The sequence below is a fragment of the Drosophila navojoa genome, chromosome 3, assembly GCF_054131105.1.
Source record: "Drosophila navojoa isolate 15081-1374.11 chromosome 3, UAZ_NAV_1.0, whole genome shotgun sequence".
In the NCBI taxonomy this organism is placed as follows: domain Eukaryota; kingdom Metazoa; phylum Arthropoda; class Insecta; order Diptera; family Drosophilidae; genus Drosophila; species Drosophila navojoa.
In genome coordinates, this window is record NC_142891.1 from 26,619,829 (window position 1) to 26,761,294 (window position 141,466).

Below are 141,466 nucleotides of genomic sequence, written 5' to 3' on the forward strand. Positions count from 1 at the left end.
CGTCCGTCCGTCCGTCCGTCCGTCCGTCCGTCCGTATGTTTGAACGCGTCGATTTCAGAAGATACAAGAGCTAGAGACTTCAACTTTTTTTTAAAATGTCCGTATATATCACGCGGATATCGAGTTTATCACTAAAAAACGATAACTCATTCCGATACTTTTTTATCGATAAAAAACCTTATCGAATATCACTTAAATAATTATATCTCCTACATCTTTCAAGCTAGAGTCTCCAAATTTAAAATGTATATTAAGACGCATGTCATACAATTTCGGTTTTTGTTAAAATTTACCCCCAGCCCCTATATCCACCCCCTCACCATCATCTTTGTAGAAGTCGTATATCAAATACTAGAGACTTGTGCTTCGGTATACACATACATTTAAACAATATGAATACGTTCTAAAAGTTTCATTACGATCGTACGTCTAGAAATTAAATTATTCAACAAATAAGTTCTCCTAATATTGCCAACACTGCAGCGCAACCCAAGCGCAATCGCCTGTATATGTGAGTGTGTGTGTGTGCGTGTATTTGTTTGCATGAGTGCGTGTGTGGGTGCTAATTATTATTGAAATATCAGTTGCTTGTAGGGTTCAGGGGATCTCGTAGTCGAGCAGTCTCGACTAGAGCTTTCTTACTTGTTTATTTTTTATTTCCATTCCAATTGAATTATGTATATAGTAAAAGCATTACCTGAGATAATTAATTCATTTATAACAGCGAATTGTATAATCTTTCTGATGAAGATTAACAGCAGACTGTAACGATTATCATATTTCATCCATCATTAGTGATTCATTTTGACATTCTTATATATGATATACTACAAGCTGGCCCCATTCACAAGGAATAGTATTCAACAAACTTGAATTCGTGTCACGCTCACATCGTTTGCCGTAAGTCAAGTCCTGTGTCAGCATTTCCAGCTGCCATAATTCATTTGGCACTCGATACAAAAGTCTTAAGCAATTAATTCACGCGCTCGCTATTGATAAATCAATGTGAGATTCACTTTCATGGGATAATTAATGCGTTGCACAGCAACGCTGCCTGACTATGACAGCGTGAGTGTGTGTGAGTGTATGTGTGTGTATTTGCGAATGTGCGTGTGTCTAGATGTCTGTGTGTGTGTTGCCTAGTTTGGCAGGACATAGCCAACCAATTAGCACGAAACACAATTTTTCGTGGAAAAGACATATTTAGCGGGAAAAATGATTTTTAAATTCAGTGTCCAGTTCCATGTCAGGCACATGCACATATATAATGTATTATATTTAGCATGTGTGTATGTGCATTCTCTCTACTGCACGGGCAAAGCCTTGAACGAATTTCCTTTGAGCGCATTAAGTCTGTGCCCAAGCAAAGCCATCCACACGTGGCTGGGGGCGGTGCTGGGCGGTGCTGTCAGCCAAGTAGTGGCTGCTCGGCGGACATGTGGAGACAAGCTTTTGTAATTAAATTAGCATTAATGTTGTCTCTGGGATTGTGGAGTGGCAGCACTGGCTCGCTGCCATTGTCGTCATCAGCGTCTGTTTGCCTCGTGCAACTTCATTAAAGATCGCTCATACGCCATGTGAGCCAAGTGTGCCTGTCCAAGGAAGGACAGTCTCCCGTGCCACTCTTGGCATTTGTTACGTCCTTAATTTTATTTGGATTCCAATCGAGAGGGGGAGACAGAGCGAGATAGAGAGAGAGAGAGAGAGAGAGAGAGAGCACTACTGCCCACCGCAGAGCCAATTCCAAAATTTGAATATAAACAAATACCAACTACAGTAAAAGCAGAAGCTGATTCAGTCAAAGTTGCCATGAAACTTTTGCAAAGATTTTATGCATTGTTCATAAATCGCAAGGAGGTATATTGGCTTTTCTGTACGAAATCGATGGCAGCACTAATCTATTTGGAATAAACTGTTAAGCAATATTTTCTTTTACTGCAGTTTGTTTGAAAACTAAATTTGCAGACTCGCCAAGTAGAGCACTACAGAACAAAATGTAGTGAGCAGTCGGTGTTTTAGCTCTAGTTTTGTCAATAGAAAATGATAAAAAGCATTGAGGCAAAAACTTGAAGCAAAAGTTAAGCAAAGTTTACTAACACAAAAAATGCAAAAGTAACAACAAATCTAATCCAAAATCAAGCCAAGAATGAAACAGCTTAAAACAAAAGTTTTAGATATTTCCCGATTGAATACACATTTTGAATACATTTCAAGGAAGGATATCATATATATCCAGTACATAAACTATTTGTGATGATATAATATAAATATGGAATAAGATATATTTAGCATTAGATATATCAAGCATTCCCGATTGTTTGTGACTTCGATTAACTGGTGTGGTTTGAGTGGACGGATGAAGATCGAATAATTCAATATCTTTTAGTGAACATCTCCAATACTGAGACTTGGGTAAAATCTAAACTTACTTTACAATTCTTTTATTAAATAATTTATAAATCTATTGCAAAGTCTATACAAATATAAAATACTCTTCGCATGTTTGTAAATAAATATCATAATTTAAACAAAATGTTTTTGGAATAATATCAAACTCTCCAACTCAAACGGAACTCAACCTGAAAAATGCCTGTAAATATGCTTAAATGGAAATCGATTTAGAGACTGCAATGGAAATGCCAACGAAATGCCAATACTAGTATTTTGGTTAACAACGAAATTCGTATTATTTCGTTAAAGGAAATAAGGTTTTCTACACTTCGCAATTTGAAGGCTTGCATTGCAAAATGTATTTTATGTGCCAGCTGTTGCCGCAATACACCGCACAAATGAAAGTTGTGCTAGAGCTAAGCAAAGACTCGAGACAGTTCCGCCGGATGTATATAACAAGTAGCACTTGTGTGTAAGTGTGTGGGTGGGTGGTAAAGGCTTGGCAGTCTTTATGTTGCTTGAAAAGTTTGTGAGTGTTCTTTAAGCAAATTGCCAGTGTAAATATTGCAGCAACCACCAGCAGCAGCAGAAACAGCAGCAGCAGCAACATCAGCAGTAGCAGCAACAGCAGCAGAGATGGCCAGCAATAACAACAAATGCGACCCTTGTCGCAGCTGTGTAAACAGCGCCAACAACAAAATAATATTGCTGACGTCAAAAGACGCACACACACACACGCATATACATGCACTAATACAGAGACAAGACTAGTTAAACAAAATGCATTTAGCGTGGCTCGGCTACTGCCTAACTGAGGCCGAGCCTCAGCCGCTTTAGCAGCTCCGTCGGCCACTTCTGCTGTTTTATGCAGACAACTGAACCGAGCGCAACGGCAGTCAGCGACTAACCAAAATGGCCGCACCGGAAGTAGCTGGTCGCCATTTGCTTTGCTGCTCTGGTGCTGCCTGCCGCACGCGCGATTCAATTTGATCTGATTTTATTGCTGTTGCTGTGGCCATTATTGCTGTGGTTGCTGCTGCTGCTGCTACTGCTGTTGTTGTTGTTGTTGTTGTTGTTGTTGTTGTTGCTGGCATTGTTGGCTGTGTTTCATGTAGTTTATATTTAAGCATTTCGTGTCTGTATTTCGTTCTGTTTGTCTCTGGCAAACTGTGCACACAAATCATTAGCTGCTCCATTTGAGAAACCAATGAGCAAAATGGCCAACAAGGATTTGCATTAGCCGCTTTCCGCTTAATCTAGTTTCCTTATACAATTATATTGTTCTCTGTGGCTCTGCCGACCGAAAAAGTAAATAACAAAATAAGCAGGAGCATTGCAATCGGGCCCTACCGACTGCATAATACTCATTTAGGATAAATAAAATGAATGATTATTAAAAATCAATTATTTTATTAATTAAAGAAGGCATTTGCAATAGCTCGAGTATTCCAATTAAATTACATAGCTTTCTCCCCTTGAGAGGGGAGAATTTTAAGTTTGTTACTGTACCAAGTTGGCGTAGCTAACTATATCCCTTATATATATTTGACCTTTGCCTGTTGACCAAAGTATTCATTCCCAATTGGAACTCTTTTGTGAGATACAGGAAATGTCAGTTTCCGTTTAGCGAAGCAACAGGAAAATCATTAAACTCCGTTATTCCAGTTCAGACGGATATTGCACAAAGCCAATATACTCGATTTCCTTTAGTAAATGATATATGTATATATTTATATATATGTATATCCCATCCCAATGACAAATGTCTATGCTACATACGTAAATATTAAGCACATAAACACGAGGATGCCTGAGCAAAGATGCTTCTTTAATGTATACAAATGAAATAATAATAAGCTCCATCGATTTCTTATGCTCATGCTGAAAGCCTAATGAATGCTGCTTAATAACCAATCGATAGATGACAATTTGCAACTGACTTTCGAAATATTAAGTAATTAACGTTGACAAAGTAGAAACTGGCATACTTATATCAGGCTGAGGAACTTATGATACTGTTTTATAAATTATTGTTCATGTGAATGTTCCTGATTCGCTTGTGTCGCATAGCTTTACCGTCTGTCTTTCGCTATAAACACTTTCAGACTGTCGCCGCATTCATATCAATAAAATCTCAACAGTATTTCGCCTATAAAGTATAATTATATTAACGGGAATAAATATTGAATGTGCAGGTGCTTAAGCACAGCCATCAAGAAATTGATATCACTTCAGCATACCTGAAGCTGTGACACTCCCTCAAATATCAACATACAGAATATTAGCTTTATACCAACACGATTTCCATATCTCAATAATGTTCAGAGTTGCATTAGGCTCGAAGGATGATTTCCTCTTAAGATTGATATCCTTCCATCTGGCTGTCTAACGGCTCAGAGCAGGCATAACGGATTGATTGTACCCTGTAATTATATGCTTATATCACTATTACTTGCGCTCTGTCTGCGACCATTCATTGTACGTCTTCCATTCAAATTAATTGGGACTGGAGCAAGTCAAGTCTTAGCAGCTGTGATTCCTTTGAAGACACCTGCTTAAGTTTGCATTCAGAAAATGTTGAATTGAAGCCAGACGCTTCTATCTGTACGCATCAGGTAACTAATTCGAGGAATATTTGTTTACCCAACAAGCGCCTCAAGTGGCAATTGAAAGCCACACGGCGTATACTTGATGCCCGTCTAATTAGTGCTTTAATAGGCTGGCGCAGTGCTGCACTCGCAGTAGTCGTCAACGTGTGAGCAGCAGTTGACTAAGAGCTCGTTTTGTCACTTGTTCTACTTGCAGCAATAACTGGATTTGTGAGAGCAACCGTAACCGCAACCGCAGCAACTGAGAGATCTGAAGCAAGCCACAAGAGCAGCAACAGCAGCAGCAGCAGCAGCAGCAGCAGGAGCAGCAGCACTTGTTAAGTGTGGTAGGTGCGAGGCAAAGTAAAGAGCAACGCCTTCACATTGGATTACGCGCAGTTTTACTTTAGACCGGAGCCAATTAGTGGCCAACAGCAACAACAGCAACTACAGCAGCAACTAGCGCTACAGCAGACGCAGCAGACGCAACAACAGCTGCAGCTGCAGCGACAGCAACAGCAGCAAGTGCAGCAGCAATTGCTCGCCCAACAGCAGCAGCAACTGCAGATCCAACAACTTCAACAGCAACTGCTGCTGCAACGGCTAGAGCGTGAGTTGCAGCAGCAACAACACCAACAGCAGCTAGCCCAACAGCAGCAGCAGATTCTCTACCATCAGCGACAGCACTACGGCCGACATCGCTGGCTCTCGGGCAGCAACCACTACAATTACACGCCCCTGCACCAACACCAGCAGCAGCACCACCACCATCAGCAGCAGCAGCAGCAGCAACAGTACAGCTATTACTTCAGTCGCGGCAGCAGCAGCAGCAGCGGGCTGGGTCTGGGCCTGGGCTTGGGCTTAGGTTTCGGTCTGGGCGGCAGCAATCTAGCCAGCTGGTACCATCTGCCGTCGACGTCGGCGCACATTTACATCGGCAGCAGCAGCACTGGCGGCGCTCCCTATCCATATCGGCTGGGATACAGCGGCGGGGGCTATCCAGCAGCGGCGCTGATCAACTTTGAGACGTCGCCCACACCGCTGCTCTCGTCCACGGGCAGCTCGCCTGGGTACTTGCCGCCACTGCCGGCCCCGGCACTGCCACCGCCACCACCGGCGCCCAGCGTAGCCACCGATTACTACTTCAGCAGCAGCAGCAGCAACCGGGCGCCCGCCATAGTCAGAGCCGAGCCGTTCCAAGAGTACACAGCGGCGGCGGTTGCAGCAGCGGAGGAGGAGCTACAAGCTGGCGGCTATCGTTACAAGGCAACGCCACGCCGGCGATACGACGCCTACGACAACTACGGCTATCTGCCGGGCCTTGCCAGCACTACCGAGGACGAGGACGACCTGCTTGAGGAGTGCCTGCCGGCGGCCCTGCTATCCACGGACTGCGAGAGTCTCGAGGACGTGCGCTTTCTTGAATACAACAGCAACCACCACCCAGAGTACTACGACGAGGACGACGAAGAGGCCCAGCTGGCGCACATACTCGATCTTGACCTGCCCGATTTTCTGCGCCCTTACAGCAGCAGCAGCGGCGGCGGCGGCGGTAGCAGAAACAGCCACAAGACGCCGCCACAACACGAATACCAAACGGAGCACGGCGGCGCAGCCGGAGCAGGGGCCAGCGGCGGGGGTGACGGAAGCGGCGGCGGGGGAGGAAGAGGCAGCGCAACAGCAGCAGCTAGTGTTAATCAGACGCATCGCGAAACGGAACAGCAACGCTACCATCACTACCAGCAGCAGCAGCAGCAGCACCAACACCAGCAGCAGCAGCAATATCCTTACCAGCAACATCAGCACCAGCAACAGCAGCAGCTGCAGTCGCAGCAGCAACAGGCCTATCAGTCCTACCAATACCCCTCGCACGACAGCTGTGAGGGCTTCAATCAGTTCGCCAACGACGCCAGCAGCTGCCTGGGCAATCAGAGAATGATGGTTAGCAAGTTGTGGAACAGCTGCTTTCCGGAGTTTACGCCGGATCACGTACATCGGCATAACTTCTACCTGTGCCAGGTGAGCGAAATGACAGCAACAACCAATCTTGACTTGTATACGATTACCACATACCCTGTATATTAGAATAGCTAACGGTACATACGTTGCATGCATGTTATTTAAAGCTCACAATTAGTAGTTATTGTATATTACTATATCTACTGAAGAGGTTTCACATTTTTGAAAACTTAAATAGTTATAATTCATTCAAGAGTTCAAGAGCTGCTGATTGGAATTAGATTTTATTAAACAAAAAACTAATAATTTATCATGAATAATAACCCAATTCTTCATTTAATACTATAAATGATTTGAATTAGATCTACAGAAGAGGTTTCATATATTTAATAACTAACTGGCTATATCTTTTGAACGAAACTCCCGATTTGAATATATATAAAATAAATATTTGTATACGACTCATTACACGAGTCTTTGGATATCTTCCAGTCGGTCACAGCTGAGATTACAGCAGTCTAGCAAATTTAATCAAATATCATATGAGTGCAGGTGCTCTGCTTATGAAGCAGGTAAAGTTGTGTTCAGTGCTCATTTCTAGAGTTATTGAGCAAAGCTTATTAGCATTCCACCCGGTAGAGGGACCGACTAACGATGGAAGACGAATGAGTGAGTGTATTAAATCGATGGTACTCGAAAGTAAGGTACATAATACAATCAACATTTTTACGCTTACCCACATTGGTTTTGTGGCTAGAATAAATTGCCAAAAGAGTAGCTCGAATCAACTTTAATTGAACACAATTAAAAGTCTCATTATAATGTTTTCTTTTTTTAACCACGCAGTGGCAGCGCAATACTCAGGTGCGCATTGTGTACCTGTTCTATCGCTGGATAACGGCGATAACGTGCTTGGCAGCCCTGGTCTGCTCACTACTGGACATTGGACGCACCGACGAGCACTTCGAGCACCACTATGCCAAGTGGTGGATCTACCTTACCCACTGGGGGCTGCTCTTCTGCACTGTGCAGGCATGGCTGGCCGCCTGGATCGTCACCCAGGGCATGATGGTCGAGCGCGAGGACTTTGAGATTGTGCGGCAGGCGAAGAAGAGCCGCCTGCACCACCTATACTGGGTGCTCTACACCTGCGCCACGGTCTACGCCTTTATTGTAACAATGTGCTACTGGCTGCTCGTCCACAATCCCGGTAAGTAAACAGTGCTCCAAATCAGTATACACACATATATACAAAAAATGAAAAAGAAAATGTGGACGACAAAGATCAGTAAGTGGCAGCTGTTTGTTGTTGTGATTCGATTCAATTCCCTGGCCCATACGTCAGGCTAATGGATCGCTTCCCACAAAACACCACTGCCTTGCAGCTCTCAATCTCAATGGCGTCGTTGGCGATGCGGCTGACGACGACCAGGCCGCCCACAGTGCAGCCGAAGGCGATGTACATTTGGGCCGCCTGCTTTAGAAAGCTGTACCTCCGGTAGCTCTCCCGGGGAATGGCGTGCAGCTGGAAGGCATTGTACATGGTCCAGGGCCCGAACATCATCTGGCAAATGGTCAGCGGCACGAAGACGTGCATGGCCAGCCGAGTGACCAGGGCCACGGTGCTGGTGATCAGGACACTGATGCTCAGGAAGATCAGTATCCACAGATTGACGGTGAGGAAGGCGGGCAGCCAGAGGCCCAGCGGCGTATAGATCAGCACGACGGCGATCCCGGTCACAATGTAGGGCCAGGTCAGCTCCATGTCATGCGTGCAGAGGCACATCACGAGCAGGGTGAGGCTCTCGAATATGCTGACGAACACGATCCAGTTGATGGGCGCCGTCAGCTGCAGGCGGCGGAAGCCGAAGAAGGCCAGCGTCAGGTTCAGCCAGATCAGGAAGAGCACCAACGCTGTGAAATTGCGCTCCGGCGAGGTCAACTGCAGCCGTATGCGGTAGGTGGCCACCAGCCACTGGAGTGTGGACACGCACACTTGGACGATCAGCAGCACATAGACGTTGGAGAGGAAGCCGATGCGTGACACTTCTCTCTTGTGAATGTACGACTCGGACTCCAGCGGTGCTATATAGTCATGGTAGTAGGGATTCGTGCTCGTCTCGTGCGATACGGAAGTATCCTCCAGTCTGACGCTGGTGGTCTGCGTGTCCCGCGTGTCTCGTGTGTCTTGCGTGTCAGGCGCGTCATGCGTGTCACGCGTTCTTCTCGTGCCCGTTTGCTTTTGCGTTTGCGTTTCCGCCGAACGCATGTAAAGCTCTGGCGCTGAGCGAGATTTGCTAGACATGTGGCTTGTCAAATAGCACAGATCCATTTTCCAGACGAGACTGACAGCTGGGGACAGGCTACGCTCTCAAATGAAACTGAAAAGTGAGAGGGGAAAATAGAAAAATGGGAAAAAAAGAGAAAACATCAATGAGAGCAACAACAATAGCAGCAGCAATCAACTGAGCACAACAAACATACAACTTGATGAGCGATCCGCCGCGCGGATTGCCGCAGAGCTTGCGCAACTATTATCTGCAACTGTTTGGAGCGGCCCTCGCATATATTCTGTTCGCCGTGATAATGCTCCATGCGATTGAGGCGACGCGCGAGCATCCCGCCGAACGCAATTCCCTAGCAGCTCTAATCCTGTACGTCCTTGGCCTGGGCATCTTCCTCATCTATGTGAACATACTCTGGCTGCGCCGCAAGTATCCGGTCAATTGGGCCGTCTGCACCACCATCGCCGTCGCGCTGAGCCTGGGCAATGCCTTCCTGCTGATCGCCCAGGATCCGACGACCCTCGTCCATGTGCTGGAGGTTATTGCTCTGATGTGTATCTTTGGGTCCCTGGGATCCTGGCAGCCGAGGCATCTGTCTCCTGTCCGGTATGCCACTATCGTGTCATTCGGTGTACTGCTGCTGACGGGCATTGCCCTCGTACTGGTTTACTTCATCTCGAAAGGAAAGGTTGACATCATGCTGTACCTTGTTCATGGCCTACTGACTGTGGCGATGTGTCCACTGATGATTTTCCAAGTGCTAGTGTTCAACGGCCTCATCTGGGGGGTGAGGCCCATTCTGGACATACCGCTCTGCTCGGTCATCCTGCTGATGGACTTTCTGGCTGCCTACACCTTCGTGGATGCCGACGACGAGATAGCGCATGCCTTTGAAATACTCTCCGAGTCCAATCTCCACAGGATGGGCAGAATGCTAGACACGTGAGGCCATTGTGCGCTTATTCCTGTTACCCAAACTCGGAGTCCGAGCCTGCAATTGTAAATCTGAAATGAACTGTCTTAGATACGTTGTGCCGCATGAATGAGTTTTTTGAATAAACATAAGTCTGAAAATCCATAGTGCATATGCAGGCATACATTTTACTGGAATAGTCTAACAACTCTATAGTATTTCTAATGTACATTTATAGAGCCAATGACTTTTCGAGATATATTCTTGTGCATATATGTATACCTGAGACCTGAAGAGACGCACTTACAATCGTAATTCAACTAAAAAAACGAAATTACTTAGTGTATCATTAAAATAATAAACGTATCTCCATATTACATTATTTCCCCCATTTCGCTCCACATTCTCTCTCTATCTTTGTCACTCTTTATACTTGCCCACTTATATCGATATGTGATTCTCATTCCCATCTATCCGCCATAGATATCCACAAGATTGACGCATTGAACATCATGGTGCACGTATTGAACTCCATCATAATGCTCATCGATCTGGCCATTGTGGGACATCCGATTAAGATGAGCCACGCCTACTTTACAACTGGCATTGGACTGGCCTACGCCATTTTCACGGGCATTTACTTCTTGGCCGGCGGCACAGACAGGTAAGCAAGCAAATGGAAATCTCCAATTGGTATCATAATGATGAATACTCGTATCTCTCTCTGCGTTAAGGAAAAACCAAACTGCCATCTATCCGATGATGGACTGGACCAAGCCGGGCAAGGCCATCATTGTGACAGCCTGTGCCATCATTTTCACGTTCTTCGTGCACTTCTGCTGCTATCTGCTCTACCGCGGACGCGTCTGGCTGTTCACCAAGCTGTGCATTCGAGGTCGCCACAATCGCGACGGCGAGATGGGCGAAGGGCTCAACGACGATTCTGGCTCGCGCATGGGTGGGGGCGGCGGTGGCATTGGCGGTGCGGCTACTGTAGTGGGCGGCGGCGGCAGCAGCCAGGACTATGCCCATCAGCAGCAATATCCCATTGCGCACACGGAGCAGCCGCGGGCCATTTCACAGCAGCCGCCAGCCAGCTACCAGCTGCCTCCACAGTACTCGGGCTATCTGCAGCAGCCCGTGGTCGCCGGGGTCAATGTGGGCGTGGTCAGTGCGGATGGGGTCTATCAGCCGATTGGCACGGACTCGGGCCGTACGAGCGGTGGCGGAGGTGGAGGTGGAGGCGGAGGCGGAGGCGGTGCTGTCGATGTCACCAGCAAGCACAAGAGCTCTGGCACCGGCACCGGCTCCGGCTCTGGCTCCGGTTCCGGCGCTGGCTCGGCCTTGACACGTACTGTCGCCCATTTGGATGCGGCACAGCGGGAGCAGTTCCTCAATCCCAACAAGATCGTCGAGTATAAGATGTAAAGGCGTTGTACCCGGCACCGGTATACGTTCCGCTTGTCCATGAAGTTTCTGGAGAAGCACTGTGCGCAATGCGAGGCGGCACGTCAGGCCGTCAGCGAGGAGCAGCGCCATCTGGCGTCGGCCGACACGCATGCGCACAGTGGTTAGTTTAAGATTTGCTTTTGCCGTTTGATTTCCACGCCCAGTCCCGGCCGGGCACTGATGGCAATGTGTAGCCTGTATTTGGTATTCGTAGACTGTAAATGTAGTTTCGTAATTTTGTAAAAGCTTTGCCAGCTGCAGCCTACAGTAGTAATTCGTTTTGTGCGCAAGCGCGCACAACTGCGTTAGCTCGCTGCTAAAGAAACTTAGAGAGATATTTTAACTATTGATGTATGTAGTTGTCGTATCCTGTATAGAGTATAGACAGACTCATCGATTTTGAGCGATTTCAAATCTTTTCAATGGACTAAGTTGAACATTCTTATGTTACAACTACACACGCACACACACCCACACTCACACGTACACTAGCACCTAAAGAGCCAAAGAACAAAACACTTTCCCTACATTAATTAAAAGCAAATTGTGTTCAGCAAATACATAGGCAACTGCATATATGTATGTACATATGTATGTATGTGTATGTAAACACACGGCGTCCATTAATTAATAATTTTGTTGGCTAAGCTCTTCGAACACAACAAAAGAAAAATAAAACATATACTGCCTAAAGCCTGGCGCACACTCACACTCACACACGCACACGCACGCGCACACACACACAGCTTTCTTTAGTTTTAGTTTCATTTGAAGAACATCTTATACACATATGTATCGGTGCAGGAGTACAACAATAGCAAGCGCAAGCTGAGTGTTCCGAGGAGTCGAGTTTTTCGTTTGGCATTCGCTCGCATTGAGGACACTGTGCGCATGCCCAATAAGTTCTTATCAACAGTATGCATGACAGAAACCAAATTAATATTTTTTATTATATAAACAAATGTCAAATTTAAAAGATGATTGACACTGCTTAGGAGTTTAACAAAATACAAAATGAATACCTAAAAGAACAGCAAAAAGAGAGAAAAATTAAAAAATAAATATTTACAAATAGTTTAAAAACTAAAACGAAATCAAATGAGTATTTCAAAGCAATCTCACATGTTGCATAAATAAAACAAATAGGTAAAATCAAAGAATAATAAGTGCACGGTATTAAAGATTATAAACAGTTTATAAATCAAATATTAAAAACATTCCAATATTGAGAAACTAGTTTGTATGATGTTAAAAATCAAACAAAATAAAAGACAAATTCAAACAGTATTAAATTGAGTTATAAACAATTGCTCAAAAAGAAAAAAATATAAATAAATAAAAAATAGAAAACATAGCTGTACGATAGTATTAAATTATTTAAAAAATTAATGGGCCTACCTTGTACCACAATTCACAATGACCTGAACACCTGGACAACAATATGAAACACCTGCAAGATTAAAATAATAAATGATTCAAATAATTCTTACTATACTTACATCTATGTAAATATTTGTGTTTCAATGCGTTCTATATATTTATGCTGTATATATACATACATATATATATATATACAAATATTAAATCGATGTTGAGAATTAAAATCAAAAAACAAAATAAAATTGAGAAAAACGAAATAAAAAATCTGGATAACCTAAATCAAATGCAATGAATAAAACTCGTCAAGAGGAATGTGTTAACAAACAAATAGATACAAAGGATATTTAATTACACTTACACAAACACACATATATATAGTATAAATATATAACAATATATGGAAAATATGAAAACATGAAGAAAAAACAATAAACAATGGCATAGTAGTGTATCATACATGATGTCTCTTAGATATACAAAATATGTGTAATTTACAATTAATTTTCGATAGATTTACATAAAACCAACATTGTTAATAAACGGCACATACATAAGCACACATACAGCCCAAAAAACGAAAATTATTATTAACAAATAAAAACATGAAAAGAGAATACAGTTGAAGCACATTTTAAATACATAGTATGTGTATTTGTTGAGAGTTTTGACTCAGTTTTCCGTTGGAGTTTGTCATTCTGACTACCCAGTGGATTTTTCATTTGTACAACGAGAAAAGCGTATTCTAGTGGTTTTTTAAACAATGATGCAAATGTTTAATGATTTTATTCAGTATTTGCCCTTAGCTCATTTCCGATTCGAATCCGATTGGTCTAACAAAATTCATATGGAATCTGCCTGGGTCATTTATAATCTCGGTGTTCCGAGAATTCAATTCTGGAAATAATATTTTTTTTTAAGAATTGATTGATTTTTTGTTTTTTTGTGACGGGGTTTTAGCAGAACTGAAAATATGCTTCATATTTTTGCTTTGCGATCTTTAGCATATATGTATAAATGTATGTTTATATAGACTGAATATTATTAAAAGGAGAATATTTATAAAAAAAAAAAAAAAAAAAAAAAAAAAAAAACATAAACAAACAAAAAAAATTGAAACAAGTTATTCGGATATTAATACAAAAAGTTTTCGATTGAGTAAAATATATAAAGAAAATTATAATTACCATAGCAGCAACACAGAAAAAAACAATAAGCACATATCAAAACTAAAAAAAAAAAAAAAAAAATTGAATTAAGAACAAAATTAAAAAAAAAAATTATATTCTTCAAAAGATAACTCAAAGTTACGTATTCTATAAACCAAAAACCAAATCAAAGTTGACCTCATCAAAACCCAAATACCACACATAACAGTGAATATAATAAAAATAAATAAACAATCATTATAATATGTATACACATGTATGTATAATTAGGTCTAAGAGAGGAAATTTAATTATATTTTGTAGATTTTTAGCAAAGTAGCCAAACTGTCACGATATACACATTGTATATATATGTATCTGCTATATATATATGTATATATACAAACCTACTGTAACCACGCATACATACGTTCATTGACGATCATCTCATTTGTAGGCGAGATGCTGAATCCGTAGTTGTATTCAAATTGAAATGTTCAAGCAACAAACAAGAAATGGCAAAGCTTTAAGATACTAGAACTGTTGGACGGAAATCCTTTAGAAATGGATAAGTGTAAGAATTGTTTCAGTATTTAGCGAAAAGTTGTTGGCTCATCTGCTACATGTATTCGATAGTGTAGTACGCACATCCCATAAATTGCTCAGCAGGCCACATATTAGCAGTTAGTGACTAAATCTATAGTAAAATCCAAAACCCTCAAGCTTATTAAAGGAATAAATTAAAAAAATAAAAAGAAAACCAAATAAATTACAATTTTAAATACCTAAAATTTGAATGAAATGCAAAGGCGTATACACAGCTGCTATACATTCAAAATATATTTAATTGTGAAGTTTAACAAGAAGTAACTTAGTTGTAAAGCCAAGTGTTTACCTTTAAAGTATTTCTCCGCATTTAAGGATGAAGAAAAACTAACAAAACTTAACAAAATTAATGAATAACAGCAACAAAAACAACCAAATCTTCTAAATTATAGCACCAAATGCAAAGACCTCTCAATTGTGTTAAAACAAAAAGCCCAACAAAAAATTTACAAAACATACTTCAAAAAAAGGTTTTTAAAAATAGAAATTCTCCACAAGAAGTAGAACAGAAAATTTGGATTGTGAACAGCATCGGGGAAGGAGAAACATACTAAGGATAGGCTTAACAAATGGAGAGCTACATGAATTATTACAACAAACAGAAACAACAAATTACATATATGTACATATATTTCTATATATGTATGTATAAAAAAATAAAAACAAGAAAAAAACAAAAACAAAAGAGCAATTACCCATAAAAATACCCATATATATACTATATATATGAATATATACATACTTTAATAATATAAAGTATGAATACCTATTATAATGTATTTGAAAGCAAACCATTGTGAATTAGTATTAAAGCAACCAAACAACAGACAAGAAAGGCGGTAAATAAAGATTGTAAACGAAATCAATAAAAATGTATAGAAATCATGTTTTTGCTATACTGGTTGATATCCGGACAGCACGAGTTCCATTTTTTTACAGCTACAAGTATCTTCAATCTACTATTTTATATTATGTCGCGTCGCATGCAAGATTTACAAATTTCTTTTTCTGATTATACAGTAAAAATAGTCTATTTATCCATGCCCGTTACAACTAACACAAAAAGAGAAAAATCGATGTCTAAACAATTTAGTTACTGTTAACTATATAAAGAATGCGCTTCTTCTCTTGCTACAGTTGGCTAGAATAGCAAAATTTTGTTACTGCAGAGTTCGTCTTTATACTTACCACAGAAACTACAATGTTGCTCCTTGCTGACCAATGGCAAATGTGGAATGACAAATCGAAAACAAGTTTCCCTTTATATTAAATGTACGCAATTTAAAAATACACTGGGTATTTATTTGGCTTAATCTTCATTTGACTTATGGCTTATGATACCTGAAACCATAAACCAACAATTTGGTCTCTTTTGTATCTTACTATAAAATAAGTATTGGCATTGTGAATTCTATTGTTTTTCGTCATGCCATTGGTTACCTAATAATAGTAGTTTCCACACTCCCATTCTACTTTCTTTAATACATAGACATGGTATATATGGATACTATTAAACTTATAGCATTTCTGAAAATCTGCATTTCAAATGCTAATTGCTGAATTCAAAAGAATTTTTAACTGACTTTTGCTATATCTCGTCATGGTCAAGAAAGCTTCAATACGAATAGATGAGGTTCTCATTCAAATATTAAAATTGATATTTTTATATATAGCAACCTTTTTTGCAATGTTTAATCAACAGAGAATTTAGTTTTCACCAAATTAATTAAAATATGCTCCGTTATAATAACACAAAATAGAAAATCTAATTGTCGGTTTATTTATTTTCATACATTTATAATTGATTTCAGTTTTAGTTATAGATACATTTTGTTTTACATTTACTTTTACTTTATTATTAAATAATTAGTAACATAATTTGGTTTACTGCGACTTAAACATTAATCATCATTTAAATGTATACATAATCACTTTATTTTCCATTCACTTTGCTTCACGTTTGTGTAATTTAACAAATCGTACAAACAAATACATAGAGGGAGACTGCGAAAGTTAAGTTATTACACTTTATATATCACGCATGGGGGATGGGGTTTTGTGTTGTTGGTAGAACTTGAAAAGAAATAACAAAATCTTTTGGGAAAACAATATCAAAACCTTTTTAGTAAATAGTCATACAAAATAAGTGCAAATAATTTAAGAAAATTAATTTTGTAACTGAAAAATTCGTCGCTTTCTAGGAGAGTTTCAAATACGATGGCGGCGAACACTTTTTGCGCAGGAATTTGATTATGTACAGGGGCAAGCAGGAGACGACTGTAATAAGCGATACCTTCCAGAGAAAGTCGTATGACCAAATGAACTCCCAATCTGAAAGTATATAGGAAACTCAAATAACAAACAACAGATAGAAGTCATTGTAATGCTCACCGAAATAATCGTGTAACACCGCCAGCGAGATGAGATATAGCGCCAAGCTGAATAGTTCCGCCAAAACCATAAGCCTGCGTCGTAAACAAATCACAAAATAAATAAATCTATTGAAACTGATAACAGTTGGAGTCTGTCTAACCTGTGCCAGGTGCGCACTGTTAGCGCCACCATGATAAGCTCTGTCATAATAAGCGCTGAGAAACTGATAGCTACAATGTGTATAAACTCATCCACAAAGAGTATCAGCGCGCCGTACATGATAACACCACCCTGGTAGATGCTGATCAACACCCAGATGAAGAATGTCTTATAGCTCAGACTACGCCCCTTCGACAGATCCTTGTAGAGCTCCGGGTATGTGACAGCCGTCTCCGATGTAATGTCCTGATCCAGTACCAGGGAAAACACAGGAAACATGGTGTACACCGTGGAGTAGCCCACCATCAAAAAGCCCTGATACAGAGCCACAGAGCTCAAGTAGAATACCGCTGAAAAGACTGCTTGCAGGGTCGTAATTATCAATCCTCGGTGGATGACGAACTGAGAGAGGGCAGCAGAGCGCTTATAGCTTCGTCGCCCATGGATCAGCAACAGCTTGGCAATGTGCGAGAATTGCGGAATGCTAAAGTCTCCAGCCAACGATGCCTGACGGCCTTCGCGCCCCTCGATTCCCACACCTGCGTCCGCTTGCTGAATCATGCTCACATCGTTGCCACCGTCGCCCACGGCACACGTGCGCTTGCGCGTGTGCTTCTGGATGAGAGACACCACCTGTGCCTTCTGGGTGGGCGAGCAGCGGCAACAGACGACTGCTGGCGAAGCGGTGGCCAGCTCCAAGAACTCCAGCCGATAATACTGTAGACACACCTCCAGCGACTCGCCGGATATGACCAGGGCGTGTCCTTGCTTGCGCCGGAACTGATTTAGCTCCTGGTGCGCCTCCGTTCGCGTCTTGACAGAGCGCAAGACGTGCAAGCCTTGATTGCGGCCAATCAGCTGCGATGATTTGGCGATACAGCAAGCGGTCTCCAGCTTGTCGCCCGTTAACATCCAGACACGGACTCCCGCATTGCGCAGCAGCTCTAGCGTGGGACGCACATTCTCCTGCAAGCGATCCTCAACGCCCGTGAGACACAGCAGCTCCATTTCCCGTTCCAGAGACTCGGTAACGGCGGCCACCTTGGCCACACGATCCGTAATGCTAAGCCGAGCGGCATTGTAGCGCGTCTCAAAGTCGTTGTACTGCTCGTCGGTCAACACTTTCTTGGCGACAACGAGCGTGCGCAGGCCCTCTCGCGCCATGTTGCCGGACTCCTCGCCGAGCCAGTCGTTGTACTGCACAATCGTCGACATGACCACATCGGCGCCCTTCAAATAGAAAGTTATCTGACCCGACTTGCTCTCCCGAACAATGATGCCCATGCGTTTGCTCTCGCTCGTAAATGGAAACAGCTGCAATATCTGGTAGTGCAACAGGATGTCACCTAGGAAACAATTACGATTAGTTAAACTAGATTTCATTGGGAATATTATGACAACTGCGCTTACTTTCATCTGAGGCAGTCTTCACCTGCAGCGTCATGGAATTCAGGTCGCGTGCAATCAGTGTCAGGCCCACCTGTTCGGTCCATTTGACCAAGGCTATCTCATCAGGCGAGGCGGCCTGATATTGGTGCTCCGTGTCCGTGCTGCCCGGTGCCTCAATGTTTATCACAGACTTGGTGGGTGAATTGTTGCCACCGGTCACTGTAGAAGCAGTGGATACCGAGTGACTGTCGTCATCATCACTCACCGGCGTCACATTGTGGCACAGGGCTAAGGCGCGCACCGCCTCCCACTCGCGCCAGCCCTCGGGACGACGCATGCGATTGCCAGCAAACATGATCGGTTTGATGGATTCGCCGGCGCTGCTAGAGCTGGAGAGGCTGCCCTGTTGCTGCTGTTGTTGCAGTATATTGCCAGACAGCTTCTGTATCATCTGGCCAATATGATGGAAAGTGTCCGCATCGTGTGATACGATTCCCAGATGAATCTTCTTGAAGACCATTTCGTTTTGGGTCAACGTGCCCGTCTTGTCCGTCAGCACATACGAGATGCGTCCAAGCTCCTCGGGTATTGTGGTGGATCGTACAACGGTGCCCTTGATATTGTCATCGTTTTGCATTTGCCACGAATAAAAGGCCTTGCCCATATCGAGATTCACGCGCAGACTGATTGGTATAATGTACGAGAAGAGCAGCACAAACCGGAACATATAACGGTACCATGGACCGCCGAATCCCTTCAGCATCATCATAACCAGCGAGAGTCCCAGAACGGCACAAAATAGCACCTGTTATAAAGACAATATTTGTCATAAAAACATTGAGGAGTCATCAATTTATTTATTCACCTTGGTCAGGCCGTTGATCTCAGTGTCCAGCAGTCCCACCTTGGAACGCGGCTGAGAGTTATTCATCACGCTGCGCGTCTCGCAGCCCGTGTAGATAACAATTCCTGTGGCGGTGCCGGCGGCGACGACTGTGTTGGCCCAGAGGGTGTTCTCCACGCTGAGTCCGGTGTCCTCGCTGCCATCCGTTACACAGAAGGTGGCAATAAAACTGTGTATGTCATTCTGCGGCTTCTCCACATAGAAACTCGCGTCGATATTGTATAGGTCCGCGTCCCGGCACAGTTTTTGGGTGTAGGGCACTGCCAAGCGTGGCTTCCAGTCCGTCTCACCGTCCAGTTGATCGGTGCGCACAAAGACCGAGCCGCTGCGATCGCTGGTGCGCAACAGGATTAGATCCGCGGGCACTCGCTCGTTCTTCTCCACAACGATTACGTCCCCCACTTTGAGCTTGGAGCTGGGCACCATCTCGTAGCCGTTGCTATGCGCAGCCGACAAACGCTTGTATTTCTGCGAGTTGACCTCCCGATCGCGCTGATGCCGACGCAGATCATCCACGCCTTCCCTGCAAATGGTGACCATCAGCACGAAGCCAAGCGGGCCCCAGTAGGTGTACGGATAGCCGATGCGTATGTCCGGATACAACTGCGACAGCGCCATCAGCAGAAAGTACAAGTTGAGGAAGAAGCGGAACTGCTCGAATAGCACCAGCGGCAAAAACGTGATGAAGTTGTACTTCTGGTTGCGTATCTCATTTGGCGGAAACTTCTCTGTAGTCGGCCTGCCCAAATTCACCGTCCGGGCTCGGAGTTCACGTGGCCTGAACCATTTTTTCCAGCAGCTGTAAGACGAACACAAATGCATCAATAAATATACATATATTCATAAAGTTAACTGCCACACTACGTTGGCTCCTTGATTTTAATTCTAATCTGATGCATACGTTTTCTGAGTCTCGTTCGAGCTTAGATCCTGCAAGCAAGGTGGCCCTTGCATTCGGAGCTAACCTAACTGTGGCATTTATATGGGCTTTCAAGGAAAATTTTGATTAACGCGAATCCAAAAATAATTTAAGTGTGTCGAAAAATATTTTGTGGTAAATAAACATAATTTTTAAAATAATTAAAAAGTCTTATTATTTACTATTTTTGTTATATACATTATAACAAATTCTAAAGAACAAAATTCTCATTAATTAAATAACAACATAAAGTCGCTTTTCATAGGGTTTATTTGCATATATGGGAAACAAATCCACTTCCCATTTATAATTTATTTTGAACATTATGCCATTGCCAACTACATTTCAGTTCGACCAGGTTTTTGATAATTATTATTTATATACTATAAACATAATTTCAACATTTTAACAAAACAGTATTTTTTTTTTTTTTTTTTTTTTTTTTTTTTATAAAACATGTTTGTCGAATCAAAATAAAGAACGATTTGTATTATTTATGCAACAGTTCCAGTAAAGCAGTGAACGGATCTAGACTAATCCCGTCTAAGGCTTGGTTTCAAGCAAAACAATTTCAACTTGGCCTTCCGAAGAACTTCATAAAGTATTTATTGCTTTATAAACCATAAACTGCAGCTTTAAATTTCATAAAGTGACCTTGGCAACAAAATCAATAATAATAAAATCAAATGTGTATATGGAATCACCAAGAATAAAGTACACGTAACACACACATACACATAACTGAATGTATATGCATATGAAATAAATACAGACACAAGTGAGTGGGAAGTCAGTAAAGAGGTTATCATGAGAGAGTGACAAGCGGGAGAACATTGCAACTTGCTGCAACGGCGCTCTGTGACAAGATTGTCGCTGATGCGAATCGGAAGCGGGAGGGGGCTGAGGCTCCACTCGATGTGAAAATGCTGATAAACCAGATCGCCGTTAGGCAAAACTGGGGGGTCATGGATGTTATGATGATTCACCTGAATGAGTACCAGCGATTGCGATGTCGATTCAGCAGTGGAATATTCTCTCTGGTCATAGAAGCTGCTGCTGAATTTTGTGAAGTGCCGTCATCCATTTCACCCGTTTCTTTTAATTAACAATTCACAGCCGAATTTTTATAGTCTTATTTGCGGGGCTGAGCTACCCTTTGGCTTTGTTCTGGCAGCAGCAGCAGTAGCAGCTGGATAGTTTGTTTTTGTTTTTGAATCGGTTCACACAGTAATGCACATAGTGCATGGTACTCTCTTCACTAAATGCATCTACATTCCAATCTAATTTAATCGGATCACACTTGCAATCATTAAATGCAGTTACACGAAATTCTTATGCACAAATTAAAGCAAACGAAAAATTCCGTGTCAAAACTACGTTGTCTGGCATTTGTTTAACAGCCCTGTGTCTTGGCGAAAAGAGAAATCAATAGAACGACCGTACACATGCGTGTGAGTGAGTGAATACACACTACATCCATGCGCGTGATTTTTGTTGGTAGAGCGCAGCTAGCACAATTAAGCGTTTTCCTGAACAGTCTGGCAGCACTATTTCGAAAATAGCGCGCGCATTTAAAAATTTTTAACGTTATAAAAATATATAATGTAAACAATTCAGCTGATTGCGCACATCGTTGTGTTCGCATATCCATGTTAATTAAATAAGCTTCGTCAAGTTTTCGTTCCAGCAATATAAACAGCTTTGCGCATAGCACCGCTAACTGCTTATTTGCTTTTGCTCTTTCAGTAAACTTGTTTCTACTTTTATGGGGCAAATGAATGTGGCGCGAGTTGCGGGCGTTGAGCGCTGGGCGTGTCAATGGGTTTGCCGTATATACATATATTACTCATCTTAAAAAAACTAAACTTTTGTCAATAGTGGCTTATGATCTCATACTAAAAGTTGTCTGCTGCGAAAATCCCATACAAACAAAGAATAAGAAATACCAACAGGAATAACAACAACATCAGCAACAAAAACAATTACCGTTAAGCATTGGCAATAAACCATACAAAAGTGAAAAAGGTTCAATGACATCAGCATGCTTAATACTGTACAGAGTTCCAAAAATTGAGAAATGGCTAAAGACAAAGATCTCGACCAGGCCAACACCAAGACAAAGGGTCAGGCCTCCGCTGCAAAAGTCAACTGCAGAGCGTTCACACGAATCTGTCTCTCTGTCTCTCTCAACCCGTATATCATTGAGATCTGAGTCAGAGTCAGCAAGTATCACATCAAAAGGCTGAGCCGCTATCGTCAGCGTTTCATTTCCTTAGCTCGTGCCCAGATAGTTTGTATATATATAATATCTTATTTTCATTTTTTTCTGTGTCTACTCACAATTGCTTAGCCAAGCCAAAAACGAAAACAACAATTATAAAACCTGTTTTATTCGTCTTTTCCTTACCCTCGACTAATTGCAACATGCGAAATGCATTCGCTGCATTTCGCTTTCAGAGATATTACAGCACATCGCAAAATTACGAATACATATATATGTATACGAAGATCTGTATGGTTATACGAAACGTTTTGAGAACTGTCAACAATAAATATCATTGTGTTGAAGCACAAACATGAATTTTGCAGTTGTTAAATTGTTATACAATATTATTTGCTGTTCCCATTAATGTGATCCACTGATAAATATATTTACTGAGTCACTTCCACTTTTATAGAGGAACAGAAAATGTGATAAGTCCACTAAACACTATATAAAAAATAATAAAATATTTATAAAATTATTTCTCACTAAATATTTTATTTTTGTATTGCTTATTTTATCAAATATAAAACGGCGAAACAGGTATTTTTTTAAATTTCTTTTTAGAAAAAGTTTATCTATTTTTTAATTAGAATAGCTCTTCTGACTTTTAGGTCAAATCCAAAATGTATTATATATATTCCGATCTTCCTATCTATCTACTAATTAATTTATCTGCCATCCATTTATTTTTCTAACTGTCATCAATACATATAAACATATACATATATACAAATACGGTTTTTAGAAATCTAGCTTACTTTTAGTTTTATAAACCGGACTGTTCTTTTGTTTTTTTTTTTTCCAAAATCTTAAAAAACCAATGAATTTTAATTTGATCTACAACTGAGTTATATTCAAGCACTTATGCAAATTTATTGAATTGTTTTAGATGATAACCTGTTTAAAATCTAATCTCAAATATTTTCAGCAAATCTGTGCTCATTTAAGGGCCAAGCGCATACATAGTCACCTAGAGGCCCACAAAGGGCTATTGAAATTCAAAAAGCGTGGATTGGAATATGGATTTCTAGCAACCACACAAAAGTCTTATGTATTATGTATGTACACGAGTACAATGAAAGAAGACTTCAAATTGTATGGCAATTGCCAGCTGGCAACATAGTTTTCCCAAGCTTTTTCTGTTTTTGTTTTACTTTTGCTGTCGTCGCACCGCATGCAAAACAGCCCCCATGCCCGGTGGTTCCCGTGCCAGTTCCAGGGCCCGTCATTGGCAACCGTTAATGTTATTATTTGTTGCCCACAGCTTGGAAAAAGAGTTGGCAGCGAAACAACAAGAACAGCACCATTGTTTCACCCACTGGCTGCAATGTGGGTTAATAAACAAGTCAACTGGCAGCGTAGCTATTTATAGCGTCTAGTTCGTAGAACTGAACATCGCACCACTTATCATGGTCGTTCGCCTATTTGCTCAGAAATCAGCCGACCGACTCGATTCCGGGCGTGTCGAGGCGGTCCAGAGCAGTGCAGGCTATCAGGCGGCAAGGCGGCCAGGCAGCGCACTTGTTGACACACAAATTGAAATTAGCCCGAGTGAGGAGTCGGAACAGAACGCCGCCTCCCTCAATACTCCGCCGCCTCCGGCTGGTTAGCGGTTACCGACAGGTGGATAAGTGGCGCATAAATTATGCGCCACAGTCGAGCGGTCCATCAGTCGGCCAATAGCTCATTGTCTGCTCTGAAATTAATTCCTTTGACGCGACTCGCTTCTTGAAAAACGAATGAAAAACTATTGAGAATGCAGCAGACGGGTAGTATCGCCTGCATGATACTTGGGCTAGGACGAAAATGAATAACTTTAGAGTAATAAATATTTATATGGAGAGATTCACCTAATTTTAACTCTAAGGATTGGATATTATAGATCTAACTCCAGCTGATCTACTTGAGCTACTTGATACGGTGTTCTTACACACATCTGTACGTATTCCTATGTAGATCTCTTGCGAAGTTCAGTCAAGTTAAAAAGCCAAGCTACTCTTTTCATTTCGTGAGCGCGTATAATAAGCAGCTAGAGAACATTCTCCAGTGTCTCGACACTTTTGCGGTATTTACGAGTTTGTTATGTTCGCATTTCCAGCCAACAATAATTCCTACTTTCCATTCAGCCATTGTTGTCTTTCACATATTATTTTCAGCTCAAGGCGTCGGAAGAAATTCTGCTTACGCGGGTATAGGCTAGGTGAGTCAGATATACAGAAACTAATAGAGAAAATTGGAATAGTATGTATTATAGTATAACATATCTCAAGACAGCTCAACTCTATCAACTGAACTATATATAAATACAATTAAAATATAGCTACAGAATACAAAATTATTTTACTGATTTATATATTAATTCCTATTTATAACTACATTTATTGATTATAGTTTATCTTGGTTTAGTTACTTTTATTCTTAGTTAATTATTTGTTGATTCTAGCTCATATGGGATATGAATTAACTCATGCTACTATTTAAGTCTATTTCGAATTTTTTTATTCATTCTAGCTACAATGAACTTATATAATAAAGTTATATATTGAATGGATACCGAGCCAGAAGTGGTTCGCATAAGGGATTTCATACTCTGAGTACTTCTCTGAAGTAAATGGATTATTAAACATCTCGTAACCTGTACCTTTCGTGATGTTTCCTATAGAAATATCAGTAGAGCTCAAGTTTATATGTAGCGTCACTTTCTAACCTTCACACCAGCTTTAGCCTAATCTTCAATGGAGCGGAAACTAATTTCACAATTATAGCTCGGTCAGGCCAAATATCGGAGCCTTATCGCTAAAAGCATTGCTAAGTTAGCTTTCGAACTAATGGGAACATTTAGACTAATGCTAGCAATTAGACCACTACCCCGTTTAACAACAACCACAATAAATAGCCAAGAGGGAAGGCAGTTAAGCGACGCGTTGGTTACACAAGGTTTGCTTTACCTGAAACCAAATTGCAATTCTAATAGGCCAAAATCTTTGGGGCTCATATAACAGGCAGCGCTTCGAGTTAGGCCGTAGGCGAACAAAGAAAACAAACAAACGCCAAAGTACTGTAGTTGGTCTCCGGCCAAACAGTGAGCAACAGCAACAAGACCTTCAAAGCCAGCTCAAAGTGCGTTAGACTGGCTAAAAAGAGAGCTGGTCATATTTCAAGCAAGAGAGCTACAGACAAATACTACAGCCATAATAATGGGCAAATTAAGTAAGCAAGGTCGGCATTTGAAGTGTTTTACTCAGTTCAAGTGCGACTTTGACGAGGGGGAGTAAACAAGTTATTGTTGAATCATTTATAGCGATCATATTATATAATTTACTCAACTACAGTTTTGAACAGCGCAATTTTAATTGTCAATAAGATCATTTGATAATATTTTTCTAGCTACAAAAGTATTGTAAGACCATATATATGGGAAAGTCTTTGAAGAAGATCAATGTTATCTTTTTTTTTTCTTTCTGGCTATCAATTAAAATCCGGGTATAATGGTATTGCTAATATGTATGTATCAGGCAGAAGGAGGCGTGGCAGACCCCATAAAGTATATCTGTTCTAGCGTCGACCTCAGAAGATATAAAAGCTAGAGACTTAATTATTTATTGTGCTCATATAGTATAGTCCGAGTTTTCTTACTTGTTATATATATTAAAGTGTTTTACTAATATGCATTTTAAACAGCCATCTTTCATCTTCAGTTATTCTTGAAGTTAAGTTTTTATAATGTCACATAAGATTCGGATATACAGACCAAAATATCTCATACGATTTTTCAATATATTCGACTATTTATTTCTATTGCTCTAAATATTATAAATACTGCTATCAACTAAGCTGATTCAGTTCTTTAATTTCACACTTCATAATGACAAGAAGTTATACTTTGATCCAAAGATGCATATATACCTGTCATATACCTGAATCTATGCATATCACTAGCTTCGAGGTTTTCCACTTTCTAAATAGCTAGATAATATAAACAAGCCACTGCAAAAGTATTGCTAAAAAAGACCTTAAAAATTTGCATTAGTCTCTCTTTTTTTACTTAAAGGCAAAACTTTAATTACAACTTTTAAGGCTGACTCGCTTGTACAGCATTAGAGTTTACAATAGTTAAACGAGAAAGTACGCCATTAATTAACTAGCTATTTAGGAACTAAGTGAATTTTCTACAGCTCATTTGCTGATAAGTATTCAATTAGCAGAATGCTAGGCAAGCCCTTTTCGCTTGATTTCTGATTAGAATTCAATTAGCTAATAATTACTGAGTCTTTGATAAGAGTCACTAAATTATGCAATTTGCATCTAAAACCTGGGCTTATATAATGCAATTGTTGCTAATGCACATTACGAAGTAAGCCGCATAACTTTTGTTCCACTTGCGTGAACAATGGAGCTTGTTTCTCAGGCCCAGGCCCAGGCACAAACCCCTTGGAAATTCATCTATCATGCGCTGTTTCATTTTGTGGGCATTACTCAATTCAAAATCTCTAGTCCAACAATGCGACGAGTTGCGGCTCTTTTTGTTTTTCTTTTTTCGCATTCATTTTTGCCCTCTCAGACAGCGCAGCAGGCACCGAGCCGAGCGCTTGACCTCCTTCTGATAAGCCACGAGGGCACATAACTTTCAATTTTTGGACGTGAAAAGAGCGAGGCACGGAATCTAAGCCAGTAAGAGTTCACTGTTCGGCTGCCAGCAACTAAATGATACTCTGTAATCAACGAATGTCCTCAAGACCTGAAACATACCTACAGTAGTATATACCTGTGCAGAAAACAGTATTACCTATGTACCTCTACATGTTATGAAAGCTAATTGAATAAGCGGCAGCTTGTCAAGAACAGGCAACTAGATGATACTTTATAATACATCCTTTACCTCGAAATTGATAGCTGCAATAGTATACATATAATAGTAACACATATAAAACGAATCTTTCATGCCTGCAATAAGGCCACGAAATGTGTAATGTATTTACCTAGCAAATATTTCACATTCATTCTTTGTAATGAAAATGGATATTTCTAGGGTTTTATGTAAATTGAATAAAGTACCTATACAATCCCCTGAAACAGATAGAAGTATATGCACCCCCACATGATTAAGACTGTAAATAATCCTTGATCCAAACTTAACATTTTTCAGTTTCACGAAAATCAAATTTTATAGCAAAAATATGGGTACCATAGAGTATAATTTTACCTAGAAAATAGATATATATTTTTTAAATTGAATCACATATTGAAGATATCTATATTATGAACTTTCTAGAAAATAAATATTTGTCAGTATTATGTAAATCATACTTCAACGAATGAAGTATGAAATAATTATTTAACATTATATTGACGCAAAAGATTCTCAAATGAGAGTTGTAGTTAATTTGATTAATAATCCATGATTTAAAACCGTTATTTTTCATTCAATTCACTGATATTTCCAACTCTTTGAACTTCCTCCGCATTTTGCATTCTAAACTCTAAAACGGTCCAACACTCTATACACAAAATAATATAGAATAGGGTATAAAAAGCTCGCCAAAATGAAGTACAACTAACTGGATGCGACTTTTGTGCAGAACTCGTTTGGGTTTTAGAAACCTTGAATAAAAAACCTATCTAAGCAAACTGGTTTCGAGTTTCTGTAGTTCAGTGTTCGCTTCTTCTAAGTTGAGCTGCTGACGACACCGAAAAGCAAAAACCCAACAAAACATAGGCGTTTCGCCTTTATTTCTCTGTTCGGAGGAGTTACATGCCAAAAATCGATTACAAATGCAAATTCCGAGCTAGGGTCTGAGCTCTATTACAACTGAAGTCTTGCGACATCTAAAGGTCTAAGCATTTTTGTCATTGGTCGAAATTTCGCACCACTTAGCTATACGTGGGTGGTTTACTTCGTTGGATGTTTCCATTTGAATTTCGATTTTCGCTTTTAGCTGGAATGAGTGTCAGGGCGGACGTAAATACAAACAGACATATGTACGTATGTATGCATGTATATTGTGATGTACACTTGGGCATAAACAGAACGAACCACTGACGCTTCTCGCGTATTGTGGATCACGTTTATCGATTTCAATTTCGTCGCAAATGGCAGAAAAAAAATAAACACAAACATGTTTTGGTTCTTTATTTATTTTCGCCGCCGGCATTCGCTGTGTGCTCTTTCCTCATTTATTTTCGTCTTATTTTTCTTCTAATTAAGAAAATTAAAAATATATTTTTACGTCCACTTGCATATGGGTGTGTATCGGTGCATATGTCGAAACAATGTGTATTCCAAATAATAGACAAATATACATAGGTACATATATATATATATATATATATATATATATATATATATATATATATATATATATATATATATATATATATATATATATATATATATATATATATATATACATATATATATATATGTATATCGTCTATTTGTCTACAAAACGCGAACTTTTCTGCGAATTGTGTCGACCACCATTTTGTCTGCCTTTGCAATTTACTTTTCTGTGTCTACGCCTCATAAAGTTTACTATGTATTCATATAATGATGACTGACCTGACTACAGTTTATCTAGCTCGAAGATCTACTCGAATTCACTTTCAACTCGCACTGTTCAGAAATCAATACCTATTTAATTTAATGATCTCTCTTAAAGATTTTCTGATATGTTTTTAATATCGATTTCTTTAAAAAATTATGCACCGTCTTAAGAGCACAGATTTTACACCTCGTTTTCAAGGCAAAATTATGATGTAAACGCATTTGCATAGTGTTATAGCCTGATAAAGTACAGCAGGTTATACACTTCTAGCAGATCAAGACTTAAATTAACAGAGTATTCGATAAGCCTCTATATATTTTTGTAGAACTGTAGGGCGCACGCTAGTCAACCACTCCTAGCTAGACCACTAACTTGTTTCTTTTTTGCTTCCGTGCGCTTTTTGCTAAGTTTGTTGTATTTCTGTTGAACATTTTGAAATGTTTCCATTTGGCAGCTTGAATTTCAGCGACTTGTTGTTGCTGCCCAGCGCAAGCCTCGTAAAAATAATAAAACAAAGCAAAAAACGATAATAAATAAAGTCAGTGGAGCAAAACTTTTTACCAAGAAAGGTTTTAAGATTCAAACACCAAGTTTGAGATAAAAAAACAAATTCCCTGCCATGTGCCAAACGGGAAGTTCAATCAAAAGAGAGGAAACTACTTCTGAGATTAAAAAGAACCCGAATTGAAATTAGTGAGATTTTATATATATGCATGAATATATAATATCAAATATACACATATATATATTTGTATATACAAATATATTTATTAAACTTTAGCTCTTAGTTCCTGAGTTTCTTTTTGATAATTATATATGTATATAAATATTTAAGAATATAATTGCTAGCAAACTGTTATGGGCATGGGTCCAACTGACAGAGTCTTTACTGTACCATGCTGTCAGATCAGATTAAAAGAAATATAGAAATGTGAAATATATAATCTTTATATATAATGTCATCAACAATTAATTATTTATGCCTTGACCCACATTGCTAGCAAAAATTAGCATCTAGGCAGCATGTATTGAGTACGCACTGTACATACGTAAGCAGTTCTGTTTGTAAATAATTGAAAAACTGTTTCGAAGCACGTTAATTTTTGAAAAAAAAAAACTCTTGTGAGCGAAAGAGAGTGTGTGAAAGATAGAGAGAGAGAGAGAGAGAGAGAGGGCGAGGGTGTAGCTGTTGTTCAACTTTCTTCTTCTTCTTTCGTTTTCAGTTGTTTTCTTGAACGGGCAACAGTTGGTCTGTGATTGTTGACAGCAAAATTTTGAGATGTGGAACATCACGTATACGCACCGCTGCACAGATCAAAGAACAAATGTCTCGCCAACTGATAAATATGTCTATATACACATGCGTGACTAGTGCTTTGGGTATGTATGTATGTATGTCTCTGCATAGTATATTTGCGTACGCACCTACAGAAGCACATTTTACAAATATTGCCGATGCTGCGGCTTTTGCTGCGCCGGCGATTGTTTTGATAGAAAACCGTGGATGAGCCGTTGTCCGGATCGATCACTGTGTGGGCGCCAATACCGTTAGCCGCATTAGTGTCTGTGGCCACATGTGTGGCATGTGGCGCGGAGCTATCGACGCCAGCGGCGCCCGTCTGTGTTAGTTGCGCCAGTTTCGCTGCACTAGCGCCAATCGTATGGTCGGACGTAAGGTCGCGCGAGGCGCTGCCGCTGCTGTTAATATTCGAGTGTCGGGCGCGCTCGCGGCTCCGCTCATTTCTATAACGTATCTGGCCGGCGGCTGAGCCAAGACTGAATAGATTGCCCAAAAAGCTGCCGCCAGCGCTGCTGCCGCCGCTGCCGACGCGGCTATTGGGGCTGCCGATGCCGCCGATGCCGCCGATGCCGCCGTAACCAGTTGAGCTTTTGCGTCGTCTTTGCCCACTGTTGACGTTGCCCTTGCTTCTGCTTCTGCTTTTGCTGTTGCTGTTGCTATTGGTAATGGCAGCGTCAGTGTGGCGTATGAGCAATTCTGTTTCCGAATCAGTCTCTTCGCTCTCTTCGTCAAAGTCACGTAGCGGCAGCTCGTTATCAGTCATGGCGTAAGAGAGCGTTGTATATTGTATATGTATATAAATACGATTTATATGTATTTGCTGAAAATGTTTGTGTGAAAGAGAGGGAGAGAGAGAGGCGCAGAGCTAGTGAGTTCGTGAGTGCGCTTTACAGGTGTGCCGTATTGTGTATTTGGCCTAAACTGGCACAAATTCTCCCAGTGCAGTTTTGCAGCTGTTGACTTCTATGTATTTCCGATTTCCTTCATATGGAACTTTATCCAGCCTTCGCTTGCCACGTTTCCAGTGAACTCCAATGCATCCAGTCGAACTTGACAACAATTTATTTGTTGAGCAAACACAACGTGTGACTGCTACCTTATCAATAGTCTTTATTTGGGCGCGTAAACATTTATGGAGGAGCTGAGCAAACACGACTCTTTATTATATTGAGCACACGCATACAAGCACACGGGCGTTCCCCGTCGACGTCATCTAGCGAATCCGCCAATCGTACACCTCATGCTCCCTTTTATAAATGCTAATTGATAATAATTGTTTATCAATTATTATTATTGCGAGTAGCACCTCGATCGATATCACAATATAAAACTATAAAAAAATCAACAATAACAACGCGGCACTTGCAAGTTTTATTACCAATGGCCCGGGCCACGGAGTTGCACACACACACACTCGCACACGCACACACACTAGAAACTAAACACATGCAATAAGAAATTTTCAACTCTTCATTTCTGTTCACATTTTGATTAAAAGCTCGAAAGTTGATTACCGCACTTGTGTGTGAAAGTATTCAAATAAAACTAAATAATATTTATAAACAATTTAGCACATGTTTGAGCACGTTTCCGTCTATTTACGTCAAATGTGTTGCCAGTGGCCACTGGCCAATTGTACAAATTTAGCCCAACTGGCGAACAGCTGTTTTACAGTGTTGGAAAAAGCTTCGCAGTTTGCGTGTTAAAAATCGTTGAGCGCCAAACTGGATTTTGAAAGAAACCTAAAAAAAAAAAAAATAGTTTGCAAAAATGAAATCATAAAATCTATGTTCTTTCGAAATTATCTAAACAGTATAAATTAGAGAATTAGTTTTAGATAAATAATGTTCCTGAGCGTCTTCTATGCTAACTAGACCCTTGGCATAATCGTCTCTGACTGTAACGATTCCAATTGAAAAACGAGCTTATCAATATTCTAATTTGATTTCCTTTCGACATAAACACACCCGGTTAGTTGACTATTGGATTTTATTTCATTTTATAAAATGTTATTTTTTAATCATTGTTCTTTTATGTACCTTAATAGTTTACCATATAAACAAAGAACGGGAATTTACAACGAGATCTTATCAAAGAAACAAGAATATATGCACACATCACACCAATTCTGCCTTTGTCGCTCATCAAAAAGTGTCTATTATTTAAAAATACATACACAAGAGTTTCAAGCACATAATACGTTTAAAGCGGTCTAATAAAAATATAATTTTGCTAAAACGCAACGCAGCGCTACGTAACGCTTCAATAGGTTGTTTGATTTTCTTGAGGGTTTTACGCTAGTTTACATAAATATGGATAGTTGTATTATTATCATGTATACGTATTACATATATATGTATATATATTAGGGTTATATTGCTCCGCAGCGTGATAACGCATGTTCTATCTGCGCTCCGTTTGAAGTGTAATGTTTGAGTCTGAATTTGAATAGTTCTGTTCCAGCCTGGGCCGAAAATCTTCCTCCCCATCGGAATAGGAGCCCACAGAGCGGCAGATGCTGCGAAAGGTAAACAGATAAGACTTTAACGAGGATATATAAAAAGTAAATATAGAGTACAAGTAGCTTAAGTATATTATCTACACAAAAGGAACAGAACCTTCTCCTTGTACAATGCCCTAAACTATGTACAAAAATGTAGTTTAAAAAAACGCGTATTTAATTATTAATGTGTCATACCGCTGCGTTGACGCATAGCCCTCGATAGCCAGAGCTTGACTGACGCCCGAAGGCAGCAAATGCTGTAGCAATGCATCTTTGGCCGCATTTGCCGATGTTGGCAGCGGCACATGATTCATGTCCACTGATGAATGCGATTGCGATAGTTGTGAGTTGGCCACCGCCGCGGTCAAGCCGTTCACATGTCTCGCCGTACTCGTGGACAATTTCTCGCCGTTATCGATCTCATCGCGTTGGGTGCGCTCGATGTAGCGCAGCGTATCGAAAAGGTCCATTAGATTGCCAAATGTGTTGCGCATATCACAGCGTCCCGTAATGTCGTAGCACAGCTGAGAAACGTTTTGCCGCAGCAAATAGATGGCGTACTTGGTTTGTTGAGATGGCAGAATGGAGCGCGTATACAAAGGAAATCTGCGATTGAAATACAAGGAATAAGTATTAGAATCAGGGAGTCAGGGAATTCTATAATCTAGTTGAACATCTAGCTCACTCTCGTGTCGCATAGGTGAGCTCCTTGATCTCGTCGACAATGCGAGCACGCGACGGCTCATAGAAAATAGGATTGCGCAGCGGTCGATCCATAATGAAGGCCAGCATCTGCACCAGATGCGCCACATAGCCGAGCGCTGCGCTCACCGCCAGCGGCGAGACATTGCCCAACAGCTGTGCATTAGCTGCCTGCCGCGATTCACTCGTATACTGCTCCATATGGGGGAAGGCGATGCCGCAAATGCTGAACTGTTGCACGCCCAAGCTCTTGATATTGTAGATCTCCTGAAGCTCCAGCACCAACGTGGACATGCGACGCTCCAGCTGCTTAATAGAATTTGACAAAATTAATAGCTCTGGAGAGTCTCTAGATATTCAAAATATACTCGCCTGCAGTATGACTTGACGCTTCTGGTCGCGCTGTGCCAGCTGCTGGGGCAGCTGTGTGCGGAACTCCAGACGCTCTTGCTCTAGTTGCAGCCGCTGATTGTGCAGTTTTATCTGCAGCTCCTCTCGCTGCTCTCGCAGCACCTGTAGGCACTCCTTTCGTCCCGCATTGCGCTCCTGGCAGGTGGAGCGCTCAGTCTGTAACAAACGCTGCTTGCAGCGCAATGTCTCGATCTGCTGCATCAGCTGCTGGGCACTGTAGAGCGTGAGGGGTGCTATCTCATGTTGCTCGGCCAAAAGCACGCTCAGCTTCCGTCCCATGGAATGATTATTACGTTGCGAGAGCTGACTGCCATACGACGAGCCAGAGATAGAGGTGGTGCGCGGCTTCAGTCTCAGCTCGTTGCGTGTGATGCAACGAACGCTGAGACGCGCGATTTCGGTGTTCAGCTCCACCAAGTCGCCAAGCTTCTTGAGCTTGTCTCGCTGTCGCCGCTGCAGCATCAACAGATTCTCCAAGTTGTAGCTGCGGCGCATGTTGTCTCGCTGGCAGCTCAGGTGCGCGTAGCGCATCGTGGTCATCTGAAGCACGGGGCTGCTACTGCGACTCACGGGCGGTGAATTAATACCGCCATCACTCGGCGCAGTCCGTTCATTATTGTCGTAGTCGGCGTAGCGCTCGTATTGCAGACGCAGCTGGGCGTGCAGACCCTGCTCGCTGATCAGCTCTGGGGAGGTAAAATGCTCGCCGTTTAGATAAAAGATCAAACAGTTCGCTCGACAGTTAGCGAATGAAAGTGGGGCCAGAGGTATGAGGCCAGAAAAATAAACACCCCAGCTGAACAACAGCTCCGGTGGGCGTGGCAGCGTGTGGGGCGTCAACTGCACGTTGGGCAAGCGCTGCGTCAGCTGCGCACTGCAAAAATAAACGCGAGGGAAAGACATAAACAATAAACGAAATTCCTCTCAGTTCGTATTACATGATGCAATTCGAAGCATTCGTACCTTGGCGCCGACTCCGCGGCCTGCGCATTCTCGTTTGGCCCACTGGGCCACTGGGCGGTCGGCTGGTACTGCGCCCAGACCTTCACACAGACGCATTGCGCATTGGATTTGCGCCAGACGGCGTCGCCCGCACAGATTTCCGCCCACTTTTGCTGCTGATGGCGCTGCGGCAATGCCTCGCTGGTATAGAACGCATCACTAGCCTTATCAGCGTGCAGTGTGTAGTAGATAAGCAATTCGTAGTCCTCCGCGGCAATGTCCTCGCCGGCGTCTGGGCTGCACTTAATGTTTACTCCTTGGATGCGCGCCAGGTTGCGGAGTCGCAGTTGTTGCGTTGCCAGTGGCAGCCATTCGCGACAACGCGGTCGCAAATGCATTGCGGCTTCCGTTGAGCGTTACGCTATGTAATAGCCGTTGCACATGATAAATATATACTAAATTATTATTTAAATTTACTGCAAAAAATTTACTTTGAACAACACTTTGGGAAAACAGCTGATTCTGCCTGAACAACTGCAACTAGTGTGACCGTATTCCAACACTTTACAACTAGGTGGCAGCACCAGTACTCGGCCACTAGACCATCAGTGCTGCATTATGGCGGATTTTTAAGAATCTCTATATTTAAATCTATTTTAATTTTAGCTTAATTATTAAATTAATCATATTAAAAAGCAATTCCTTGGATATTTTTACATCATACTTATAATTCTAGTTATTTAAATGTAAGAAAATGCGTAATTTAGCGGTAAATGAAGCTTACGAAGTCCTTGTGTACAAATAGCGCAGCACTGTTGCTGCTGGTTAAACTTCAAAACACTGGCAACGCTGCCGAAGAAGTTTATATTCGTGCGCGTAAAAGGCAGCTTGTTGCAAGGTTTTCCCAAACAAAGTATTATTTCATTCGAATATACGAAATCAAATCAAGTCAATTTAAAAAGTTAGTAATTTTTAGATGCTGAACTACATTAAGGAAGCAATCATGGCGCCGTCCACACGCAGCAGTTGTAGCAAAGTGAACCAAACTCTGGACAAGGATCCAGATAAACATAAAAATCTAAAAGCTCCAGCCAAAATGCTGGGCTATAAAATAACAGACAATGAGCGCACACGGAAATTCGGTATTGGCGCCAATTCATTAGAAATGCTGCTACAGAAGGCACAGCTCAAATTTCCGGTAAGTGTTAAAAAATATTTGGCAAATTGCATTGCTTCACAGGAAGAAAAACGCCTCGGCCCACACTCGCCCATATTTGACCCTGCCCCGCCCCTCGTCCCTGGCCCTGAAGTTTCAAGGCCAATGTTTCCTTTGGTTGGCTTCCGCCTTACTTGACGCTCTACACGCGTCAATGTCACGAAACACTCGTGCCCGAAATGCGCATGTCCGACGAAAGCAAACAAAACACAAGGGGAACACCTGTTGCTAGCACAAATCCGCCTTAGGTCAGGGTCTAGGGTATTACGAGTCAAGGGCAGTGTACTCATGGCCTTTACGCTTGCTTGCATTTTAGCTGCAGGAGCTGCACATTTATCTGGCCATTGATGGCTTTGAAGTCTCCGACGAGGAGTATTTCAACAGTTTGCCTGCTCAAACGCTCTTCATTGTGGCTGGACCCGATGCAGTCATCACAACGGGTGAGCTAAGTTTGTATACTTTGTATGATGATGATTAATTTAAATAAATTCCTTTATATTCTATAACAGATGCCGACTTTGAGTTTGAGAAAATGCGCCAACAGTCGCCGCTGCTGAAGGTTGCAGACATTTTCTACGACTTCATCGAACAGCATCCGGACAAGTTTCGACGTATGATTACGGAGTATGAGCAGCAGAAGCAGCGACGAGCCTTGGACAACACGAAAGCGCATCTCAGCTTAAAGGCCGAGCACGTTGAGTGGTTCGAGGGCAGCGAAGAACGATTTCAGTCCAAGGAGGAGGCCATGGCCGTCAGGGCGCAGACACGTGTGCGTGGGTACTACTACAAGACCAAAGAAGAGCTGACGCGTAATCCGCTATACAGACAGAATGCCAAGGCCAGGCAAATCATAAACTCTGTGCTGGAGCAATTTCGCTATCTTCTTATTGGCTGCGATTACTTTTCGATGATGTTCAATCGAAAGTGTGAGCTGAAGCATGAGATTTTGCGACAGCATGGGGAAGCGGAGGAACCCGACGCGGCGAGCGTGCCCAATAAGCGGCTGCGACAAGTCATTAAAGATTATACGACGCGAAATGCCATCCTCGACGAATGGTCCGTTTCGCTGTGCACGGACTTAGGCGACTTCTATTGCCAGGGCTCTTACTCGGACAATGGCAATTACTGCTCGCTGAAGCACACCATCAATCCATATGCTTCACGGGAAAATCTCATATTGTTTCAAGTGTGGAATCTTGACCATCAAATCGAACTGTGTCGCACCATTTTGCCGACGTTGGTGGCCAATGTTCAAGAACTGGTAACACAGCCGCAGCGTAAATGCGCGTTGCACAACAAACGCGTTGTGGACGTCTCTGTGCTGGAGTACTTCTTGGAGATATTCTCGCTCAAGAATCTCAAACTGGTCCACATCGTGTGCCATGAGAAGGTGCAACGCACTAATCAGTCCAATGGGCGCCTCCTCTGCGCCGATTGCCACGAATATCGCATTGTGCAGGAGCTCATGCAGGTGCAAGCATCGGAGATAACTTCCTAGAGTGGTTTACGGCGTAATCTACTAAAGCAATATAATATGCAATAACTGTAAACATTCTTTTATGCAATATTACGAACTGCTTTAACAAGCTTTGGGCTTAAAATGTGTGCCAAACTTCGGTGTGTATATATCATAATATGATTTACACAATTCTCAAATGAGTTAGCTCAATGTCAAATTGTACAAATCTCAAGTATCTCAAAGTTAACTATCAAAGTTTAGTGTTAAAATAATTGACATATTTATGCATTTATTACAAGGAAAACGTTGATCTGCATGCCCTATATACAATATACATACATGTTATATACATATATATATATATATACGAGTTAGCTTTAAATGTTGTTAATTGTAGTAGGTGAGTTTTGAGCAGGCATATTGCCCGTTGCTTTGTTCAACATGTCCATTTTAAGATACTGTAAACTCGACATATGTATGTATGTCAAACAGCAATTATATTTGCATAATGAATATAATTGATCCTATCTTAACAACGTATAGATTATTGAATTTACTGAGTGTGTGCTTTTATTTAAGTGCAATATGAATACTACTTCAATATACATATAAATATACAATAAAACACACACAAATATATATACTACGAGAATCTATCCTAGAACGAATTCATGCTCATGTACCTAAATACATTTGTAACTACATACAAGTACAACAGTTTTGCTACACTCGGCTTCTCTGTACCTATGAAGATAAATTAAATTAAAAACTGTATTGAAATATATATATATTAAAAATGTAATACAGAATATTTAATATGGTCCGCAATCTATCTATCTATGAAATAAGAACCCCACACTATACTACCTTATAATTAGTATTTTCTTTGATTTAAAAAATTCCTATCCTAACAATACACATACATATTCTGCTAATCATTTTGAGCAAAAAAGCTGCGTAGTCAAAAAGCATTTAGTCAAAATTTTCCTAACGCTAAAATTGACAGAGTGAATAACAGCATAGTTATATTACATTTATCCAAATCAAGCCTAAGATATAGCAAATACATTGCATTCTTAAATATTGTTAAGGAATACAAGCATTCCTTGCAATTTTGATTGGCGAAAAAAGATTTTTGTCAGCCCTGCGCCATGGGTAGAGTGTTTTAACATAGACCCAAATCTAGTGCGTCAATTAACAGTGCATTTAATTATTATTTCGTATGTGGGCTAAAATAAAATGTCAATAATTAACAGTTTTTTGTTGGGCAGCAATCCTATGTTAGATAGCAGCTCTATGTTAAATGTGAAATACATACATTTATTATTAAAGGCATTTGCAATCCATTCTCATTCTTATTTTGAAGGCAGCTTTCACATTTTCAAATCAGCGGATGAACAATGAGCAAGGTTACTGACCATATAAACCTTTATATTTAAATCAAATATCAAAATAACCAACAATCTTTTGTTTATTTTTTTTTTAAGATATCTTTTTATTTACTTAAAATGTCACTGCATATAAAATTATACAACACAAAAATATAAATGAGTATATAAAATAATAATAGTCTCAAATAGATTTGATAACACACTCGTATGCATACGAATACCATATGTTTGTATATAAGTATCTTTCTCCTGTATAAATAGCTATGACAAAATCAAAGAGTCTGTTGTTAAAGAAAGATATGAGAAACTAATCAAATCAAACAGCTGCTGGCTGAAGACGACAAACAGAAAGAAACTCTATAAATTGAAAATTTTATTTATTTGCTTTTGCTTTCATTTTATTATCATGAATATTATGAATCGTTTACAGGATGCGCTTTCGTATTATCCGGATACATTTTGAATTGTCGATTGCGTTGTTTTTCGTTTCGTTTTGTTATCTCTGGATTAATTCATTCTCTCGGCTTAAGAGTTAAGGTTAGTAATGATTCGCTTCGCTAATAGAGTTCGTAAGTTGTGTTAGAGTTTTTTGTTGTTTTGCTCCTTTTGTTTTTAGTGCTGCTACCAAATCGCGTTTAACAATTGAAAAAAATATTTTAAAAATACATTTTCATCTCAACTACAATGCTAAAAGTTAGTTTTATGAAATTTCACTAAAAAGAAACTGTTCCCAAGTTAAACATCATTCTGTTTACTTCGCGGATCCTAAGTATTTGCTGGTACTTAAGCTAGGGACAAGTGCATTAAATTGCATCGTTTGTTGTAGTCTGTTGTCAGCTATAATTGATTTCTATGGCTGTGAGAAATAATTATAGATCCGATTGTCCCGGTCCTGGAATACAAAGTAAAACAGTTCATTATTAAGGTATTCAATTTTCATTACACCAAAAACATATACGAATAAAGCTAACAATAATTTGTGGAAAGTTCTTGGTCTGCGCCATTTCGCTTAGATTGGTAAACGTTCAAGATATATAAATATCTATATATCTGTAGGCCAGACATGGGAGAAAATAAAGCGTAACAATTACATACAAACGAAGCGGCAAATAAAAATAAGTAAAGCAAAAGCAGCCAACAGAACTTTGAGAGGAAACTTCACCTTAATTGTTTTAACAATTTTTACTTTTATAAATTTTTGATTATTATTATGTTTTTTAATGTTTTTGGGATAAAAAGCCATTCATATTCATTGTCATCATTGTAAACGATTAATTATGTTAAGAATATTTTAATTGTGTATAAAAGAAAAGAAAAAAAGTTAATCAAATATAAGAAAGGAAAACATTCAATTATGAATTGTAAACTCATGAATGGTTAATATTTTGAACGACTTTTTATATTTTACAATTTGGCAATCGTTGGTGTTTATTGTTTTTATTTTTAATAGTATTTTATTGTTACACTAAAAAAAATCTTCATTCGTTGTTCAGCATTTTGTGCAAGGTGGAGTTTGCTCTCCAAAATTCGTTAAATCAAAAAATCAAAATACTTTTTGGAAAGGAAAAGATAATACAAATATTTGCGATAGGACATTGAGTCAATGTTTTTAATTTTGTTAAGATTTGATTTGGAAATATTTTGAAGTGCTACATAACATCTAGATGAGGTTAATATTTTGGGCAGTTCTACAGAATTTTTAGATGTGTGTTAATTGGGTAACAGTATTTAGATACAAACCTGGTTAATTGGGTTTAAGTTTAAATTTAAAATTTTTCATTTTAATTTTTTAGATGTAGTTTCAAATTTACTTAGTGTACAAAATGTGACTATCGCAAATATTTATTGCAAAAAATTAGGAAATACGGCACACATAATTTAAAAAAAATCAAATAGCGGCAAAATTAAAAGAAATACATATAGAATAGATAGTTGGCAAATTTGAAATATATAGATTATATAATGAGAAAAAAAAAAAAAAAACAATAACGAAAACATTAGTTGAAATTTTAGGATAGGATATACATTTTAATTGAATTTGTTTTAGGTACCTTAGGATTTTGAACGAGTTTTACAAAATCATTGAGTTGATGAAATTGTTTTTTGGTTTTTGATTATTCTTGTGGCGATTTGATAGATTTTTGATTTGATTAAATTATATTTTTTGTTTTGTTGCTGTTGTTGTTGTTGTAGTTGTTATTTGCTTTGATTCGAATTTAGAAATGACTTTGGCGAAGAGATTGCGCTTTTAATTGAGATAACAAACGAACGAGCGAACGAACGAATGAACGATTTTCTTTTTCTTTGGTTTTATTTGATTTATATACATTTCAGATTATATATATTATATTTTTGATTAGATATTTAGTTATTAGTCAGAGTATTTTTGTTTGTCATATTGTACAATGCGATGTGATAGGAAGTGATGTGATATGATATGATGTGATGAGAAATGCAACAATTGGCTAACCAATGAAGGCAGTGACTAGTGACAGTCGCTTGACCTAGGCAAGTATCAGGACTCAAATGCAAATACTAAAATCTATATACATATATATAACATATTTCAATATATGTATGTGTTTGTGACCCCTTCCCAGATAGCCCAATAGAGAAAACCGACTAGACCTTTCGCCAGCTGCTAACGGACCGTTCCCTAGATTGTTGCCTAAAGCACTCGGGACTTTTGCTGCCGCGACTGCTCAGGATTTCGGGTGATTCGGTGACGCGTGCTAGGTCTCGATTGATTGTCTTGGAGCTGAGCACCCGGGGACAGCGCACCGTCCAGGGACTGCGACGCGGATCCTGTAGCGCCCGAAATGCCTTCGACGGCACGATTTCGTCGCCGCCACTCGCCTCCGTCCAGCTGTTGTAGTAATCGGAATACTCCTTGTCCTGCTTGGGCGTTATGGCGGGCGTGCTGTCCAGCGAGCTGTTCTCCACGGAGTCCATCTCCTCAACCAGGGCGCGCTTGGCAGCTGCCTGCAAGCGCTCCATGGGCAGCTGGCGCAGGTGTGTGCTGTCGCTCTTGAGCAGCAGACTCTGGACCAGCTCGTTCACCAGTTTGTCGCTAACCACGCGCTGCTTGCTGGGCGATGGCCCCACAATGGGTGAGGCGGGACTGTTCGGCGTGGAGGGATTGTCCGCATCGATGCTGGTGTTCTTGCGAAGGGGCAATGAGAGGCGTTCGCGTCGCTGGGTCATTGTCTCGGCCTCGCTGAGCGCATTCGGGTTCTGGCGCCGTGTGATGGATACATTGTGAATAATCTTGCGTCTGCTCGGCTTGAAGTGAAACTCGTCCGCCTGGCCAGCCTCCAAGGCCTCGGGCAGATCGTTCTCGTCCTGCAGCAGCTTAAAGAGTCTGGAATGTGTCGCGGCTCGCTGATAGCTCGTCATTTTCCGCAGCTCGGGGAAACTTTCGGACTCGGTGTCCGTCTCGGAGAGTTGTCTATTCATGTCCGTTACGCCCGAGTCATCCTCTTCGATCTCGGACTCGGACCGCTGCGTACTGCTATTCCGCGACAGCTGTCCTTTGCCACGCCCACTGTCCACGGACAGCGATTGAATAGTCATGGGCTTGTTGGACGTGGGAGTTGAAGGTGTTGCCTCAAATACACTAATGCGATCTCGCACTGATATTTTGGGCTCATCCACCTTTATCACACCAAGATCCGGTAGGCCATTAGGTAGCAATTTTCTTTCCCGCTCCGTTTTGAGTTGTGTTTGAGATTCAAGTTGCAGTTCTGGTTCTGGCTCAGGCTGAACGTAAACCTGTGGCAGTTGGTTAGTTGGTGTGGTTGCCCCTCGTTCCTCATCTTCGGCGTGAGCTATTTGTATCTTATGTTGCTCCAAGACGACACCGTCCTCGCCCACAATTTCGTATTCGCCGGGAGCACCAAGGTTAACTTCGGTAGGTTCTTCCAACTCCAGAATGACGCTAGTTCGATTTGGTTGCGGCTTCTGTTGCACTTTGTGCTCATCGATGGAAGTATTGAAGAAGGCCATAGCTTGGCGATAGTTCTGGCGCTTCTGCTCCGCTTCTTCCAGCTGATCGATCTTTTCACGTTCCTGTTCGATGTCCGCCCAAAAGTCAGGCTCCTCGTCATTCTCTGGCTCATCGTTACCGTGCGAATAGGGCGCCCAGGTATGGACAGTAGCTGGCTCATGCATTGAGGCCAGCGACATAGTGTCAACCATATTAAGATTGGTTTCGGGTGCTTCTTGTGTTGCTTGCTCGATCTGCTTGGGCGAGTCTTCCTTAGCTGTGCTCTCATGCTCAAGCTCGTCGTATTGAGTGGCCAGCATTTTTTCCTCTTCGACAGCTGGATCGATTATCACTGGCTCCTCCCCTCGAGCTCCTTCCAGAGTTGCCCACACATCGATTTCCACGGCTGGTTCGTCGGGCAGCTTGGCCCGAAAAGCCTTGGTTTCCACCGGTTTGTATGGCGTTTCTTCTACCGAGTTTTGGCGCTCCTTACGAGCCCAAAACGTGGCTGATTTGTGGAAAGTAACATCATCGTCATCTGACTTACGATTCGCTTCGATTTCCGTCCAAAAATCAATTTCCTCATCGGTATCGACCTCGCGTGGTTCCTCAGGGTATTTTGTGGGATCGAATTTATAATCCTTTACTTGTTGATCATTAACATCTTCGGCTGATTTTATATTCGCCCAGAAATCAATTTCCTCTTCTCCTTCTCCTTCTTCTTCTTCTTCTTCTTCTTGGGTTATTTGCTCCACTGTATTTTCGATTGACTCTTCTATCTGAGTCTCTGCTGTTTGATCCGCCCAAAAGTCAACTTTTTCTGTGTATTGATGCGATTGTGTGTTGAACTGTTTCATGCTATTCTCGGATTTCGCCTTGTCTACTGATGCCCAAAAATCCTCCTCTGGCTCAGACGACTGTTTGACCTCTGATGATTCTTTACCCTCTGGCGATTCTTCGACCACGAAATGAACCGCGGCACATTGCGATTGGGGCATGTATCCTACTTTGGCTTTTAGGGTAGTCGTCCAATGTTCCACTTTAGTCACCGTCTCTCTTTGTAGTGGGGTATACGTAACGGTTTTTTTCTTTTTCACCCATTGACTCTCGTCCTTACTCTTCTCAATGCTTGCCCAGAAGTCGATTTCTTCATCTTCATCTGGCTGCTCGGGCTCACGAACCGGTTCAGGCTCCTTGGCTGCAGTGGCGAATGTTGACCAAAAGCTGTTCTTGGCCGCCTCTAAAGAGGCCTGAGTTTTGCTTAGGTCACAAGACTTGGGTCTAGCTGGTTGGGCCTGCTCGTTGCTCTGCTTCACCCGTAGTTGCACAGTCGCTTCTTCCGTAGCTTGCTTCGCCTGTGCGGCACCTGGCTTTGCCTCTGTCGTCTTCCAGTAGTTCTTGGATTGCTCCATCATTTTCTGTGCTTGCATTTTGGTAGCCCGAAGCGTGGCAAAGAAGTCGAACTCCTCTTTGGGTGCCTCCGCGCTATCTTCGGCTTCCTTTGCCGGCTCCAATTTGGCAATGTTATTTGTTAGTTCCCCGCTTTGGGTCTCAGCTAAGAACTTATTGCGCATGCCCAGCGAGATAGAGGTAGACACATCTTCAGTGCTCAGCTTCCGAGTACTTGAGAGCATTTTGTCTGGATTGCCGCTCAGTTGGTTCTCCATCGACTTGTCGACGGAATTGGAGCGAGACGAGTTGGACAAGCTGATGGTGACGCTAACTTCGCAGTCATTGTCGTCCTCGTTTTCGCTCTCTAACTTGGCAATGCTAAAGGAATTGCGTTTTCCCTCCAAGCTCTGACGCCGCTCCTCAATCTGTGTGGTGCTGCCCACCTCTAGGGTGGCTATCTTCTCGTCATTCGAGCTGCGGCTGAAGGAGAAGCGTAGTGGCAAGCGCACAGTCACCGAAGTAGATTCCTCATCGTCGTCATCGACATTAGCTTCGTTCTTTTCATTGTCCTCGACTTGCTGATCCAAGTCGTCATCTTCCTCGACTTGGGGATCTCCTATTGTGGCATTACTAGCACTGGATCCATTACGATTGATAACTGTCCTGGCATAGTTGCTGCTGCGTTCCATGTCGCTCTCCTCCTCGTATATGGTGCTCAGATCCTCTTCGACGGCGTAGTCTTCGTCCAGTTCCTCGACTAGTTCTTGTTCTTCTTCTACTTGCTCCTCCTCGTCAACCATTTCATCGGCTGTCGTCACATCCTCATCCTCACTCTCTGAGTCCAACTGCTCGACGAGCACCTTACCCAGTCCCTTGTAGACCTGTATGTTGGTCACCGACTTGATGGCCTGCAGTGGCGCGTGCTTGGGTGTGTCCGTATCATCCTCGTCCTCATCGCTGCTATCCTCCGACTCTGTCTCACTGTCGTCATCGTCCACTCCGACTGTGATCTGCACCGGCGAGGCATTCTCGCTCGGCGAGCATGCGCCCAACTCCTTGAGCTGTTCGCCCGCATAGTCCTTCTGGATCTGCTTCGACAGATTGGCTTGAGTATTGCCTCCTGCAATATTATTGATATTGGCCAGTCGCTGGGTGAGCATGTCGATGACCTGTTCGTTGTTGCTGCAGATATTGCGCGCCTTCGGGCGGCTTACCAGCTCCTCAATTTCGACAGAGTGCGCGCGCTTGGGTGGTTCACGGGGCTCCACCTTGATGTGGTGCTGCATTATGACCTTCGAGGGCGTATCGTCAGTGCTGGGGGTTATAATAATATCGGGCAATACACTGCTGGCACGACTTTCAGTTGAGCTTTGGCTAAAGCTAGGCGCTACCGGATAGGGATAGGGGCTATAGGGCGGTACGAACTGGGGAAACTGCGCATCACTGGGCATGCCTGGCTGGCCATAGACTGGCGGCGGGGGTAGATAGTAAGGGTAGTAATAGGGATAGGCCTGATTCATGTCTGGCTGCTTGCCATCAGCAGATGGGGGCAAAGGTGGCGGTGCATATGGATAGGGATAGGGCCAGTTTAGGACTTGAGGCTGATCCCCATTTACTGGCCCTGTGGCTGGATGGGGATGGGGAGGGGGTGGCATGTACCAGGGGAAGGGATAACCGTAAGCATAGGGATATTGCGGAGGCACCGACTGGGAGCGCTCCGGCTGCTTAGATGCCGGATAAGAGCTGTCAGAGCTAAGCGATGAGTTTGATGAATATGAGCCATGAGAAGTGCTTGTATTTGTGTCTGTGGTGGGCGGTGGAGTGGGTGTGGCAGATGTGTAACTATGATGTTTATTGATTTTATTGTTAATTTCTCGGTTATGGTTACTTTTACTGGCATTATCATTATTGTCATTATTGTGATTAATAATATTATGATTATTATTATTATCATTATTATTATTATTATTATTATTGGCTTCGTTCAATTCAATATTTTCCAAATCCGAGTCCAGCTCGGTGTGAATTTTATGTTCTGAGGTCGGTTTGGTGCACGGTTATCAAAAATAAATAAATAAAAAAAGAAAGAAGAAAAGATATAGACACGGTGAGAGTGCATATTATGATCAATACACCAACAATTTGGACTGTGAATGTTATACAGATTAAACGATCGAGCAAAGCCACTAACTATATACAGACTTCAATAGTCGCGTATGCATGTGTGTGTGTCTGTGTGTGTGGATGATATGGATGCATGATGTAGGTGTACATAGAGATGAGTCGTATAACCGATTTATTCAGATTGCAACTCAACATGCTTCCTTCCCAAGTGAAGGATCCAACAACTCGTATGGTTAAGAGTCAATGCAAAACAAAATGATTTTCAAGAAAGGTGAAATCTCTCAATAGGTAGAATACAATCAAGAATCAAGAACACTGTGAAAAATAACGTGATGCAAGGTATATGTATAATTGTGAATATACATACATACGTGTACGTCAATGTGCGCGTGTGTGTGTGTATTTGTTAGTGAATGTCTATAATGGCATATATACAAGTTGTCGTAGCCGAGAGGCTAAACGTCGCGTGTTGATCATGTGAGCGTGTGCGTGTGTGTGTGTGTGTGATATATAATAATAATAAAATAATAGAGATCATCCCGGATTCTTACAGTTACTTCTTTTTGTAGATGACTTACCGGCATTCTCTGGTGTTGTCATTGCCTGTAGAATCTTAAATGATCGACTTGGTATTGCGCTTCCGGTATATTTTTTGGGTTCCGGTACTTGTTGCTCACTGGGTGGCACGTATTGCTGTTGGGGTGTATCTAAAGAGAAATACAGCTTCAAATAGAGCTTCACTTTCAAAGAATTCTCTCCCACTCACCGTATGGAGAACGCTGTGGTGTAAAGCGGTTCTGCGTGGATGCGCCGTTACCTGTAATTGAATGGAGAGCGTTTCACATCAGTTTAGTCTTACGCTAATTTGAATTATATGGCCAATCTATTGCGTTTAGTAGTGCTGGCAATTTGGACTCGAGCTCTAAGGCATTGCCATATACTCATGGCGGACTACACAGGAAGCGTATTAGTTTCTCTTGTTCCAAACGGGTTTGTTGTGGCTCAAAGCATTGAATTAGTAAAAATAACCATTTCAGGATTAGACTGAGAGACCCAGACCCTGACCCAGATGAAGATCAATGGACACCGAATCGACGAAACCTTACAACTCTCTCGCTCTCCTTCTCCCTTACCCGTCCGGCGCGCTGTGGAAATGGGGCGTTGGGGCTCACCTTGCGGGGACCAGGCTTGTGGTGTGCCCGACTGCTGATCCTGTGCAATTTGCAGTCGCCTCATTTGCTCAATGGTCGGACTATTGCGCGCCTGCTGGGCGCTCATCTGGCGAGCGAACTGCGGCCGCTGCAGCTGCGGCGCCTCCACGTCCGCTTGGGGCTGTTGCACGGGCCGGGACTCGATGGTGCCACCGTCGTCCACCGTATCGGTTATCTTTTGCAATATTCTAAACGATTTCGATTGTATGGGCGGTGAGCGTGGATCGCTGCAAGTAGATATAGGCGAATGTTACGTTATGTTCTCGGTTAGCATGCACTCGATATTAGATGTCGGAAGACCAAATTACATCATTTCAATGGGCTGTGAAAGCGTGGTTAGCTGGTTAACTGAAACCGAATGCAGAGTCGATTGAGTGAGAATTTGTGGGAGATCGCTCGGATCACATGTTGATGACAAGGGGAGCTCCCCAGCAAGGGAATTCCCCATTACAATGATTATGCTGGAATGTTATGCAAATAAGCGACGCACGCACACAACATTTACGAACGAATTCAAGGGGAGCTGGAGCAGAGCTGAGCTGCTCCAAGTCCCATTGTTAGAGTCTTAGACGACGGCGACGACGACTGTGCTGTGACTGTACTACCTGAGTCGGTTCTTTCTGTAGTTTATCTCAGCCTCGAGCGGACACTGATGCACATACAAATTGTAATTGGCACTGAAAGTCGCGGTAAGTCGTTAGGTTTTGTAAAGAAGCACAAAATTTAAACGCATTAGTGCTGGGTAGTGGTGCATAACTAGTTATTTCAGTGTTGGTCAAGCACAACAAACAATTTAGTATAGTTAACAACACCTCAGCTTGCACTTACTTTTGCAGCACGACGGGTGACTGGGACACGGGACCTCCGCGACCTCCCTCAATGGCAATGGGTATGATCCGTGTTGAATTGTTGCTGTTGTTGGTGTTGTTGCTGTGATTCGAGGCAACAAAGTGATGTTGCTGCTGCTGTTGACTGGGCGACACTCCTGAGGCTGGATAGTTGTTGTAACCTTGATCGACAAATTGATTAGCTGAGCGTATTATGTGGCCAGCAGGCGCTTTCGTAGGAAAGAAAGAGTATACATAGACACATATTGATATCGAGATGGAAAGTTGCACAGTGGGACAGTAGACTGGGAGCAATCGAGGTATATGTTGGAGAGTGCAAGGGTTCGCATTCGGGGTATGGGTGGGCTAGACCACTGGGTACGGGGCTGGTTTAGTAACGAACATTTAGAGTGTTTAGGAAAGCGCCATACAGGGTATTAAAGAACCAATATACACACAAACAAACTAAACACCGATTACAACGTATTCAAACTTACCACCAAAGTTGGGCTGAGCTGCGGCATATGTTGGGGTTTGTTCCAGTGTAATGGGTATGATGCGCTCCTGCAAATAATCCAGTAAGCATTTATAGCTGTTTTATATACCCTGTAATATGATAAGTTACCCTGGGGCCACTCTGGCTCGCATTGCTGTTGTTGATCTGCAATCGCAATCCACTCTGCTGTGCTGTTGACCCAAAGTTCTGCTGAGCAGCCGGAGCGGGAGACGCGGCTCTGTCATAGCCGTTGCCCTGCATCTGCATCTGGATCTGCATCGGCATCTGGCTCGACATCTGGCCCTGATAGAACGTGCTTGTGGGCTGCGCTTGCGTTGGCGCCGACGGTGAGGCTGTCTGTCGCAGCGACGAGGGCATCACATTGCCATTCTCCTCGGGACGTGCCCAGGGCGCCTGCTCCTTGGCCGCGGGCTGTGAGCTAAGCCAGCGCAGTGGCTGGCCGCCCACCTGTTGCTGCTGCTGTTGTTGTTGTTGCTGCGGCAATTGTCGCATGGGCGAGTCACGAGCTCCCGACAACTGTTGCTGCTGTAGCAAGAGACGCTGGGCCTGCGGCTCTGTGGGCTGTGCCAGCGGAGCAATGTAAAGTGAGCCAACGTTAGTCTGTCAAAATAAAAAGGAAATGAAAAGTATTGTTTAAGAAGAGCTATAAAAACTGTGCATAGTTGCATATATTATAAACAATCTGCCTAGATTCTGTTGCCTAAGACTTCAACCCGATTTCTCTTCAGGCTTCACATAGATAACTCATAAAAAGAGCAGATATGTCTTGTCATAACTAAACTAACATGCTCTTTATAATCTTTACATATGTATATACCCTTATTCAGTCAAGGTTACGCTAGGTATTATGGTATACTAGTTCTGTACCAGTTTTGATTGACTTTTGTTTTTCAATTACTGATTTGAACGAAAAAACTTTATAGAGTAATGGTCTATAATCATTAAACCCACTTTTACTTTAATAAAGAAAAAGCAATAAAAATAAATTTTATTGTTGGGTAGTTCCAATTAGACTATTTCGAACTAGTCCCAGACTAAACCGCCAGTGCATTATATTATCTAAAGCTCTAAATATGAAAAACTCTATACACAAAAAAATGTATATTATACAAAAGATAATACAAAATCTTGCACTTAAATTATCTTCTTTTTCTGAATGTATTTGGCACATGCCTAGAAATTAATTTCATTATACGTATTTATATATATTTTCGCAATTTATATTTATATGTTTGCTAATTTTCGTATTTACCCTAATGTATATATAGTTTTTGATACATTAATATATATATATTTATATACGTACATATGTATAAATATATAAATTCATATTTTCTTAATTTTCTTGAACGATGTATTAAGACATAAATGTGTACTATTCATAAATTAAGTAATCGTAATATAATATAAAATAATATAAATAACTGGTGAAAATTAAGAGAAATAAAATCACAATAATTTTAAATAGCAGTGTTTTTATTGAATATAATATAAAATTTAAAATAAAACAAGAAACAAAATATTTTCATGCAGTTTCTCTTTATTTTCATTTCTACCGAGCAATGATTTTTCCTCTACCTACCAAAATATAAAAGACTGATTCTAATGAATTTTAATATGTAAAAAATTACGCAACTGGAGATGTTTTAATTATTTTAATGCTGGCTATTCTATTCTAAGAAGATTATTATATGCAGCATTAATATTTCTAAGATAGGTCGCTTTTAAATTCATATAAAAAAAAAACTATTTAATTCCGATCAAAATTGTCTTCCTTACATTCTATTCCAAAACCGGACTTTACTTTAATTAATTTTAAAATTTGTTTTAGTTTGTATAAGTACAACTATTTTCGTAAAGACAACTATGTACATTTATAAATACATATGTCAACAATATGTATTTGAAAAGTTGTATTTGCTTGCTTTCCTCCTTTGCAACCCATAATCCAATAATAAAAGGTAATTCCATTATTCAATATAAAAGTATATACATATGTATATAAAAATACAACTTTGTAATTTCTAAGAATTTAACTTTCTTTCAAGTACAAAATGTAGCTAGTGATTAGAATATTGCAATGGCAATGCATTTGTCGCGATCGTCGCGTTGATTGCCTCAAGTTCAAAATTCGTGTTTGGCCTTTGGCAATATTTAATTTTAGATGCTGCAGCAACGAATTGCGTTCAATGTTCAATACGCAGAGCGAAATCTGTTGCTGTTGATGATTGGCTAAAAATAGATGTGAATGCTTCCGTGAATGCGCTAGAACAAATCACAGACATTCGACGGCAGTAAGTTGTTGCTCTTGCAATCTTGCGCATCATACATATGAATCTGTTGTAAATTATATTACTCATACGCTCCGAAAATGAATTGGTCAATGCTTAAGCGAATGAGTAAACGTCTGGAAAGGTCTAGCTATTGTGGGTATTACACAGTTGTTAAATACTCACCGGCTTAACACCTTGATAGGGTGTTTGTTGTTGCTGTTGTTGTTGCTGTTGCTGCTGTGCATTGAAGGTTGTTGCTGTGGCTGGCTCGACTCTGGCCGGACTGAAGACATCGCGAGATCTTTGCACATTATTGTAAATGGGCTGTGAATGCGTTGGCTGCTGTTGCTGTTGCGGTTGTTGTTGCTGCTGCTGTTGTTGTTGTGGTGCAGCGGACTGGGCGCGTTGCGTACGCCAAGGCACAGTTTGGGCAGATTGCTGCTGCTGCTGCTGCTGCTGTTGCTGTTGTTGTTGTGGCTGAGCCAGAGGCGAGATGGCTGGCGATGGACGTGACTGCTGCTGCTGTGCCAGTGGAGAAATGGCCGTGGGTGAACGCGGCTGCTGCTGCTGTTGCTGCTGTGCAAAGCGGAAGGGACTCTCCGTGGCACGCTGCTGTTGCTGTTGCAGCTGCTGCTCAAAGGGCGAGCGCGGACTATCTGTTTGCCGCGTATAGACATTTACAGCTGGCGACTGCGGCATGGGCACACTGCGGAACTCCTGAAGTTGCTGCTGTGGCGGTGTTGCCGGTGGTGTCGGTTGCTGCAACTGTTGCTGCAGTGGCGGTGTTTTGGGCGATGGTTGCTGCTGCTGTTGCTGTTGTTGCTGCTGCTGCTGCTGCTGCTGTTGATGCTGCTGCTGCTGTATTGATGGTGTATAGGGACTGTAACTGTTGCTGTTGCTGTTGCTGTTGCCATTGCTGTTGTTGTAGTTGCCATTGCTGTAGCTGCTGCCAGCTGGCTTGAATGCTGCAGGAATAGAGGAAGCTGGGATTAGAATTGCTGCATGGTGGCATGGATGGAGAAGGTGATTTTGTGTTTAGTGCCGTTAGTGGGGAATTGCCAATAAGAGAGATGCCGCTTGATGTCTGGGATTAGTCAAATGTGGTTTTTAAAGCACCAGATACCGCTTAGTAATTAGCCGGCGAGCGACATGAGGCGAGCCGCGGGCCAAGAACTGTACCAAGAGAACTTTGGCCCACTCGAGAGTGGGGTTAGAGTGTGACCCAGAACCAAAACCAAAACCAAAACCAAAAGCCAGCGAAATGATGCGATATCCGAAGAGTTTCTCGCTCTCCCTCTCTCTCACTCTGCTCACCATCTACGGCATCTTGGCTGTTGTTGTTGTTGCTGTTGTTGCTGCTGCTGTTGTTGTAGTCGCCATTGCCGTTCTGAGCTGGCTCCGGCAGCGGGCTCTTGGAGCGCTCCTTGCAATACTCATCCTTCCAGAAGAAGTTCTTCTCCACAGGTGGCGGCACCTTGCGCAGCGCCGCCATCGGATTGGGCGGTATCTTGATCTCGGGCCGGAAACCCAGCGGCGGCGGCTCGAAACGTTGCGGCGTTGGCGATTTGCGTGCGGCTGCCGGCGAACCGGGCGCACTGCCGCGCCCCGCTGGTGGTGCTAATGTGCTTTGTTGTGGGGGTGGCGGTGGGGGTGCAGCATGGTTACCGTTCTTACCCGTCTGTGATTGCGCCTGCGGCTGCGGCGGTGGCGGCGGTGGCAGCACCTGAAACGGCATGCCCATTGCAGCGGCGCCCATCGTGCTGGCCGCGCTGCCAGGAGTGACGCCCGGCGACGACTGCGGCGATGGTCTGTTCTGTTGGGAGGCGCCCGTGGCGCCCTCGGCTTGAGCGTTGCGCGCCAGGCGCTTGGCCATGCGCTCCGATCGGATCTGGGAGAGATCGATGCCGCCGGGTGTGTAGGTGAAGGGCTTCTTGTCTTTTGTCATCATGGCGTTTTGTACGCAGGCGGGTGCCTCATAGCCGCCGCCTCCTCCAGCGCCTCCGCCGCGTTGTCCATACCTGTGTACCGAGGGGGAAAGGGAGGGAGAGAGAGAGAGAGAGGGAGAGACATTCATTAGCATATTGCGATTGATTGTGGTCATCGAACGGTTTCATTTTCATGTAAATTTCGTGATTCTTGTGAAGCATCTTGAGTGGCTTTGTACGCCTCTTCGATTTCTGGCTATTTATCATAAGTTTGACTTAATCTTTTGTTATTAACTGTTTCATATTGACGCTCCATGCGAAAGAGCCCCCATTTGTCTGACCACACTTCAAGATCTTTATTTTTTTTATTCCAAACTGCTTGACTAATGACTCGCCTCATCGACAGTTCATTGAGCCAATTTTTTCTTGGCAAATTTTATTTTTTTATATGCATATATATGTATATATATACCTATGTATATGTATGTATATTTATATATGTTTTTTTTGTTTCTGTTGAGCGGGGGAAAGTGAGCTGAAGATGCTGCCATTGGCATCCATTGCCACTTATTAGTCAAAGAGCTGTGCCTAGGGCCAATACGGCCAGCTGTTGAAAGTGAGAGCTTGGGCAAGATGGACGAATCTCGAGCAGAAAAGCAATTAAGAAAATGATTAAAAAAACATTAAAAAGTAAAACTGCACCAAAGAACACAACTTTTTGCTCATTTGTATTTTCATTTCCACCAAGTACCCAGCTTTGTATGGAGGCGCGCAGCTGTTAGATCAACAATAAAAACCAAAACGAAAACAATAATAATAAATCATGGGAACGGTTTTATATATGTATGTACATACATACATATATACACATACATATGTAAAGAGAGAATGGCAAAACAAATAAGCTAAGTCAAACACTAATTTGCTATTTTTTTTATTATAAAAAGTATTAATTGCTTTAGCAATCTGTCCTTTATCGCCCTCTCATTCCCTTTGTCTGGGTTGATATGTGGCCAATGAGTAGGACGAATGTGCTAATTTCAACCTCACATTCTACTTCACTCGCGCTTCCCTAAAATTATGTGCTTCAACTATTAATCAATGTTATTACAACACTCCATTGCACTTTTAATATTTAATTATTTAATCAATGTGAAAGTCAACTCGAACTTGAAACTTGTCTCAGAGCTAATGACGCAATTCTACTATTTATAGGCTTTTCAAATAAATAATACATACATACATATTGTATATGTATGCAAATTAAACAATAGAGATAAGTAAGAGCTGCTATGCATTTAGTCACACAAACATCCAGAATATTTCCGAATATGCGTGTGCGCTTCAAGTTCTAGTGTTTACTAAAATGAAGGTTCTTACTAAATTGTCTGCGCATGACATCATAGTTTTCGCGTTCACTGTATTAGATATGCCATATGAAACTTATTAAAGACATGACGTCACAATGTCACGTGCTCACTCTGCGAATCTATATGCATCTGCACGAAAGAGTGAGAGCACTGGTGGGAGTCTGTCCTTTTACAGTGATGCAGCTACAGCTTTTGTCTCTTTTCTTAGCATGCCATAAGGCTGAAGCCAATCAAAGGAAAGGACGAAATAGCAAATTTCCCACAATTCACTCTCTTCTTTTCTCTTTTGGAAGGCAATTCTCTCAAATATTTTACTAAAGGCTGTCGATCTGCCTGGCTGTTCATGCATATGTACATATGTATGTATGTATGTGTTGTGCTACTCACACACATGTATGTCTGTATGTACATATCTTCATATGTATGCAAATACATATATGTAATATATACAAAGATTTGAATGTAGATTGCAAAATTAAAATATGAAATGATTTATAAATCGTGGTATTTAATTTAGGTGTTTCTATTTTTGTTATGTTTTTTACGATTGGTTGTAGACATTGGCAACGCATAATTTATTGGACTTGTTGATGTTGCTAAACAGCCCTGCCTTAACGGTAAACTTTCGGCTATGTGGATGGATGTGCATACATATGTATGTATGTTTTCATGTATGTATGGGTGTATGAATTAATCAAGTGTGTCTATCTTTCTTTTGCTCCTCGCATATTAACACTATTAATATGATAAATAAGCCGCACGCTCAGACGATTCATTTAGCATTTGCAAAATAGCAGAATCATGTTATTGGTCAACCTAATGTACATATTTTAATTGCAGACTGTGCTGAACTTATCTGAACTTATTTAACATTAGTTTTAATTTTTACAACAAATTTCTTTTAGTTATAATCACTTAAAACCTATGTAATTTTTAATTGTAATATATTTGATTGTTATATATTTAATAAAAAAAATTTTTTTTTGAATTGTATATTGTATATTGTCTTATAAAATGTAATTCAATAAATTTTTCAAAATAAATCGATAAAACTGTTCATGTGTAACATGTATATATTAAATGTTTGTGAAAACCGCCCGATGATGAATAACGTATTTATTCGAACTAGCTTACATATATAAATATATATACATATGTATATTCATATGCAGTTATCCCATATATTGCACCAAGTTCAGTTAGGAGGAAATGCGCATTGCATTGCACAACAATTCAAAACTGGCAGCTTTCTAGGCTTGTCAGGCTTTAATAATAATACTCATAAATGCGCAGCTCCCCCTTAAATGGCCAGGTCTACAAACATATTGGCAAGCGCAAACAGCTAACGGGTTAGTTAAGCCAAATGAGTTTCCTAGCTGGCCATAATCGTTGGGTGCAACGGACGCGAGTAGGGGCAAAGCAACAGAGGCGAGCAATCAACGACCCGAACGACCTTACGATTTTGGCCTAGCCTGGAAAATGATGGAGCGTTAAACTTTGGCTAACAACTCAACTGAGCCGAAAGAGCAATCAATGGCAAGTTCAAGTTTTCGCTGCTGCCACTTGCTTCGCATAGCGCACCATAATTCCAGGCGGATTTATATGGTCATTCCGCATATCGCAGATGACATTTCTGCAATACCTAAATACAAATACAGTAATCGGCAACAGGTGTGACTGTGTGCATCTGTGTGTGTGTGTGTGTGTATCGCCTCGTATATGGACTCAATTAGAGTCAACTTTTTTTGTCATCGACCGCAGGCAGTTACGTCACAGTACGACTGAGGCTTGGATTTGCATTTGACATTGATGCACTCGCTCCAATTTGTATGTAAAGCGGATTGCGGATTGCGGACTGTGGATTGTGGGATTGCCGCACTCGTGAATCGTTGTTGTGGGTGCTGGGTGCTTTGAAATTCGCTATGTCTATGTGTGTGTGTGCGTGTGTGGTTTGCCTTCGCATTTGCGGTTTGAGTGCTCGGAACGGGCACATGGAAAAGTGCTGGCAACAGTTTAGCGACGGCTGTGCCACGACCAAACACTTGGCACTTGGCGCAACACCTGTTCCTGTTCGCCTGACCCACTTAGCCAAGTTGTTAAAAGCGAATCATGCGTATTCTATGCCATGGCTGTGACTGCGTGTCTCTTGCTGTATGGTCACATAAAAACTAATGAAGCTGACAGGCGACAGGCTAACAGCCCGGCTGGCCAGTGGACCAACAGTCCAACGGACCAACAGGCCCGACAACTTTTCAGAACCCCAATCTCAACCAGTGGGAGAGAAAGAGAAAGAGAGAGAGAGAGAGAGCGAGAGACATGCATGCGCCTGGCCAACAAAGCAACTGCCCATCACTTTCTTTTGGCCACAACTGGCTGGCCATCTGATGTTTTCTGGGCCTATGCTAACTACACACGGCCGACGACAGCGTCTTTAGCATTCGCTTTTAATTAGCAAGACGTCAACGTAAAGCGCGACTAAATTAAGCAAATTATGCGGAGAAAAGTCTCAAACAAATAACTAGGCGAGATCTTTTTATTTATGCTGTAAATCGAAATTTTTTGAAAAATCTTATTTCAATCTTTTCTTTACGGAATTCAAATAAAAATCATCTCTTAAGACAAAATGAAAGTTTTTAATTGAATAGACTCATATTTAATATAAAGAAAATATTGCGAAAGCTGAAAAGATTTTTTCCCTTTAAATTTCCAAAATAGGAAAAGTTATATATGTAACTTGGAACAAAAAGGAATGTGCTGCTCTCATTAAATGAGAGATCTGAGATGAGCATTAAACATATACAGACAAAGGTATTTCTAGATTTATTCTACTTCTTGATTTTTTTGCTATAAAATGATAATTAAAATTCAGGTTTTAAGTAAAACGAACTGGAAATTTTATAATAATTTAATACACATCTCGCGACAAAGATAACTTAAATGATCTACTTATAAATGGACATATTCAATCATTTAGCAAATAGATTTGCGAGCTACACTACCCTTGCCCTCTTTTATATTTACGAAATCTTAAATACGAACCTTTAGGTTGCGATATCATTTAACATTTAGTATGATTACCTGTAAAACTAAAGTGAAGTGGAATATTGAACAAAGAAATAAGATTATACAGTATATGATATAGGAGAGTGTATACTCCAGAACTTAACGCAGTAGATTTTGAAATTGCAGAGATCGATGCGATTATACAGACGGCAATCGAGTAGATTCTTTTCAAGAATGGGTTTAGAAGCAGTAACTTTTCAAGAGTAAGAGATCGACCTGGTTTTAAATACGGGCAGTCTAATGGATAAGTAGACAGATATATCCTGGATAACCTGAATAAATATTTATACACATAATGAGGGCTACCATTTTTTCTAGTGTCTATTACATACATTTAGCCTTGAGCTATTATGCCATAAATTCCGATTTTCATAGATTGCTGACTATGAAGAATAGCTAGAAATTCGAATCCAAAAACAATCTAAAAAGTATCGCACAGCTTCCGAGTTAATAGGTTTTGTTGTCCTTCCCTTAGGGTTGACGTCATAGTCTGCAATTTGCTTTTATTTTTCCACTCACACGTGTGCTAAACAAATCGAGACAAGTCAATTCTTAAAAGAAAATAATAAACAAGTAAGAAAGCTCTAGTCGAGACTGCTCGACTACGAGATACCCTGAACCCTACAAGCAACTGATATTTCAATAATAATTAGCACCCACACACGCACTCATGCAAACAAACACACGCATACACACACACTCACATATACAGGCGATTGCGCTTGGGTTGCGCTGCAGTGTTGGCAATATTAGGAGAACTTATTTGTTGAATAATTTAATTTGTAGACGTACGAACGTAATGAAACTTTCAGAACGTATTCATATTGTTTAAATGTATGTGTATACCGAAGCACAAGTTTCTAGTATTTGATATACGACTTTTACAAAGATGAGGGTGAGGGGGTGGATTTGGGGGTGGGGGGTAAATTTTAACAAAAACCGAAATTGTATAAAATTCATCTTAATATACATTTTAAATTTGGAGACTCTAGCTTGAAAGATGTAGGAGATATAATTATTTAAGTGATCTTCGATAAGGTTTTTTATCGATAAAAAAATATCGGAATGAGTTATCGTTTTTTAGTGATAAACTCGATCTGCGCGTGATATATACGGACATTTTAAAAAAAAGTTGAAGTCTCTAGCTCTTGTATCTTCTGAAATCGACGCGTTCAAACATACGGACAGACGGACGGACGGACGGACGGACGGACGGACGGACGGACGGACGGACGGACGGACGGACGGACGGACAGACAGACGGACAGGCCTAAATCGACTCAGCTCGTCGCCCTGATCAAGAATATATATACTTTGTGGGGTCTGCCACGCCTCCTTCTGCCTGTTACATACATTTTAACAAAACCATTATACCCTGATTTCCCATTTTCAATGGGTTCAGGGTATAAAAAGCAAAGAAAACTTTGTGAAATTATTGAGAACAAAGATCGAACGACAGCGCCGTCTGATGACGTCAATGTGTCAGGAAAATGGACCAAAGAGCTACAGCTAGAGCTAGAGCTAGACAAGTTCAGGAAGGCAACTAGATCAGCAGCTGATTTTGACAGCAGCGGCAATTAAGATGTCAGGAAGAACTAAACCAAAAATAAGAAGAAAGTCAACAAAGTGCAAAGTCAGTGTGGATTGGAACTAAACAAATAATAAGCTGCACGTTTCACATGATCCACTTAAAGCACTTGCATATGAATCACTGAGCCAATTCTGTCACATTTGCAATTTGCATTCGTTCAAAATAGAAACTGCTATACAGATATGTACATATACACACATTCAGATATTCTTATACATGGGAGGTGAGAAATATAGACCAAAAATAATATCGTAGAGGCAGTCAGAGGCCATTAACAGCTGGCGTGAGTGGCGTTATGTGAAAATAGCTGAAAATCGAATGCAGAAAAAAACAAGCAGGAAAATTATAGAAAAACATCTGTACAATTTACATTTTCACTTTTTGCGCGCATGCAAATGAGCGTGAAAAAATGTTCAAACCAAAAGGAAAAACAAGTAAGAACGTTGCAGTCGGGCGCTACCGACTGCGGGATACTCATTCACATCCCGCGGAAAACTCTTTTTTGTAAATTGCAAATTTTGTTATTTTAGCTTATTTTATATTTTTTAAATATTTAAATTTTATTTTTATATTTTATAAAAATCTTTCCTTCCGTGTTATCAATGCCTATTAAGCCTATTTGTATATACATATACATACATACATATGTATGTAGGTAGCTCAAGCATATAAATGTCGCAATTTGATAATACAAATGCCGATTGCCACGCCCCTAGTGGCCGTAGACACCTCATTTTTGGCCAGTTCTTAGAAAGAGCTAACGGTAACGTAAATGCGAAATTTGAATGCTTGCGCTCAAAAAATGTGAAAATTACAGGGTATTTTTCGATATGCCACGCCCCCAAAGAGGCGTGACAATTATTTTTGGGGCATCGATAGAGGACGTTACCAGTAACTCAACTATCCAAATTTGAAGCTTCTAGCTCTTAAACTGTCGGAGATATAAAGTTTTGCGGTTTGCCACGCCCCCTTCGGACGGACATATATCCACTATAGCTTGTTGGACTTGGGAGGTCAACTCGCGTATATATACCAAATTTCAAGTCTGTAGCATCAATAGTGCCTAGAATATAGCCAAATTTGAAAAATCACTATATCTTCAGGTTCGATTTGCCACGCCCCTAGTAGGCGTAGACATAAAAATTTTTCATCAGTCATTATAGAATTATAGCATTAGCTTACGTGCGAAATTTCAACGTTCTAGCTATAGAACTTTAGGAGATACAGTTTTATCTGATTTGCCACGCCCCCAATAGGCGTAGATATATCCACCATAGCTTTTTGGACTTGGGGGGTCAACGCGGACCTACATACCAAATTTCAACTTTCTAGCTCTTCAACTAACATGATTTCTGGTATATCGGAAAATGCATTTTCCGATTTGCCACGCCCCTAGTGGGCGTATCGGGAAAATTTTAACACTTTATAAATCGGAGTTATACACGAATATGTGTTCCAAATTTCAAGTCTCTAGCTTCAATAGCGGCGAAATGAACTGCGTTCATACGGACAGACGGACAGACGGACAGACGGACAGACGGACGGACGGACGGACAGCAAGACGGACATTGCACAAAACCAATATACTAATTCACTTCGTGAATGAGTATAAAAATTGAAATTGAAACAAAAACTGGATCTGTGAGATCAGCTCCAGGCAGTGGCAGTGGCCAGTTCTGTGCATATTTCAAGATCAAGGGCAACACACAGAGAGAAGGATAGAGAGAGGCAGATAGAGCGAGAGAGAGACATAGACAGACACAACTTGAAAGCTGCCACATGCAACATGACATAATGATAGTCATTGTCCGCCTGCCAGCCAGCGACTGGGTCTATAAATAGAGTTAGAGCACTACAGGGTGCCTCGGGTGAGTTGCACATTCCAGGGGCAGCTAATCTCGCCTCGGCAACTCACAAAATATTTACATAGAAATTGTTGTCAGCTTCGTTTTGTTTTATTATTATTATTTTTTTTTTTTTTTGCGCACCAGAGAAGAGAAATTCTTATCGCGCTTTGCTGTCATAAATCGCTGTGGATTCAGTGCAGTCCCCAGTGTAGCCTACTTACGTATCCACCAGGCAGCCTTTGTCTTGGTCATTCTGCTGCAGCGGGGCCAGCGGCAGCTCCAGCTGAAATCCACGATCCTCGCGCACCATATAGGCGGGCAGCGTCTCGATTATGGCATTGGCCTTATCGTTATACGAGCCCAACAGCTCCCGATACTTGGAGTAGACGACGCGTTTCAGTTGCGGATTCTTGATCGCAGCCGGACTCGACGCATTCGATGTCGCACTCAGCGTGGAGGTGGCCATTGTCTTGTTGAATTTGTAATTTATATGTCTATTATTATGTTATCTTATTATTATTATTATTGCGATTATTGATATATCGTAATCAGGCACTTTGCATAGCTCTCGAATGAATCAAATTGCGATGTCAAACAAACGATTTTGTTTACAACTTTATAAACGTATTTTATGTCAAAAGGAATATGAGTAAAGAAGATCTGAGATCGAAGATCGGAGATTGGCATATGTATGTTCTGAATAAATGAAACTGAGATATGAATCAAATAAACGATTTTGATTATAACTTTTTCAACTTTTTTTAATATCAAAAGGAATTTTAGTAGAGAAGATCGGAGATTGGAGATCGAAAATCGGAGATCGGAATTTGGTAAACACTGAATGAATCAAACTTCGATGGTAAACTCGATATCAAAAAGAATTTGATAGAAGATCGAAGCTCGGTGATCGAAGTTTGGTATAGATATATTTACGACTTCTGTTCATGCTGCTGGCTCATTTTCTGACAGATAAGCTGTCGGATATAGTGAAATATATGTAACACAGTGTTATTAATTTTATTTTGTGCAACTTTTGACTTAGGCAAACAAAGGCGCCGAGGCGAGGCAATAAGTCAGAGAGAGACCCAAGCAAAGGGCAGGAACTGACTCAGACACACGGTCGATCGACCGATTGAGTGGCTGGGACCTAGGCTTCTGATGACTCACAATCAGAACAACAATAACAACAGCAACTACAACAACAACAACAACAGCAGCAGCAGCAGCTTCATTATGAGCATCTTTATCAACATAAAGTATGCCGGGCAGCTGTTTCGTATCTGAGAGATATGTGCGCTCCACTCGAGCAATATTATATTTGGGAGTTCGTTCGGTTGTTTGATTGAGCAGCCGTGAGATACATAGAACAACAGTTAGAGAGAGCTTACAGCAGTTGTTGTCAATTAGCACTAAATACTTGAGACACACACGCGTAAGCACACACGCACACCATTCAATGCTCTTCAGCGACGATCAGCGCGGCGCAAAAGTATCTACGAGTTGCGATCGGAAGTATCTGTAACTAGAGGCGCACCGCGCGACTGCACAGAGCAAAGTCTCGAAGCACTTTGAAGCCGAGTTCGTTCGACTCGCAACTTCGATGCCGACCGCAGCAGCGCTGTCGTTGTCGCTGCCGCTGCCGACGTCGCCTTCGCCGTCGCTGTCGATGTTGGCGTTAGCAACTTGTTGCAGATACATTTGTGTGTGGTGGAGGCCGCGTTGTTGTAACTCTGCAAAAGGAAAACCGAGTGCATGACAAACGTTCGGCTGGCACGCGGCGTCGGCGACGGCTGCTGTATCTGCAAGATACCAGATACACGGCTAGCTGCCCGCCTGGCTGTGGAGCAATTTATATGTCTGTCAATTCGCTGGCAAGTTGTTGGACAGCCGATCGCCGCGACTGGCATTTCAAACGCGGCGACAAATTTAAAGCTAAACGCCAAGCGGCCAACAGTAAACGGCAAACGCTTTCGACTTTTTGTCGAATATCTTGTCTCTTGTATCTCGGATCTTGTATCTGCGGCTGTTATCGTGCAGTTAATTGTTTACGTTTTGGTAGTCATGTCGTCTGCTTATTACTTTTGTAGCTCTTCATAATTAAAACGACATTTATCTCGGCTTCTGTCTTTCCCCCATTTCGTTATCTTCCCACATTTGGGGCGTGTTTTGGCGAAAACAATTAAAAAACAACAACGAATGTCTTTAGCCTGCAACCCTAAGTGAACGCACAAGCTGCTGAAATACGCCATGACTAGCCTTGAGATACAAATGTATCTGGTGACTGATAGCGTCACAATTATTATCACTCTTCACAAAAAGATTACAGAGACCAAAAACAGATCATACGGCCAAATTGGATTTGAGTGAAATTCCCATAAGCGACAAGACGGCACTAGAGTTTATTAGTGTTATTACACGATTTTCACATTACATAAGTGCCTATTTGTATATATGAATATATGGGTAAATATGTGAATAACAAAAGCAGGATTGTGATACAAACTTAACGGTCGTTCAAGCTTACCCTACACGATTTTAATCCTTAATCATCAACTTAGGTAATTTTTTAAGATTTGTTATAAAAATATCTAATTAGACACTGATCTAATATTTTGATACATATTGATACTATATACTTAATTTACAAAATTTAAGCTGAGAAGGTCGGAGCTCGGAGTTTGGTATAGGTGTATTTTCATTTACATATATATATATATACATTTACATATATATATATGAGTTCCGTTTATGAGAAGATAAAGATATATTTTGTAGAAGAATTATTGATTATATATTTGATTTTTATTTACTTTTTTATTTTTGAATGCTCATCAGATATAATTACCACTTCGATTACCACTTGATATAAGCATACATATACTTACGTATATACATACATACTTATATGTACATATATATGTATGTATTTAGTTTTGTTTCAAAATATTTAGTTATTCAAAATTGAATAGCAAAACTAATAAGCTAATAATGTAACGGATCTTTAATAAATTTGAGTTGGATTCGCTCTGATGTACTGTCGTAGAATAAGTCTATCCGTAATGAAATATAAAAGCAACCTTAACAAAAAGCAACTGCTACTCAATCAGCTGTTCCCACATAAAGTGTTGCCAGTTAAAAAGTTGAAACAACACTAAAGAGACACCCTGTATTATAGGGTAGACTGAGGAAATGAGTGCGACAAAAGGGAAATTGCAGTGAAGTGAAAAGATATTGTGATATTTACATATACTTGCCAGAATAGATATGTACCTATATATGTATATCTGTCTACAGCTATTGCTGAGATTTGTTCTAAGATGATGCCGGACTTTACACAGATTCACAATTTGAATAAATTTGATCAAATTATTTTAAATATCAATAGCTTTAATCACTACTTTAATGTAGTTACTAAAAATCACAATATATTTGGTTAGAAACTTCCAATAATCGATAGTAAAAGTTTTAGGGTTGCATCAACTGTCGTCATGAATCCTTCGTGGTAACTGTCAAGTTTTTTAATTTGATGCTAGTCACGTTGAAAGAAGTTTCCCAATTATGGTAAGTCACTTGACCCAGCTGCTGCATCATCAACATTTCATATCCATATCGATTCGTCGTAGAATGCGTTCGCCCACTTGGATCTCTTTGATGGCATACCAGCCAAATGCCCCGTGAAGGGCTGCTACCTGAAGATGACGCCCCAGGAGATGCTGGCACATGTGCTGATGCATCATCGGCCCGAGGACTCGATGATGGAGATTGGCGCTGACTGGCACACGGTGTACGACCTGGACCTGACCCAGCTGGCGCCTGGCTGCAATCACGTGGTGGGCGTCATTGCATATACCGGCTCCAACAGAGTGAGCTGCAGCCGTCCCATCGGACCGGAGCTGCAGCTCGTGAATCATCTGCCCATGTTGCTAATGATGTACATCAGCCCGCCGGCACCCGATCTGGAGCAGATGTACGTGCTCTACATGATAAGTCCGGTGTCCTCGCGCCGGGTGAGTGCCCATGTCAGCCTGCTGAATGGGCCGGCGGGCCGCGAGGTGAGGGGCGTGCGCTGCCTGCGCAACTTCTTGGATCCCCCGCTGCTGGACAGCGAGGAGCTGCTCCACAGCAACATGGACTACCTGATCTACACGGCAACGGACGTCTGGGAGCACTGCACCACCGGCAATCGCTGCAACCTCCAGTTCAAGGTGGTGATGCAGGGTGAGCTGAATCTGTTTGAGGCGCAGGGGAATCGCCAAAGCGTCCAATGACTCATCGTCGTCGGATGCCAAACAGCTGGTCCACAGCTCCCCCCTTTCCCGCAAAAAAAACAAAAACAAACCAAAAACTATCGAGTCCATTGACGCACTCTTGTGGTCCTGAGTGCCTGTCAATAATGCTTTGCTCTTGTTGTTGTTATTGAATGAAACGTTGCTCAGCTGTCAGAAATTGGTTTCAACTTATTCATTCAATAATTTCTTGGCTCGCCGAAAAGTGGGTCACACCCGAATGCGCCCAGCCAGACACCAGATAGATACCAAACACTTACAACAACAACAGATCTCTGGACAGCCGGCTCAGCAATCAATCAACAAGGGCTACCTAATTGAATAGCCATCGATACTGACTGAAATGCTTTTCATTTTGTTGTTTTTTGTTTTTTTTTTTTTTTTTAATTTTTTAATTAGCAGCTAAATGATTTTTCTCTCTTGCCAAGCAATTTGTTTTCTAAACAAATTTTCCCACTTATATTGTTGGCCTAATTTGTTTTTGGCTGATTTAAATCATTTTTTTTAAATCTGTAATTAGATTGAACGAGTTCTTGGCCAACTTTGCAAAACTAAAAAAAATAAATAATAAATTTTATGTTGATGCTTAAAGTTCCATTGTACAAAATTCTTTACTTCTCCACAATATAAATTATGGCTGAATTGTATTGAGTCAGTCCAGAAGCAGTTTCTACATTTTATCTTTAAGCTGGACCCGTTTCCTGTATTACTCGAGTCGTTTCCTATTTGAATTGTAAACCATACCTTTGAATTATCTTCCTACATCGATTGATAACTGCAGTTACATTCATTCCTCATGTAATATTCATTCCTCACTTCTCTTAAAGCAACTCAATTTCTTACTCCTTCCAGAACAAGCGAACGAATTTATACAAATTTGAAAAAAATTAATGTTAATGGACTTGCACAGGTCATTTAATGTTTCAGCGTTTGGTTCAATTAAATTTAATATGATTTCATAAGTACTCTCTATTAAGTTAGATTTCAGATCATCTTTCGGTGCCCAGCTGTGATCAGCGGCATAGATTGCCTGACTGGCCAAATTTTTGTTTATTTACTATTTCGCATTTTGCTATATTCTTTTTTGCCAGCTCTACATTTTGAATCGAAATTCATCCGTTAGAATTACATTCTAAGGAACAAAGAGAACAAAGCCAATCACCCTCATATATGCATGTATGCATATCAGTTTAGTCAACTTCCATTCTAATTGTATGATCTTTATTGTATATTTTTGATGCTTTTAGAATGTCAATTGCTATTCGCTTGTCTTCGTCCACAGACTAACATATGAAACCTGTCCAGATGACCTAAATAGTCTTTTATCATTCAGTAATTTCTCATTCAGTTATTTCTAAGATTACGTTTAGCATCTGCTATATTTCTTCCTCACTCTCTCCTCCCTCTCTCTTTATCTTTCCCTTTCTCTCTCTGATGGTATTAATTTTTATATTAATATATTCGACAATCTTATGTCCAATCTTTAGTTATTATTTTTTCTCAAAGAAAAATCTTTCATTCAAAATTGTTTATACCAATCCATAAATTTAACAAATGGTCTATAATTTTTATCAATATTTTTTTTTAATGTTCAATAGTTAAATATCCCATAATATATAAAACGTAAATACATAAATATATCTCTAATTATATGACAAATAATTAATTAGCAAAAACAAAACTGAAAAAAAACAACAATTTTTGCGACATTAGCCAAATACAAAAAAAAAAAAAAAATAAATAAATAAACGTAGTAAAATAAAAAAAGCGCAAGAAACTTAAAAAAAATCAAAACAAAAAAACTGCGAAGGCAGCAATAAAAAACTGTTTAAATAGACACCCCCGCAGGCATTAAAAGAAAAAAGGCGAGAGGAGGAAAACTAATAAAAGCAACACGAGCAAATCTCAAGAGAGATGAGCATAGGGCCGCTGCCCAATGATCTTGTTATGTGAATCATGTGCGACCTTGAAATGGAATATCCAAAATTAAATATTGACTACAAAGGCAAAACACTAAAAGGCAATTTCGACAATCGGCAGTCGGGAATCGGGAATCGGCAATTGAATGGCGACGCACGGGGGCCATTCATCATGCGGCACTTTGGTCGCTTTCTTCGGCTGCGTCTGTGGCATGCAACCCGTTTTCCATTTGTCATTGCAGCCTGGCCTGGACGCTGCGCTGATTGCATGACATGAGCACATCAGACAGCTCGGCTGCCCGGCTGGAATCATAATTATTTATATTAATCTGTCGGGTCACCAGCGGCGCGACTTAAGTGAAAGTAAACTTGGCGCCCAGCTCCAACTCCAACTCCGACTCCAAGTGCAAGTCCAAGTGGAAGCCAAAGTTGCAGTTGCAAGTCTGTCGCAGGCCTGTTGCACAATCAACTGCGCTTATACTTCTTCTTCGATACGAATAATTTTTTATTTTAATATTTTTTGTGTTTTCAAATAAATTTCCCAGCATTGGCCACATGTGGCCGGGGCACGCAGGAGGCAGACGGTCAGCCAGCACGGCAGCCGGCTATGCTGGCCCGCCTCGCCTGCACTTTTTCATTTTTGACTCGTAAACAAATTGTTCAGCTCTGTGGGCCTACTGTGAAATATTGCAGCCATATTTGAGAAAATGACGCAAGCTTTTTAGAAAAACAAATGCAAATGCTTTCGCTGCCTACAATTGAGGAAAGGTCAAGAGGCAATAAGAGGTTAGATTCATTACAAGTGGAAACAAGTCAAGATAGGTCTAGTCTATTCAACATAAATAATATATTATAATAGTATATCAACTATCAACTTCATTGAAAACGAGGATTGAAAATCAGGATAAAACTATTTTGCAAAAGATCCTATAACGTTTATATAGCCAGTTTCTGATCAGTTTCTGGAGATCCAACCAAAAGACTTTTTAGTTAGATCAGCAACAAATTGTTCATTTACTTATTTTTATGACCATGCAGCCCTGTTTCGGCTCTTTCCATCACACTTGCCTTCTGTTTGTTTTGACTCTGTGTGGATACATAATTCACGGTCATTTCACACACACTTGAACTCGGGTGCAAATTCCCAACAACAAAAGCAAAAAAAAGAGAACAAAATCCCACTTAAAATTTTGTATGCAAAAATGCGTAAAGTAAATAAATTCACACCCGATTTACGTAACTCACATTAACTGCAGGCAGAGCAGGCGAGAAGTGTCAAAATAATTGTCGCTGACAGAAATCGACGCAATGCATCAAAAACATCGTCGTAAAACCACCTTCGAAAGCATTAAAAACATACGCGAATCAAGTGTTTATCGACTTAGTTCAAGTTCGCACGAAAATTAATGAATTTTTACGCGTTTCTCATTTTGCTTTTGTTTTTTGTTTTTCTCTTTTTTGGTTTTTACCGCGTTTACAAGTTCACATATGAAAGTCATGGTTAAGACGAGGGAGAGATTAAAGTTTATGCAAATCTTTTGCTAACCATTATAATTGTTAAGAAGATGATTTTGATTAATGAAAGTTCGACTAAAATTCAACTGTGTGTGTGTGAGTGTGCGTATAAATTATAATTATGGCAACAAATTGGAATAAATTGGAAGTAAATATTCATAATAATGCCAAGAGAAATTCTACATATTAAAGTAATAATTTATGCTCGCTCACGAATTAAATGAAGCTTATTGGGTTTGAGCAATAATTGTTTATCTATATTTTTATTAAACACTTGAAATTTAGAATGTAACGCAGTTTATTTAATATTTATTTGATAGATATATAGATATAATCTTTCATACTAGACGGGTGTAAGTGTCTGTGTGCATCTGTATAGGGTAATTCAAATATCATCTCTACGTAGGGTTGATGGGATCTCGTAGTTAAGCACTTTCGACTCGAGTTTTCTTACTTGTTTATGTTCATTGCATTTTTGTTTCGAATTTTTTCCGACATTTTCCTTGTTCATTTTTTCGCAAAAAGTGTTTTTCTAGTACATGAGTTTGACCCAATTTTCATAATATATTTTTGAATATACATTATACCTATACATTATTGTAGTTGTTGTGCTTTTTCGCATAGCCATTTCTTGACGACCGTCAAGTTGAGAATTTATGTGCGCCACATCAACATCAACAGAGAAATGCAAAAAATAAATCAATTCTTTCACAGAAATCTCTAAAAAATTTAATGAAAATAAATGCATCTTGATGCCAAATTCTTGGCTATCGCGAAAGTTTTCCTTTCGCTTTATTTGCTTGCTTAGCGTTTGAGCATTTTTCGTGTGCGTGGCACGAAACTTCCGCTCCTGCTGACAGCTAAATTTTCAACACGTGTGCTAAATTTAAGAGTGCGCAGAGCATTCGAGATCGACCAACAAAATAAGAAAATTAATTAATTAATTCGCGTGAGCGAGAAAATCTTGAAGTGAAAATGTCGCCTGCCAGCAAGCGCGTGCGGTCCCGAGGGCTGCCAAAACAAGAGCTGAGAGAGAGCAAGACACAGACGACAATATCGCCGCCCCCTCAGCCATGGGCGTGGGTGTGGGCGTTAGCGTGGGCGTGGACCATTGATGGCCTTCAGAATTCACATGAACCTTAATTGTGTAGCCCATTCGTGTATATTTCAGATAAATCCACACAGATACTATGGATTTATTTATGAGCGTGCATATGTTTTTCTTTATATATATTTCAGCAAAATACAAGAAAAAAACACAAGTTTACTACTTATTTTTTAATTTGCCGGCAAAGGCAGCCGCAGCAGCTGCTCTCATCTGTATAACTTGAGCGCCTTGGACAAGGCGGCTATACTAACAAGAAGTTTCGAAACATTTAGAGATTTTCAAACTAGCTAAATATAAATAAAATATGAAATGTGTTTTAAATGTTTCCTTCTATTAACACAAAAAGGGAAAAAATAAAACAAGTTTGAACTTATTTAATAAACAGAAAATGTAAAATTGATTTCAATTGAAAAGTTCGATATTAATGAAGGGATTATATTATATTTAAAGACCTTCGGTTTTTGTATAACATTTATAAATGAAAAAAAAAGAACAATAAAAAATACATAAAATTCACTTTGTTTTCTACACCCTATATATGTACGTTTCTTCACAAAAATGATTCTTTTGTATAATTTTCTAATTGTATAGCTAATCAAGTAAAAAGGGAAAAATTTTAACTTTTTCTTGTCTTTTCTTGTTTATAACGTTTATTCGCATTACTGTTAAAAGTAATTCACGAACAAAATAATATCAATATTATTTCTCTCAGTTTTGGACTATAGATTTGATTCTGTATATACAAAAGGATTGAAGTTTCCTAAAAAAAAGTCTTTCGCTTATAATTTCTCAATATAAATCACCAAATAAAACCGTTATCCCTTGAAGATTCATATATAAATATGTAATATTATCACATTGTTATTTCATAAAATAAAATGGATTTTAGTAATTATATTTATGATCAACCAAAAGCCTGTAAGGTTTAATATTCAAAACCAAACCGTATTAAATTTAAAAAATATATAAATATTTAATTTTTGTAATTGTTTATAGCTTACCCAGAGCTCATACTGCTGTTTTTAATTCCTGTTTCTTGTTTTTGTATTGCTAAATTAAAATTTTAGTGTTCACTTCAAACAGAGACAGCAGTAAATCGTTATCGCGGACGTTGTTGTTGCCTAATTGCACGATTTTCCAAACGAAATGCAATCTATGCACATAAAAACACTGAAAATTTATGAAAAATGTTTTAATTTTTTTTTTTTTTTGATTATATTTCTATTGAATTTCAATAATTTTTGGGTTTATTTTTTTGCACAAAGATCACGATTTCTTATGTAACATTAAATTGAAAAGCACTAGCTCACATTCACACACATTCACACGCACACACACACGCAACCACATATACACACGCACATTCATGCCCAGCATATAGTTTTTATAGCATATTAGGTTTGAATATACACAGAGAGAAAAAAAAGTTTCAATGCTCTGGTCTTTAGAGCTTTTTCTTTAGCAGAATCTAGTCATGAAAAACCCTTTTTTCACAATTTTCGCGCAAGAATTTTGTAATTTTCTATTAATAAAACGCGGCACGAACGACGCATTGCTCACTTTTGCCCGTGCTGCAGACTCAGCAAATAGATCTATATATACCGCACTTGGCTATATAGACAGCTAGCTAGATAGATGGATGAGGATATAGGTATATATATAATATATATATACATATATATATGTATGTTAGTTTTTAGTTAAAGACTTCTATTTCGAATGTTTTTCTCGTTTGCAACGCGTTCAAGTTAGCAGCCCAAGTCGCACTGAATTCGCACACGAAATTTTCTTGGCCGAAAAGCCGAAAAAATCACATTTCGAAATGCTTTTCCTCCACATTCATACACATGTATAAACGTATAGATGTATCTGTGTGTGTGTGTATGTTTCGGCCATTCGCGGACAGCTGCGAGTATATGTGTGCATGTGTGCGTATGTATATGTGTGTGTAAAGTGCGTCTGCTTGGAAAATTCTATGAAATTTTGAGTTTATTTAAAAGAAAAATTGAGCAAGCGGCAACCAGTGGGCGATCATTGCGCGATTGCTTGTACTTTTCATTTTATTTATTTATTTATTTATTTATGTGCAGCATAAAGAGAACCACAAATGTCTGCCAGAAGCCCCAGCACTGTGCTGTAGCATCTAGATAGATCAAACTGAAGCAAAGTTCGCTCCCATTTGATATGAAATCAGTATGAAATCGGATTGTATTTATAAAGATGACCGCGACTGTGTCCACTGGGCGGGTATTCACTCACTCATGCTGTACATAGACAATATGTTTTAGTTTTTTGTCAAATTGATCGGGTGCCAAAAAAGCGAGAAGCCAAAAAGAAAACATGTAAACAAATAGGCGCATGCAGCTCGTGCCTGTTTGAGCATCCAAGTATATAGACTTATATATACATATTCTCAAGTATATATGTTTAAGGGAAAAACCTTAGACCAACAGCCGCCAAATATCATGCACACATTGCTGACAATCGGGTAGCAAATGCGATGCGAATGATACCAAACGGTTGGGTCAGTCAGGGCTTTCGCCTAGGCGGCGGCCACATGCTGGGATATATCATAATAAATCACACATAAATTAACAGAAAACTAAAAGACGTTTAAGCATCAGCCATATACATACATATACTATATACTGTATAGTCGAGGCAAACATAAGCCCAGCCAGACAAACAGCCAACATCGTGCATATGCAACGTTTGCGGCATTAGCGATTCATTCATCTTCGTACAGAGTGTCTACAAATCTGCTAATAGATATATCTAATATTTATATAGTATTTCTATATAAAGATATAGTTTGGATGATCTGCAGTTAGCCGATAGACCACCTGCCGCACAGGCTAATTGCCTTTTCATATTGCGCACTTTTTCTTAAGGCCGGCGATTAATTATGGCTATGCCTCGATTATAGATCGAATCGGCATATGAATTTATATATATATATATATATATATATATATATATCTGTATATAGCAGATGCTTATTCAAATCGGCTTGTATTTTATTTTTGTACAAAATGCGCCATTAAATCGTATAAATAGATTGCTGAGCAGCGCACAGCGATCGGGTCTGAGTCAACGAGCTTCGAACATTAACCTCATTAGATGAGCGTAAAACAATTTGTGTATTTGAAACACTTGAGGCTTTCAAGTGACCCGACAGATTGTCTATAAAATGGGCGCGGTTGTCCAAATATTGAGAGACAACAACAACAACAACAAGACAAACGACATGACAAATAGTTGAGTTTAATAATTATAAAATGCCCATTGCCATTAGTCATATATAAATACTATTTTTAATGGAATATAGAGTAAACCGGTTTTATAGACATTTGTGTAGCATAAGGAGGCGTGCCAGAGACCTAGAGCACTGATTAGGACCGCTGTCTTTCATTCCAGCGCAAATAAATATACTTGGATTCAATAAAATTATATGCTTATATACAAATGGATAATTTAGCAACAATTATTAAAGTGTCTACTGTCAGAGAATATCTATTTGTCAGAATATGTGTATACTCAACTAGTTATAATCTGCCCTTGAGTGAATGAGTGGGAGCGTCAGCCTCAGAGTGGCCCTCTATGTTTATGTCCATCTGCCTATCCCATTGGCTGTTTTTGTAAATTTCAGAGATTTTCCAAAAGGATTATAAATATAAAACGAATAATTTCTCTATTTTACAAATCTCAAGAAGCGTGAATCGTAATAAATGTATGTTTATTTATTTATATTTTGTATTCTAGCCAATTTGTAAGCAAGAAGTTTAAATAAACCCAATAAAAATATGAATTATTTATGTACTATTTTTCTTTTAATTGCAAATTATAGATTATTTATAAAATATTTATATTTCACACATATGTATTTATTAAATTTTATACTTACTGATCAATAATTTTATTTATTTATTAAAACTTTTTAAAGGTAAACAAAATTGGTTTGCAATTTGCTTCACATAAATGTAAGAATTAATAAAAAGTGTTCGCCCAATATTTTTTTTGTAGAACATAGCTGAATTATTTCATAATACTTCCTAGAAAGAAATAAATGCAAAATAAGCTAATATACTAGCTAATCAAAGATTAATCAGGTAATTCTATAGCTAAAATCAATCAAGAAAATAGTCAAATCTGAGATATTTCTTTATAAAATATATGACTTAATTCTTTAATTATATATTATTGTAAAAGCTTATCTATTGATAAATTGTACACAATAATGCTGTTTGCTTTTTGAGCCTAATGAAAAGCTGCACTCGAATTAGATAAAATAAACAGAAATTTTGTTTACCCAGAATTTATCAAATAAAAACACATTTAGGAAAAATCAATTAGCCCCAGGAAAAATCACATAAGTTCAATGCACTCGTCGATAACAAATTCAACAACAACAACAACAGCATCAGCGAAATGTTTAGACAAATCGCTCAAACGAGAGAAAACTAAAGTTGCGCGTGTTTTGGACATGCAAATTGTGGGCTGTGCGTCGAATATATATTTAAAAAAATAAAAATAAAATAAAATAAAATAAAAAGCACAAGTACAATAAGTTTTGCAAGCCAAAAAAAAATAAAAAAACAACAAAAGCAAAATGTGGCCAATAAAAAAAAAGCGTAACATGGGCCTTGGCCATTGAAACGGACGCGTCGCAAGTGTTCCAATGATTTCTTATTTTATTTCTGTATTTGCATTAAATTTGTTTGGCATAAAAACCGCATAAGTATATATGTTATATATGTATATATACACTTTTTTTATACATCTTAAATTTGTAGTTTAGTTCTTGTGCGTCAGCGGAAACTTAATTATAGCGCAATTGAATATTTTACTTAATTAGCTGAAACGTCGGGAGATATGAAATGAAATGCCGAAAAGAAAATATAAATACAAGAAGCAGAAAAAAATAGACAGATACAAAAAGGGGGAATAAGACGCCCTAGTTGTACTCGTCGTCGCTTTCCTCGTCGCTGGGCAGGTGCACCGACTGCTTACTGGCGACCAGCAGGGAGTGGCCGAGGACGTCTATGGCCAGCGGCTTCCGCATGTCGTAGGCATTCTCACCGGGATCGCCCGGGTAGTACTCTAGCAGGACGCGGCGAAGACAGTAGCCGAGGGCGCAGTAGAGCTGGTAGGCGGCCAGGTTGCTGCAGCGCAGATAGAGATCCACATACCAGGCATTCTTCAGGTCCAGCATGTGCGCAAAGTGGTTCATGAGCAGCGAGGCGACGCCCAGGCGGCGAGAGCGCGACTCGACGGTCAGCGCGCAAACGTGGCCATGCAGGTTAGTGGCATCCGTGGCGGGTTGGCACTTGCCAAAAATGAAGCCGGCAAGTTGGCCCTGGGGGGTGAGGGCGGCCAGCGCCAGTTCGGGCCACTGGGCTAGGTGGCGAATGAAGAAGCTGAGGCGATACACCTCGGTGAATGGATCGAAGACTAACGTGTTGAATTTAAACAGATCATCGAGGTGCATCTCCCGCAGGCAACTCATGATGATATCCGAATACGGTTAACAATATGTTTAACAAATAGATTTTGATAATGGCAAGAGCGTCTTGTTTACTGACTATTTATGATTTGACATGGTTTAACAACATTCTCAAAGCATATTCAATATGGCATCCCGAAGCCTGACGAACAGCGTTCTCAGCACCTTCACCAGTTCGCGTCCGGCACTGTGAAATCCATCTATAACTTTCTTGCGCCCTTTGAGGCAAATGCCGTCCACGTCCTGGGAGAGCGGTAGGCGCATCTCGTACCCATCGTCATCGTCGTAGTATTTGCGAAGTAAGGAGTACTTTGTATAGCCCAGCAGTTCGTAGAGCTTGATGGCCTTCTGGTTCTTGCAGCGCACAAATAGATCAATGTACCACTCCCGTTTGACCTCCAGCTTGACCCTGAAACTTTCCATCAGCAGCGTGCCCACTCCCAGACGTCGGTAGTCGTTGTCAATGGACAGGGCATTGACGTGGCCATGGCTGCCCATCTTGTCTGAGTCCTTGCCGTTTCTGCCCCATTGCTTATTACGAACGCGGCTGCCCATGATAAATCCCGTTACCTGCCCATTGGGAGCAACGGCGACTTCAGTCAGCATCGGAAACTCAAATACTCGCGAAGCATAGAACGCGATCGTATAGACTTCGGTCAGGGGATCAAACAGAATCCTGTTGAACTTGAACAGATCATCGAATGCGAATTCCCGTAATGCCGTCATATTACCAGCAGCTGATTTTCTCAAAGTTCAATTAGTAATTATTTCTGTAGTAAAAGTGTGTTGAAATATTAAGACTATTGACAGACTTTGACTTTTCACTCGTAGCCAGCCATGTCTGTAAATATCAAGATGACAAGTTAATCGTACATAAGTACACATATGAGAGTTAAGCTAAAGGACAAATATTTATAACTAATAACAGAAATATTTGATGTCTATTAACATTCTTGTCCAATAAGAATTTGCAGTACAAAAGACTCCGATATCGCGGGAGAATTTAATATAAATGGATTTGTATAAATTGCGGGTTGTAAGTTGTAGGCTCAAGGAGGTATTGTTAATTATCTTGTTTTATAAACAATAAAGTATATTGGTTTTGGTAATGTTCGTTCGTAAGAACGCATGCACTTTCGCAACTGTATATGTATATGTACATATGTACATACATATGTCAAATTGCACTTAACACACTTAAGAGATTCCTGTTTAGAATGATGAAAAAATCTATAGTCGTCAGTACAACCAACATTTCAAAAGAAATTACCCTTGAGTCTTTGTCGTCTTCAAAAAATTCATAATTTATAACAAGAAATCTGAAATACAAAATTCAGCAAACCCACTCAAAGCCATCCTGCTGAATTTCAACAGATCATTGAATCCAAGTTCAAATCTTATTGTCAAATGCATACAGACAAAAGCTTGCTGCTATTTCAGCATATTTAAATTCTCATTTCGGCACAAAAATGTGATGTCTTATACATATATATTTTCAAAAATATATGTGTATATACATAAGCGCGTACCTGATAATTAAAATCAAATCGACGTTTGAAACTAAACAGCTGGCCGAAAAAAACCAATTCCTCTACACTTTCTCTAACTACGTAAGATAATGTAAGCAATTGCCGCTTTTAGAATACTTAGTCTTTGCACAGTGGTGAACACTTGGTGTTTATTAAATCATATCGATTGTTGTCTAATAAGTTCTGTTAATATTTCTGATATCGATATATTCCGATTCGACAGCAGCGAGTCGCGTGTATTTCTGCTGCTTAACATACAATACTCCATAACAACAAAAATGTTACGAAATTTTAGCCGAATTAGATTTCAAAATATTAAATTAAGTTTCAATGAAGTACAGCCCGTACGTTGCATGGCTGGACATTCAAAATGGGCCAACATAAAACATATTAAGGCGCAGAAAGATGGATTACGAGCAGCTCTTTTTGAGAAGATTGCTAGACAGCTCCGGCTGGCCGTACAGGAAGGCAAATCGGCTGATCCGGCAGTGAATTCGCTTTTACGATCCGAAATTGACAATGCACTGAAGAGAAATATGCCCATGGGAACAATACAAAATACAATTAAGAAATGCCAGCATAACAAAGCACAACTAAAGAAACATCGCTTCGACATAAGATATAGAAGAAAAGTCTATATGATTTGCAGCATATACAGCGATAATCTGCCTGGTATCAAAATGGATGTGACGGCAATGATAAAAAAATCTGGGTAAGTTCATTAATTAAACTACAGAAAAGATTCAAGTAAATTTAAAACCACACCTAAGTTAAAAACCCATTGCAGTGCTGAATTTGTAGATGTGAGCCATATGTTCGAGGATTTTGGACTTATTGAAGCCCGTTATGCTTCACCGTTGACCAACCCTGAAACTAGCTTAGAGGAGAAGGTCACGGAAGATGCAATTCAACTAGGAGCTGAAGATGTGGAAATTGTTGATGCTACCACGGCTGCAGTGAATGTTAGTAATCAATGCAGATACAAATCCAGAATGGGATATGTAGATTCTAGTTAACTTTAGACTTGACACCATTACTAATTTATTTTATATGATTAGTTCATTTGCAGTCCGACTTATTTGACGGGCCTCAGCAAAACTTTGGAGCAAAATGGGTACTCGATCGAGAACAGCGAGCATGTATTTACTCCAAATGTAATATATAGTGTCTTCTAATTAATACCGATACTAATTCAGTGTTATTTTAGAGTCTTGTACAGCTGGACGAGGACGAAAAGAAGGCATACTACGTATTTGTAAAGAAGCTGCGAGATGTTCCTGGTATGGAAGACATATATGATAACGTCGAATAAAATCATGTCTTCAGCTATATATATATATATATTTATTGTACATAACTTGCAATAATCTATGTTCAATTGTTACATGTCTGTAGAGATGTGAATAAATATGTTATAAAATTACAAACTATTTCAAATCTGCTCGCTTGGCCTACTGGATTCAATGGAACAACATATACTATGAAATCTCTTATATCAAATGCTCTTTACAATGCGGTAATGGGAGTCTTTCCTTGCTTGTCTCTCATTAACAGTTTTTTAACTTGAAGTTCCCTGAATAAGATCCAACCTATTTAAGAAATTAAAGATTAGTTTCTGATGCGAATATATTTTTGCTAAGACTTACAGTTTTTGGAGGTTCAGCAGCTGAAAGCCTAGATTGTCTAAACGAAAATCTATATAGGCGACGGAAGTATTTAAATAGGGTTTACACAATGTTTAACACTCATTTCAAAATTCCTACAAGTTTATAATTATTTATAAATAATTTAAATGAACTGGTTGTAAATCATGTAATCAATGCAGCAATACTTTTTTAACTTTACAATTAATTGCGTTTAAAAAAATAATTACTTTTAACTTAATTTAAAATCGTTTATATAATCATAACGGGTTATCCTCACAATTCTTGGTTTGGATTCTTACTGCCCAAAGATCATGCAAACAGGCCCTTCTAATCTTTACAATTTCGGATTATCGAACAGAGGACCGCGCGTTACTGTTATGTCGGCATACGGCGCCGATTGTGTTATATGCAGGGCCTTGAACTTTTTCAATACGAGCAACGAGTAGAACTTCTGAGCCGCCTGTTTCCTTGTGTTTCGCACCGTCAGCTGCGAGAGGGTCAGGTGGTCGTGGTTGTTGAAGTGAACTCTGACATCGAGGAAGAGTTGCGCAGCTCGCTTGTTAAGCACACGCTCCTCGAACTGCTCATCCGTTTCATTCTCCATTTGCTCCTCGGCTGTGGTGTGCGGCAGACCAGCCGAAGGCGGAAAGTCGTAGTCATTCCAGTCTGTGGAAATATCGCACGACTTATTGAAGTTGTTGCCGGCGGGCATGTTCCTTCCTTCGGTCTCGTTGAATATCGAGCTGACTTGGTCTGGCGGCAGGTTTGGCATACAATCAATGTCTCCCATTCCTCCATGATGTGGCGTCATCTGTCCATGCTCCAGTCCAGCCGGTGTCAGGTCGCCGTGATGGAAATCATCGCCCATATCCTGGTGGCCATCGCGCGGCGTCAGTGGCAGCTCGTTAAGATTCGAGAAGTTCTCCATGTCGTTGAACGAGAGCAGGGCAGGACTACGCATATTCTCAAAGATAGTTGCATCATTCTGAGGTCCAAGGCTCTCCTGCTCTTTCGTGGTAATTTCAAGTGATACGGCCGACACGCCCAGCGATTTCTCCTGTTCTCGAATCATCTCGGGAGCCGCTAGACTCTGAGTGAGTGTGTTATTATCTGCACTTTGGTCAGCAGCCAAACTTGCGGACGTATCGTTCTTCCGCTTGCGTCCTTTCTTGTTTACAATTATGACAGAGCTTTCGCCTTCCTGTGCGTACATCTCCAAGCCCAAAACGTCCATGGGGGCAATCACAGAGAAGTCCTCCAGGGGCGTCGAATGTGAAACTAATTGCCGGTTATAGTTGTTAAGTAGAACTCTGGCGGGTATTGTCCGAGAAGGCAAAGCAAATAGCTTCTCCACTCCACCCGTTTCCTTCCAATACATCAATCTCTTTGTAGGCGGGGCCAGATCAAGAGTCGTCAGTATATCGGAGGTGTCCGCCAGTTGGGCCTTCATTTCCTCTCCCGATATATTCTTAATTTCGTCAATGATAAGCTTTCGCTTGCGCTTGGCTTTCGTAGCGCCTTTGTAAGTGGTTGCATCAATGGGTGCCAGAGCGAATCCCTCATCGTCGTTTTGTACCAGGGTCAGATCATTTAGAGCCGCGTCCCCGCCAGCTGCGTTGACGTCTTCATTAAAACTGTGATCCTTTGCCTGAAAATTGTCTTCCTTGTCATCGTGGACCGAATCGGCACAGGACGACGCCGGAGACGGAGGGTTGTTGAAGTTGTCGATGCCATCATCATCCGAATAATCAGGCGGATTGTTGGGCTCATTAATTTCCGTATTAATGCCAACTGTTTGCGGCGGCTCCCCAAATAGATCGTCCTCAAATAACGCTGGCTGTCCAAAGGAATCACCAAATCCATCACCGTCCAGTCGATCATTCGGCATTTCGGACTGTGTTAATGTGATGTTAGGATCATTAGGCTCAACGACATTTGTGAGCACATCATCATCAAAGAGCTGATCATTTATATTCCCTGACAAGGGTCCACGCATCATCTCGGGCGTGTCCGCCTCGAATCCAATGTCTCCAAAGCCGTCGTCCTGCAGGGAAAGCGACAAGCTACCGTAATCCTCTCGCATTGTTATCTCATCTGCTCGGGACTGGTTGACAGAAAACTGGGCCTCAATGTCAATATCATTGAGTTCGGGCAGGGCTGTGTCAAAATCGTGAAAAACTTCGGGGAGCGTAATTGCATTAACATTAGCTTCTCTATGGCCCTCAGGTAAGTCCACCATTCCTGGCCTGAATGCCATTTTGATTTTAACAAACGCCTCATTGCAATCCGCCAATAGATACTTTGCCTTCCTTGAGTAGATTCGCACAACGCCAAGCAGTAAGTGGCCTGACGTACGTAGCGCCAATTTTACTTTTGGCTGCAAAATACCCTCCACTGATTTCTCTATGTTTGTTTCGAAGACGTGCGCTTTTGTTATTTTCTTATCCCAATGGGCTGCTAGCCATATTCTGGCTAGCGGCCCTTTTTTGGCCAATATTATGTGTTCGTAGAACATTTTTTATTTTCGTTTTAATCTTTCAATCGTTTTAATACACAAACAAAACAGAGACGCACAAATTACTAAACAACATGGCGACCTTAATGCTAGTATAAATTTTCGATAGCATATATCGATAGTTGTATTTAATTAAAAATGTACATATATCAAATTGGGTGTATTTTCTGTGAATAAAATTAGTTACTTTATATTTATTAGATCAAATAATAAGTAATATTACTAAAAAGAACATGAATCATAAAATACGTAAATACCGATGAATATGCAAGCTACTGTAAACGTTAATGTTCGTTAGCTGATAATTCATTCATTTCATTTCGGCTAAAATTTATTTTTCCATAATGAGTCTTTATTTCTTATTTATTATTTGCTTCCCAAATGGCAAAATATAATTTTTTAATTGTTGATAAATAAATATTTCACTACTGTTAATTAACAGACGAGAAAGTGTCTTTTGGTATTTTTACATTATAAAGCTGGCCACATTGCTTAAACAGATGTTTTCTTGTGATAGTGTTCTTAAGGTCTATATAAATATACAAAAATAAATAAAAGACTAAAAAAATGGCCCTTAACGGGTTCTTAGACTTTTTCCAAAAGGGAAAGGTATGTTATATTCATAATCTTTACAAGAAAACTATATGCTTCTATGATTAATATGGAAATGTTTGTTCGGCTTTCAGACTTTTAGGCCAAATAAAAGATTTACGGCCGGTACCATCCGCTATTCACTTCATAAACAGGCCCAGGCTAGTTTGAACTCTGGAATCAATTTGCGTCAAGTGGTGCGATTGCCGGAAGGCGAGAATATGAATGACTGGTTAGCTGTGCACGGTGCGTAAATTCGGATATGTACAATACCGTATATTTATATGCTGATGAGAGTTCCAGAACAACACAGCGGCGCCTGCCACCCAATATAGTATAGCTCGTGTGCTTCACACCCTTGAGTTATCAATTATGGGTACCTGGCTGACATTGTGTCGACTAATAAGAGTTGCGATGTTTCCGTTTGTCACGCTCGTATTGTTTATTTATTTTATTTTTTCATTTATAAAAAACTATCGAGATACTCGAACATTTTCTCTCCCCTGTAACTGTATTGTATGGGTGTGTGCGGTTGAATTTGTTGCATTGTTCCATCTATATATGGTATAATTAGTAATATAAATGATGTACTATTCTTTTTATACAGTTGTTGACTTTTTCAATCGCATCAATCTCATTTATGGCACTGTGTCTGAATTTTGCAATGAAACCACCTGTCCAACAATGTCTGGTGGCTCGAAATATGAATACTTGTGGGTGGACGGAGATGTGTAAGTAAAAAACCAATATTCCTGTAAAGTAATTAATTCAATTTGCAATATTCAATTATAGATACAAGAAGCCCACGGCTCTGCCTGCACAAAAATATATTGAGTTGCTGATGGATTGGATAGAGACTCAAATTAACAATGAAGCAATATTTCCCGTCTCTACAGGTATGCTTAGTCATGAATATAGCTATATAATTATGTATAATTAATGTTTTTTGTTTAATTTCAGATGTTCCTTTTCCTAAATCATTTAGCTCACTAAGTCGAAAAATTTTAACGCGATTGTTCCGGGTTTTCGTACATGTTTACATCCATCATTTTGATAGAATTGTGACCATCGGTGCGGTAAGTAAGCCACTGATCAAAGCCAATAATTATAATTTAATATATATTAAAATTAATTGTTTCTTTTAATTATACTTATATATTTTCAATTGCAGGAAGCACACGTGAATGCTTGCTATAAGCATTTTTATTACTTTGTCCAAGAATTCGAACTGATATCTGCGAAGGAATTAGAGCCATTGCAGGAAATGACATCCAGAATCTGTAAAGATAAAGATCAATAGTTGCGCATGCATAAAGCTAACTATTATATATCTCTATATATAGAACCTTTAATCTCAAGTCATAATTTTATGTTGCTTTTACATTTAGTTGATATATATATGTATATGATTGTGTGCTAGCTATAAGTCTGTTATGTCAAAAAGTATACAATAAAATAGATCCAGAAAAGTGTGTTGCCAAACAACTTCATATTTGAAGTAAATTGATCTAAAAACAGAAACAAATTTTGTTTCATTTACATAATTGGAGATGTAACGCTGGATGCCTGGATTTGAAGCTGTAAAACCTATAAATGCAGAATTCAAGTGTTATATAAAAAAATTTATTCAATCTCATAATGTATTTATTAAATTTAATAAATAAATTGAAATGCATAAATGCGGGCTTTAAATGGTACAAATCTATACATTCATCGTTGTATTGAAAATACTTAGTTATTCTATTTAAATACATATTTTTAATGTTCCCGTAAGCAATTACTCATCGGCAAGTAATACATGTAAATGTTTTTCCGAGAATCTCAAAATAAATTGTTGCGAAGTTTAATGGATTCTGTTATAAGATTTCTAAGTGTCTTCAATTTTTGAACGTAATCTAACACTATTAACTCTTTGAGCAGCAGCATCGAGACGGCATTGTCGTCTAAAAGCTTTCATAGCCAATAAGTAAATTTTTCAAGGAACTCTTTGCATTGTATTAACTTCTTCGACACAAATAAAGATTTATTATCCATATTATAGCGTATGTCAAGACTTAAAAGACTAATAACTTTATGACAAACACGAAAATATTAATTTTTCTCTTAAGACGAATATAAAATAGATTCCACTGACTAGAATATGATAAATCATAATAAATCAAAACTATTTCTTAAACAATCAATTACTTTAATAAGTCTTTAAACCACTTTGAACCAGTAAAGTCGGCGGTGGTCTGGACGTTAGGTTTCCACATGCCAAAGGTAAAATACAAATCTTTAAGCACTTGTAATCCGCACATTATATATGAAAGTCAAGCAATTATATACTTTTAGTTAAAATTCAATTACCAACCTAAGTGCTACATAGTTTGGCGAATGCTTGCGAGATATTTTCATCAATTTAATCCAGGGATAAAGTGAGAACAACGTGAAACTCCACCCACATAGGCGATTGCAAAGAAAATTATTAGGTGTTTTATACACAGTTAATGTGTATACAGGATAAAGCGGCTATAACCAATAACAGTAAAGTTGGGTTGAGCCAAGCAGCCTACAACCACTTTGCAACAACAACAACAGCCAACACGTAAAGACCAATGAGAATAAATTGAATATACATATACGTGTCGGACAGGGAGCAACACCTTCCACTCCACGGCTCTACGGCTCTTTAGGGGTTGTTCCGAATGCTCGATAAAGAGCGAGGCCAAAAGTGAGCGAGCAGAATTACTCAATGAGCATTGAGGGGAGAAACTTCGTCACTTAACTGGGAAATAAAAATATATGTACATATGAAATTACATTTAATATAAATATTTAAAAAAATAAATAAATTAGAATTATAAAACTGATAGTTATTTGATTAAATTTCCACTGCCTAACTACTATAATTACTATACATATATTAATTAATAAATATATTTATGAATATTTGTACTAAATTTCTGCGTAATTAGCATAAAACAATTCAAATCTGTTAATTAAACTACAATTAACTAATTATTTAAATATGTGCCAAATCTGAAATGCTTGTTGATCTGAGGCATCTCTATGTATGTGTGAGTGTGTGTGCTTCTGTGTTTGTGTGTGTGCTTTGCTCTCTCCCAGTGGGGACGAAAGGTGGAAGAAGCAGAAGCTGAATGCCATGCGCAGCCGTTAAGAGTAACTGCGAAAAAAAATCAAATAAAATCAACGTAGAGAGAACGATTTTAGCTCTACATAAGTTTTTTTATTTGAATTGGAATGGAACTGTATGGGGACCTGTAATGCCATTGGCGTTTCCTGCGAAGTAGTCGAGCGTTTTATTTTGTAAGAGCAACTATGATGCTTCGGAGTGAAAGTGCTGTGAAGAAGATTTCAATATTGAATAAAAAACATAATTTGTAATTATAGTGAGCCAGCATGGAGCAATTAGCGCAGTTTGTAAATAAATCATTTGAGTTCAATTTAACTAATAATCGAGTCAACCATTTGTTCAACTCGATGACAAGTGCGCGCATCCATAAACTGGCCGACGCCACAACAACGGCAACAAAGTCCATAGTAGTGAGCCCGAACGGACTGGGCCGTGTATCTGTTGATAACTGTGCTAACGGTGAAGAGTCCATGGACATTGATATCACCGATATTTCGGTAGCCGAAGAGAATAGCTCGGAGGATGATACAAGTCTACCCAAGCCCCTGTCTCTGGTCAAAATCCGTACGCTTCAACAGCAATCGATTGCACCTATTTCGGATAATGAAGAGCTCCGTAAGACTGATCCTGCCCCAAAGCCTAAGAACTGGTTGATTTCCGATCTATTGGTATCGGATACACAATCAGAAGGTAAGTCTATTTGCCTAATTACTTAAACACTTAAACTATAAATGCTGACATATGACAACTTCATGTGGAATTTAAAAAGGGAAAAGTTTAGAAATGATATACTGTAGAACTACTTATTTTTGTTAAACTACTGTAAAATATAAAGGAGCATAACTTTCTTGGACCACAATATGGTATATATTTAAACATGTTTATCTATATACCTTTCCCACAACGAAGGCAAGTTTGCCTGTTGGGGATTTTTCATATGGTATATATAAATATGTGTCTTACCTATCAACCACATCCCAAGAATATAATTTTTAGGTCCCGTTTAATTGCAATTTCATATAATTTCAGAAAAGTGTGAAAAGACATCTTCCCGTTTCGATGATTCGACTGCATGTATCTCTAGCACGGCGAATAGCTCGAAACTGAATGGTGACCTGATCGTAAAATTTCAAGATGCGGATAGCAAAACCAGCAGCAAGTGCATGAATAATATGCAAGTTCCTGACATCGAGAGCGCATCAAGTAAATATAAAAAAAAAAAACGTAAATAGAAAAAAAAAAAAAACAACAATAGAGGAATGTTCTTCTCCCGCGTTAAAAAAACATCAAAATTTATAGTGAAACTCATTTTTGCCAATGGTTATAAGAAATATGCTACGTATTTCCTATTTAAAACAGATCTGTCTTTACAATAGTATTTATTTTCTATAGACTATATTAAGATTCCTGGTTTCCCATGCCTTCTGAATTCTGCCATCGAGTTTTATAAGTTCTATTGCTTATACATATAGTTTTATTGCCTCCAACTGGAGAGTGTAATCATATAAACAATTTTCATCTGGGTCTACATTTCCAATTCGATGTCCATATTTTTTGTTAATTTGGTAAAGAATGGAATAATTAAACATTTCTGCAATAGCCCAGTATTGACAATATATTCAGTATTTAAATTTCAAATACACATAATAAAACAAATATGTGGTAAATCGAATATTCCCTTTTTGATTGACTCTTTGACTATTGAGCAGGAGATAAGAGGAGAGGTTAGAGAAATCTAATATGTATGAGATCAGAAAAGTTCGTGATGTAATAGTGATATACTAAAACTGGTTATATATGCAATTTATAATGTAGGAGCTAACCGAAATTCTTAAACTGTATACAAAAATCGCATTAATATAATTATTGTGTGTGATAGTATAAAAGTTCTACAAAGTACTATACAAAACATAAGTATATGGAATCGGAATAAAAAGGAAACATTATACAACTGTTAAACGGAGCTTGAAATACTATTAGAATACACAATATACACATTCTAATGTACACACGTGAATATATATGTGTACTGTTAGTGTTCATTTTGACTCAGCATATACAACACATATATTTTTTTAAATATTTATACTAAGAAATAAGTAACCAGCTCTACATACTTATCATTCACTTTCCTTGCAAAAGCAACAGAAACGAAAACATCTGCAACAATCAATATTAATATCAATGAATGCTCCAATGATAGCAATTCCCCGGAGCTATCGTTGCATAAGGTGGTCAGCTCGGAGAAGTCTATATCTATATCGCCGGAGCCGCAGTCAAACATAGGAGACACAAATATTGCCCGCATGGAACACTCTGGACTCAGCAGCAAACAGCGAAGATCGCGCACAAATTTTACGCTTGAGCAGCTCAATGAACTGGAGCGGCTTTTCGAAGAGACCCATTACCCAGATGCCTTTATGCGGGAGGAGCTGAGTCAGCGCTTGGGACTGAGCGAAGCCCGAGTACAGGTAAGAGGCAGCAAATAAGGATGAGAAAATCAGGTGTAACTGACTATCTACTAGTCGACTTATACAAGAAATCAATGGCATTTGATATGCAACAAAATATAGGCCATGGGTATTCAATGTCCTGGAAAATAGAGACAAGTCTATTTAAAAACTTCCTGACTCTTCCACGGAGTGGTATTTCAATGATTACTCGCTTACTTTCTGCTTACACAAAAAACAACACATCTAGTTCTGGCTAGATCTAGCCTATTTGAAAGTGGCCTAGCTGATTGATAATAAGCCCATTGTATATACAAGTATATACACATGAATTCGCACGCACGTATAAGCCCGCGCTCTGCTAACTTGGCAATAGTATGAGAATTTATTGATGAATAATTTCTTTTGTGGACATACAATCTTAATGAAACTTTCAGAGCGTAATCAGATGGTTAAAATGTGCTTACATTCTAAAGTACTTAAAATACGTTTTTTACAAATTTGCGGCGAAGGAGTCATTGTATCAAAAGTCTGTAATATGTAAATATGTATAGACACAATAAAGCTGGCATTTCTAGGTCTAAGAGTGTTCAAATTAGACTGAAAAAAAAAAAAACAAAATAAATTATTCGATTTATCTTGACTAAAAAATTATCTGATGAGTTATCAAAATATATGCAAAACATACAAGATCATGAAATCTTGGCATTCATACTTACAGACGGACAGACGGACAGGGCTATATCGACTATGGGGTCTACTATGCTACCTTCTGCCTGTTATATACTTTTCCGGGTATAAAAAACGAAAATAACCGCTGTCTATGATTTCTAATAATTATATATGTTAATGTATGTAAGATATTTAACAAATCAACATATACATAGCCCTATAAAGCGTGTGCTCTTGAGCAGCGTAATAAGGTAATCTATGAGTGCCGATTTTCCTATACTGTAAAATCCAGTTATAACCACGATCAAAGGCCCGCAATAACCGTATAAGTTTGCCCATATAAGTTTGTTTGGGGACCAGAACTTTTGACGCGCCAACCGTAGAAACGCTATATGCGGAGTCGTTATAACTCGATTGTACTGTATGTGTTGGTCTGTCTGTATATCATCGTCTGTCCCAGAAGTGAAAGTTATCTACATGTATGCAGCGGAATTCATTTGGTATATATGTTTATGTATTTAAGTAAAGCGAGACTAGATAGCTTCCAGCATGTTCCCAATGCATTGACCATTTAAGCCACGACTGAAATGACTCTTACCCGGCGTCGGGCTTAAGTGAAAGTTGCCCTATATAGGGTCAGCAGCTGCAGCATTTCTTCAGGCGACCAGAAAATAATCGATCTGCGGATGTAATATACGGATTCGAAAAGGAATTAAATTCAATTAAATATTCATATTTGATTATTATATTATTCCCTGATTACTCATTTTGGGTTCAGGGTATAAAAATTCAGAATAAGTTATTTTTATAGTAACAAGTAAGAAAGCTCTAGTCGAGACTGCTCGACTACGAGATCCCCTGAACCCTCCAAGCAACTGATATTTCAATAATAATTCGGACACACACACGCATACAAACAAACACACGCACACACGCATATACATGCGCTGCCAGTGTTGGCGATATTATGAGAACTTATTTGTTGAATAATTTAATTTCTGGATGTACGGTCGTAATCATAATGTTTAAATGTATGTGTATACCGAAGCACAAGTCTGTAGTATTTGATATACGACTTTTACAAAGATGATGGTGAGGGGTTAGATATAGGATATGCAGAGCACTATTTCGTTGTATTTTAACTTCGTTTAATTTTTAAAATGACAACTCGAATAAAAGTGCTGATGACGCGCCCGTATTAACATTCTACATAACCTTTCTCCTTTCATTCCTTCAAGGAGAGTATTAAGAACTGTCATCAAACATTTTTGGACTGTATATGTATATAATGATTAATATGCAGAAGTTAGCCAACAGCCTGGGCACAAATTGAAATACAATTGATATTCATTATAACGGTGATTTCCACTCTATACCAAGAGTAAGTTATGTAACAAAACTTGTCTTTGCAACCACCAGAGTTACGAAGAGAAAGATATGGGGTGTTAAGTGGTTTACGCCGCCCTTCGTTACATTTATACGGAAGTAAGAGATTCGTAGTAACAACAGGGGGCCGATTACAAGTTAAATGCTCAATCAGGGCGACTCTTAATGGACCGCTGTGTGGTAATATATGAACCAGCTACTGGTTCCTCCAGAAAGTACTATAAATTACAAATCTCGTCCTACACACGACAATTTACAATCAATTTATTCTAACTAATGAAAATGAGCAATGCCTACACTTAGAGCTCGTTAGAGTTTTGGTGGGTCTTCCACAAATGGACTTTCGATTAATGTTTGGCTAGTTTCAGATATTATAGTGGGGTAAAAGCTCTTAATTCATTTGACGGAAATTTATGAGTCAGGATTTGGAGATATGTATAAAGCAAATAAATATAAATAAATATACAAGTATTTCAATAATTATAAGGTGCTATTTCATTTGAGACTAGTTTTTTCTCCACTGATATTTTAAACGGATATTATTTTTATATTATTGTTAATTGTCATCATTATTTTGAATATTTTAAACTTAAACATATTTTTTAATTATTTAATACTGTCATGGAAAACACACCACTATTGATCTATATGCATTTTCTTTATTTCGTTTCCAACTTCGAATTAATTGTTCTATATTTTTGCAGGTTTGGTTTCAAAATAGAAGAGCGAAATGTCGAAAACACGAAAATCAAATGCATAAGGGTAAGTGTTGTATCATTATACCCTGAACCCATTGAACAGTGGAAATTAGATTACAATGGTTTTGTTGAAATGTATGCAACAGACAGAAGGAGGCGTGTCGGACTCCACAAGTATATATGTATATTCTTGATCAGGGCGACGAGCTAAGTCGATTTAACCCTGTCCGTCTGTCTGTCCGTATGTTTGAACGCGCCAACCGTAGAAGGTATAAGAGCTAGAGACTTGAAATCAGTTTTCAAATGTCCGTTTATACAGCGCGAAAGTCGAGTTTATCTTCAAAAATCAAGAACTGTTCTTGTTATTTAGTTATCCATTAAAACCCTTATCGAAAATCAGTAATAAATTTATATCTGCTACATCTTTAAAGCTGGAGTCGCCAATTTCGTTATAACTTGCCCCCTTCCCTATATCCTACATCCTATATCCTATATCCTTCCTCACCCATACGTTTGTAAAAGGCGTATTTCAAATACTAGAGACTTAAGTTAATTAAGTTCCTATAAGCCCACACTGCGTAAGCAGAAAGACGAAAGGAATAATTGAAATATTAGTTGTTCGAAGGGTTCATCCTTAAATGAGTTTATCTTTCAAATAATATAACTATATAATCAGTCAAATAATATAAATCTTTAATTTCCAATGAAAGCCAAGAAAGAAATCGGGTGTAGCCAACTGCATAAAGCTCTTGCACATGCCAAAATAAACCAAATTGATTGCAAAATTGATATTTAGGTACTCCTCTTACTCATATAATCTAAAAAGTTTTGAATCTGTAAGTCTAGAATAGACTTTGTGTGGTTTGCTCTCTTTTCCCTTAAATATATTTTAGTATATATGTAATAAATAGAAATTTATTCACCAGTAGCTTCCACTTCCTCCTATTTGAGAGAAAAATAGACAAAAATTATACATTTTGGCATAGTCATTATTATACATGAAAAGCGTAGTAAAGAATTGAGTTCTAGGTATCAAATCTCTGTATTTATTGTAGGGCTAGTGCTTAAATGTGCAGTGAGTTCTTAATATTAGACAAATCTATGTGAATATATATAACCTAGTCAATCTGTAATTGTAGTGAGTAGTTAAGTTTTGATAATATCCCAAAAAAAATCACTATGTAAAGCACATCAAATATAAAATGTTTATTTAATTTCAAAACCCAAGTCGACGTCTACATAAATAAATAAACTATTAAATACCTGATACGAAACTCTGCAAAAATAATGCATATACCCTTTTCATTTCATAACCGGGTAGACCATACAGAAAATTTGTATGTAATCAAACTTAAAATTAAAAATATTGCTTAATATCTGAAACTCGCATCTGCTGTGATTTTTCGAATATCGCAACAAAATACGTATCCCCCTCTTGTATATATGTGCCATATCTATGTATATACAGCCACGGCCTGGTGACAGCGACACAAATCATTGCCAACTTAATCAAATTAAATATTCCGGCCGTAAAAGTGGAAAATAAAAATGTTATCCGTGCTGAGTTGAGCGGAGGGGAGAGGAGCAACGGCCCGGTTGAGGGGGCGTTGATGAATGAACGGGAAGGAAGCAATCAGAGAGAGGGAGAGAAAGAGAGACAGAGAAAGAGAGAGAGAGAGATAGAAGAGGGTGAAGGTTTTGATATATTAATGATGATACATTTGAATAAACTGCGAAACCATGACATATTGTGTTAAACAGTTGGTTAAATATTTTCAGAGAGGGTACATGGTACATTAAGACAACTGCGGCATTACACAGTTAAGCTGTAAACTTTCAACATTTACTTAACTAATTGCCGTGTTCTTTTAAATTTGCATAAATTCAAATCAACTCCGTGTTCGATATAACGACGAGGAAGGATTGTGGCTTAGCACGGCATTAACGAACGTAAGGAGGGCGCAAATAGAAATTAGAGAGAAAACGTAAAAGTGGAAAAGTTTTGGGCTTGAGGCCGGGCAGCTTCTTGATATAGAAAATCCCTACACACTTAAAATTATTAAATTGACGTAAATTAAATTTACATATTGCCTTCTCGCTCTTTTCTTCAGCTCTACATTGCAGTATCCTGCTGCTCTGGCAGTATGATATCTATTAATTATGACTTTATGAATTTGGCTACAGAGCACACGACGGGGACTCCGCTCTGAGACTCATTTATGGTTGAGCAAGAGGCAAACTTCGTTGTGCCATAACAATTATTGGATACTGCTACAATGTTTTAAGTCTTTAAAGATATTGAGCTGAGGGGGCTCTTATGTGGCAGTATGTACTTATCTTTTTAAATGAATAAAGGTTGTACAAGGAAGACTTTATTTACCTGTAGCTTTAACGAAACCCGTAAAAGTTTGCCTAAAAATGGAAATTCGATTGGCAAATTCTGGGCTGAAAATCAGCTGGGGTTAAAGCTTAGGATTGTAAAACACTGGGTAATGCCAAGATACATTTTAAGTTGCTTTAAACAAACTTTGATTTTTATATATGTAACTTCAGATATTTGTACTCTGCGCCGATCAGAATTGTGACGTCTCGCAAAGTAAAGATTTGGGAACTATAGATTCATTTGACTTCCTTTTTTTATTAAAACGTATACAGATATTTTGAAAACAAATACTGTAAAATCTATAGTCGCTTAAAAGTTCTCTGTCAAGCTTCAAGAGTGTAATCTGTATGTAATATGGGACTACATGTATAATAGGACTACTTTGCCTTAGTAGCACATAATTCCAACATCCACTTATACTATATTATTATTTATTATTATTATGATTTTCTTTTAGTTATATTTCATAGCAGCACGAAAAACTTCCATGCATGTTAAGAAATAGCATCAGGTCCTACAATATATCAAGTATTCAGTTTGCTCGAGTTTAACTAAAGTGCATGGGCTTGGACATAAATTGCTGAATGAAATGGATTTGTTGGAGGGGAAGGGACGTGGTGGCTAGAAGGCCGTGGTAGCAAAAATAAAGTAATCAAATTAAAATTCGAATAAAAAAACACACACACACAACCTTTTTCATACGGAGTAAGGAATCGTTTTATGGACTTATATCAATTCTCAGACTTTTTATCGCCCCAAAAGCAAAACACTGCATAAATGACGAGGCCAACCTGGTCTTGGCCTTGTACTCCCTGGAGTGTCATTTTGATATGTGTCCGTCTGGCCTTGGTCGAGTGCTGGGGGCGACCCCAGCATCACCAGCACCAGCAGCAGATTGTGGCAGCAGTAAGTGCGAGAGAATCCGCCGAATCCAGCCCTCGACTCAGCTCAGTTCAGCTCGAGGGTGTTTTCATGGCAATAAATTAGAAAATGAATTCAATTACTTGTCACGAATTTTTGTACCGATTTGCCAAATTGGGATGTTCATTTGTATTTATGTACTTGTATTAAGGTATGTCCTTATGTAAATTATTTACACATAGAATCAGACTTACTCAAGCAGAGAAGGGAAACAGGAAATGCAATTAGGGACTGGGTCGAAACAAGCGAATCAACATATTGTGCGGAATATTAAGCACCATGGGAATGCATTCACCTCATTCACACTGAGTGATAACGCTAAACATGCCTTACGAATTTTAAACTATGTTACAAATGGTAGTTCAAAAGACAAGGTTATCTTACTAATGTTAAAGGATATTAATATTTAAAAATTCGAGTAAAATGTTGTTTCTAATGGTAAAAGGTATATGCCCTATATATTATTGCCTAAATAAGTGTGCTATAAAAGTTCCTCAAATTAGGAATGTACCTTTCCTCTATGTTAGTTTCCGACATTAATCTTAAATTTTAATGTCGAATTATCCATAAATGCGAATTTAAATATATTTACTTTGTCTTTCGTTTTATCTTATAGCTTCAATACTATACTATATTTTATTTTGTAGCCAGTTTAGAATTAACATCAATAAGGCAAGCTACTATTATAAGTAGCTAGATAAGGCTTTTTTTTCGGAATTTCATTATCTCTCTTTTTTTTTAAGAATATATATTATTAGCAAACAGAAAAGTTGTACTTTTACCATTCTGTCTTAAAATATTTTCATAAGCTTTAAGCACCTATTGAGCATAAGATGAATAAAATATGTATGTTGTATAAAATCATCATACATCTGTGTACATAAAATTTATAAATTTAGATTGATAGATTAATGTTTATTTCTCCCTTAAATACACGATAATACAAACGTCCATTCGTGATCTTATGAATTTGAAAAGAAAAACTATACCTTTCAAAGTTGTAGAGATAATACTATTATGGCTTAAATAATTTTGCACGCACGAAGAACCGTTTTGCCGTCGGTTTCGCCTGAGTGGAACGTTAATCGTTTAAAATGAATATTCCGCCTTTATATGCTAATATAATATAAGATAAAGCTGTTATATATTCATTTCTCATTAAAACACTGGTGTATTTCAGGAATTTTATTGAGCAGTCGAAGTCCGCCGGTGTCGACGCCGCTCGAGCCTTGTCGTGTTGCACCTTATGTTAACTTAGCCAATATCCGCAACACCAATACGGCGATGATTCCCTCATCAAATGGGCTCTGCAGTGTGCCGCAGCAAACCGGCGCCAAGAGCGCCGTCAATATAATTAATAAACGGCCTCCATCTCCTATATCCGTTGTAACGGCCGCTGCTGAACATTTTTCAGGCAGCGTTGCAGCAGCGGCTGCATTCTCCGCCTTCGATCCAGCTATACTCTCAGCTGCAGCTCATCAGGTAAATTGAGCGTATTATAATTAAAATTATATTTTGTTAAATCTATTTGTATACCTTTTTAGTATGCAGCGGCAATAAACAATAGAAGTAGACCCGCTGGACTTTTTCCGTTGCCGCAATATCCACTTCACTTGGCTGCCTTTGCTGCAGCGCACAAAAATTCTAGCATAGCGGATTTACGCATGAAAGCGAAAAAGCATTCGGAATCGTTGGGGCTTGAAGCAGATATAGTTATTTAGTACATAATTTTGTGTATTTAAATTAGGCTTAGATTAGTCTAAAGTTGTCTATTTTAAGACAATTTACTATTTACATATACATACTGATATTTGAAAGAAAAATTACAATAACTACATTTAACACCATTAACATATATATACTATCTATATGTTTCAATAAATAAATGCTTAGTTGTCTTGTTTTTTAATCTGCCTAATGTATTCAAAATCGAGTCAAAAAAAAATGTACTACCACTGACCACTGTCTGGTCAGTGGTACTACGATTAGTAATGAAAAATACCAAATGGCAACAGTTGGCACGAAAAATACCAAATGGCAACAGTTGGCACGAAAATACTTTTTTTTTAACAGAAAACCATTCTGTTAACGGGCGGAGCAGTCATCACTGAAGATTTTTCTGTAAGTTGCGAAGCTTTTGATTGAGCCAACGAAAAAATTGTTCGACAGAAGCAAACAATAATAATCAATTTACTGTTTTTCTATATGCAGCAACAAAAATCAAATTAAAGTTAAATTATAGGTGTTAAACCGAAATTCATTTGATATAAACAATAAGCATGGCTTTTAATCTTTTACGTCAATCATTTATATATCTTATTAACATTTCACGGAATACCCCAAACTTCATACATATATGAGCTATGGCTTAAATGAATTGGTATTTTTGTGATTCGTAGATGAATCGTATATCAGTATTTCAGTTTTGAGAGATACGGTCGCACTGCAACTTTCGCAGTGAAATTTTTTTTATTTTTATTTAATATTTCTTTTCGTTGAAATAAATTACTTAATTTTAAATACAATATCAGTCTAATTAAGTAATGTGAATGTGGCAGCTAAATAAATAAAAATAACCATGAACAGAAAGTGATAAGAGTCGAGCCAACAGGCCGCTTAATCGGCCACCAAGATCCGATCTCCACCTAAAGTAATGAAACGAACATAGAGTGAAAATAAAGAAGTGACGTTTGCACTGTCTAAAATCTGAAGGTTGTTTTTTACGTTTTTTTCTTTTGTTTTTTGTTTTGTGATTTCTAATTTATTTTTCAAGATAATTTTCATCAACATATGTTGTGGGTGTGAAGGTGTGTGTGTGGCAAAGCAAAAGTCTATTTTTTTTCTTTCAGAGTTTGACCTTTAGTCTATTTAATATCCTGACTCCCCTTTTTTCAATTTTTAAATATTGAAATATACGTAAATGGTAAACTTGCCAGTTGCGCATTCGCATCCTTAACGTTAAGTCTAGCACAGGCGCTGAAATGGGGTGTAGTTCGTTTTCATTCATTTGTTGCGTTTGCGTATGCGGCTGTGTGTGTGTTTCAACATATTTACTTGCATACATACATGTACATGAAAACGAATATTCATATATGCATTCATATACACACACGTATATGTACGTCCATATGGTTTATTCCATAACGCTCACTCCAATTGGCGAAATTTCCTGATGTGTGTCTCTTTCTCTTTCTCTGACTCTCATATTTTTCCCTTTTTCTATTACACAGCAACTTTTTCTCTTTGATTGGGAGTGCACGTAGTGCGTTTAATTTACACTTTCTGCTTGGCTGACTCAATTAATTCTTTTAGTTAGTTACTGTCGTCGCTCTCCCACTTTCTGTGCTTACTTACGAGATACACCGCGCATTCAATTTGCGCAACAACAACAGCAGTAGCAACAACAACAGTTAGCGATATTAGAGTCATTAGCCTTTTAAAAGCTTAACTAGCTTTGTAGCTAGTTTAAAGCTTCTGCTATTCCATTAAGTCTTCAGTTTGCATAGTCTTTCGCTTTTTACTATCCGTTGTAACCGGAAATTTCATTGTTTTATAATCATGAAATTATTAAATAAGAGCACATTTTAAAAAATTAAATATAAATATGTTTCATCCACAATCAATATACATATAATATATTAAAAGGAGTATAATTAATATAGTTAATCATTAAAATTAAAAACCAATTTTAATAGACAGGATGAACAGGATAGGTTAATAGAAATGATAAAATATAAAATAAAATTCTGTTGACTCAAAAACAAAAAAAATAATAAATGAGAATATTAATATTAATAATAATGATAATAATAAAAAATAAATCAAAAAATAAAATAAAATAAAAATAAATATAATATTTTATAAGAAAATAAAATATTAGTATACATATCTATTCAAATGAACAGGATAAATGCGCATTATAATTGACAACAAATCAAATTAAATATTTAGTATCCATAAGCATTTTTTAAATTACAAATTTAAAAAAAAGACTAAAAATATATGTTGTATATCTTCGCAGTAGATTTAAGATTAAGTAAATTAGAATTTATTTTAATTGATTTAGTTTTTGTTTTCAGCTTATTTTCAAATCTGATTACTGCATATTGGAAAAAAGAAAAATGATATTGTGATGGCGAAAATGGCATCTGGTGACCTTTCGTTGACCAGCACAAGCAGTCAAGAAGGTGGGTTTACAGGATTATTTAAAATTTTAGTTAAATTTGTTTATTTGATTCACTATAATTCCAGAAGAAAGTTCGGAATATGTGGGCTATGATAATACACTGCGGCCACCTTCCAATTCAAGCGGTAGCACAACGGCCGCCAATATGGCCAACAACAATGGGCCAACAAAGGTGGTCAACAACGTAGGCGGTGGTGGAGGAGTTGGTGGCAACGGAAAGAAATACGAACTACTGCAGTCGCAGTACGAGTCGGCGATGTGTGACCTAACCACGCTGCGGCATCAGCATTCAAACTCGGAGCGGCGTTGTGATGAGCTCGCCACACAGCTAAATCTCTATCAGGAGCACTACATGGCCGACCGCAACAAGTATACGGATATTGTGGCCGAGAGCGCGCGTTTGAAGCACAAATTGATGCTGCTCGAGAATCAGAATCAAAACAGTGGAAATCCCTCAGCCTCGCAGCCGTCGACGCCCGGCAGCAATGCGTTTTATTACGGTAAAATGCTAACGCCCTGCGATGGCAGCTGCAACAGCAGCGAGAAGCTGGCCGAAATGAAGAAGGAACGCAATTTGATAGCTATGGAGCGAGAGAAGTACAAGAAATCCTACATTGAGTTGGAGAAGGAGCGCAACTTCTATCGTGAACGAGGCGAAGAGAATCAAACCTTAAAAGTTCTGCTGTCCAAGGAGACGAAGCACGTCGTTTCGCTGACAGAAGAACTCAATCAGCTCCTCTCTGAAAAGGATAATGTGCTGCAGGAGCATCAAAAGATGTCGGATGACCTGGCGCTGGCCAACAAAGAGATCGATCGTCTCAAGAAAGATGAGCTCGTATACAAGAGCGAATTGAAAGCGTTGCAGCTGGCAAACGCCGAGCACAAGAAAAGAGATCTCCTTAAGTCCCGTGAAAGCAGTTGGTCCAAGGAGTTCAGCAATGACAGCAAGGAGGAGTTGGAAAAGCTGCGCAAGAGCCTAGACAAGGCTCAATCTGAAGTCGAGCGCGCACTGCAAGACGCGGAAGAGGCGAAACGCGTGCGAGACTGGGCCATCTCACAACGGGAGAAGATCGTCCAGGAGCGTGACTCGGTGAAGACGCTCTGCGATAATCTGCGCAAGGAGCGTGACAAGGCCATATCCGATTTGCTAATGGCCATACGCGACAGTGAGAAGATCAAGAAGCAAAAGGACGAGGCCCAGAAAAAAATCGATGCGCTCAAGGAGCAGCTGGAGAGCCAGACAATATCGACACCAGCGACACCCTTTGACAGTGCATCGCGTCGCAGCTTTCGCCTGAGCAGCTTTGAGAGCGGCGAAGACCTTCTGGAAATCGAATTGTGCAACTACCACGACTCGGATTTGGGCATCATCCTCGATGACAGCAACAAGCGTCAGCTGGTCTGCGGAGTCACCAATAGCTCGTCGGCGTTTGGCAAGCTGAAAATCAATGATGTTATCTGCAAGGTGAACGACCTGGAGTGTCAGGGCCTGTCGAAGCGCATGGTCCTCGACGAGATACGCGCCTGTGCGCCCCGCTGCCTTTTGCTCGTCTCCCGCACTCGACACAGCAAGAGGCACTCGTACGCCGTGCAGCTGAAGTCAAACGGCCGGGATGCCATCGGACTGCAGCTGGATATGGGCGTGTTCATAGCCAAGATCGAACCCAACTCGCTGGCCTTCTATGAGCCCGAGCTGGATGTGGGGGATCGCGTGCTGAGTATTAATAACAAGTCAATGGACTCGCTGCAATCCATCGATGAGGTGATGCAGCTGCTCAACACCGACACAGTCAACATATTCGCCCTGAAGTATGTGCCGGAGCAGCAGTCGGACGCCCAATGCCGCATGACCAGCTCGTCGGCGCAGACAGACAGCTCCATTGACTCCATGCTGCAGTTGAATAGCAGCAGCGGAGTGGCTAGCGGCAGTGGCAGTGGCGGTGGCAGTGGCGCCGCCAAACATCCGTCCAAATTCGCAGACTTTCTACGCAAACTGAAGTTCAGTAAACCGGGCACGGCCGACGACAGCTTCGAGCAGGAGCACGACGTGGCCATTGCAGCGCTAGACTCGGTGCTGAGCGAGAACAGCTCGGAGAAGAGCAAAGAGAATCTCTTCAAGCGCCACAAGCGCGGCAAAAAGGGCGAAAAGGAGGCTAAAAGCATGGGTACCTGGCCCCGCACCAACATCTCGCACGACAACCCCACGGGCACCATTGTGCAACGCGGGGGCGAGAAGAAGCGTGCGCTGATGTCGCTCTTCACTGCCGGGCCCATCAATGTGGACAAGGACGACGATGTCGTCGAGCAGGCGGAGTCGAAGCCGCAAATGCAGCTGCAGGAGCTGTCACCGCCGCCGCTGCCGCCGCAGTTGTCGAAGCCGCGCAATCTGAATGGCGGCGCGATCAAAACGCATCCCAATCGCAACTCAAATCCCGTTAGCAACGTGGCCTCCACACTATTTCAGCCCGGCAATGTGGGTGTTACCTATCCGCGGCATTCATTGTATGGGGGCGTGGTCGCCACATCGCCGGAGGAGAAGCAGTCGCCGATGCAGCGACCCGCACCGCTGATGGGTGCCAATGCCCGGGTGAAGCTGCACGGGCAAGAGCGCTCTATCCGCTCGCACAACCCACACCGGTTCTCGCTGAATATTCCGCCCAGCGGCGGGGATTTCTACCAGCCCAAGACGAGCGGCCAGCAGGCACAGCAGCAGGTCGTCCCGGCGGTGGCTGCCGGAGAGTTTCCGACCCGCAAGCAACAGATGTTCGACATGTTTCAGCAGCCGGCGCCACCACTGCCCCTCCCACTGCCCAAGGTGAACGCCACATTCATGCCGGTCCACCCGCCACCTCGTGTGTCGGGCGGCAGTGGCTCGGCTGGCTCCAGTTCGGGCGGACCCGTGGACATCATCTCGCTCAAGTCACAAAACTCGATTGAGTCCATGCTGTCGGCTAAGAGTCCGCCGATAAGCGAGTGCAACGTCTATAGAAAGCGCAATGTGCCGCCGATGCCTCCGAAGCACGTGCCCAAGTATCCCAGCGATAGCGAGAGCATTGGCTCCGGCATTCTCGTTTCCGGCGGACACAACTATTTGCCGTCGCATCAGGCGCACATGGGTACGGTGGGCAATCGACACACGCAACTCTTTCCCAGTTTTCAGCCCAGCAGTCATGGACAGCGCTACATGCGACGCTCCAGTCCCCTGACGCTGCCCTCGCCGCCGCCGTCAACGATGGCGTCGATACTGCAGCCGCCGCAGGCGGCACAGTTGGAGAATACGAGCAACAACAGCACCATTGGTATACCCACGGATCTGGACTTTGTGCCGGGTCAGCACACGCAGCAACAGCAGCAGCAGCAGCATCCACACCCACATCAGCACCTCCAGCACCCGCCTTACATGGACTACAGTCAGCCGCAGTCGCACTATCCGTACAGTCTCGCTGGCGTCGTGGGGTCGGGGAATGGCGTCATTTACGAGGGCGGAACCTTTCCGCGAAAGAAAGACAATCAGCGCCTGCGCATTCCGTCGAACCCCAGCGTGGCCAGCAACAGGCAGAACAGCAGCAGCCTGGTCAAGAACAGCTCCGGATCCATTGACCACCACTACGCCACCAGCGGCAGCACAGGGGTGCCCGTCTCGCTGATGAACTCGTCGCTGCACACCAACTATGCAGGCAATGTGAGCAGCGTCAATGGAGGCGTGGCCGGTGGAGGCGGCGGCGGAGGCAGTGGAAGGGGCTCGCCGATGCCGCAGGTCCACGTGGAGGTGCTGAGCCATGGCGGGCCGAGTGGCAGTGGCAAACGGAACTCGAACGTTGCCTCGGATTTTTTATGCCCTGGAGACCTTAGAAGAGTCACGATCGACAAGCGCGATAAGTCGCTAGGTATTACCATACAGTGCAACAACAATGGTGGCGGTATTTTCGTGTCAACTGTTGCCGACAAGAGTACCGCAATGCGTGCCGGTCTCCAGGTGGGCGATCAACTCTTGGAAGTATGTGGCATCAATATGCGTGCGGCCACCAACGAAATAGCCGCCAATGTGCTGCGACAGTGCGGTGATTCCTTCACAATGCTGGTGCAGTATAATCCAGAGAGTGAGTAAACAGAACAACCTCTATTACCTAACCATCTCTAACTGAGTTATCTTGCAGAGTTTCACACAACTGAGTACGAAGGCATACACAATCTGGAACCAGAATCTCCTCTTAATCATTCGGGCTCGCCGACCCCCAGAAATTCACCGCGACCGCCGGCTCGCAGTGTGCAGACGACATTGCCGATGCAGCCGCTGTCTCTGCTTCCGTCCGCGGTCTCCGTTACACGTGCGCCGCTCTCTCATCAGTCCATCAAGGATCAGAGCTTCACAGACAGCCTGGAGAATCAATCGGATATTAGCAGCAGCCAAGATATGCCGTCATCGGCGGCCACGACAACCACGACAACTGCCTCGGCCACTTCGACCGTTTACGACGAGGACACCAAGCTGAGTCTGCCATCGGCTGCGACATCAGTGTCGACAGAAGGTTAGTTATATTAAATATTAGTATATAAATTCGAACTTACAGTATATTAGTTAGTTGGTTAGTTAAATTGAATATAAAGTATAAATTATATATGATAAAATGGAAAGAAAAAAGTAATTGCTAATTACATATTGAGACGGACGGTTTTAGCTTCAAAAATTGTTCATTAATTGCATCAATTTTTTTGGTAAAACTAATTTTTCTTTATATGAACCTATACTGAATTGTTGTAACAGTTATGAAAAAGAAACAAAGTTATCATTCTTAAAATATTGTACAGTAAAATCTCAGTAATTGAAAATGGATAGAATTTTTTTCGATTTATCGTGATTTTCGATTTAGCAGGGCACAAATTATCGAGACTCGACTGCATTCAATTACTATTCTTAATTGGCTATATATTATCATTAATTACTATTGCTAACCATTATTAGTTCGTTTCCTGAAACCAATATGCGTATGATCGAACTATAAAAAAATGTATAATTATATTATTTTTAAAGTTGTGAATGAACTACAAAGATCTTAACTAAATAAGTTAGTTGAATATACCATAAACATATAGTATTATTTTCTGTTAAGTATACCCAATATTAAGTTCAAGTTAGCTGAATATACCATACTATTTTCAATGGATCGTTTAGAGAAGCCTAAATTCCCTTAATAGTATATCAGGAAATAAGATTTAAATAAGTCTTCTATAAATCAATCAATAATCAATTTTAATGCTAAATTGGAAATGTTTCGTCTTTAGGTCTGCGTTTTGTCACACTCCACATGGATAAGTCGAAGAATCTGGGCATTAAGCTCTTTGGTGGTAACAAGGTGGGAATATATGTGCACGATGTGGCACCTGGCTCTCCATCGGATCACGCCGGCATACGTAAGGGTGACCTCATATTGGAGTACAACGGTGTCGATTTGAGCGGAGTTACCGCCGAGCAGGCTGCCAATGAGATCTCGAAGCTCACGGACACCGTTACCATGCTAGTGCAGAACAAATTGCAAAGTAAGTTGTATTTTTGCATAAGCTAACTTTGCATCTCTCATAAATCATTTCGTCGTTCGTTTGAAGCACTCAAGCAAATCAAGGATAAGCCAGGCGATTCGTTTTATATACGAGTGGGGTTTGATCGTGTTGGTGAACTAAATGAGGAGGACTTGCGTTTCATCAAGGACGAGGTGCTTTATGTGGATAATACGGTGTTCAATGGAACCTTTGGTCTATGGCGCGCATGGAAATTGGATGCAATGGGGCACCGTAAGGAGTGCGGCGTCATTCCAAGTCAAATGAAGTAAGTCTTGCTTTAGACTGTTCGATGGTCCCTTATTAAGTGATGTCGTTTCTCCTGAAGGGTGGAGGAGGAGTTGCGCTCGGGCGAGGTTGTTGATTGTGATACAGGAACTGCGCGACGCGGCAGCACATCAGCACGTCGATCATTTTTTCGCCGAAAGAAAAACCAGCGAAGCTCCTCGCGCGACTCAACGGAGATAGCAAGCTTTAGCAACACGCAGCTGAGTTTTTTTCCCGACTCTGGCATTCTGAATGACGATGGTGGCGTCCTAAGCTATCAGCGGGTTGAGCTTCTAGACTGTGAGTACGAATTTGTTTTTAATGATTCTCCATATAGCTAATTTAACATCTCTTGAATACAGCACCGATACGTCGACCAGTGCTAATCATTGGACCATTGTCTGAGTGCTTGATAGATCGCTTGAAGATAGACTTTTCCAATTTATTTAAGCTGTGCGAGGTAACGACCATGGACTGTTCACAGGAAGCGATGGAGGAGGGCCTCAAAGAGAACATATTCGTAGATTATCGTCGACGTGGCAATAAGTTCGAATGCACTACCGTGGAAGCTATCAGTAATGCGTGCAAAATTGTAAGAATCTAGTGAAGGGAAATTTAGAACAAATAGATAACATATCTTATACAGGATCGCCGTCATTGCATTCTGGATGTGTCGATCTCAGCGGTGGAGCGACTGCAACGATTACAAATTTATCCGATTGTTTTGTTGCTGCGCTTCAAGTCGGCCAAACAAATTCGCGATATCCGAGACTTTGGCACCGACAAAATATCAGCCAAGGCAGCTAAGGAAATGTACGAACGGGCATTGAAACTGGAGTTTGACTACAAACAGTATATATCCGGTAAGTAATTTTTTTTTTTTTTACCTTTGACTTTGCTCAAATTAGAATTATATATTCTTCTTTATTTAGCCGTAATTCCTGGAGTCAGCATTAAGCACATGTGCACACAGATCAAGGACGCTGTTGATAAGGAGCAAGACAAACTTCTCTGGGTCCCTGTAACAAATGGCTAGCACAACTAAGCGAGTTGTGAAGTTTACATAGACTTAAGGATATATACATATATGATAATAGTATTGGAGTGCGTATTAATATTATACAAAGTTTTTGTATTCGTTTCGCTTAACATAGAGTATTCAATGTCGTCTATGCTAAACACATATTTTGCCCACATCGTTTGCAAAAGGGCGCCGTATTCTGTATTCTGTATGTTTTTTCCATGTCTGATCTAGTTTACGTAATTCTTAAATACTTGTGAAATAATTGTTGTTCGTCTGGACGAGAGTTTCAAAAATTCTCTCTGTAGGGTTTCAAATCAAATTTTGTGCAAATCTTACTCGATTCTATTGTTTAAATTATATATATTTGATTGTGTGGCAATCGAAAAATTGGCTTTATCATATTGCAACCATAATGCCTTACTTATTTCAAATACTTTTCAAGCAACTTTGAGCTTCAAAAGAAAAGAGAATAGAAAAATCAAATAAAAATGTAATATTAGGTATTCAGATTGAAATTCTTTATTCGATGAACAAAGTGGACATTGATAAAACGCTATTACTATTATTAAATCACTTAAAATGTAATTGTAAAAAACTGATACAGAAATGCCTTTAGCGAAAATGAATGCTACATAATTCAAATATACCTAAATCAGAAAGTATATTATGTAAACGTATTAAATACATTATAAACGATTTTATCCATAATATACTTACATATCTGCGTAAGAATGTTATTACGCGTATATCTATTTTTGCAATAAATATTTTTTCAAAATTGTCTATTTCGTTGCGCTTTATTTACAGTGTAAAATATATGTATATTATGGCCGCACTTAATCATAAAATGCAATACTATTAAACGTGCTCTGCGCCGTCGTCTAATAGATATTTCTAGGTACACTTGCTCTGTCAATGTTCGCTGGGAGAGACATTATGTTGGTCTATATATACAATAACATAATGACTTGCTTAGGCTACAAAAGATGATCTAACATATAGAAACTTAAGTCATAACTAGATTTAGTGTAAGTTAAAGTTGATTACAGAAATAAGTAATATTATCTTTCAGCTATATCTGGGGGTGTTACACTACTGTACATTTAGAGGGACTAGGTTGATAAGCAATAGACTCAGTCGAAGACATTTTTCATTATTCATTATATTTGGGGACTCAACTATCGTATCGTAACTAGCCCTCAAAGAAATCGTATTCGTCGCGCGGCCGATACCACTGATCGGTCGCATGCTCATAGATAGCTCGCTGGACCTCGGTCTCGGCGGCATCAATTGGATCGAGATGGGGCTGAGGACGGGACTGGGGCTGGGTGGCATCAAAGCTGTTGTCGGAGCGAGGACTGCGCGACGTGGCGCGGAATTCCATTGGGATATTGTAACACTTGCATATGCAGCTGGAGGGGAAGCGGAACCAGTCGGAGAAGATGCCGCGGCACTCGTTGTGCGGGTCGTAGGCCAGCAGGCGGTGCAGCCGGTACTGCTGCTCGCAGCGGCAGCCATCACGGCAGAACATCTGCTTGAACTCCTGGGTGCATTTCTCCCAGTGTACGTACTGCTCGAAGGGGTACAGATTGAGCAGCGCCAGGACCTCGCCACGCGTGTTGTTCGCCCAGAACGGAGCAACCACCTCGTCCTTGACAGGACAAGCATTTCTGTAGAATGGAGGGGATCATTAAAGAAGTCGATTTAGCTATACTCATCGATTGCACTTACACTCCACGCATATTGCTTGTGACAGCCATCGGCTCCTGCTTCATGGCATCCTGGAACAACTGCCCTCCCTCGCGCAACAGCCCAGCTTTCGTAGCGCTGGCAGGTGTCGACGATGTACTGCCGCCCGGCACCGGCTTGCGCTGCTTGTCCGCAATCAACGACGTGAATGTGGGCGAGAAGAGCGATGCAAAGCTGGCAGGTGTCGTTGCTCCTAATATCGTCTTAGTCACATTTCTGCGTGGGACTAAACTGCTGCTGCTGATGTTGTTGTTGCTGCTGCTGAGTGTTGCAGTTGTTGCTGCCGCTATGGGAGACGTTGGTGTTGCTGATGTTGTCTTAGTTTGTACCGTGGTGTTGCTAGCAGATGCTGCTCCATCTATAGATGGACTTGTCGTGGTTGCATTCTCATTCACCTTTTGCTTATGACTGGGCAACGGTGTGGCAGTTGCTTTTGAGGCTGCTGCAGGAGTCACAGGCAGAGGGTTGCTCGAAAAATTGCGTAGGCCCTGCTCCACTTCCTGTGGTGGGCTGTCGATATTGTTCATATTGTCATGTGGAAGGTCATCTGCGATCGTTTGCTTAGGTCGCGCCGTCGTCGTTGTTGTTGCTGTTGTTGTTGATGATGTTGTTGTTGTCGTTGTTGCAGTTGCTGCAGTGGCATTGGCCACCTCGTAAACGCTGTTCGACTCGACGCTGGGCTGCTCCTCGCCCAGATGCACAATTGCAGCCACTGTTGGCTCAGTCGAAGCGAAACTCGTCGTGTCGGGAGTCGTTGGGGTCGCTGGAGTTGTCGGTGTCGTAGTTGTCGTTGCACTCGTCGTGGACACTGGCCGGAAATGTGGCTCCATGAGCACATCGTTGCCTTTGTAGTTGCTGAACTCATCTCGATCTGCATCCCTGCCATGCAGCATATACTTGGCGCCGCGCGGCATCTTGGAGTAGCGCTGTGCTGCCTCCTCCATGTTGTCCATGTCGACGACCTCATTGTTCTGGATCTCATCGCGCAGTATGGATATGTGGCGCACATCCCCATACATGCGCTTCATCAGGCCCTGGTTCTCGTGCACGAACCGGCGTACGGCGTGCCACGGGTAAATCGAGCCGGGCAGATGACAGAACGGTTGCTTGGCCAGGTCGCACGGTATGGCCGCCAGCATCTGGGCACGCCCACGCCGCGACACTTTACTGTTCGGGCTGCACGAGTTGGCCGAGTCAAATCCGAAGCTGTTGCTGCCCTGCGAGGAGCTCACAATGCCCATGAGCAACAGCAGCAGCAGCAGCACCAGAGAATCGCACTGAAAGTGACGGAGAAATTGAAGAATGCATTAGAAGAATTTTAGTTAAATCATTGAATATTTGAAACAAGCTAAATTTGTTCATCCTGCCTACATTTTAAAATATATTCAATTTGAGTTTCTATAGTAATCCTACTGCTGATCTCTCAGATCCTAACTCTAGAATTGTGGATCATATAAACTTGATCTACTTAGATGTTAATTAATATCATTAAAAAAAATGTTTTTGTGAAGAAAAAAAAAAAAAGAAAAACATGAAAAAATATTTAGTTTATATATTATTATTATTATTAAAGTCGCCTTATCTTAAAAACTAGCAGGTACTAGCTGCAAAGCCTGGAATAAAAAAAAATAATATATATATTTTTTTATGATCTTTCATGCTGTCAAGGAGAGCAATCTTGTAGACTTATCAAATATATTCTGACCCAAACTAAAATTTTTAATAATCCATTATTTTTTTTTTTTTTCAAGACCCAATCGAGCAATGCACTTAGCTGGCTCTCACTCTGGCAAACAATTCATGGCCAACATTATGAAAAACTTAAAAGCGGAACGGACCAAACAAGCTTGTCGCCCTCTCTCTCTCTCTCTCTCACTCTTTCTCTCTCAGTCTGTCTTGCCTTATGTCTTTCTCTTTGGCTTAGTCTCATCAAATTTTACTTTCACGCAGTGCCAACTGCAGCAGACATGAAACGATGATCGATGTGCATTTGCATTTGCATATGCGGGCAGCCTGCAATGAATGGTCCAAGCATAGAGAATGCCAGCAATTACCTTGATTTACAGATGCTGTACAGTGGAGAAAGATACAGAAAGAGAAATACCGACAGATAGAGAGTGAGGGAAATGGGAAAGAGAGCGCAATTAAGCATCAAGTAAAAGTAAATAATCATCAACATCCACAGTGGACCAATTATTGATCCCTTTCAACTTTCCCTTTCCCTTTCAGGAGCACTTGCTGAACTACATTTAACATTTTTAATCCACAATTGCTCAGGTGTTGAGCTCCACTTTGGGTCTCTCTCGAAACTGGTTTGTCGCCTGGCTTCGCATATTTGTTATCCATTTAGTTATAGTTCAACTCGCATGAATCACCTCTATTGCGTTTGTCGAATAGAAAGTGTTATATGCCTTCACCGAAATTTTAACACGTAAATTTGTCTGTGCAACGCTTTTATCGACTGGTTAGGTAATGCTGTCCCAATACGGACTTACTCAATCGCAGTCGACGCTTACAACTAAATTTATTTAAGCAATTATGAGAATTTCGACGACCTTTAACAAAAAATTGTGAATGTAAGGAGCGATTTAAAAAATAAATATACAAACTACAAATAAATAAACCAATGTAAATCAAAAAACCAAATTCCTAAAAACAAAAGTTTTTAGATAAACTAAGAATAAGAAACAGTGAAAAAATAATATAGGAACTAAAAAATATAGTTATAAATACTAAATAAATAAATAAAATACATATTGTAAAGAAAAAAAAAATAATAAAAATATTTATAAATAAATACATACATTATTTAGTTTAAAAAAATAAACAAATAAAATAAAGAAATTTAACCTTTAAAGAAAAGTTAAACAAAAAGTATAAAAAGTATTAAACAAATAATAATTATAATTTAAAGAATAAACAATTTCAGAAAATTAAATTTACTTTAATTTACAAAATTTACCAATTAAAACTACAAATAAATTTAAAATTGAAATCATCCCAATTATAAGCCAAGTTTCGATTTAACGAGTTATAAATTCACTTGTTAAATTCGCCGAAATCATAACAAAAGACTTAAGGAACAAACTTGTTTTGAAATTAATTTTAAGTAAAGCAACGAATTGGGTCAAAACTCTGAACTGAAATGGAAAGCAAGCGCAAAAATTGCTTTCGCTAGAGCTTTATATATATATATATATCAATAAATCTAAGTGATTAAATTTTAGTCTCTCACAAAGAAAAAAAAAACATTGTCATATTTGTAAGTGGAGAAAAAGTCATGTGAAAATTGGAGCAATAGTCAGGTGGACGGACAGCTGGACAGCTGGGCAGCTGTCAGCGCAGTCTAACAAATCAATATGTCCAATTGGCCATTAAGTCAAGTCGCATTGAGGAAGACATTTGTCACTCCATGACTCGATTGTAGCTACTTTAATGTGTCAGTGCGATTAGGATTGCGACTTTCTAAGAAGACGCTGCCAAAGGCAGCCTCCATCAGCGCGCTGACCGCCTGATAGATGGCTGCTTGGATGGAGAGTCCAGCTGGAAGCTGAGAGACGTTTGCCGTTTATGTCTTCATTTCCCCCAAGTGGCCAAGCTGTTGTGGCCAACACACAAACACACAGACATAGATCGCTGTGGCATATACTGCGGCTGAGAATTAATTATTTATCAATTCAGAATGCCAACTGCAAATGAAGTTGATGTTACATTTAACCAAATTTGGTTTCGGTTATTGCCGTTTCTGTGCTTACTAATTGCCATCTGGCAGAGATCAGGTGAGCGCAGCATCGCCAGCATCTGGTGAAACTCGGGGCTGGCCAAAATGTAAGGCTACTTCGAGCCTTCTTCAATTTCCAAATGCTAATTAAAAATGCTACGCCAATTCGAACATTTTATATATCACATAAAACTATTGCTAAATCGAAATGTCATAAATTTCACTTAACTGCCTTACCGGAAAAGCAGGCCATTATCAAAACAGTTTGTATTCAAATTTGGCAATAGTATATTTCATTTGTTTTCTGCTTGCTCTTTGCGGCGCGCTCAAAATTCAAATGACGTGCAAACAAAAAATAGAATAGGTAGTATAAAACTATAAAAAAAAAAAAATTGTATGCCGCCTAACTAAGAAATCGCTCCAAGCCGTCAACGCTCGAAGAAAGTGAAATTTTTTGTGTTTTGTTTTATTATTTTCATGTCTCCCAACCGGTAACGAAACAACAAAAGCAGCAGCGGAACTTTTTTTATGGTTTGTAATACTGTTTTATACCCTGAACCCATTGAAAATTTATAAAGGGTATATTGTTTTACCAATGAGCAATGTAACAATATTGGACTTGAGGGAATACAATAAATATCTAAAATCCGAATCAGAATCAAAAGTTCAATGAATCTTGTTATGTTTCTTATTTGTCTATCTGACTATGGAAACAAATAGACTTCCTCGAAGTAGAATGAAATGAATTTTTTTTTTGTTTATCTCTAACCATTTTCTAAAATCAACTCGTAACTGATCGAGTAACATTAAGAAAACGTGGTAAATACTACTGTATGTTTAAACAGGTTATAAATATTTTTAATTTTTAATATCATTTTGTAATCGATTTCCATCAAAATTGAAAAGAGTTCCCAAATTTAAAAAGATATTTTAATTCTATAATTTCTCAATAATTAATTTCCTCTATTGAGCGAAATGTGAAGAACAAGAGCATCTCCTGCAAGTACACATTCATGTATGATCATTCCTGCTTAAAATAATTTTACTTGTCTGATAAAAAGAAAACTTATCAGATGATATCAGTTATAATTCACAGACTTCCATCTAAGACCTAAACACCAATGTTTGATATTTCTAGTTACACGATTATATTATATTATGGATATTTACCTTTATTAGTTTTGAAATTTGCAATCCCTTATCCATTTTCGTAAAATCCATTATTTCCTTTCACTCTGTTTCACACACACAATGGCACATACACAGAATCGCGGCTTGTAGAAATTTCTTTAAAGGATTTTCACTATGATTCTACACTTGCCTTGGTCTTTGGGGCCTGGGCCCAATAGGTTCGCGCTTTGGATTTATCGCCAGTGTGAAGAGTCACAGGATATTAACACACGTACTCGAATATAGCTTTCGATTCGGCTTGAGGCTTGTGTGAACATTATTGACACTCGTAACACTCATAATAACTGAAATAGTTATTTTCAGCACACACTTTGCTTTGTTTCAGCTTTCAGCGACTTTTTTACCAATCTGTCCCGCTGAATTAACAGGCGCGCATAAACCACAAGAGCGCTGTCGGAGCTGAAGCTTGAAACCAAATCACGTTTACACGCTTCGCACTCACGTTTGCAACTGCGTCAAGAGCTAAGGCGAAAGAGCCGTCGCAAAGCGGAGTCGGCAAATGACGACGGCGACAGCGGCGTCGGCAGTGCCGACCCCGCCAACCCGTAAAATCGGAACCCGACTCACGACAGAGCCAGAAAGACGGCCAAACCGCGACGCAAGCGAAAACGCTTTCTATACCCTTCGTCTATCAACAAGAAATGGGTATGATAAGCGCGAAACGAAGGTTTTATGTTATTAGCAACTATTATTATTTATTCAATATTGATAAAAAAATTAAGTAAGAGGACAATAGTCGCTATACAAACTATGATATTCTTTTTGTCGAGGCTCAGCGTACATTTAACTTTTCCAGGGTGTCACTCAGCTGTTCCTATTGACCACTATTGTTTTTATTTTTACAGCTTTTTATGGTTGTTTTTTGCGATTGCAGGAAAACTTTTTCTTATTTATTATTCGAAACGTTAGCGTCGGGCGGGCGCAGGCAGCAAAACACAACAAACATTGAAAAACAAGCGAGCGCAGCAGCAGCAACGACAGCAGCAGCGCAAAAAACAAAAAAAAAATAACAACAACTAACCACAGGAACACAATGAGCCACACGCAATGACAAAGCTACGACACGACGAGAGAGCAAAGCGCAAACCCCGAAGATACACAGATGGTCGACTCCGAAACGAAACGAAGGCACGACCGACCGACCGACCGACCGACCGACTGATTGCTACTGCGCCTCACGCCGGCTTTGCTGTTATTGTTGCTGTTCTTTTCAAGTGTTGGTGGTACTCGTACTGGTGTGCTGGCGCTGGAGCTGGAGCTGGTGCCGAGTTTTGCCGAGCAGCGAAGACGATGACGCCGCTTAGTAGGTCAGTAGTGGCGTTTAACTTTGTTGTTGCTGGTGTTGCTGCCGCTTGTTTCTGTTTCTGTTTCTGTTGTTGTAGTTGCTGTTGATATTGTTATTGCTATATTTTGTTGCATCGCATGTTTGTCACTAATCAAACACAAAGCTTGCCGGTCTAACAGCTGCTAAAAACTATTAATGCTGTGTGTTGTTTTAAGATATTCACATGCTCTGCAGTGAAAATAATTGTATTCAAGCAAGTTGCGTGCAGATCTAGTGTGCGCGCCGGCGAGAGCTATCTTCGATTATCATGTCTGAGTAAAACGTATATCAATGTGATACACACTAAGATATAATCTCTTATACATATATGATATTCAATTTGAATATCGATTTACATTAGCTAATATTTTCATAATCTCGTGCGATGAGGGATCACGATCGTATTAATACACATCGCAAAAAATGAAGAATGGAATCATGAATGAAGAAGGAGGAAGAGAGAGAGAGGGAGAGAGAGATGAAGAAAAAGGAATCATATTAAAGCGTTAAAGAAAGAGGAAAAGTGAGAAAGAGAAAAATAATAGTAAATTAGAGTAAAAGTTGGACAAGAAATTATATTTGTTAATCGTGAAACGGATTTCAAAATCGATAAGAGAGAGGATTGGAGAGAGCGAGTATGACAGATGGCAATTAGATTAAGAGAAAATTGGATTAAAAACATAACTTCTTTGGCTAAATTAATTAATTAATTTACAAAATAAATCATAAAAATTATTAAAATATTTTAACTATCAATTATCGTCTTGTCTTATCTTTACATATACATATATCAATAGCATTTGCAATGAATAGATTGCCATAAGCGAACATAAAGGGTAACTCACCGTCGAGCTGTTAATTTTGTTTATATTTTTCTCTTCACACAATGATTTCACATTTACTTCACACAGGCACACACACATTCGGGCGCGCACCTTCAGCGTGTATATGCGAAGGTATTTGTGTGTACCCACACTTCATTATATTTGGAGTAAAGTGAAAGTGTAGAAATAAAGACACGGCTTAGCCACCTTTCAAAAGCTTAATCAACAAAATATATAAAAGTATTTTTTTTTTGTTTCTTTAGTGTTGCAACGAGATAAGAAATAGAATATTCGGCGCAAAGTATTGAAAGTCCTATTTAATAATGTTTACATTAGACCTTATCCGTTTTTATCCGTTTATCGTGTTTCGGCAACTTAACCGCTGGAGTGGTTATAATTTACGATTACAGCGACATTAACGTCTCCTTTACTACCATATGTATGTACGTCGCGACGTTCGACGGACGACGCCAAAACGTCTGAGGTAAAGCTAATTCTGATTCTGGTTCTGACGAGATGAAAGTGCGCGACTGACTGGTTGGTTCGCTTCCCATGCAACTACAACTCAGTTCATTAGCGTCATCGTTGCGACGTTGTACTTACGAGACGCAGTAGATGGCGTAGACGGTGTAGACTGTCTAACATACAGATTATGTTTTAAATTTTCAGCAAATAGACAAATAAATGTTCTACTTTCACCAATGCATCAATGGTGCAGCGTGCAGCAGACGCACGATAAACTTTAAAGAGAAATTTTACCAAGATAGAACACACACGCAAGCTATCAGTGGAGGCGAAACATAATATACATTGGTTATTACTTATTTTGACTGAAAGTCTATCTGAATTAAAAACACGAATCATTATTGAATTTGAAACCGCTGCTAAAAATTTAAACATGTGTGTTATAGCAGAAAGCTGTTGGCTGTCTAAGACCTGGTATACTTATATATCATTTAGCTTTTGTTGCTGATTGGACATGGTATATCGACTAGCTTTTGTCATGCAAAGAAAAGTTATATCGATAGATTGCAACTATTCTTGTTATCAGGTGACTTATCGATATTAAATTGTACACAATAATAAAACCAAGAAGTGAAACAATTTAATTTACAATGGAATTTACAGAAAGTATGGACTTGGAAAATGAACGAGTATTAAAATTAATATTCCCAAATGGAATCCCAGGTGAGCATTTGAACTTTATTAAAATACACACACCCCACATAGCTTGGTCAATTCAAATTTTCCAGATAATCTGCGTGGCAATCCGGAGCTGGATAAATATTTGGCCAAATTGGGCACCTGCAAGGTGGAACAACTAAAGAAGGAGCAAACGCGGCTGGCCGACGAGACGAAGCGCATATTGGAGCAAACCCAAGAGCTGGCCATATCGAATTACAAAACATTTATCACAACAGCCGAAAACTCCCGTTCAATATTCAATGAATTTAAAAAGGCCGAAGATCAGGTCGATACACTGATTGGCAAATTGCCTGCCTTCAGCGCCAAATGTGAGGAATTTCTGACCGAATCAGCTGAGCTGACCGAGCAGCGGCGTCTCAACAGCATAACATTGCACAAAAATGCTCAACTGCTGGAGATACTCGAGCTGCCGCAGTTAATGGAACGTTGCATTCGCGAAGGTCGTTATGAGGAGGCATTAGAGCTGGCGAGCTATGTCCAGCGTTTGGGCCAGCATCAGGGTCATCTTATACCCGTTGTCAATGTTAGTAAGAATAGAGAGGCATTTCTGTTTCCCTTGAGCTGTAAGCTTAATCAGCTAGAGTACAGCGTATCTATTAGAACAGGATGCCCAACAAAAACACTCTGACCTATGTTCTTTTCTTTTCAGAGTATTGTGCGCTCCGTAGAGGCTTTGTGGCATACGATGCTCGCGCAGCTAGTGGCACAGCTGCGCCTGGATCTGCAGCTACCCAAATGCTTGCAAATTGTTGGCTATTTGCGACGCATGCAGGCCTTTGGCGACAACGAGTTGAAATTGAAGTTTTTGCAGGCGCGTGACGCTTGGTTGACAACGTGCTTAGAGGCCATACCAAAAGCAGATGGTATGCTACAATAATTCACCAATTAAGGGCCGTCATAAAGATATTAAATTGTAATCTTATAGCACAACAGCACTTGACAAAGGCCATCGAGATAACGCGCATCAATCTATTCAATATTATAACGCAATATCGCGCCATATTTCCGGAGGCGGAGCAGGGCAACAAGTCGACCCCGTTGAAGCAGCTGCAGGGAGTCACCTGCAATGGCAACAGACTCTTTGAGGCATGGCTGCATAATAAGGTAAGCTGGTTTGTTTTACTATTATATTTATACATTTACATATACTTGTTTTAGATAAATACATTCTTGCTAACACTTGAGGAGGATCTGGAACGTGGCGTCAGCTCGATCGAAACAGTTCTGGGCCAATGCATGTACTTCGGGCTATCCTTCAGTCGTGTGGGTGCTGACTTTCGTGCTCTGATTGCGCCCATTTTCGTTCGCGTGGTGCGCAACAAGTTCGAGTCGAGCATTATGCAAGTCAATGAGAACTTTGAGAAGGAGCTGGACAAGTTCACGCTGATCAACAAAGTGAGCCTGCACACACGCAAGCAACTCGATCCGGCTGCTTTGTCTGCCAGCGAACGGGATGTGGAATCGTACGCGCCGCCTGAAACATTGCTCGACTTTTATCCACTTGCGGTGCTGTGCAACGGGTATCTGAATGCCCTGAATGAGCTGCGCCTGTGTGCGCCCTTTGCCGTTGCCACCGATGTCACCTGTTGCCTGCAGAGCTCGCTGCAATTGGTGGCGCAACGCGTGCTCGCCTTCTATCGTCAGGAGCAGCAGGCCTTTACGCCCAACGAGCGCGAGACGTTTGCCAAACTCTGCTCCTGTTTCGCCTACGATCTGGTCCCCTACGTACAGCGCTGCATCCACGGTGTCTTCCCACCTCAGTCCATAACGGTGCACCTTGGCATAAGCCTACTGCAGTTGGAACAGCAGCAGCTGACCTTCTTGCGGCAACCGCAAATACTAGAACCCCTGAAGCACCTGCTGCCCAGCAAAGTTCTAATTCATCCGACGGCTGCGTTGGCTACTACAGAACCTACGCCAATCGCCACAGAGGGCTAAACAATGGCCAAATTGGCGTCACTCATGTAGATTATCTAACTTTTAAATTTAGATACACTTGTGTGAGGCCTTGGCTTGATTTCCAAAAATGCTTGTGGCTGTAATTTGTTCCAATCAAATTGAGCAATGCAATATTTCATTCACCTTATAAATTATCATTAACTTTAATATAAAATAATACGTATATATAATAAAACTATTATGAATTCAATTTATTTTTATACTTGTGGTAAATTGGAAAACTCTATATATGGTATATTAGATACGCTATTACTTAAAGTCTTATAATATATACTATATAAATATATGTATGTATATCCTATTACCCGAATATCTTATACGATACTGTCACGGAGTGGTAAATATATATGCAATATTGCATATATTGAAGTTTTATATATATGGTCGCATTGACAACCCCAGGTTTTAAACATATATTGGATAGGTTTACCTACGGAAATGGTAGTACTTATGTGTATATCTTCTAAATTTTTGAAGATGGAGACTTATTCCTTTAATTGTTAGGCCAGCAAAGGTTGTTACAGAGTTCTAGCCATCTGATATATCGAAAAACCCCTCTAATTTGCTAATTTGTTCAGCCTTAGATTACTCGAGAAACCTGCTAAGGATTAACCGAAAATAATACATTCCCACTGGGAATACTTGAAATATGCTCTTTTAATTTAAAATGTACTACGTTACGTTTTAAGGTAGATTTATAGTAGGTTACCAAAATATTTTTACTTATTATCCTCGACTAAATCTAAAGAAAAACTTCCGACATCTTATCTTGCATTATTATTGAAGTAATCAAAAATATAGAACAACTGATTAATTTTAAATAAATTCTGAAATCGAGCTCAATTAGAATGGGTATAGCAGTCGATTACGATGCTAATTTGTAGTTGGTCTTGGTTTTCTCGCAATCGAATGTGAACGCAATGAAACGAATTGCGAATTTTAGTTGCAATATGTGTGAAGCCTGCGAGAGTGGAATAATATTTTGATGCCACTTCCTGCGCAATCGGAGAGTGGGCAGGCAAATCCGAGAGGGGAACTGGGCAGTGGGGAGTGGTGTAGCTGCGTAGGTGGTGCGTGAAGCGCCGACATGGCCGTTCATGGCAGATTGAGTGCGGTTAGGCGACCGGGAAACGTTTATAAGCAAATTTCGCGTACAATGACTAAATTTGGAGAAAGCCGTGCGAGTGTTTTTCTTTATTGTTGCTCTCGGCCGAATCTGCATCCGCATCCGAATGCGATTGCGATGGCGAATGCGAATGCGAGTGCGTATGAGAATGCACGGTGCTAAAAATTGGAAAACATGGCAGCTGAATGCAAGCACATGGACGCTTACGCGGATGTGGATGTGGATGTGGAAATGAACACGGTTGCGGCTTATCGTTGAACGTCAGAGGACGGACGAATGGACGGTTTGACGACCACGGCCTTTGTGGGTGCACGGACGGTTCTGTATTTTTAAGTCCACCACTAAATACAAACGAAAGCACTCAAGCACAAGTTGGTCACGATTGGGCAACCGGGCAACGGGCAACAGACAACGGACAACGGACAGCGGACCGTGGACAGTGGACAATGGACAACAGAGAGTGCCACCTTTTAGGCTGGAACAAAAAGCGGCCTACTGCCAGCTGCCAGCTGCCCGGCTCCTGCTGCCTGGTGCACGGCTCCTGCTGCCTGCTGCAAATGGAAGTTGCGATTTTGATTGCGAATCGAAATAGATTTTGTGGTATTTGCAAAGCAGTGCCAACCAGCTGGCGATTGTGTGAGTGTTTCGAATGGATGGATGGATGGGTGGATGGCTGGGCACCCTGTGGGTGGGGCTCATTTGTTACATTTGGCGCTGCAACCACGTACAACATTGCGTATACGCGTTTTTGTTCATTTATTGATTGATTGAATTGAATGCAGAGCAGGATGTAGAGGGGGGCAGGGCGCTGGGGGTTGGGCATTTGGGATAGAGTTGAATGTTTCTTTTACACGCTTGCTCGCTTCGTTTTGAAAAGCGTTCGTTTATTTTGCAATTTGTGTGGCCGTGTCTCTTAGTTTTTGGCTACAGCAATTCCATTCAGGTTGATTTTCGCCGAAAAAAGAAAGAAAGGAAAAGCAAAAGAAAAAGTAAATTCTATAGTGGTTTATTCCTTTGGCCATATTCGCATATGAGATGAAATTGTTTTCGGTATCGCAGCTAGAAATTAAATTTAGTACTCAGCGCACCTTGAGTGGCAGCGGCACTTCGGGGCTTTTTATTTGCGTCTATTCAATTTGGCCACGATTTCCTATTCGGTATGCAAAAATTATTACCGCAACGCATGGGAATCTTCGAGGGCGATGACGACTTTTGGGTCTGCCCAACGAGTTGGAAAACACCCAGGGATTTCGATTCAATAGGGTTCTTTCAGTTCCTTTTGGCGGAACCTCGCTGCCTGCGTATGTAAATTCGCATACAAATCACTCGCGTGCTCGCCAAACGCCCTTAGGGGAATCCCTTAGTTATCCTTTAGCGATTTTTCAAATAAACACGAAACATACACGGGTTCTATCTCGTCCTCCTACCCCTCATGCTGTTTATTGCCTGCGGCAAACGAAACTTTGACGCGCTTCTTGTCAGGGCGCTGGGCCATCAAGTATCTGATTTGCTCAAACTCAGTTTGGGTTTCGCTGGAAACTGATAAATTTAGTTATTTTTTTCTGTTTCGCTTTTTTCCTTTTTTTCTTTTTGGCATATCTGTCACTGATTTGGGTTTATTGTCGTTGTCAGCAGATATTACGACAATGCCAATCAGCGCCCTCAGGACATTCAATGCGACTATGATATGGCTAAGAAATCCTATAGATTTTGATTTGTTAAATAACAATGATATTAAATATTTGCAATCAGTTTTGCAAACAATTGGAAAATTATGATAGCTTTAGCATGAAATTAATTTTTTTTTTTTAGAATAACTGCATTATTCCATTATACTCTAGAGCCATATAATTCTCAACTGGTTATTATAGTTTAGAAATAGATATGTACATTCCTTTGCATAGTATATATTTCTTAGAACTATAATTCGTACGCTACAAAAGTAGGGCTTTTATATGTTCATGCCCATATGCAAAGAAAGCTCAGTTAAATTTGATTGCACATTGCAAACTGAATTTAATATGAAGTGGAATACATTAACTTACATTACATTGTGAGTTCATTTCTTTTTATATAAAATTAAAAAATTTTTTCATATATAAATTTAATTATATTATGTATTTATTATATTCAATATATTTATTAAATTATTTCTAATATCGTTTGTGTTCGATTTTCTTTATAACATTTATTTACAATAATAAATCAAAATTCTCCATGGCTTAATTTCTATTGACTTACTTACAAAACTATTTCGCTACAATAATTCATATACCTTTATTTATTTATTATTATATCTATGGATTAAAACAGATTTACAGGGAACCTGTTTACAATTTGATATACTCATTCACGAATAGACTTCAGTACTATAGTTCCTCTCATATCTAATACATGAAATATATATTAGTATACATAAATTTAAGTTTCGCAATTTTGTCTATCAGACAAATCGTAATTAATATTCAATTGTAATTATGACAATTGTTATCACGCCATCTCTTTCATCTTCTTCTCTCTTAGTTCTCCTTCATCTAATTTATTCAACATTCTATGTAACCGCCGAATGGAATACAATGGAATGAAACCCAGGCAAAAAAAACAAACCCGCCTCGTTGCAGCAAAGTTGAGCAAAATTTTACTCACCCTCCGCTTCTCTCTGCCTCCACATTCCTCTCATTTTCACTTCTTCTTCTTTTTCTTTTTTTGCACGCTCACTTGACAGGAAAGCTTTTTTGGCCCCATACCCTATGATCATTAAGTTCCTGAAAGGATATGTTAATACATGCATATATGAAATATAAATTCATTTATCAGATCTTTGGAGTACACATTATTATTTGTATTTGTATATATGCGTGTATACATATATTTATATATCTATCCGATATTGCCATAGTTTACTTTATGCAGGGTATTTCTACATATACTTAACCCCAGCATCATTAAATTTTTTTCTTAGTTTTTTTTGCGGTGTGATATTTTTTATATTCTCAATTTTTATATTCTACATAAGTATGTGGCAATGTCTGTATGTATGCGTGTCTGTGTGTATGTGTGCATTTGTGTGTATTTTATATTATTGCGACGCGAACCAATAACCATCGACCGGGCAGAGTGTTTCTGCTTGCCATTGGCTTGTCCTCGTTCTCGTCCTTCTGCGGCAACGGCTCAAGCCCAGACTCAGAGCTACATCTCAGTCTCAGCTTTTTTTTCACCACATAGCCCAGCGTGTGTATGTGTGTGAAGGTAGAATGACTGACCGTTAGGTGCTGCTGCTGTTGCTGCTGCCGTCTCTGACCCGATTCACCTGTCCGCCATGCGAATTTTGCTCTGTTATTTCTCTTCTTCGTCTCCTTTGTATTGTTGCCATGAGATAGTGAAGGTGCCAGCAAGTCGAGCTACAGCTTGGATGAAGCACGCCCCACTCCTCACGTTGAGGTCACCTCCATTTTTTTACGATTCGCTTGGGTTTGGTTCTGGCCAAAGCAATATAATTTATTGAAGTTCTAGCATTTTTCAAAATGAATTTTTTCTCTTTTCTTTTTTAGTAGCAACGATGATTGAACAATGTGTGTGTGTGAGTGCGCTGCAGATACGCTTGTAATTGTGTCTGTAAGCTTGGTGGCAGCCATTGTTACGAGTCCGGGTTGCGCACGTTTGGCCTGTCCATTGAACGCCATATTATTGGTCGATTGAAAAGTAAAACATTTTTTATTATCCGCACGTGTGCAGGCAGCCTCCCATAGCCCATAGCTCAGCTCAGAGTCACACACACACATACACACACATACACACACTTTCACATACAATGTACCGTTTTATGACTACGAAAAAAGAAGAAGACGTTCCATGCTGGAATGGTTGGTTTTTGGTTGGGTTAGTTGGGTCACTTTGACCGCCTACCTGTTCGTTGACCATAAAACTTTGGACTTAACTACCCTTAGGTGCGGTCGGCAAGGTGAGCTCACGGCTTTTATGATGCCCCACACACACACACATACACACACACATCGAACGATTCGCTTTCGTGTGTGCTCCTTCATATTTGATAAGCAAGTTTTCCTTTTTTACTTTTATTGCTGCACGCCATCAATATCCTTCTGCTCCTCTTTATCTCTGCTCGCACTCTCTCGTTCTTTCTTTCTGCTCCCCATCTTTCTTTCTCTTTCTCTTTCTCTCTCTCTCTCTTGCTCTTCTTTTCTCCTGGTTATAAAAATATTTCATTCAATTTTTTATTCCTGCCGACATTCGGTGGCTCTCGCTCTGTTGCACGTACATCATGCGAGGGGCGGGGGCTAGCTTCCCTTTTTGCTGATTTTCTGTTTCGCTTACGCTCGGTTTTTATGTCCAGCTATTTATTTGCCCAGCCAGCGGACCACATGGTTTCTCATTTTTTTCCTTCTTCTGCTTCTTCATTCTTTCGTTTCGTTTCGTGCTTATGGTTTTTTTTTCTTTTTTCCAGCGGCCACAGGTCGGCGACGCCATTGCCATTCCCATCACCATCGTCATCGTCATCGTTTTCTTCGTCTTCTTCTTCGCTTTCGCTGCCGTGCTGCGTCGTGCTTCAGCTTCATAATTTTTTCGCCGTGTTCGCCGTCGCTCGCTCCTCACTCTCTGTCAATCTCTCTCGTTCGCACTCGCTGCAAGTGTGCCTGCCTGGGCATTGGTATTGAGCTGCTGCTGCTGCTCTTCGTATGTGTCTGATGCTCTGTCTCAAGTCTTTTGGGCGTCGCGTCGTGGCGTGAGAGCGTGTGTCCCAAGTCCAAGCGAAGTTAATTTCGTTTCATTTCGCTCGCCCACTTCCCCCGCCCCCGCTTCGGCAACTGCTGGCCATGTGTTTGTTTGCACTTTTATAACAATGTTAGCGGATTGTGGGTGGTGTCACGCCAGGGCCAAATGTGGTCAAATATCTACTATCCACCCCACCCATTATACTCTCCCTCTCCCTATCTTCCTCTCTTTCTCGCAGCGCTGAGTCTGCGGTTGCTAGCAAAATATGATGTCATACTCTGAATAGCTCTTTGGTAATATATGTTTACATATATGGATATTGTCGTGGCATACGTAGTATATAAACTTTATTCTACTTTCTTTCCAGTTATACGATTTTCTTAATGTTTGTCGAAATGTGTTGCATACCTCTGAGGGTTCAAGAGTAACCCATAATACTTTTGATATCTTTTTATCCTATCTTATGGATTATCTTGTCTTAACAGTTTAATTAGTTCACGAATCAATGATTCCCAGACCAAACTATACTAAAATTTTCGCTTCAAACATAAATTTCTACTCCCCCTCAATGAAAGTCGTTCGGAAAGTTGTGAGTGATTGCGTTTGGCAATTTTGCTCTTGGATAGTTTTGACCAATTTATTTGGGCCATTAAAATTGTATGATAAACCATTGCCCATTAAATGTGTGTTGCTTAATTTTCTTTTTAACGCATTTCATATCAAGACGGGACCACATTAGGTTGACTCTCAGCTGGTTTACCTTCCGTTCCGTCCCAGATGGGCGCATTTCCAGCTGCTTCTTCAGCCCCGATTAGTCCACTAGATATATACATACATATATATAGTTTATTTTGTCTAATGTGTTTCTATGCGCAGTAAATGTGCAAAAAATCGATAGATAAACTTGGGCGCTGACCATTTCCCTGGCCAAGGGGGCGCTAACACACATATACTATCCATTATTTGTTGCTGTGTAATTGCGATGGCTTAAGTGTATCGCATATTGAGGGGGAATATCTTACATACACATACTAGATATTCGTGTGTGCGTCTCTATTTAGTGTATACAATATTTACATTATATTTATGTGAGAATGTCTATGTGATGTAAACATATATATTCCGAAACATTTGGCATGAATCTAAGATATATAAAAGTGAAAGAAATAGGAGTTGCCATACGCTATGAGTTTTTTGTACAGTTCTATTATTAGGTTTATTCAATTGCATTTATCGATTATGTTCGACTCTTATAAATATTTAAACAATTATTGTAAACATTTCGCTCATGATAAACTATATCTGTCATAGCTCATTATCTAAATGCTCAAAGCTTTACAGTTGGATTACTCAGTCTAAATCTATAAGTCATCCGGTGTGCCTCTGTAGGGCGTGGAAAATTGCAAGATATTGTTCGCTCGAAAATTATCGGTCCAGCTATAGTTGAATTTTTAGCTTCAGATCATCAGATTTACTAAATGATAAAATGTAATTATAGAATAAGCGACAAGAAGAAAGAAATGGAAAGAGTTCTTTACTTTTCTTTTCCTTTCCCTTTTCCTTCTGTGCTAGCTTCTACCCATTTAATTCATACCAAACCATCTCTGGTTCCCTCGTTTCTACTCTTAAGCGCCAGATTGAAAAATACCTTTAAATATATATATTTCAATCTTATATATCTCACAAACCTATTAATAATTGTAGATCAAGATCGATATCAATTGATGAGAAACGCACATGTATAAATAAGAATATGTCTAGATATAGTTAAAGGTACACGCATGCTTATACTTCCCTTGGAAGGCACTATAAATAGGAAACTTTTATAGAGTATATCAAATACTTCCACACATACATGATTTTTATTGTAATTGTTTTGTGCCTTCTATATATGGATTTCCTTACATATACACTACACACATACACACTCTCACACCTAGGATATTTGGGAGACAGATTGAAGAAGGAAAAAAATGAAACAATAATAATAAAAGGACGAGCGCGTTAGATGGACAAGCAGACATTGAGAAGCAAACGCAATCCGACTGGAAATCTATTTTCAAATGAGCTCTATCCGAGACACACACACCCACACTCACCCAGACACACTCTCACACATACACATGCCAAGTATACAGCTATAATTGGGTGGCATTGACTTGGTTAGGGTGCTGCTTAGGGTGGCACTCGTCGCGTTTGCCACAGCGTTGAATTTCACCCCCAAAGCGCGTTGCATTTATCATTGCCTTCTTCTTTTGTTGATTTAAGCGCCCCCATACATACGCTCAGTATACATATATATATTGTGTATATATGTGTTTGTGTTGATTTTAAGGGGCTGCTCTTGCTGCTGACGATGTTTCTTTTCCTATGGAATCCCCCACCCACCCATTGCCACTAAAGGCCTTCAATTTACTCATATGTGTGTGTGCGGTCGTAATTTGTTGCCAGAAAACAAAACACAAACACGTATTAGCTTGTATATATACATACATGCATATATGTTATGGGCCAGCACTTTATATAAAGTTATAGTTATTGATATACATAACTTTATGTAACGAGGGCCCACCACGATTGCCTTCGCCCTCGTTTCCGGCTCTCGCATTGGTCACAATTTCATATTTTTTGTGGTTACTTACGAAATGTGATACGCAAAAAGCCCGGACAATCAAAATGGAGTTCATAACACGGACGGCGTCTATCTCTGGTTACCTTACGTATCTACTCATTGAAATGGGTTAACAGGGTATATTGTTTTTGTAACTGAAGTGAACGGAGATATGACAGATCTCGATAGAATTATTAGATGGTTTTACGTAGATCACTTAGCAATAAGGCAAAGTAACTGTTTTGAAGTCATCCAACACGATTTCCATTAATAATAAAATACTTCTGCAAAAAAGTATACGGGCTCCAAACTTTATACATAGACCACCAACAACAGCCTGTCCTTAAATAATAGTTCTTTTCAAGGATAAAGAAATATAACCTTAATTATAAAACATAATAATTAATTTGATTGTATTAATTAATTGTATTATTATAATTATCATTATTATTATTGTTATTATTATTATTATTTGTTTATTCCTATACAATTTTTAAGATTTGATTGTTTAAGAAAATAAATTCACTAAAAATATAAGTTAATATTAATGACGACTAATGTTGATATCAAATACGTAAAATAATTAAAAATTTCTCGTCGACTCTGTCAACATTTATTTCTCAAGTCTTAATTGCTTAACATCCAGTCTCTATTTTGACTTTGAGTTTCTAACAGCTCACTCATTTATTCGCCCCACTCTGAAAAATTGGTTAGTACAACTCGTCTGTGGTTGAATAATAATAACGTGCGCAATGGTAAAATTGTAATTTCAGATTTCAGAATGGAGGAATCAGCGTCTTCCGGGTACCTCCATCAGCATTTTGCTCACTTCGAGTTTATTCGTTTTCTTAATTTACCTAAGCGTGTCTCATTTTGGAAAACCGCTTGCTTGCGCTCCGTCGCCTTTGGACGCCGCCTAGCACTTGAACCCTTTTAGATTGATAAACAGAAGGCTCGGCAGTCAGCCAGCCGAACCCGTTCTCCGGCACTTGACAGGAGAGACGTATCGCGACATAGACATCTATTAAAAGCAGCCAGGAGGCATTTTTTGGCAAATGCCAAAATTACATCAAAAAGAGATATAAGAATGCGAAGGCGAGGCGGACGAGTCAAGGAGTCGCTCAACTCCAGATAGATGAGCAACAATGCAAAGCGTCGAAACGAATGGAAGATTCCTGCGCGTCTGTCGCCTTCCTCGGTGTCGGCGTCGGCGTCTACGTCGACGTCGACGTCTTCCTCTCCGTCTTGTATGCATAAATATCTAAATTCCGCTTTAATTGCCGGGACGTTTCTTTGTATTATGTTCGGGGTGGGTAGAAATTTAACTGAGCAGTTGCTATCTTCATGATGACTTTGATGTGTCACATAATTATTAATAAGACAAGCAAGAGTTTTCTTGTTGGGGCTGTGTCCGACTTATAAATACCCTGCTCTGAGTTAAGTTGCTGTTCTAAATATTTAATATGTATGTTGATAGAATAGAGAATATGGAGATATGAGAGGTATATGTATATATAATCAGTTGGAAAATGAATAAGGAGCGATGTGATGAGGTGATGGGAGATGAAACAATAAAGTAAATAGATACAATGGAATAGAGAAGAGGCAAGAGAGAAAGTATAAGGCTGAACATAAAATCAGAATGGAGTAGAATCAGTAGAAAATAAAGAACAAAATAAAATATGACAGATGTGAGAAGGGAGAAACATGTTTGACAGAAGAATAGAGAAAATAGGCTGAGTATTAAATAGGATGAGTACTAAATAAGAAGCGATTTTTATGAAATGCAAAGAAAGTAAATGAAAACAGAAGGAAGAAAAAAGTAAAGAGTATTTTCGTGACACTAATAATATGTCTTATCCATATCCATATATATTTATCTCTACTTTTGGGCCTGTAACGGGAATTAAGGGATTCAATACCAAATATATTATTTTTAATATCAAAATACTTAAAAACACATGCTTTTGGGTAAGACTGAGACGGCCTTACGTATCATGAGCATGGTGTAAAGTGTTGTAGTATGAAAAGGCAATTTGTGCGAAAACTGAGAAGAAATCATAAAACTTTATCAGTGTTCGAGGAGAATCAATTTATTCTCATGCCTGTTTCAGAGCCTTAGCCGCTTGTCCGATGCTCAAAAATTTCACTTAAGTGACTTTGAACTTTTGCAAAAAGAATGCGTAAATGTTAGTTACGAACTTGGCTCGTGGGAGTGGTCAGGCAAATGTATTTAGAAAGGATATATTTACATGTGTGCGTGTTTGTGTGTGTGTGTGTGCGTGGTAGCCGTGTGATGTGGCTTACGCTTTGGGTCTTACCTCAACTGGCTCCAGAACCAGCCAGCGTCACTTGTCCTGAGCTGAGGGCGGACATTCGGAAATTTACTAAAATCAATTTTATGTCTTTATGTGACCCTATTAGATTTGCTCTTCTCAAATAAAAATGTTCCGCCAAGACAGAAGCAATCTAAGATTTTGCATAAATCTCATATATAGATTGTAGTGTTCTGCAGGAGGGTGAGGGGCCACAAGGGAAAAGAGAAACGGGAGAACCGAAAAACTCGAGCAATTCAATTGGTCTGCGAATGTTTGGAATATCGAGTGAACACTACATGACAAGACAATAACTTTGACTTGACCATTCGACCGTTGCTCATATCTAGCCCAGCCTCACCCCAAAACTTCCTCCTGTGTCTGTCCGTCTTTCTGTCTGTCTGTCCGTCTATCTGGTAGCAGCTTGTTTGCTGTGCTGTGGGCTGGTCAGGTGTCATTTGTTTTGGGCCAGCTATACAGGTACAGGGCTGGCATTATGTGCATGTATGTATCTATCTTTCATTCTTTCATTTCGGCCTGGCCTAAACAAAGAGAAATATTTATGTGTTGACCAGCTCCAGCTAGACGCCTGCAGGCAGAGATGTGCTTGAAAGCCGAATTCCAAATTCAAATCCAATTTGAAATCAAAGCCGAGCCAGCAGCAGTAGCAGAAGCAGCAGCCCAACACTTTATGATGAAAAATGTTCAAGATTCCAGCTACGGTCAGTGTACAATTGGCATTACTGTACTGCCTCACAGTCTCTCTATACATGCCTGACTGTGCGACACACAGACACACACAAACACATATACACAGACACATGTTGACCTTTTTGCACCAACATCGAAAGGGTCAGTGCGAGACAGGTCGACTTGAGCTCTCTGGCATTAATATTTAATAATACGAATTGCTGATTGAAGCATTGCCAAGCATTTTCTATGGCCAGCAGCAGCATAAGCAATCTGTTTGTCCCTGTCTCGAATGTTTCAAAACATATATAAAACAGGAACTACTATGATTAAAAAACAGATATACACAGATGTAAATAAACAAGTTCTGGAAGGATAGGATCGGGATAGGAAATGTTTGTTAAGTACTTGTCCACTTCTTTTCTACTTTTTGACAGATTTTTATTTTATTGGTGGTAAACTAGGAAGGATTTCATAGTAAGAACAAAGACTCTTGTAGTATTGTATAATTTATGAAGCTTTTATAAACAGTGATTGAAAGTAAATCCATCTTAGTGTTAAATTTTATAAATAAATGAAAAAATATACACATTAACTATACTTTATTGCAAGGAAAAGTAATCAGATATTATCATTAAGAATTTATTCATATATATGATATTTGATAATAGAATACATTTATTGATATGTATGTCAATGATCTAATAAAAGAAAATGAAATAATAATAGAGACTCAAGAGATAGAGAATTCATATTCAATGCAACTTTACAATAGATGTGTATACTTAATATACGTAAGTTTTACTCAAGAGCATCGAAAAGTATGCTACATTTTAATTCAGATTTCCCATAACTCTGTAGAATTCCGTGCGTTATAAAGTCCTCTGTCCAAAGTCCAAATTAAGCAACGAGTGATATTTTATTATATTTGTTAGCTTCCGGTTCCTCCTGCTCCTCGGACATAATACGAGTTTTCCTAGAACGTCGCACGAGCGATGCTTGACGCTTATTTTAATAACGTGCATGCTGTGTTATTTGCATTGCATTTAGGATAACATCTGAATTTATGTAACAGCGCGGCACAAACAAAGATGGCAGCAGGCACGTCGCAGAACAGGACGTGGATGTGGATGTGGCTGTGGATGTGGATGTGGAGAGGGCAAAATATATAAAATAAAAAAACAAGTAAGAATGCTCTAGTCGAGACTGCTCGACTACGAGATCCCCTGAACCCTACAAGCAACTGATATTTCAAAAATAATTAGCAAACACACACGCACACACACACGCATACAAACAAACACACGTACACACATACACATGCAAACAAACAGACGCATACACACACACTCACATATACAGGCGATTGCGCTTTGGTTGCGCTGCAGTGTTGGCAATATTAGGAGAACTTATTTGTTGAATAATTTAATTTCTAGACGTACGATCGTAATGAAACTTTCAGAACGTATTCATAATGTTAAAATGTATGTGTATACCGAAGCACAAGTCTCTAGTATTTGATATACGACTTTTACAAAGATGAGGGTGAGGGGGTGGATTTAGGGGTGGGGGGTAAATTTTAACAAAAATCGAAATTGTATAAAATTCATCTTAATATACATTTTAAATTTGGACACTCTAGCTTGAAAGATGTAGGAGATATAATTATTTAAGTGATCTTCGATAAGGTTTTTTATCGATAAAAAAATATCGGAACGAGTTATCGTTTTTTAGTGATAAACTCGATCTGCGCGTGATATATACGGACATTTTAAAAAAAAGTTGAAGTCTCTAGCTCTTATATCTTCTGAAATCGACGCGTTCATACATACGGACGGACGGACGGACGGACGGACGGACGGACGGACGGACGGACGGACAGACAGACGGACAGGGCCAAATCGACTCAGCTTGTCGTCCTGATCAAGAATATATATACTTTGTGGGGTCTGCCACGCCCCCTTCTGCCTGTTACATACTTTTAACAAAACCATTATACCCTGATTTCCCATTTTCAATGGGTTCAGGGTATAAAAAGACAACAAAACTGAAAAAGAAAAGGACAACAACGAAGTGATGTCGATGTCCTGGGGTTGCCGGCAGGACGAGCGCCACGACAGCGAGTGCCCCAACACTAAGATTCAAATGAAAACTGATGCGGATTAGTATTTAAAATAATGTCCTGCAGGGATATAATTTTTTCTGTAGCACATTTCTGTCGCATTCACTTGGCGTTATTTTGTTTTTTGTTTTTTTTTTTTATTTTGTTTCTTTTTATTTCTTTCTCGCTTTATTTATTTATTTTACATTTTTTCCATTGTCGCGTTGTTTTAATTCCTTCGCTCTTCTGGGGTGGGAGAATGTTTCATAAAATTTATATTTGCTGCTTGCTCTTGCTCTTGGTCTTGGTCCTTGCTTCGTGGTCTTGGTTCTTGGTCTTGGAAGTTTTATTACAAGACAATTTACATATTTCACTTGTGAGAATTCCGTGCATATGAATGTTTCTCTCAGCGTTTCCTTGTTTCTGTTTCCAAATTAATGTTAATTTCCATTATATGCCCATTGTTACGCAGCGATCCCATTGACATTCAAGCTTGTCCAGTGTCAATAAGGCTGACACAAAATGTTAAAACAGCAGAAGAAGAAACAACAAAAACAAGAACAACAACGACGACAAAAATACATTGTAAATTAATTCACTGCCAATCGGAAAATAATAAAAATAGAATCCTGTCGCTCTGCCACCTGCGTCGTCTGACGGTGGCCAAGCTCCCATTATGTATTCTCTGAGCAAATGCCATTAATTATTGTTATGTCCTTTTGATGGCCGGATTGGAATGTATCCCGCTGCGTCCTAAGCTGGCCAGTCCTTGGCTGCTTTTTTCTATTAAACAAATTTGCATGACGCTAGTGGCATCAATTGAGCTTTTTTTTTTAATGAGAATAAGAAACAATTGAAAAAATTAAGTTTAATTTGAAATAGGTAAATGAAAGATAATTAATTAAGTATCGAACTTAAAATGTGTCAAAATTCTAATAAAATTGAGTTTTAATTTCAGAATCTAGTAAAAAGTCAATAAATACCAAAAAATACTAAATGTATACATATCTTGTGAAAAGTAATTCCAGCATAATATCTGATTGCTCCAATAACTGTCATTCGAATTATATTTTGAATACAAAAATTACTTACTATGCGTACATAGCTTTCCACCTTTGTCTATCTATCTCGTAATAGTAATTTTATTCTAATTTTAGTTTTCTTCATAGTAAATTCTATCACATATTTAAGAAGATTTAAAATACTAAAAATGCAAAATATTTATCTATCTATTGTGAACACCCATTTCAGTTTACTATATGTTTACTTTATAAATACTTTTTAAATATTTATTTAAAATGCCAAAAATACTAAAAATATACACATAACTTTCCAACTTTGTCTATTGGCATCGAACTGAAAATGTTGAGAAATTCATTTAATATATAACTTTCAAATTCCAAATTAAAATCCCTCAACAAAAGTTATTGCATTTCATTTAAAACTCGTTGCACAACTTAGGCACATCATAATTAATCCCCCTCCTGTCGTAGTTCTCCCCCGCTCTCTATCCCTCCCACTACCACTGCTACCATTTACATGTGCATGTATGTATATTTGTGTGTAAGTGTGTGTGTGCGTGTGCTTGCCAGCTGCCATTGTCATATAAATTCCATAATACGACGTAATTAAATTTCCCTCGAACTAACGTCATGCGAGACCAAGCGACGTAAACGACATAACGACGTAAAGCTCTCTATAATTGAGCGACGCATATGAGGAACAAACCTCGGTGAGCTTTTTGCTGTTGGATGCTCAGAGCAGAATTTCGAATGGTATATTAAGTCATAAACTAAGTGCGTAATTAAGCTAGAATAGACGCAGTACATATAAACTGACTGGAAAAACATACATGCAAACACACACGCATACACACACACACATATATCCCCATTTGTTGAAAGCAGCTGTAATGCAATTTATCACAGCTACTTCTTATTAAATGTTATTAAAATTTAATTGCCATGCGATGCAGAGCCCAGCAGCAAATTCCTAACATGTCAGAGATGAAATTGAACAAAGAGCCCTTATTCTATCTTTTTTCTTTTTTTTCCCACGCAGCAGGAGAAGGCGTAGCTTGACCAGTCGAGACGGATCTCATTACAAAATGTTGCAGCCAACGAAAGTTGTCAGTTACACATGAAAATTGCAAAGAGCGAAAAATGTACAGAACAGAATTCCTGGGACCACGTTAAGCCCCGTTCTAGCCGCCTTATTATACACTTGCCAAAGGTCTTCTGACTTGTGTGTGCATAGTGTAACAATTAGAACATGATATATATATAATGTATCGGTTTAAATTTCAATTAGTATTTCATATTCCATTCAATCTTAACAACATAACTACTCTCAAAAGATATTAGTCATTTTATTTCCAAAAATAGTCTGAGATATCAAAAGATATATTTTATGATGTGCTTATGTTACGACCAAATCTTTTTTGATCATATCATTTCCATTGAACAAACTAAAATTTTTTGAAGATTTCATGAGAAAGAGATTCAAAATATTTTAATTGATCGTATATTGAAATCAATATGTTTTACTTAAAAATATTAAAATGTTAATAAAATAAAAGAAGAGCATAAAATAAAAAAATAAAAAAAATGTTTGAAATATTTCATTTTTTGTTTTCGAAATATCTCAATTTGTCGATGTTAATCAATATTGGGAATATCTTCATTACATAAGATCAACTTCAAAAGAGGTTTACTGAACATACCAAAAATTTCCACAATATATTTTAAATACTGTTAATGCTAGACGGGATCGAAATCGATTTAATATCAGATATTTTTAATTTTAAATATTTTTATATGTCATCTATATATACTTTAATCATTAAACAAGATAATTGCAAGTGTTTTAGTGTCTGCAAAGGGGATTGTTAAAAAGTAAGAATTGGCCAGTCTGATTTTTGTGATGGAAGAGCATATTGGAAGGTAATATCGGCCTTTCCACTGTTCGTTTCATTTGAGTTTTGTTGTTGTTTCTGCTTCGCTTTTCTCATTTTCTTTTATTCTAATTAAATTTTTTTGGCCGTGAAAGGCCTCCAGCGCAGTCTCGAGCTTGGGCGGCATTGTTTTGGGTGCCAACGGAAAACAAGGCAAATTTATTCTTATGTAAAAACAAGAAAAATTACGCAAAATAAATAAATTTACATAAGCTCGGTGGAAGAAAACAAAAAAAATAAACAGCTACATAACAATAAATAAAATTGCATTTTCATTCCTTTTTTCTCCCTTATTTGGGTCCAGCTTGTAAACATTTCGTTTCTCCTTTAGGAAAAAATGAACAAAAATGGGAAGGGAAAGAAGGTTCCAAAATAAAATTGCCTGGTATTTGTTTGCCATTTGAAAGTAATTAAAAAAAGTAAACCTCTAAACCTTCAGTTCCCAGCAATATGCACATTTCCGTATAATTAACTAATCTTATGCTGACGAGCAGAAGCAATTCCTAACTTCAGACATTACCGAACCAAGTACAATGTGTCTGACAAATGAAAAAACTGACTTACGTGGGGTTGGGATAATAATGCTAAGGACTATATATCACTCGATTTCTAGAGCCCTTTTGGTTAAGCTAAGAGATTAGAGGGAACTACAAAGATACGAATATTAATTTGATCTACTATATATTTGATCTACACCTGATTTCCGATCGAATTCATACAATTTCCATTATCTACCGTAATATAAAGTATACAGATCAATGTTACGGCATAGAGAGTTGAACTAAAAATGTCCTCTTTGAGTGCTATAAATACAATTGAGGACTTTCTTTAATTAGATTAGTGCACTGTACTTTTTTTGCTATCGGCCCATGGCATTTATTGTTCCTTGCTTTGCTCTCTCAGCTAATGAATAAGGAATACAAATAGAGGCAGATTTCTAGTTAAGTTCAGCAATAAATGGCATAATGAAGGAATTAATGAACAGGCGAACTGGCGAGTGGCAAAACTTATGCAAATGCAAATGAAAATTAATTTAATCCGCAGTTCGACTAAATTTTTCCATTTTAATTTAATTACATGGACGCTGCCTACGTGAGCGACAGCTAACCAAAAAAAAAAAAAAAGACAGAAAAAAACATTAGAAATGACCATTTTTTTGTTACTTCTGTTTCAGCTGCTTGGGCTTTTGGGTTTGGGTTTGGGCTTGGGTTTCTGTTTTGTCAAAGGACATGAGACAGGCTCAAATAACGGCACTTACTATGTGATTCATTTTAAGAGTCTTTTAAGCCAACTTGGCAATTATTTTTAGCCGCATTCGTAATTATTCCATTCCAAATTATGAAGGTTTTGTGCGGTTGCTCTAATGACTCCTCTCCCCAAAGCTCGCAATTAGTTTTGCCAGCTTACAGCCTCTACTACAACGTGTCTCTCTCCTTCTCTCTCTGTCTCTCTATCTGTTTTTCTTTTGAGCAGTCGTTTATGAAATTAAAATGCAATTTTCATTAAAATGGGGAAAAAACGAGGATTTACTTTCATTTGCATCCCTCGATTTTTACGTCCGGCTTTTTAATTAAACATCTTGCGCCTAGGCATGATAAAATCCCGTCCCTAATGGAGAAAAAGGAACAAAAAGTTAAATCAGAACGAAGACAATGTTCATCAGCTGAAGCAGGCCGAGATTGAGCCAAAACAACAAATTAATTAGCAAAAAGCAATTATTCGATTCGCGCTTTGTCTCAGCTTTCGGCCGATTCGAATTGATTGAACAACCAATTGAAATTTATTTTTCAATATAAAACATACTTCAATTTATTGGAGTCTTTTCAATTAATCTATATACATATAAATTTTCTATATAAAGCTTACATTTAGCGTCAGAGTTATTTTATAAGCCTCTCACGTTTGCAACCCTATTTTGTGTATGCAGAAAATGTGAATTTTTAAACTCATTTATGGAGCGTGGGATGGGCTGGGATTGCGCAGACTCACGCCAATTGCAAAGTGGCAGAGGCTAAATTATACAAGAACAAGTTAGAGTGTCTGCGTTGACTGAGCACGACAAGAAAATACCCTGCGATGGAGACGAAAAATGTACCCAAGAAGTAAATTTACATGGAATAATTTAATATGAGTATATCACATATCTATGAATAGGATCTTTCGTATATATATAGAAAAGTGTTTATTGATTCACATATCTTTCAGTATTTTTGCCCTTTATGTGAATGGCTTAGAGTATTGCCCAGGATGTACGAGCTATTTACTATATACATTAATATTATTTTTTGATGTTGATCGAATCAAGGGAAAATAATGTTATCGATAATTTCAAACATGATTTAATTATTTATATGAGTATAAGACTGAAAAATAGAGATTAGAACTAAGCTAACATTATGACTAACCTAAGATTTTAATACTACCAATTGGTGTCTTCGATTTCGAAAAACCTTGATATATTGGATATTTTGTTTGAGGATACGTATAGAGTCAGGTCAATATCAATTTTGCTATGATCACTGTCAAGTATATAAGATATGTATATATGTCTTGCTCCACTCAGTTTATACCTTTCCCTTAGGTTTTTCTCCATTCATAGCTCAGCCCTATCTCTTAGGCTTGCTAGTGTTTATAGATGCTGAGATCGCTGAGACAGTTAGACGAACGGATGAGCGGACGCCCAGGCCTCTCATGCTTTCTAGTATGTGTGGATACTAGGATCTGTGATTGATAAAGGCTCGGTCGGACAATACGAATTTCTCGTCATCAGCTCATTTATTGCCTGTTGCAAACATTTCGAGTTAAGCAATATAGCCAACATTTTCAATTTTCTATGGGCTGCAGGGTATAAAAATGCTAAATAAGCGCTTAATGCATAATCTGTTCGAGGTAGCACACACACTCTCCCACGTACACACAGAGAACATGTGGGGAAGAAGCGTTCACATTTGTCCCAGCGCCCCCCCTGAGGCGGACACAGCGGGCACAATGGGCAAAATGGACAAAGGACACAGGACAACGGCCGGCGGGCAGATATGGGCATAATGTATGACTGCCATTTTATATGCTCCTTTTGAAAAATGTGCTGACACTTCGAGGCCGGAATATAAACGTGGGGCGGCCGGTGGGGGCAGTGGCCGGTGCAGAATGATGGCGTTCGTGCGAAAGGGTTGACCCCAAACGCAATTGACCACGTGTGCTTTACCGTTTTGGGGTGGTCAGCGTATAACTGTTAACTGTATGTGTATGTGAATGTGTATGTGTATGTGTGTGTGTGTGTGTGTGTGTGTGTGTGGGGAACGTTAAAATCCTTTTATCATTTAAATGGCATATGGCAAAAGGCAGGTTTTATTTTTATAACCCTCCTTCCGAGCAACGAGCCATTCCGAGCAACGAAGACGCCGCACGGACACGGAAGTTGCGGATACAAAAACTCAGCGAAACATATAGCACGAAATTTGTAAATGTCTATTGTCAAGCGGTTTCCTTTTTGCACTTCTTCTCCTCCTTTGCAGTCCATTTATTAATTTGCCTAGAGCCAGTGCCTACGCCGTCTGTGTCCAAGCAAGAACGCACTGTCATGTACTGCTCGGCCGTAACCCTACTTCCCCAATACCCCCCTTATATACATAGGTTGAGTCCACTCCCGGCCAAGGCTTGATCCTAGCCAGTGAATTGTGCGTTTATCCACGTACTACACACACACTCACACACATACATATAAACATTTAAAGAATTCACTGCACAGCAGGTGCAGAGTGGAGGGGGATTGGGTAGAGGGGGCGCTGGTCACTGTGTGACATAACGTAATTTTCGACTACGCCGTGATTGGCGGCCATTAAAAATTTTGCGAGTGCCTCGACCGGGCATGTGATTGATGATGTGGACTTAATTCGCTTACAGCATTTAGATAAAGTCACAGTGAATACACATACATATGTATATGTAAGCCTATATTAAGGGTTACAAATTATTTATATAAATTTTAATTTATATTAAAATCTGTTACATTGAATTACGTTTAAATCCTGGAATAAATGAGCCCAGCTGCGAGTTTTATTGTGCTTATAATATTCAATTCATTTTTGATGAATTCCTTTATACAAGCGATTTATATACAAGCCAAGCTTTTGCATGGCTGTAGAAAATATCGTTTTACATTTTCCCCACATTCATGAGCTAAGAATCTACCTCTATCTGCAAAATAGACAACGCTTTAAGATTCTTTTACATTTACCATTTCTATCTTTTTATTAAAAGCTAAAGTTCGTAAACCTAGAGATAGTTGGTTGATAATTCATACTTCGGAGTTCATCACAATTATGGTACGATATAAGCTTAGTTATATTGATTTAAGATCTAAGCTGTTTTTAATACACGTAAAGATATTTATTTGAAATTCCTATTTTGGTTTCAGTACCGTATCATACCGTCAAAAGTTTAGCATATAAAGCTATTTCCGATTAGTCGTATTGCAATAAAGTTTTAAGACTCTGCAGCGCTTTTCGCTCGAGGCCCCAAGCAAGTAGTTGGCTAGAATTAATTCAACTTAGTTCTATTGATTTTTAATCAATTGCATTCTCAATAAGCCAGAGGATGAAGTCGGTCCGCAATTGTTGGCTCTTCTAAGTCCCTATGTGTTTGTGATGAACCAGCTAGATACATATTTCCGACATACTTCGCTTGACTTAACTAACGCACCAAGCTAAGTCGTCCGTATTGTATAATAATACATTGTATTATATAATAATACATACATATATATACATATGTGTATAATTATTTTCGATTTACATCACTAATATTCATTTCAGCTTCTAGTCTCAACTTGATGCTCGGAGTGTAAAAATTACTCTTCACCTTTTTACCGAGACTCTTTTGTTAAAAGTTTGTTTTTTTCCAATTAATCGATGCTCAATTCGGTAATAATAAATCAAACTCATCCGCCCACTCACATCGATATCAATTCAAACCATAAACATAGTAGCATTGTCACTGTTCTCTCAGCATATTCCCCGGAATCGCCTCTGCTCTGAGAGCTGCACAAAATAGACTCGGCTAAAAAAAGAAAAAGTCACAAATATCAGGACAGATGCGTAGATAGACGCCCATGCACCTTACCATCGAGCCCTAATGTCAATGACTAATGATGTGCCAACAAATTTAACGCAACCGGCTAGACTTTACCCGTTTACAAACCCCCCTCCGGGAGTCGTAACCAGACGAAGAGGACGAGTTGACTTTGTGCGCAACGCAACTCAATAAAATGGTAAAACGCCTAATTCGCTTAACAGCAACAGCAACAGCAACAACAACATTAACAATCGGAACATGAACAAATTTGACAATGGAAATCATATGTCATCATTATTAACAGCGAAATGATTTCGTTTGCTTACAATAGCCGGCACATATGGCTGGCTTCCACACCGTGAAACTAAGCGGATAATTTCCAAATAATATCATAATCATAAGCACGGCATCTTCTCTAACATATTTCAACCCTCTGCTCTGCATCCAACCATAGGGTTGCTACCCACAGACCCCTGCGAGAAGTCAACCTGTCGACTGCGTTTGAAATTGCGCACTTGTGGGTCCGCGGACCACCCTCGAGGCTGGTTTTAAAATCTCCACAGTGAAAAGGGAAATTATGGTAAGTGAAGAAATGAAAATGAAAATGAAAATATGTCAAAATGTCTGTTAACCCTCGTGACGTCCCCTTTTCGTTTCTGCTTTTTGCATATTAAATTAATATAATGAATGCAATTTTGAAAGTCTTGTTGTTTACATTGTACGACCATAAGGGAACGGAACCAAACGGAACATCCCCAGAAAAAGCGTCACAAATAAAACAAAGCAATTGGAATATTATGCACTTGTTCGCCTCGGAGTATGCTCTTAATAATCCAGCAAGTGTTGGCAAAGTGTTTAGGGTGCTAGAGGGCGTGGTCGCCATTCCTTGGGGGTAGAAATTTAAATATTACTGAAATGCTTATGAACTGAAAGTTGAGTGAATATATTTTTGGAATATATACATTATTTTTATGTGAATTGAAATGATTTAAATTGAATAAAAAGTGTGTGCACTCTAGTAGACTAGACTTTTATGCAGGCTCTTAGCTTATAGTCATACAACCGAAAACAAAAAAGAAGGCTCTAGTCGAAACTGCTCGACTAGGAGATACCCTGAACCCTTCAATTATTTTATGCGCACATGCATACACATGACATACAACTGCGCAGTAAGCAGCTACTGCTTAGGCTGCGCTGCATTGTGGGCAATTGGTTATTGGTTCAATAATTTCTTTTGAGGACGGACAATCTTAATGAAGAGCGTAATCATATGGTGATAATGTATGTACATTCTGAAGCACAAATCTTTAGTACTTGAAATACGTTTTTTCCTACTGTAAATTGTAAAAAGTTTGTATTCATCGTATGTATATACACAGGTCTAATAATGTTCAAATGAGGCTGAAAAAAACAAAATCAATTTTCCGATTATTCTCGATAAAAAAGTTAGTTAGTACCGTCCCTTTTAACTGAATAGTTTTCTGGTTAGTAAATGCAGAAACACTAGGAAATGAACTATATTTTATAGGCAAGGTCTGATTAACCCTAAACAAAGTCCTAAGTGACCCTTCCGTTCCCTTTTTCCCGCCTGATCTTTTCATTTTCGTTCACTCTTTTATGCTTATAAGAAAATTGTAAAGGATTTAAATTTTTCTGAAAGCAGAAATATCCAATTGTCAAAGTTACTTAGGCTAAAGTTTAAATAATTTAACCATTATTGGCAAAAGTTTATAAAAGAAGAGAAATAGAAGTAGTTACACTATTCCGAATTTTATTGAATATTACAAAAGACTCAACTGAAACCCCTTTTTAAAATGAAATTTAGCTTTTTAACTTTTTTTGTTTTAGATCTCAATATCTGGTTGAACATTAAACTCTTCTTAGCATACACATGGCTCGAGATTATTCCTTACAGCATTATTTAAGTATTCAAAATGTCATCAGTGATATCTGTAGAAATTATTTGATTAACTTAATACCTAAATTATTCCATTAGGGCAAACCCTGCGGCATAAAGCATAAGGCTGGAAATTGCTACTGAGAACTGAAATGAAAACCCGCCCCAGCACTTGTCGAAATTCCCAAATGTCTACTTTGAAATGTGCTTGCGATTTTTAAGCTGCTTTTAATAAGTTCGACACAAAATTGAATTTTCATAACGGCTTGTCCTAACACTTGTCCTTTTAACACCACCTCGGCGTCGGGCCTCGGGGTTCGGGGCTCGGGCATGGTCCAGGCTGTTTGGGGAATGGGTCACTTAAAAAGTAATCCATGCACAAAGTCACCCTAAGAGACGGTGTTCGCTCGGGTCGTTTCGCATTTGGCTGTTTGTTTGTTTTCCTATGGCTACGAAGGGTGTGAACACGTTGTAAAGCTACAGATATATGAAAACTCTTGGTATGATACGTTGACAAAATACTCGACTAAGCAGAAATATTCATGTTGATATTTATATTTGAAGCTTCAAGCTAAATAACAAATATGTAAGGCACGAAGTTTACTTATTGTTATTATTTACTTTCACCATTTTTTTATAGTTATTAATTTGTTCGTTATTTAATAAATGTAAATATAAATATATGTATATGATTAGATTTTGAGATTTTTGAATATACAAAAATATTTATAAAAATATTAACAAAAAAATATAAATTGATTGAAAAAAAATTATTTTTTATTATTTGTATTATGTTCGTTCAATACGCGACGTTTTTGTTATCAATTTGAATACAGTTTTCATTTTTTTAGGTGTTTTTAATAACAAGTTTAAGCTTAAATTTTCTGACAGAAAATAATATTAATAATATTAAATTTTGTATAATTATTGTTTTTGAATATATCTTTATCTTCATCGAAATTGTAATAACTATATGTTTATTTATTTGTCAATTAAAAAATGTTTGTATTTAATTATTCAACAAATAGTTTAATAATTCTTACTTAATTATTTCTAAAAAAGTTAAATTGAAATTTGGTATTACACGTACTTTGAATTAGACAAATACATTTTTCTTTTACTTTTGTTGATATTTACAAATTAATAGTTAAATCTCTACACGTTAGGATAGAAAATTATTCAAATTATCTTTTTTCATTATCTAAAAAACTAAAAATATCAAAAACATGTACTTACTAATTCCCATATCGAATATTCCATGAACCAATAATCATAATATTTAATATTCGATATACAGGTCTTCAAACCCTGCATAAGATTGGACCAAACCTCTTTGGTATATTCGCATGTCCTTTGTGTATTGTTGTACTTCCTCCGACAC

At 39.5% G+C, this 141,466-nt stretch overlaps 17 protein-coding genes across 35 annotated transcripts; 9 read left to right on the forward strand and 8 right to left on the reverse strand.

Annotated features, from left to right (window-relative positions):
• Positions 1-3,303: 3,303 nt before the first annotated feature.
• On the forward strand, positions 3,304-15,347 carry hbt (headbutt). The gene is made up of 5 exons (XM_030387331.2): positions 3,304-3,318; positions 5,331-6,998; positions 7,785-8,148; positions 10,620-10,800; positions 10,871-15,347. The coding sequence occupies exons 1-5, from the start codon at positions 3,304-3,306 to the stop codon at positions 11,562-11,564; spliced, it is 2,922 nt and encodes a 973-aa protein (XP_030243191.2). The 3' UTR covers positions 11,565-15,347.
• On the reverse strand, positions 7,763-9,270 carry LOC115563798 (uncharacterized). The gene has a single exon (XM_030387322.2). It carries the CDS (start codon positions 9,268-9,270, stop codon positions 8,260-8,262), a length of 1,011 nt encoding a protein of 336 aa, XP_030243182.2. The 3' UTR covers positions 7,763-8,259.
• Positions 9,172-10,308, forward strand: LOC115563800 (uncharacterized). The gene has a single exon (XM_030387324.2). The coding sequence runs from the start codon at positions 9,429-9,431 to the stop codon at positions 10,167-10,169; it is 741 nt and encodes a 246-aa protein (XP_030243184.1). The 5' UTR covers positions 9,172-9,428; the 3' UTR covers positions 10,170-10,308.
• Positions 15,348-16,480: 1,133 nt separating the features above from the next.
• On the reverse strand, positions 16,481-32,223 carry LOC108649328 (putative phospholipid-transporting ATPase IIB). 2 transcript variants are annotated; one of them, XM_030387316.2, is made up of 6 exons: positions 30,697-32,223; positions 19,503-20,340; positions 18,659-19,442; positions 17,250-18,594; positions 17,108-17,181; positions 16,481-17,047 (listed from the first exon to the last, which is right to left on the reverse strand). In XM_030387316.2, the coding sequence occupies exons 1-6, from the start codon at positions 31,332-31,334 to the stop codon at positions 16,914-16,916; spliced, it is 3,813 nt and encodes a 1,270-aa protein (XP_030243176.1). In that variant the 5' UTR covers positions 31,335-32,223; the 3' UTR covers positions 16,481-16,913. The 2 variants fall into 2 exon arrangements, with proteins under 2 accessions (XP_030243176.1, XP_030243177.1); XM_030387317.2 differs by lacking the exon at positions 30,697-32,223 and adding an exon at positions 21,447-21,883.
• Positions 32,224-32,697: 474 nt separating this feature from the next.
• Positions 32,698-35,686, reverse strand: Uvrag (UV-resistance associated gene). The gene is made up of 5 exons (XM_030387319.2): positions 35,151-35,686; positions 34,149-35,061; positions 33,760-34,082; positions 33,270-33,680; positions 32,698-33,089 (listed from the first exon to the last, which is right to left on the reverse strand). Exons 1-5 carry the CDS (start codon positions 35,525-35,527, stop codon positions 32,975-32,977), a joined length of 2,139 nt encoding a protein of 712 aa, XP_030243179.1. The 5' UTR covers positions 35,528-35,686; the 3' UTR covers positions 32,698-32,974.
• A 216-nt stretch (positions 35,687-35,902) lies between these two features.
• Drep4 (DNA fragmentation factor-related protein 4) lies at positions 35,903-37,860 on the forward strand. The gene is made up of 4 exons (XM_030387321.2): positions 35,903-36,042; positions 36,106-36,327; positions 36,662-36,785; positions 36,855-37,860. Exons 2-4 carry the CDS (start codon positions 36,106-36,108, stop codon positions 37,841-37,843), a joined length of 1,335 nt encoding a protein of 444 aa, XP_030243181.1. The 5' UTR covers positions 35,903-36,042; the 3' UTR covers positions 37,844-37,860.
• A 1,699-nt stretch (positions 37,861-39,559) lies between these two features.
• On the reverse strand, positions 39,560-71,934 carry LOC108658750 (uncharacterized). Of its 15 annotated transcripts, XM_089257927.1 has the most exons (13): positions 71,709-71,934; positions 71,150-71,318; positions 52,839-53,542; positions 51,708-52,489; positions 49,360-49,851; positions 49,232-49,298; positions 48,736-48,964; positions 48,513-48,584; positions 47,803-48,134; positions 47,463-47,513; positions 47,275-47,403; positions 41,247-46,607; positions 39,560-40,087 (listed from the first exon to the last, which is right to left on the reverse strand). In XM_089257927.1, the coding sequence occupies exons 2-12, from the start codon at positions 71,158-71,160 to the stop codon at positions 41,818-41,820; spliced, it is 7,659 nt and encodes a 2,552-aa protein (XP_089114053.1). In that variant the 5' UTR covers positions 71,161-71,318; positions 71,709-71,934; the 3' UTR covers positions 39,560-40,087; positions 41,247-41,817. The 15 variants fall into 15 exon arrangements, with proteins under 15 accessions (XP_089114053.1, XP_089114054.1, XP_089114045.1 ...); XM_089257928.1 differs by lacking the exons at positions 71,150-71,318; positions 71,709-71,934 and adding an exon at positions 61,542-61,934 and having other exon boundaries at positions 53,199-53,542; XM_089257919.1 differs by lacking the exons at positions 71,150-71,318; positions 71,709-71,934 and adding an exon at positions 61,542-61,924 and having other exon boundaries at positions 47,830-48,134.
• LOC115563801 (uncharacterized) lies at positions 64,744-66,086 on the forward strand. Its single transcript, XM_030387325.2, has 2 exons — positions 64,744-64,881; positions 64,944-66,086. Exons 1-2 carry the CDS (start codon positions 64,879-64,881, stop codon positions 65,586-65,588), a joined length of 648 nt encoding a protein of 215 aa, XP_030243185.1. The 5' UTR covers positions 64,744-64,878; the 3' UTR covers positions 65,589-66,086.
• Positions 71,935-74,861: 2,927 nt separating the features above from the next.
• LOC115563803 (N-alpha-acetyltransferase 20) lies at positions 74,862-75,654 on the reverse strand. Its single transcript, XM_030387327.2, has one exon. It carries the CDS (start codon positions 75,652-75,654, stop codon positions 75,103-75,105), a length of 552 nt encoding a protein of 183 aa, XP_030243187.1. The 3' UTR covers positions 74,862-75,102.
• A 42-nt stretch (positions 75,655-75,696) lies between these two features.
• On the reverse strand, positions 75,697-76,494 carry Naa20B (N(alpha)-acetyltransferase 20 B). The gene is made up of 2 exons (XM_030387326.2): positions 76,464-76,494; positions 75,697-76,388 (listed from the first exon to the last, which is right to left on the reverse strand). Exon 2 carries the CDS (start codon positions 76,375-76,377, stop codon positions 75,763-75,765), a length of 615 nt encoding a protein of 204 aa, XP_030243186.1. The 5' UTR covers positions 76,378-76,388; positions 76,464-76,494; the 3' UTR covers positions 75,697-75,762.
• An 898-nt stretch (positions 76,495-77,392) lies between these two features.
• On the forward strand, positions 77,393-78,610 carry LOC115563799 (uncharacterized). Of its 2 annotated transcripts, none has more exons than XM_030387323.2 (4): positions 77,393-77,892; positions 77,968-78,142; positions 78,239-78,334; positions 78,388-78,610. In XM_030387323.2, the coding sequence occupies exons 1-4, from the start codon at positions 77,459-77,461 to the stop codon at positions 78,490-78,492; spliced, it is 810 nt and encodes a 269-aa protein (XP_030243183.2). In that variant the 5' UTR covers positions 77,393-77,458; the 3' UTR covers positions 78,493-78,610. The 2 variants fall into 2 exon arrangements, with proteins under 2 accessions (XP_030243183.2, XP_089113491.1); XM_089257365.1 differs by having other exon boundaries at positions 77,735-77,892; positions 77,951-78,142.
• On the reverse strand, positions 78,508-81,447 carry vtd (RAD21 cohesin complex component verthandi). Its single transcript, XM_030387318.2, has 2 exons — positions 78,827-81,447; positions 78,508-78,769 (listed from the first exon to the last, which is right to left on the reverse strand). The coding sequence occupies exon 1, from the start codon at positions 81,339-81,341 to the stop codon at positions 79,161-79,163; it is 2,181 nt and encodes a 726-aa protein (XP_030243178.1). The 5' UTR covers positions 81,342-81,447; the 3' UTR covers positions 78,508-78,769; positions 78,827-79,160.
• Positions 81,448-81,812: 365 nt separating this feature from the next.
• On the forward strand, positions 81,813-83,417 carry Mob3 (MOB kinase activator 3). Its single transcript, XM_018098592.3, has 6 exons — positions 81,813-81,950; positions 82,028-82,178; positions 82,540-82,663; positions 82,725-82,828; positions 82,893-83,008; positions 83,104-83,417. Exons 1-6 carry the CDS (start codon positions 81,909-81,911, stop codon positions 83,230-83,232), a joined length of 666 nt encoding a protein of 221 aa, XP_017954081.1. The 5' UTR covers positions 81,813-81,908; the 3' UTR covers positions 83,233-83,417.
• A 1,776-nt stretch (positions 83,418-85,193) lies between these two features.
• LOC115563804 (short stature homeobox protein 2) lies at positions 85,194-95,487 on the forward strand. Of its 2 annotated transcripts, XM_089258326.1 has the most exons (6): positions 85,194-85,758; positions 86,098-86,271; positions 87,211-87,539; positions 90,281-90,338; positions 94,759-95,060; positions 95,123-95,487. In XM_089258326.1, the coding sequence occupies exons 1-6, from the start codon at positions 85,335-85,337 to the stop codon at positions 95,297-95,299; spliced, it is 1,464 nt and encodes a 487-aa protein (XP_089114452.1). In that variant the 5' UTR covers positions 85,194-85,334; the 3' UTR covers positions 95,300-95,487. The 2 variants fall into 2 exon arrangements, with proteins under 2 accessions (XP_089114452.1, XP_089114451.1); XM_089258325.1 differs by lacking the exon at positions 85,194-85,758 and having other exon boundaries at positions 86,103-86,271; positions 87,217-87,539.
• Positions 95,488-95,987: 500 nt separating this feature from the next.
• Dlg5 (MAGUK family member discs large 5) lies at positions 95,988-105,396 on the forward strand. 2 transcript variants are annotated; one of them, XM_030384185.2, is made up of 10 exons: positions 95,988-96,290; positions 97,658-97,765; positions 97,830-101,864; positions 101,922-102,293; positions 103,048-103,302; positions 103,369-103,588; positions 103,649-103,887; positions 103,950-104,179; positions 104,234-104,450; positions 104,520-105,396. In XM_030384185.2, the coding sequence occupies exons 2-10, from the start codon at positions 97,711-97,713 to the stop codon at positions 104,621-104,623; spliced, it is 5,727 nt and encodes a 1,908-aa protein (XP_030240045.1). In that variant the 5' UTR covers positions 95,988-96,290; positions 97,658-97,710; the 3' UTR covers positions 104,624-105,396. The 2 variants fall into 2 exon arrangements, with proteins under 2 accessions (XP_030240045.1, XP_030240046.1); XM_030384186.2 differs by having other exon boundaries at positions 95,988-96,228.
• Positions 105,397-105,753: 357 nt separating this feature from the next.
• On the reverse strand, positions 105,754-112,444 carry spz4 (Spaetzle domain-containing protein 4). The gene is made up of 3 exons (XM_030384187.2): positions 111,252-112,444; positions 106,343-107,637; positions 105,754-106,281 (listed from the first exon to the last, which is right to left on the reverse strand). Exons 1-3 carry the CDS (start codon positions 111,300-111,302, stop codon positions 105,804-105,806), a joined length of 1,824 nt encoding a protein of 607 aa, XP_030240047.1. The 5' UTR covers positions 111,303-112,444; the 3' UTR covers positions 105,754-105,803.
• A 2,003-nt stretch (positions 112,445-114,447) lies between these two features.
• On the forward strand, positions 114,448-116,711 carry Cog8 (conserved oligomeric Golgi complex subunit 8). Its single transcript, XM_030384188.2, has 5 exons — positions 114,448-114,608; positions 114,674-115,149; positions 115,276-115,489; positions 115,552-115,730; positions 115,785-116,711. The coding sequence occupies exons 1-5, from the start codon at positions 114,536-114,538 to the stop codon at positions 116,562-116,564; spliced, it is 1,722 nt and encodes a 573-aa protein (XP_030240048.1). The 5' UTR covers positions 114,448-114,535; the 3' UTR covers positions 116,565-116,711.
• Positions 116,712-141,466: the final 24,755 nt, after the last annotated feature.

Coding starts and splice junctions, on each gene's coding strand:
- hbt (XM_030387331.2), top strand. Junction 6,999..7,784: donor ATAACTTCTACCTGTGCCAG/GTGAGCGAAATG, acceptor TTAACCACGCAG/TGGCAGCGCAATACTCAGGT. Junction 10,801..10,870: donor TTGGCCGGCGGCACAGACAG/GTAAGCAAGCAA, acceptor CTCTGCGTTAAG/GAAAAACCAAACTGCCATCT.
- LOC115563798 (XM_030387322.2), bottom strand. CDS start 9,270: ATGGATCTGTGCTATTTGACAAGCCACATGTCTAGCAAATCTCGCTCA.
- LOC115563800 (XM_030387324.2), top strand. CDS start 9,429: ATGAGCGATCCGCCGCGCGGATTGCCGCAGAGCTTGCGCAACTATTAT.
- LOC108649328 (XM_030387316.2), bottom strand. CDS start 31,334: ATGACTGATAACGAGCTGCCGCTACGTGACTTTGACGAAGAGAGCGAA. Junction 20,341..30,696: donor TGTAAAATGTGCTTCTGTAG/GTGCGTACGCAA, acceptor TTCGTCTTACAG/CTGCTGGAAAAAATGGTTCA. Junction 18,595..18,658: donor GAAGACTGCCTCAGATGAAA/GTAAGCGCAGTT, acceptor ATTGTTTCCTAG/GTGACATCCTGTTGCACTAC.
- Uvrag (XM_030387319.2), bottom strand. CDS start 35,527: ATGCATTTGCGACCGCGTTGTCGCGAATGGCTGCCACTGGCAACGCAA. Junction 34,083..34,148: donor AGCGTCAAGTCATACTGCAG/GCGAGTATATTT, acceptor TCTATTAAGCAG/CTGGAGCGTCGCATGTCCAC. Junction 33,090..33,269: donor GGCTATGCGTCAACGCAGCG/GTATGACACATT, acceptor TACCTTTCGCAG/CATCTGCCGCTCTGTGGGCT.
- Drep4 (XM_030387321.2), top strand. CDS start 36,106: ATGCTGAACTACATTAAGGAAGCAATCATGGCGCCGTCCACACGCAGC. Junction 36,328..36,661: donor AGGCACAGCTCAAATTTCCG/GTAAGTGTTAAA, acceptor CTTGCATTTTAG/CTGCAGGAGCTGCACATTTA. Junction 36,786..36,854: donor CGATGCAGTCATCACAACGG/GTGAGCTAAGTT, acceptor ATTCTATAACAG/ATGCCGACTTTGAGTTTGAG.
- LOC108658750 (XM_089257918.1), bottom strand. CDS start 61,786: ATGGCCACCTCCACGCTGAGTGCGACATCGAATGCGTCGAGTCCGGCT. Junction 52,490..52,838: donor CAGCCAAGATGCCGTAGATG/GTGAGCAGAGTG, acceptor CTATTCCTGCAG/CATTCAAGCCAGCTGGCAGC. Junction 48,965..49,231: donor AGCTCAGCCCAACTTTGGTG/GTAAGTTTGAAT, acceptor TTCCTACGAAAG/CGCCTGCTGGCCACATAATA.
- LOC115563803 (XM_030387327.2), bottom strand. CDS start 75,654: ATGAGTTGCCTGCGGGAGATGCACCTCGATGATCTGTTTAAATTCAAC.
- Naa20B (XM_030387326.2), bottom strand. CDS start 76,377: ATGACGGCATTACGGGAATTCGCATTCGATGATCTGTTCAAGTTCAAC.
- LOC115563799 (XM_030387323.2), top strand. CDS start 77,459: ATGTTACGAAATTTTAGCCGAATTAGATTTCAAAATATTAAATTAAGT. Junction 77,893..77,967: donor GCAATGATAAAAAAATCTGG/GTAAGTTCATTA, acceptor AACCCATTGCAG/TGCTGAATTTGTAGATGTGA. Junction 78,143..78,238: donor CTACCACGGCTGCAGTGAAT/GTTAGTAATCAA, acceptor TTATATGATTAG/TTCATTTGCAGTCCGACTTA.
- vtd (XM_030387318.2), bottom strand. CDS start 81,341: ATGTTCTACGAACACATAATATTGGCCAAAAAAGGGCCGCTAGCCAGA.
- Mob3 (XM_018098592.3), top strand. CDS start 81,909: ATGGCCCTTAACGGGTTCTTAGACTTTTTCCAAAAGGGAAAG. Junction 82,179..82,539: donor TGACTGGTTAGCTGTGCACG/GTGCGTAAATTC, acceptor CTTTTTATACAG/TTGTTGACTTTTTCAATCGC. Junction 82,829..82,892: donor AATATTTCCCGTCTCTACAG/GTATGCTTAGTC, acceptor GTTTAATTTCAG/ATGTTCCTTTTCCTAAATCA.
- LOC115563804 (XM_089258326.1), top strand. CDS start 85,335: ATGGAGCAATTAGCGCAGTTTGTAAATAAATCATTTGAGTTCAATTTA. Junction 85,759..86,097: donor ATCGGATACACAATCAGAAG/GTAAGTCTATTT, acceptor ATATAATTTCAG/AAAAGTGTGAAAAGACATCT. Junction 95,061..95,122: donor TCTCAGCTGCAGCTCATCAG/GTAAATTGAGCG, acceptor ATACCTTTTTAG/TATGCAGCGGCAATAAACAA.
- Dlg5 (XM_030384185.2), top strand. CDS start 97,711: ATGGCGAAAATGGCATCTGGTGACCTTTCGTTGACCAGCACAAGCAGT. Junction 102,294..103,047: donor GACATCAGTGTCGACAGAAG/GTTAGTTATATT, acceptor TTTCGTCTTTAG/GTCTGCGTTTTGTCACACTC. Junction 103,303..103,368: donor AGTGCAGAACAAATTGCAAA/GTAAGTTGTATT, acceptor GTTCGTTTGAAG/CACTCAAGCAAATCAAGGAT.
- spz4 (XM_030384187.2), bottom strand. CDS start 111,302: ATGGATTTTACGAAAATGGATAAGGGATTGCAAATTTCAAAACTAATA. Junction 107,638..111,251: donor AAATTTCAAAACTAATAAAG/GTAAATATCCAT, acceptor CGTCACTTTCAG/TGCGATTCTCTGGTGCTGCT. Junction 106,282..106,342: donor ACAAGCAATATGCGTGGAGT/GTAAGTGCAATC, acceptor TCCATTCTACAG/AAATGCTTGTCCTGTCAAGG.
- Cog8 (XM_030384188.2), top strand. CDS start 114,536: ATGGAATTTACAGAAAGTATGGACTTGGAAAATGAACGAGTATTAAAA. Junction 115,150..115,275: donor ATCTTATACCCGTTGTCAAT/GTTAGTAAGAAT, acceptor TTTTCTTTTCAG/AGTATTGTGCGCTCCGTAGA. Junction 115,731..115,784: donor AGGCATGGCTGCATAATAAG/GTAAGCTGGTTT, acceptor TACTTGTTTTAG/ATAAATACATTCTTGCTAAC.